General features: G+C 45.6%; 3 protein-coding genes and 2 long non-coding RNA genes across 11 annotated transcripts; 2 read left to right on the forward strand and 3 right to left on the reverse strand.

Annotated features, from left to right (window-relative positions):
- Positions 1-11,797: 11,797 nt before the first annotated feature.
- LOC141518944 (pepsin A-like) lies at positions 11,798-21,862 on the reverse strand. Its single transcript, XM_074231364.1, has 9 exons — positions 21,810-21,862; positions 21,120-21,279; positions 19,707-19,824; positions 19,123-19,241; positions 17,815-18,014; positions 15,837-15,953; positions 14,941-15,085; positions 14,737-14,832; positions 11,798-12,054 (listed from the first exon to the last, which is right to left on the reverse strand). Exons 1-9 carry the CDS (start codon positions 21,860-21,862, stop codon positions 11,902-11,904), a joined length of 1,161 nt encoding a protein of 386 aa, XP_074087465.1. The 3' UTR covers positions 11,798-11,901.
- Positions 17,671-44,847, forward strand: LOC141518947 (uncharacterized). The gene is made up of 3 exons (XR_012477321.1): positions 17,671-17,909; positions 23,365-23,506; positions 44,621-44,847. It is a non-coding gene; the product is annotated as an uncharacterized LOC141518947 (long non-coding RNA).
- Positions 44,848-46,629: 1,782 nt separating this feature from the next.
- Positions 46,630-58,477, reverse strand: LOC141518946 (uncharacterized). 5 transcript variants are annotated; one of them, XR_012477320.1, is made up of 4 exons: positions 56,941-58,474; positions 56,761-56,842; positions 55,734-55,850; positions 46,630-54,169 (listed from the first exon to the last, which is right to left on the reverse strand). It is a non-coding gene; the product is annotated as an uncharacterized LOC141518946 (long non-coding RNA). The 5 variants fall into 5 exon arrangements; XR_012477319.1 differs by lacking the exon at positions 46,630-54,169 and having other exon boundaries at positions 54,374-55,850; positions 56,941-57,065; positions 57,148-58,475; XR_012477317.1 differs by lacking the exon at positions 46,630-54,169 and adding an exon at positions 54,374-55,251 and having other exon boundaries at positions 56,941-58,473.
- VPS37C (VPS37C subunit of ESCRT-I) lies at positions 58,463-80,211 on the forward strand. 3 transcript variants are annotated; one of them, XM_074231361.1, is made up of 5 exons: positions 58,463-58,693; positions 73,130-73,238; positions 75,959-76,130; positions 78,002-78,084; positions 78,277-80,211. In XM_074231361.1, the coding sequence occupies exons 2-5, from the start codon at positions 73,146-73,148 to the stop codon at positions 79,012-79,014; spliced, it is 1,086 nt and encodes a 361-aa protein (XP_074087462.1). In that variant the 5' UTR covers positions 58,463-58,693; positions 73,130-73,145; the 3' UTR covers positions 79,015-80,211. The 3 variants fall into 3 exon arrangements, with proteins under 3 accessions (XP_074087462.1, XP_074087464.1, XP_074087463.1); XM_074231363.1 differs by lacking the exon at positions 58,463-58,693 and adding an exon at positions 59,269-60,119; XM_074231362.1 differs by lacking the exon at positions 58,463-58,693 and adding an exon at positions 64,551-65,789.
- On the reverse strand, positions 80,090-117,108 carry CD5 (CD5 molecule). The gene is made up of 11 exons (XM_074231360.1): positions 116,984-117,108; positions 102,667-102,705; positions 101,607-101,858; positions 99,622-99,684; positions 97,865-98,203; positions 94,619-94,903; positions 92,536-92,661; positions 91,452-91,505; positions 90,706-90,825; positions 86,416-86,507; positions 80,090-83,455 (listed from the first exon to the last, which is right to left on the reverse strand). The coding sequence occupies exons 1-10, from the start codon at positions 117,033-117,035 to the stop codon at positions 86,419-86,421; spliced, it is 1,419 nt and encodes a 472-aa protein (XP_074087461.1). The 5' UTR covers positions 117,036-117,108; the 3' UTR covers positions 80,090-83,455; positions 86,416-86,418.
- Between the last annotated feature and the right edge of the window lie 25,110 nt (positions 117,109-142,218).

The raw sequence follows: 142,218 nt of genomic DNA on the forward strand, positions 1-142,218 counted from the left end.
CTAGGAAGGAGAATCCAAGGATCTATAGCTTTCCTTATCTTTTTTATTAGCTCTGAGCCCCCAGCCAGAGATAAGATGGATCACCACACCCTTCAGCATGCCGTCTAGCTCTGTTACCTTTTGGGGGGGGGGGGTTTCTCCTCATTTGCTTTCTCTCACTCTAGTTTCAATCACTACTCTTAAACTAGCTCATGTTGGTGTTTTACACTGTTTATGAAGACAAAGTAAACATTTACAGCAAAGAAAAGTCAACAGATTTTTTCCCATGCTCAGAGAAAAAGCTTGAGGTTCCCATGAAGGAGATCAAGGGGAAAAGGAAGAATAGGATTGCTGCTTGGGGGTCCCTTATCTGGAGGAGGGGGAGAAGTTTCAGCAGTAGAGCTTCTGTCCTAACACACCTTGTGCTTGACCAGCCTAAGGAGCCTTGGTCTCAGAGCCCTGTCTGCCTGGATTTTCTCTTTGTCAGCCCTTATGTATCTTCTTCTCAGGAAGCTGTGTTTCTTTTCCAAGAGGCTTCTTGGACTCCTTGGACTGACTTTTAAAGGTCGCCCAGCACTGTGGTCCTATCATTCCCTAAAAGCATCTCATAAAACACCCCATAAATAGACCAGGCAGCTAGGTAGTGCAAACGCTGGAAGAGGATGTGAGTTCAAATTTGACCTCCGACACTAGCTAAATGAACCCGAGCAAGTCCCCTAACCCTGTTCACCCTCAGTTTCCTTGTCTGTCAAATGAGATGGAAAAGGAAATGACAAACCATGTCAGCATCTCTGCCACGGAAACCCCAAATGGGGTCATGAAGAATCAGACACGGTTGCAATGACTCAACAACAAAAAGAGATCATCTGGCATGGCTTCATTTTTACAATTAGTTTAATACCCGATTATCTGCTTCTTTTTTTTCTGTGATTAGACCTGGTAAAGAGCGACTACCTTCACACACTTATATTACAAACCACACAAAATTCCTTTAATGATGTGTAAGCCTATGAAAGTCCAGGATCTAATGACAAAAAGGAAGGGGCAGCTATTTCACTAACTATAAAAATGTAGCCATGCCTCATCTCTTTATTATGTGCCAACAAGTCCTGTGATTGAATTAGGAAAGGAGTCAGGATTGTTTAAGCCCTTAGGGGGCCCTAAAAAGAGCTGATGGAGTTTGAGAGAATCCAGACCATGCAAGGGGAGGGGAAAAGGAATAAGCCTTTATTGAGGACCTACTAAGTATGAGACACTATGTTAAGTACCTTAAAAATATCTCCTTTGATCCTCATGATAGCCCTGTGAGTTAGGTGCTATTAAGATCCTCATTTCATAGTTGAGGAAACTGAGGCAGAAAGAGGTGAAGGGACTTGTGCAGGGGTACACCTTTAGAAAGTGTCTCAGGCCAGATCTGAACTGGGTCTCTCTGGCTCCAGATCAGGCTATCCACTGAGCCCTTTAGCTACCTCCACTAACTTTGTGGAGTGTGACCACTATACCTATCCCAGAGGATGGGGGGGGGGGAAGGAGAGGAGATTTTCTCTCCTCTTCACTCTCACTGTCCATGGTATCTGGCATTGGCTCTTCTTGCTCAGCAAAAGACACTACAGTTGTCAGTTCATCCACCTGGGAGAGTTTAAGGCTGAGTTGAGAAGGAGGAAATACACACACACACACACAGACACAAATACACATTTTTTTTACTCAGAAATGAATATAACCAGGCAAACATTCAATGAGAGGATGGCCTAAAGTGGGGACAGATGGAGGTAGGGACAATTGGGAAGGCACTGGATTAAGCCAGGTAAGAGGGGATGAGAACCTTAGCTAGGGTGCTTTTGTATGAGAGGGGAGAAGGGAAAAATAACTGTAAGTATGTATAGGAGAGAAAGACATGAATCCAATTTGTCAGTGCAAGGAAGAAGAGAAGGTAAGAATGACACTGAGATGATGAACCGGAGGGTTGTGGTGCCCTTCACAACAAGATGGAAGAGCAGAGAAGGGAAAGAATTGGGTGGAAAGATAATGATTCTGCCTTGGATGTGATTATAAGCAAAGATGCTTATGGGACATCTGGTTTGCAACGTCCAACGGGCAGTTAGTGATGTGGGATTGGCAAGAGAGAGACTCCAGTTGGATAAATAGATCTGGGATTCATCTGCAGAGAGATGCTAATTGAACCCATGGGAGCTGATGAGATCACTGAGTGAGAGAAGAGAAGAGAAGGGGTTTCAGGACGAAGCCTTGGGGCACACCACCAGTTAGTGGGAGGGACTTGGGTGAAGATCCAGGAAACAGGAAAAAAAGATGACCATCAGCTAGGAGAGAGCTTAGAGAATGGGGTTCCAAAAGACTCCAGGGGGAGAGAGTATCCAGGAGGAGGGGGCAGAGATGTCAAGGAGGTCATTAGATTTAACACTGAGGAGGCCATCTGTAACTGTGGAGGGAGCAACTTTGGTTGGCTTCAATTAGAGTCCTGGCCATAGAGTTTAGAGAACAGAATGAAAGAAGAGAAAGTAGGGAGCACACCATTGTAGGTGGCTTTCTCCCTTGTTTAAGTCATTTGGGGAGGTAATTGCAGCTGGGAGTGGAATGGGGAGAAAGAAAAGTTTCATGTAGAACATGGTTTCTGAAAGAAACTAAGGCAGAGTTGAGGAGGAAGGATATTCTTGACGTGGTGGCTATGGCATCCCCCATCCCTGTCAGAGAGAGCCTGGATTTTTGAAGAAATAAGGAGAAAGAGTGCTACACTCTGGGGAGAAGGGCAGCAGACATTTATTCAGGACCTAAAGGCCAACCATTGTGCTAGGTTTTAAGCATACAAAGAAAGGCAAAAACCTCCCTGCCCTCAAGGAGCTGCCAGTCTAATGGAAGAGAAGCGGTATATGCCATGTACATGCAAGATCCATACGCAGAGAGTAGATGGAAGGAAAAGAGGAAAATATTAGCTACTGAAGAGACCAAGAAAAACCTTCTGAAGAAGGTGAGAGGCGCTTCAAAAGGACCCTGGACATTGAGGAGAACACTCTCGACCACTCACTAGCTGTTTAACTGGAGGCAAACCTCTTCCTCTCTCAGGGCCTCAGTTTCTTCATTTGGAAAATGAGATGATTAGACTGGAAGATCTGTTCACATCCTCCCAGCTCCAACAGTTCATGTTTATCTTCCCAGGTTCCCCCCTTTTTTTTTGCCAAAGCAATGGGGTTAAAGTGACTTGCCCAAGGTCACACAGCTAGGTAATTATTAAGTGTCTGAGGTCACATTTGAACTCAGGCCCTTTTGACTCCAGGGCTGGTGCTACCTAGCCGCCCCACCCTCATCCCTTTCTTAGTCTGATGGTTTACAAATCAATAATTCAACATTGTATTAAAAATGGGCATGCCCAACCAAGACAGCTTAATTCTGGGCAGGGGAAAGAAAGAATGGAAAGAGGTTGAACTTTGCTTTCACTGGGGCAAAAAGGCTTCCTGGACTTTGTCCCTGACACTTCTAGTCTTTTGGGGGAGACATCTTCCCTGGATGGGGTCCTCTACTTTCATCTTGAGTATCTGGAGGCTCTCGATCAGCCACTATCTCTAAGAATCAGTGACTCATCTCTCAGAAAAGTAACTTCTCCTAAAGTTTACATTTTATAAGAATATAGACGTTCAAGGAACAGTTCAGACATCATGGGGGAAGTGGGGGAAGATGAAGGGTTTTCCAGACTGAAAACAATCTGTATGCACTTTGAATTCTTAAATGAAAGCATCTGTCCAGTTTTATATCTTTAGATACTGGTATGTACCCAAGCCAGCTTGAACTCCCTAATGAAAGCCAATTGTTAAATTGTCAGGGGGAAGCTATGATATCTCACCAATCAGTAAATGCTGCAAATTAGGCTGTAATTTACTGTTTTGTAGAGTGACTGGATCTAAGAAACTGATGGGAAACGTGTTAATAATACGGAGCCCAGCTAGGTAGTGCAGTGGAGACAGTTCCAGACCTGAGTTCGAATCTGCTCTCAGATACTTACTAACTCAGTGCACCTGGGCAAGTCACTTAGCTTTGTTGGCCTCAGTTTCCTCATTTGTAAAATGAGCTGGAGAAGGACACGGCAAACCTCTCTAGTGTCTTTGCCAAGAATACCTTAGAGTTGTGAAGAGTTGGTTACAACTGAACAACAAATGTTAATAATGCAGCTCCAAATGTAAGTGTGCTGTGTGCATTTTCTACAAGAGAGCCGGTTGTTAAATATTTGCCAGCATCCCCTTGCTTCTACATATTAACATCTTCTCAGATGCCTCTCCATATTAGTCTTACTCTGTTAGACTGCAAGCTCCTTATGGGCAGGGACCATCTTTTTTTTGTTTGTATTTGGGTTCTCAATACTTAGTACGGTAGTTTGTGGCAGATAGTAAAGGTTTGATAAATGTTTATTGCTTGCCTGTCTGTTAGCCACTGTAAGCTCCCAGAAAGCAGTGCTCTTTCCTACCAGAGGGCTTCAAGCAGGGATTATTCACAAGGGATGTCAAGGAGGAGATTGCCAGGAGCTCTGGGGTAGGCGGGGGACCTCAGAGGTCCCTTTCATTTCTGATTTTCTAGGATTTATAATGCAGGGACCAGGGCTGCGTTTATCTTGTGCAGACCTTCTTATACTTCCTGGCTCAGAAGAGAATATTATTGAGCACACTCCCTTACAGGGACTTCAGAAGGCTCCTAGTCTGTCCTGGTGAGCTATGGTTATCCCCTCTCTATAATTCCATGAAAAGTGGCATTGTCATAGATTTCAAAACTCTTTATGTAAATTATTTAATTTGATGCTCACAGCAACACTTGAAGGTACCTTGTTTCTTGTTATTCCCATTTTGTAGATGAAGAAAATGAGACTGAGTGATGAGTCCCTTGGCCAAGGTCACACACAGTGAAGTCTTCCTGACTCCAAGTCTAAATTCAATTCCCCACATAAGATGTTTAGTGAAATTTGGAAGCTTCTCAAGAAGCTGAGCCTGAGGAGCCCCCAAAAGGGTCTGGTTTTGTCTCATCTCAGCCTGAATTTGCTAAGACAAAACTGAAGCAACAGGACGGGGCTGGAGAGAAGGCAGAATTGAGAAAAATGGGTGTTAGCTGAGGTCAGGTAAGAAAATATTTGGAAAATGTGAACACCTGTGGGTCTGGGTGAAAGGAAATAAATGACTGGCGGAATGACTGACTCATTTCTGGGTGATTTTGAAAACTTCCAGAAGCCTGGAGAGGGGCCAAGAAATTAACCCAGACTCTCAGAGAAGGGGAAAAGATGGATCCTGGATTTCCTAATGCCTTAGTTTTGTTCCCCAGGGGCAGGGGATGTTTGGCCTTCTTCTTAGCTTGCTTCCTGCCCCTGATCTGGATAGACTGGTACCTCAAGAACTAGGTGGAGTGACCATCTAAATCAATCAGGGGAAAGGGTGAGGGTACAAAGCTCCAGATCTGGGTAAATGTCTAGGCTCTGATTCTTCCTAGTATAGGAGGAAAGAGTGAGTGAGAGGACCTAGGTTCAAGGTCTCTCTCTAACACTAGCCATGTGACTATGGACAATTCAAGTTACTTCTTTGACCTTTCCCTTCATTTGTTTTTGTTTCTGTTTTTTGGGGTTTTTTTTTACTAGGCAATAGGGTTAAGTGACTTGCCTAAGGTCACACAGCTAGGCAATTATTAAGTGTCTGAGGCCAGATTTGATCTCAGGTTTTTCTGACTCCAGGGCTGGTGCTCTATCCACTGTGCCACCTAGCTGTCCCCTTTCCCTTCATTTGTAAAATTTTACAATTATATGATCCTGGGCAAGTCACTTACCCTGTTGGTCTCAGTTTCCTCATCTGTAAAATGAGTTGGAGAAGGAAATGGCAAACCACTCTAATGTCTTTACCAAGAAAACCCAAAAGATCCTAAAGGACACAGCTAATCCACACCACAAAGCACTTACAAGGAGTCCCACACACTGCTCTGGAGCTACAAAAGAAAAGAAAAGAGGCAAGAAGCTGGTATTAATGGTTCTGTGCCCCTCCACATCATCTGCTCCCCTTCCTGCTATGAGAAGATTAGCTCTTTGGACTAGAGGGGCACTTAGAGGACACACAAGGTCTCCAAGTTCCAGAGAAGAGAGAGATGCCAGGTTAGACTGGCATCAGTGTCTAAACATTGAGAAGCCTAGCATAAGGTAGAATTGGGGAACCAAAGTCCCAATCCTACCATTTAGGTAGCCCTGGGAAAATCCCTTCTCCCCTCAGACTTCAGTTTCTTTATCTGTAAAATGAGGAGATTGGACTAGATGATCTCTAAGACCCCTTCCCATTTTGAATCTGTGATCCTCTGGGATCTCCTTGCTGAGGTCACTCTTTGAATCTGTGACTTAGAGACGGACATGAAGTGAATACCAGTGCCAGACTCCTTGGCTGAGTGACCTTGAAGGCCAAGCAACCTAATCTGCGTGTTTCCTGGAACTTCTGGGCTTGGAATGGCCTCTGTACCATCTGGGGGCTGCCTGGGTTGGGAGACGCTACAGTTATGAGGTCATGGTGGATGATTTATTGTGTTTTCTTTTATTGCCTTTATTGATTCCTCGCCCAGATGAGAATGTGGTATCCAATATCTAAACATGTTTGGTCTGTTCCTGTGGGGAATTGAATTCATTGGGTCAGGGGCCAGGGAAATACAGCAAATTTACAGAAGAAACTGGGTTACTTCTAGGCCTGGGGCCGGAAGCTGATTCTGATCCATTAAGTCACATCACTTTGATTCAGTAAATGGGTAGGGACTCCATTCAAAACCTCTTTCATTTGGTGGGACCAGCTGGCCTAGGTGCTCTGCAGACAGAGCCCATATCCAAGGAGGATGTCCATGAAATAATAGATAAAATCCCTTAGATTTTAGATGGCCATTTAGGGCCTTGTAAAGTGTGTTCCCATCTGGTGTCTCATTGAATCCCATCCGAGATAGTTGTGAATGCATTGTTGACTGCATTTACTGAGGAGAGAATGAATGAATGACTGGAGAGAAGAATTTGTTCAAGGCCAATAGGGTTTGAAATGTAAGGGGGGAGGTTCTTTTAGCTTTATCTAAACCATTACATTCTGTACAAAGAATCTGAGACTTAAAAAGGTCTGCAAAGACAATGGACTCTCTTGGCAGGCATAACTTACATTCATTCTTGGTCTCTGCTCTGCCCTATTTGCAGAGAAGGGGTCCAGGCTCTGAGGGAGTCAAAGAGAAGGGGCTTCTGTCTTTCTTAAACTAAAGGTCTTGGTCCTTCCTAAAAAAAAAAAAAAAACCAAACAACCTATTGTTTTGTCCTTTATTTTTGAAGAAGACCTGGACACCAGGAGGGTGATGCCATGACGAGCACATGAATTGGATTTGAGTGGGGGGAGGGGGGAGGTGTGCTAAGTCAACAGTCACACTTTCTCCTCCAGAGTCATCTGGGTCCAGTGGTCAGATATGAATCAGGACTACCAGAGATGGTCCTGAATGCGAGGCAGTCAGGATGAAGTGATTTGTCCAAGGTCACACAGCTAGTAAGTGGCAAGTGTCTGAGGCTGGATTCGAACTCCAGTCCTCCTGAATCCAAGGCCAGTGCTCCATCCGCTGTGCCAACGTAGTGACTTTGTAGCTGATGAGAATGCAGCATTACTCCAAGGATGCCCAGTGAAGACTGAGCCTGGGGAGTCCAGTGGACCAACCTCTACATTTGGGGACTTTGTGATATTCCTAGCTCAGTGAGGGAGCAGCAGTCTAGTGGCCAATGGATCTACTCATCCCAGTGTGGCTAAGGTCCAGTAGATATGCCTCTTGCTTCCCAGTTTTCCTTCAAGACTCAGTTGCCTTGGGGTGGCTAGGTGGTGCAGTGGATACAGCACCAGCCCTGGAGTCAGGAGTACCTGGGCTCAAATCTGGTCTCAGACACTTAATAATTACCTGTGTGGCCTTGGGCAAGCCACTTAACCCCATTTGCCTTGCAAAAACCTAAAAAAAAAAGACTCAGTTGCCTTCCTGTGAGACACTTAATAATTACCTAGCTGTGTGTCCTTGGGCAAGCTGCTTAACCCCATTTGCCTTGCAAAAACCTTAAAAAAAAAAAAAAGACTCAGTTGCCTTCAGGTGAGAAAACCTTCTAGTTATGTAGGTATTTAGACTAGATGTTCCTTTAGGGTAAGGACTGTTTTTCACTTTGTATTCCCAGCCCTTGGCACAGTTTGTGATACAGAGTAAGCACTTAATAAATACTTGAGGACTAATTGCCAGGTTTGGACACCTGCTGGACCAAGCCCAGCCAAAAAGCCTTTGGTCGGGGGCTCTGTGGGAATCTAGCTGTTGATTAAAAGGATGACTCATCCATTCCTTCTCCCCTACAGCAAACTCCCACAAATACCCTTCAGAGAAGAAATAACATTAAGGACCTGCAATTCTAGAGTCGGGAGCTGCCTTGGCCACATGAGCCCCTTATACGTATGACTCATTGCCCCTGACCTGTAAGCTTGGGTTGCCTTGTGAACTCTGTATATAGGTGGGGGAGTATGCCTGGTATGAAGCATGATAACATTGTTTTTGCTCTGTTATTTGGGTAGAATACCTTTCTTAAAGAATTGTGTCTACTGGCTGATTGTTGCTCACTAGTAGGGGCTTGTAAGCTACCACTCACAAGGCTCCCCCAGAATTCTCAGAATAGGAGCATGGCCCCCTTTGAGGACTTTACTGCCAGTTCCAGGTCAGGGTAAGGGATGGAACTAGGGTTTGGAATGTAAGGGGGAGCTAGAGATACTGGAAAGAAGGTTGGAACTGGCAACAGAAAACCTTGGTATGAAGCCTAGCTCTGCTCCCTAGTCCTAGACAACTGTGGTCAAATCAGTTCCCTGTTGCGACCCTATTATTTCTTCCTTTATAAAAATAATTGCGTAGGATCCACTGACTCCTCAGTTCAGTTAAATAAGCATTTATTAAGCACAGACTATGTCTTTTGTTCTTGTAACTCCACAACTGGGCAAAATATCTGGAAGGCAGTAGGCCCTAATAAATGGTTGGTGACTGAGTGATGGGTTGATCTGCATTGGTAGAGGGAGTTTGCTCACTGGGAATTCCTTTGGTTTGATCCAAATGGTCATCCTCAAAGAGCAGCTCCCATTTACACAACATTGTAAGACATTGTAAGGTTTGTAAAATACTTTATCGATTTATCTAGCACCTGAGCTAGGGATGGGAAGATAAGATAAAATCATTCTTGCCCTGAAGGAGCCTCTATTCTCCTGGGGGTTGGGGGGGGGGGAGGAGATATGAATACAGATAAACTTAATCGAGAGAAACCTGGAATGTTTATGGAGGAAACAAGTGGAGGATGCTCTGACATTACAGAGCTGATGCCACATCAAGCTCACAAATTGGATTTAAGTGGGGCCATCTGGATCCAGTGACCAGATATGGATCCTAAACTGGAGATGGCCCCAGATGCGAGGCAGTCAGGGTTAAGTGACTTGACGAAGGTCACACAATTAGCCAGCATCTGAGGCAGGATTTCCAAAGCCGAAGCTCTAGCCGTTGCACCACCTAGTTGCACCTTAGTAGAATGGGTCAGAAGAAATTTGAAGGAAGACACAAATCCTGAGAGATAGAGATGAAGTGGGGAAGGCATTCCAGGCAGGCGACACAGCTTCTGCAAAGTCGTGGAGGTAAAAGAGGGAATGTGCAGTTCAGAAAGCAGCTAGGAGTCCAGGAAAGCCATGCAGAATAAGGATGGAAAGGCAGAGAAGGGAGTCGGATTCTGGAGAACCTTGGAGGCCAGGCTGAATCATCCATATTTCCTCCTCCAGGTTATAGGGAGCCATTGAAGATTCTGGAGGCAGGGAGGCTACAGCAAGTGCTTTGGAAGATTGTCTGGGCTATTGAGAGCAAACCCTTCTTCCAACCTCCATTTCCCCAGGAGGTGTGCTTTCAGTTTTTACCACAAGAGGTCAACCACTGAGAGTTTTCTTACAGGGGCCCTTCTCCCAGAATCAATGCCTTTCAGCAAAGCAGTCCTTACCCAGAAAGGGTATGGGCCCACAAACCCCGCAAAGGCAATGGTGAAAGAACCCAGTGTTTTGATTTCCAGTCACCTCTAAATGAAATGGAGCATTCTTTGTAGATATAGGTAAAAATCTTGTTTGTGAGCCAAGGCTCAGGCAGCTTTGCCAGACTGTCCAAGGGGCCCATGACTAAAGGAAAGCGAGGAACTCCTCCCTGAGCCTCTTTCTGTTGGAGATCTTTTCATTTTGAAAGGTATGGACTCTCATTACCCTCATTTAGGGGTATTTAGATGAGGAAATTGAGGCAAGCAAAGTGACTTGCCCAAGCTCACATGCTAGTAAGTGTCAAGTGTTGAGACTGGATTTGAATTCAGGTCCTCCTGGCTTCAGGGCCAGTCTCTAATCAATATTCCATTAGCTGTCCTTCACTCTGTTTTTCTTGACTATAGGTCAGAACTGTAACCACTGAGTCACCTGGGTGCCTAGGTATCATCACTGGCAATATAGCTAGTGATTAAGAGGAGTTGGGAATGTGTGGGGAGGGGACTTTGTGAAGGCCTTTGGAAGTTGACTTTAGGAGATAAGGGATGTTAAATATTTTGCAAACCTTACTGAGCCATAAAAATGGGAGCTGCTCTAATGATAATGATTATCTTGGACCAGACTTGTGATAAAGAAAATTCCCAGTGAGAAAACTCTCTCATCAGTGCAGATCAATCTGTCCCTTAATCAATCACTAATATTTATTTATTTATCTAGTTATTTTATTTTTTGCAAAGTAATAGGTCAAGTGACTTGTCTAAGGTCATATAGCTAGGTAATTATTAAGTGTCTGAGGCTGAATTTGAATTTGGGTCTTCCTGACTCCAGGGCCTATGTTCTATTCACTACACCACCTAGCTGCCCCAGTCACTAATATTTATTCAGTATGTTCTAGCCACTGTTCTCTGTAGTCACAAAGACAAAGAGAACGGAACCTGCCTTCAAGGAGCTTCCAATGAAATCCGAACTTTTTGCTGGAAGCCTCCCCTACCTCCTCTTTGAGTTCTCCAGTCTTGCCTCTGTTGTCTCCTGGATCTCTAGATTTGTATAGATTTGGTCTTAAATGATCTGTCTCACTAGACTGTAATCTCCTTGAGGGCAGGGGTTTTCTTGGCCTCTTTTTGTAACTTCAGAGCTTTGCACATAGTAAGAGCTTAATGAATGCTGATTGATGGACCAATTGATTCACAATTCTCCTGAGGAGACAGGGGTGCTGGGGGGTCTGAATGGGTCTCTTGGGGTCATTCCATAGGGCCTGCTCAGCATCGTCCTTACTGGTTCCAGTCACCACGCAGGAGCTTTGGAACAAGGATCAGGGTGCTTCTAGGAGGGGCGGCTCCCTGGAGGCTCTTCCAGCTGCAAGTCTCCAGGATGAGTCTCCAAGGAGACAGGGACAAGGCTGGATCCTCTCCATCTGGGAGAAGGTTCTCTTGTGTATGTGGGAGCTAAAGCTATGGACTGCAATCAAGGGAGCTCTGGGTGTCTGCTGGTTGAGGGGCTTGAAATCAGAGGGGGCTAGAGCTAGAGGAGATTTAGGAACCATGTCATCCTGTCCTTTTGGTGGATGTTCACAAAGGTTCAATGACTCAGTCCAGGTCCCCCAGCTAGTCTGCATCAATAGCAGGCATCAAAACCCTTTTCTTTCTGACTCCCAGCCCAACATTGAAACCTGATATATGGAAAGTGCTCTAGAAATGTTAATTTCTCCATTTAAATAATGACTCAAAAACACCATTAAAAATCTCTTTTTTTTTATTCATGCATCTATCTAAGCCCCTGAGTGAGTTGATTCATCTGTACCTTCTGAGGAGGGGTGAACCAGTTCTAGAATCATCTCTGCACAGAGGACCTGGAAGTTCCCAGGGGAGCTTCACTTCACAGGTGCCAGACCAACCTGGTTGTTGGCTCGATCAAAAACAATAAAGTAGAGGTGCAGGAAGATATCTCCCAGGATCCAGATTTCATCTTTGTTCCAGTGGAAGTCCATGGAGTCAAAACCACTCAAGCATGTCTCTTTGGTAGACTGAAGGAGGTTTCAACTGTTCATAGGCAGTTTGCTTCCTAGGGTCCCTTCCCCATCACCCCCAGGAATTCTCCTCCTTTCTCCTCTCTCCCCAAGAGCTCTCTCTGAAGCCCAACACATAGAACTCAGAAGCCAGAGCACCTAAGGATTAGGGTTGACAAGACCCAGAATTCAAACCCTTCATCAGACAGAAGAAGAAACAGCCCAGGAGAGACTTTCCAAGATCACATAGGGAGTTAGTCTAACTGGCTTATTTTTCAGAGAGGAAATGAAAGCCCAGAGTTGTGGAATGCTTTGACTGAACTCACTCAAGGCAGAATTAGAACCCAGGCCTCTGGGGTAACTAAGTGGCCCAGTGGATAAAGCACTGACCCTGGAGTCAGGAGGACCCAAGTTCAAATCCAGTCTCAGACACTCAATAATTACTTAGCTGTGTGAGCTTGGGTGAATCACTTAATCCCATTGCCTTGCCAAAAGAGAGAGAGAGAGAGAGAGAGAGAGAGAGAGAGAGAGAGAGAGAGAGAGAACCCAGGCCTCTGACTTCCAATACACGCTACATGCTGCAGACAGTTGATACAAAAGAAATTTGATTTGAGTCCTGGCTTTGGTGCTTATTGCCTAGAGAACTTTTGGTAGTCACTTTTCTGTCCTCAGTTTCTTGGTCTTTAAAATAGGAGGTCATATCAAGTTCTTTTCTACCATCATCATTATCACCTTCACCATCATCACCACCACCATCATCACCATCATCATGAAAACATAGGGACTAGAGGTGGACAGAACCATAGAAATTATTCCATCCAACTCCTTCACTTAAAGGTAAGGAAACTGAGACCCAGAGTAGGGAAGGGACTTGCCCAAAGTTCCATGGGTCAGAATTAGTCCACAATTTGAAACCAGGTCCCCTGACCTTCAATCCAAGGGTTTTTTGGTATCCCATACTGCCCCTGTAAAGACTGCTTCAGACCTAGGATGGCCTAATGAATAGGAGATAACCCCTTTGTTTTTCCCTTATTCATCTCTGAACCTGTACTCTCATGCATTAGTTATTGGTTCTTGTATGTAAGTCTTATTTCTCTAATTAGAATGGAAGATCCTCGAGGAGAGATTATTGTTTCTCAGCCTAGGGTTGAAGTCTTTCTGCCATCTGGCTCTCATCTACCTTTCTAGGTTAAACTGTACTGTTAGCGGTAGCCTATCTATTATCTTCCATCTCCCACCTCTTTGTCTTTGGACACATGGTCCCCTACGTCTGGAATGTTCTCCATTCTTTTCTTTTTTTTTTTTAGGTTTTTGCAAGGCAAATGGGGTTAAGTGGCTTGCCCAAGGCCACATGGCTAGGTAATTATTAAGTGTCTGAGAAAGGATTTGAACCCAGGTACTCCTGACTCCAAGGCCTGTGCTTTATCCACTATGCCACCTAGCCACCCCTGTTCTCCATTCTTTAGAGAATTTTGAACAAGTCACTCTTTTGGCTAGAAACACAATAAAATGCTGAATCAGTGTTCACTGATTAACTGATTTCCTAAGTAGCCCCACATGCTGCCCAATCCTTGTCCTGACTGTTCATCTTTCCCACCCCTGAGCAGCACTCTCTCTCTCTCGCAATGAATTTTGTATGGATTTGTAGGTGCAGATGCATGGAATCCTTTATTAGGAGTTGGCTGGTACTGGGGGGAGATATGGAAGCCAGAGGATCTGGGTGCCTTCTGCTTATTCTCTGCGGCTGTATGTGTGGGTGGGTGGATGTGTGTGTATATATGTGTTTGAGTGATTTGGGTATGTCATTCAACCTTCATGGACCCCAGGTAGCCACTGAGGTCCCTTCCAGCTCCCGAGCAGCCAAGGTAAGCTCCTTGAGGGCAGACACATTCATTTTTGTCTTTGTTGTCCTAGTCCTTGGCAAGGTGTCCCACAGGAAATAATAAATGTTTGTAGACTTGATGTGTTGCACTGAACTGGGCTGTTCCTTTTTGAATCCCCTCATAGTGTCTGTACAGAGTGGCATCTGTTTCCTGATGTTTTTCCTTGGATTTACCCATGTATAAACAGAATTGTTACTCTAGGCAGGGATTGCGTGGGTAAGTCCCAGCATCTAAATGTGGCCGCTCTTCAGCCCCTTTGACCCGAGTTATCTCTACAGTTCTGACTGTGACGGTCCTGGATGGAATTGTCCACTCGGCTCTCCCTTGCTCATTCAATAAGCAAATCTCTGGCACTGGAAAGCAGGTAGAGCCTTTGCAAGATGCAAAGTACCAACCCCTGAGTGGAGTTCTCAATTTTGGGACCTTGATTAGATCTCTTTAAATTGCCTGGAGCTTCCTTAAAAGATGCTGGAAGGGGCATCCTACCTTCTCGAACTAGTCAGTGAGGCAAGTTGACAAGCATGTATTGAACACAATCCTGTGGTGGGCTCTGGACTAAACAGCTCCTCTAACCCCCTCCCCCTAGCCTTCCAATTGTGAAGCCTTCCATCCCAAGTTCTTTTTTGGGGTTTTTTTTTTTTTGCAAGGCAATGGGGTTAAGTGACTCGCCCAAGGCCACACAGCTAGGTAATTATTAAGTGTCTGAGGTTGGATTTGAACTCAGGTACTCCTGACTCCAGGGCCAGTGCTCTATCCACTATACTACCTAGCTGCTCCCATCCCAAGTTCTAAGGAAAATCCCAGGTTGCTCTCTTACCTGGATGTAGGCACTGGCTGGTATAGGGTAGTTAATCCCATTGATGGTGTAGATGATGTCAGGCAAGATGTGGATGGCATCACAACTGATAGTGACCTACATGTGGAGTGGGGAGAGAGGATGAAGGGGGTGATGCTTTGAAAAGGGCTTCCTTTCCCATTCAAGGAGAGTCATGAAGTGAACTCCACTAATCAGTAGGCTTACCTCTCCATGAAACTCCCTTCTGGCCCCAACGAAGTCATGGATATTGTGGATGCTTTTAGTTGGGCCAAGCAGCAGAGATGTCCCTGTGTCGATGATGCCTTGGCAGCCTCCTTCACAGCCAATCATCTGGCCATCCATTGTGATGCTAAGAAATGAGATGTTGGACCCTGTCCAAGCCGCAATACCCTCACTCCTAACCTGCTCCTCAAATCATCAGAGGAAGATACAATTAGAGGATCAGCACCAAGTTGGCCTTGGGGAAACCAATTTCCCACCTCTGACTCCACTCTCCAGCCCTTTCCTTCACTCGTGGGTTTCTAGGTGGTGAGCATTCACCAACATTAGCCCAACCTGGCCCTCTTTGCCACTACTTCCTGGCCATGTACTGCTCTGTAGGCAGTCCCCCACCTGGATCCATAACCCTCTTGCTCTGGGAACAGTAATCAACACCACCCTTTTTGGAAAAGGGCTTATTAATGGATTGGCTTGATATGAAACTCTAGAGCTTGGTCCATTTCCCCCACTTTTTAGGTTATTCCTCTATCAGAGTCTAAAGTTTCCCTTTCCATCAACCTCCATCTTCCTAACTTCAGGAATCCTCCATCCCCTCAAGCAGGATTCCCATTCTGCAACTTTGTCCTGAGCTGGACAGAGTCTTCTCACTAGTTTCTATTTTAGCTTCTGCATCTCCATTATCTAATGACTCTCTGATCTGTTTTTCTGTCCTTGGGATGTTGGTGTTTCGATGTTAATGCAATACCCTCCACCACTCTCTTCCCTAAAATGGTCATTGCCTCTCCCATACTCAGTCATTCCTATTCTCCTGCTCAGTATATTCCTGGCCCCCCAATTTCTTTCATGAACATCCAGCTTGGATGAAGAGCAGATCGTATTACCTGTCTATAGTGATTTGCCAGAATTTGGGCTTAGAGACAGGTACCCAATTGAGGTTTCCTTGGTAGTAAGAAGGGTCCACATCCCCAAACATCACAATACTGCCATTCTGCTCATTCCTGAGGCAAGAAAAGGTGGGAAAGGAGGGAGTCATTGGGAAACCAGGGAATGCTCAGTAAAGAGATTGCCGTTTTGTCATAGAATTTTAGAACCAGAGCCCAGTTTGGGACACAGAACTTAGGACATCAAAGCTGAAAGGGCCCTTAAAACAAAGAACTTAAAAGCTCAGGGGGACTTTGGAATAGAAAATATAAGAACTTGGAAAGACCCTTAGAATACAGAGCACCAGATGTTAGGGCTAAGGCTTTAGAGATTATCCACCCTAAGCCTCTCTTGTCACAGTTAGATACTTTTGGGAAGATGGGTTACGGGCTGATTAGAAAGTCCTAGGTCAGCTAAAAGGGTGCAATGTCTCTTAGAAACCTAGGCTCAGCTGATATGGTACTGGAGGTCAGAACAGGGAAGGGTGTTCCCACCCAGATGTGAGAAGTAGAACTGCAATTTCCAGCCAAATTCTCTGTTGCCCACTCTTTATCTGTACTATACCAGACTTTTTTGCCATCCAGTCTAGCTCCCCCATTTCCTATAATGAACTTTATAAATATGAGTTCTTATTATTTTCACATGATAATCCCAATGAAGAAACTGAGGCAAATAGAGGTTAAGTGAGCTTTGTATAGAATGATGACTCTTTACCTTTATTACCTTACTTGATCCTCCTGTAATAATCTCCATTTGACAAATGAGGAAATTGAGGTTGAAAGAAGTTAGAACTTTCCTAGACTACCCAGCTGGCAAGCAGTCAAGGCATGAACTGACCCCATTTCCTTGCACTCTGCATGATCTGCCAGTCAACTGTTCCAGACTTTGGGAAAGCAGATGATGATGATGATGATTATTATTATTATTTGCAAAGCAATGGTGTTAAGTGACTTGCCCAAGGTCACACAGCTAGGTAATTATTAAGTGTCTGAGGATGAATTTAAACTCAGGTCCTCATGGTTCCTGGGTCAGTGCTCTATCCACTAAGCCACCTAGCTGCCCCCAAAGGCAGATTAATTTCAATGGGCAAAAATGCCCTATATCTCTCCAGCCCTCAAGGCCATTATTTCAGTCTGGAATTAACTTTTTCCTAAGACATTCTCATCCTGGAGTCAGAAGTTTTGGCCCTTTCAGTCAAAGGGCGGCTGAACTTCCTTGGATCTGGATTGCAGCTGTAAAAGGTCAGGGCCAGCTAGACCAGATGATCTACAAGGTCTTTTCCAACTTGAAAGGCATAATCTGAGATTTAGAGCCACAGAACTTGGATGTGAATCTGCCTTTGGGTGGCCCTTTGTGCTATTTCCTTCCTCAACGATAATTCCCTATGAAAGGGAGGTGGGACAGATGAAATAATCTCTAAGAGATCCTCTTGGTCTGACATTCAGAAGGGTGGAGAATTATAAATTCTGACTTGTAAGGAATCTTAGGGGTCATTTAGTCAAATCCCCTTCTTATACAAATGCGAAAACTGAAGTTAAGACTCCTCACTGTTGGGAATCTCTTAAAGATTCTCTCATGTGGCTTCCAAGCTTTGGCTTGGAAGGGTCAAGGATCTTGATGCTCCCTAGTGGGGAGGCCACTAGTTGTGGATAACATCAGGTATCTACGATTTTGTGGATAGAGGACTTGCCTTATCCAATATAATCCAGGTCATGAATCTGTTCTGAGCTTAGCAGGGAAGTCTTAGAGAGGTCCCCGAGTCTCAGAGAAGTTAAGTGACTTGTGACACGGTCGCTTAGAAAAGTGTCAGAGCTAGGTTTGGAAGCCAGTTCTTAAATGCGAGGCCAACAGCCAACAATAACCACAGACTCCATTCCGTTCATAATGGTGGACCGTCCGGCGATCTGCCGGTGGAGGGCGTTTCCTGCCCTTACTCACCTGGTCAAGTAGAAAGCAAAGACTTGTTGGGAAAGCAGACCTTGGTCCCACATGTTGTCGAAGACTGGAGTAGCTTCAGAGACGGCAGCAGATGGGTAAGCCAAACCCAGGATCCCATCGAAGTGGCTATGGTACAGTGTAATCCCAGGCTCAAAGAGGCTGAGCCCAAAGGTTTGGTTAGCAACCAGAATGTCTCCAATCTCAGTACAAGAGAGAATGAAAAATGTTTATGGAATAGAAGTTTGCAGAAATAATAGGCAAGCAGCTTTACTGCATGGAGCAAACGTGGAAAATGGTTTGCCATGGGAACAATAGCTGATATCTCTGGGTTAAATTTTTTTTTGTAAGGCAGTGACTTGCCCAAGGCCACACAGCTAGGTAATTATTAAGTGTCTGAAGTCAAATTTGAACTCAGATCCTCCTGGCTGGTATTCTATCCACTGTGCCACCTAGCTGCCCCTTAATTTATTTTTAAATTTTAGTCCAAAGGGATGAATTTTTAAAGGCAGAATTTCAAAGCAAAGGGGTCTGAGAGAACAAGGAGCAGAACCATAACTAGGGTAGGGCAAACTGGGCTTTTCCCAGAATACCAAAATTCAGAGGCACAAAAATTTAACAAGAACATTTATAAAGATACTTTAAAGATTGAAAACTTCAATATGTAAGTTATCTCATTTGCTCCTCACGATAATTGCATGAGATAGATGCTATTATTATCCTCATTTCACAGAGTTCAAGCAACTTAGCCAGCGCCTAGTAAATGTTTGAGGCACGATTTGAACCTGAAGTTCAGTACTTTACCTACTATATGTGCTAGTTATCTCAAAACGTGTGCTGCAGCAGGTCTCTTTCTCATTCTGTTTTTTCTAGAACAACCCACCCAGAAGTCGCCTTCAGTGTCCCAGGGCCTCAGTCTCTTCACCCTTAAATGGCTAGTACAAGGGCATATTTATTGGGGTCTGCTCTAAGATACTAATTTGGAATTCCTGTTCTAAGTGAAATTAGTTGTGCCTTGAGTATTCCTTGAGGCAACTATGTTATTGAGAGGATAGAACGCTGGGTCTTCAAGTCAGGAAGACCTGAGTTCAAATTACAGCTCATGAACTTACCAGCTTTGTGGCCCTAGGCAAGGCAATTCATGTCTATCTGCCTCATATTTCTGAACTGTAAAATAGCTTCATAGTAGCATCTACCTCCCAGGGGTATTAATATTTGTAATAATAATATTTGTAAAGTCCCTTTTTCCCTCCTTCCTACTCATAAGGCCTGCCCTGCCTTTTAGCTGTGACTTGTTTGGATTCTAGTCACCTGGACAGTGTCATAGGCGAGAACCCCCAACATGCTGCCAGTGCCGTAGAAGATGATCATGGTCTTGTCAGTGGGCTGGAAACTGAGGGACTTATGAGGGTCAAACAGCTTATGGTTGGCTGCAAACACCAAAAGACTGATGGTCAATCCCTTAGTCTCCAGGATCTATGGAGTATCTACTCATATCTGTAAAGCAGGAGGGAAATGCAAAGGAAAAAAAAAATGATATGGTTCTTGAGGAGAGTGGCAAAAAGGACCAGGGGAGAAGGAAGAATATATATACTCAGTGTTGAAATGAATATCTGCTCTAAGGTTGGAATTCTGGAGAAGCAGAGGTCCTCAGGGACCTCATTCTGTGGATTTGTCTTCTCTGAAAAAATGATGGAGTTGGACCTGATGTCCTCTTAGATACTTTCCAGTTTTGAAACTATGATCTTATAAACCATCTATAGTGTCTGGATTTCCTTTTCATGGACCAATGTTCCCCTCTCCTGTCTTCAAACATATGGGAATGGCCTGCCACCCAAGGGATGACAGTCATGACAAAAGCTGGTAGAAGGTCTTGGTAGAAATAGGTGACTTACAGCAGGGGAGGCTGGAGCAGTAGATTGATGGGACCCAGAGGTTAGAAGATCCTGTATCAAAGTGGACAGAGAACTCTTGTTGGGGGTTCCCAATACCAATGGTTCCAAAATATGACACCTACCAGGCCAGGAAAAATGGCCAATTAGAGTGGATGCTCACCAATTCTTTCTTCTTTGTGGTTTCAGGCAAACCTCATTGTCCTCATTCAAATATATCTTTTCCTATCTCACTGCCATCCTAACCACCTTTACTTATCCCTTTCCATCCTCCCAAATGCCCTCCTAATTTCTCTCTCTGTCCAAATTCTACCCCCTTTTCAAAGGCTAGGTCAGGTTTCTCCACCTCCATGAGTCTCCCTTGTCCACTCTGACCCACAGAGAGCTCTCTCTCCTGTGAACTCATAGCAATCACACTGTCACTTATGTCCCAATTAACCATTTACTGCCTCCCAGTGTCTCCCACGATTATAAGCTTTTTATATTTATACTCTGTCTTCCCAATGGGCCTGCCTTCAAGGAGCTCACATTCTACTTGGGTAGCTCAGTTACTCATTTGGATAAGACAGAGTAAGCTGAGTATTTTGTTCACTTGCGTAAAATCCTCTTTTGGGTTTTTATCTCCCTCCACAACCTGACCCTCTCCTCCCTTTCCAGTCTTTACGGTTTCTTAGCAGCCAGTTGTTCCAGCCTCCTTGTTTTTTACATGAAAAGTTCATCTCCAGCAACATTCAATGACTCCCCCAGGCCTGGAATTCTCTCCCTTCCCATCTCTGCCTCCTGACTTCCTTGGTTTCCTTCAAGTCTCAACTTCTCTAAAAAGCCTTTCTTGGTATTCCTTGATGCCTTTGCCTTCTCTCAGTCTTCAGTTGATCCTCTATAGAGCTTGGTCTGGGGGGTCTCTCCCATTACATTGGGAGCTTCTCTTTTTTTTTTAGGTTTTTGCAAGGCAAATGGGGTTAAGTGGCTTGCCCAAGGCCACGCAGCTAGGTAATTATTAAGTGTCTGAGACCAGATTTGAACCTAGGTACTCCTGACTCCAAGGCCGGTGTTTATCCACTGCGCCACCTAGCCGCCCCTATTGGGAGCTTCTCGAGGACAGGAATTGTCTTTTGCTAAACTTTTTTTCATTTCCATTGCTTAGCACAATGCCACATATTCAGTCACTCTGTAAACATTTATTAAATGCTTAGTGACTTGAATAATCTGATTCTATTTTAACTATTCCTTGAAAAAAGAAAACAATCATTAGTGCAAACATGAGGCTCAGGCCCTCATACACTGGTGGGGAGTTCAGGATGCCACACATTTTCTGATCACTACCATCCTGCTGCCAAGCCTTGGGCGCCCATTCCACTCAACACCCAATGCCACAGCTGGGGTGAGGCTCACACTTGACGCTGACAACAAACTCACGTCCATGTAGTTGGTCAGCGGTTCGATGGTTTCTCTGGTCATCATAAAGCTGGAAGAATACTTGTCTGTCAGCTTCTGTGGATATTTCTTCAGGAAATCCTTCAGTAGACCCTGTTCTTGGAGGTTCTGCCTTAATGATTTTCCTTTCTTCAAGGGGATCCTTTAGGGTTGGAAAAGGCGACAGTCAAGAATTAGTGAGAAATAGGTGGGGGGCTGCTCAGATCATCCAATAACAGGATTACTCACAGCCCTGAAATGTCTATTCTACTCTGAGCTCTCCAAAGTCCTATCCTATCCCATAATCTCCCCATGTCTTCTCAACAACAGTTTAGCAAGGCAAAAATTAACATAGGAAGCACCTTTCAGACCTTATCTTATGTGAAACTTAGAAGCCCCATCTGAGATTGATCCTATGGGTGATTTTATACCCACTTTATAGATGAGGAAACAAAGGTCCTGGGTGATCATTGAGGAATACCACAGACTTTCTAAAGAACCCAGGATTTTAAGATGATGAAAGCAGCTTCTAATTTTAGCTAATTCTCTTTGCTCACTATTTATCAAGCCTATGGAAGAAAAGTGAATACTATCTATCATCACCTTCTCAATTCTGGCACCTTAAGGCAAAGGGCCAGCTGTCCCAGCCTAGTTACAGCTCTGGTTAGGAGAGTTCATAGGGACAGAACTCACTTGATGAGGCATTCAGAGATGACCACCAGTCCCAGAAAGAAGAACCACCTCATGTTGCTTGCCTGATCCCCAACCCCTCAGGAAAAGAAATATGAAGTAAGGATTCCTGCAGCTGACTTGGAGCTGCCTCCTTTATATACCTCCCACCAATGCACACGGGCTCCTTGGACTCTCTTAGGGAACCTCGATAAGAAACGCAAACAACAGGGGACACTCCTTCCTCTCCCCGTTATCCTTAACAAGATCATTTGGAGATTTCTCCAAATACAGAGTTGTTTGGGCTGTTTTTTAAACTGCTTCTCCCCCCCTCCCCTTGGGTTCTTCCTAGAAAAATCCATGACTTATCCAGGGCATGGGAAAGTTTTACTACCTGGTATGTAATCAGAGCTAGGACTGGTTGTGGAGTTGGGGAACCAAAAGCCTATGTTGAGTAAGAAGAAATGTGGTGGGACATCCTCTTGTCATGGAGGGAGACAGTTCTCTAGTATAAGGGGAAAGGGGGTTTCATGGGATGCTAGTTCCTGGTGGGGCCTTGGAACTAAGTATTATTTATGATTCTTCCCATTTCCCTTTCCTTACCTGTTTCATCCAAGGGGCTTGAGGTGTCCAATCTCAGGAGACTCTCAGAGGAGACTCAGTTTCCAAACTTAGAGCCTGGGACTCATTTTTCAAAGGAAAAGGTTTAGGAAAGAATATCTTTGAGTAGGACACACCCTTTCCTAACCATCTTTCTTTGAAGTTCCTCTTTGAGTTCTGAAGAAAGAAAGAATTTAATTTAATTTCAGCAGCATAAATGGGCCTACTCTGTACTTGGTGTTGGGAGGTCGGGAGTTTGGGGAAAGAAGAAAAAATTTCAGGAGAAAATGGAGACTAATCACTACCCCAGAGATAAAAGAGTAATATGGGGGAAAGAGTAAATCAAAAAACACTAGGCCTACTAAGAATGCCATTGGACTGAGAAGCTGGATGAATGAGAACATGAAGAGGAATAACCAGTGCACTCTCAGAACTTGTCCGTGCTTTGTCTTACTGTCAGAAACAGGTGTGGTCAGGAAGTTAGGGAACAAGGTCAGATGGGGGTTTTGGAAGGGAAGACGAGAATGTGGATAAGCCAATTATTTGTAGTGGCAAAATATAATCCCATGTATCTGTGGGCTCATTAATGTGGAAACTCCAGGAATACACATGACAGCCTGTGGGACTCTCATTAGTCCACCCAATTAAACAGAGAACCAGACAAAACATTTATTAAATACCTATTATATATTTAGGTGTTGAGCTAGGGGATATAACTTGAGAATGCAAAAATAATAATCTAAGAGAGTATAAATAAAAGCAAAAAAGAGAATTCCTATGCTTGGGAAGACTAGATATAAAGGGGGGGCTGGAAATTGGGGGTGGTGATAGGTAGGGAGCAAGATTTAGGGAAAAGATGGAAAAATCCAGAGAGTCAAGGGTGGAACTGTGAGAACAATGTGAACAAGTCTGTAAGATTATAGATTTTAAAAAGGAAAGGGCCTTAAAGCTTACCTTGTCCAACCTTGTTATTTTACAGATGGGAAAACTGAGGCCCAGGGTCATGCCAAAGGTCATTCCAGTCCTGAATATCAGAACTCATACCTGAACTGAAATCTTCTCACTCCAAATCTGGCATTTTTTTCTGCTTTCACATGATGTACTCTCCCTTGAAGACCCTGGTAAGGGAGTTCCCATCTTCTCCTGGGCTTACTCATTCGTTCCGTCATTGCTAGCTTCTCTTATAGAGAGCAGACATCTGCCTCCTTCCATCTTTCCCTCATCATTCTTGGGTCAATCCTTGATAGTCAAGCAGACCTAAGTCTTACCCCTCTCCTATTGGTCAGCCCCTTAAGAAAATCCCCATGTCCTGCCTCAGTTTTCTCTTGTCCAATTAAATATCCCCAATACCTTCAACTGATCCTTTGCCACATAGTGTTTGGTATCCCCAATATGCTCCAATTTTTCAATGTTCTTCTAAGATGTTCTCTCAAGTACCAAACCCATAAATGCAGGATTGATTATTTGGTACTGCAGCAGTAACAGCTCTCATTGGGTCTCACTCCTCTAAATGCAACTCAATCATCTTATGGGAGGCAGCAGAACATTGGTGGGCAGCTCTGTGTCCTTTTCTTGAACACTTAATCATGACCCTTGTCACCTTGGTCATTCTTGTAGGTGTAACAGTGGCAGGCATGTGAGAAGGACCTTTATGAAATGGGAGTAGTGGTTGATAACTATGACTCAGGTGGTGCCCAACCATCAAGATGGAGTGGAGACCAGCTGGCAGCATGATAATCTCTCTCTTTGGGCATCATTCTATTGATCTATAAAAATAAATGGGTTGGATTCAGTGATCTCTAAGCTACTGCTCAGCTCTAATAATTTCTTGAATCTGTTCAGTAGCCAATGAGAGTTGAAATAGGTGTTGTCCTATGGAACACACTCAGAGTTTCCATCATGATGGCTGGATGCACATGGCAGCTGGTTGCTGGGGAATTGTCCCCTGCCTCTGGTGGAACCCAGAACTTTAGGATTTCTTGAATTTACAAGGTCCCCTCCAAGTCTGGATATATCCATCTCAGGATACTTGTTCAATCAACTAAGATTGGGAAAGGGTCCAGATGGCAGCTTGCCTACCTGATTTGCCCCTGCATTAATTACCTTTTAGGCAGTCACCATGGTGCTGGGGTAGAGAAAGAGAAGCCCTTCCCCAGTCCCCCAGAAAGTCTTACAGTTAAATGATGCCCCTGGGAGATGGAAATGAAGGAAGCACTAGTCAGAAGTTCACACTTCTGTTAACTAAGAATCCTACACTCCAGGCCCTATCCCAGGGTAGGAGAAGGCCAAGGACACTGAGAGTTTGCATATCATACTAAAACACCAAGTTCTTTTATCACTGGGTCACCAAATGGCCAAAATCAGATACCAGACTTACCATTTAGTCCAACCAGAACCAGAAAGGGCAACTCTGGGGTGGCCATTGTTACATGAACAGTGGTAGAAGTCGCCAAGCCTCAGGTCTCATTCACCAGAATTCATGGTTTAACCCTATTTAAATCTATTTAATGATCATGATTATCAGTCTAACTGATGAAGGAGTTGGCACAGACTATGACAAATATTTGAATTTGTAAATCTGTGGAGAATGAACTTTCTGTCCTTTCCATGGTTGTTTAAACCCTTGTCCTCTAGCTTGGCTCTGATCATGCTCCAGTTTATCATCTAGCCCAATCTCTGTGCAACCCTGAAATCATAAGGTCAAGAAAGAATTAGATAAAAAATTGGAATTTCCTGATGTCTATGAGCAAGCTGGGCAGGAACATTCATAATGCAAGTTTCTCCCTTCTAAAGTTCTAAAATTATTTACAAAGTGCTTTCTTTCCAGTAACACTGGAATACAGCCAGTGTAGCTATAAGCCCATTTTGCAGACGAAGCCCAAAGGTGAAGTCACTGGTCATTTGGTCTCACAACCCTTTGGTTGGGGATGCCTACCACAACCCCAATAGAATGACCCAGGAAGACAAATGGAGTCCTGGGCAGAGAAAATGAGGACCTGGAAGACATACTGTGTAAAAGGTTGTCTGGGGCTTAGCAGGTTGTGGGTTCAAACCCTATTGTTAGATCCTTACTGCTTGACTGGCATCCTTCTGCTACTCAGGGGAGTAGGGACTGCCTAGGAAGCAGCCCAAAATTTGAAAAAAAATATTACATAAAGTTATCAGGGCCTTGCAGGCAGTAGGTACTCAAAGATTCAGAGCTGGCAAGATTCTGAGAGTCATCTACTTCCATTTTACAAAGGCAGTAACTGAGGCCTGAAGAGCTAGATGGGATCATAGTTTATGCACAATGTTTAGAAAGAGATAGTCTGGCTATATTCTGCCCTGGCTAGGCCACCTCTGGTTTCTGGCTTCAGTCAATTCTCAGTGCCGCAGTTGGAGAAGAAATCTGGTAAGCTTGAGTGACTTCAGAGGAGAATGACTTGTTGCTGAAGGACCTGGAAACCATGACCCAAGAGGAACGGATGAAGGAACTGGGATATTTTAGCTTGGGGAAGAGAAGACTAAGGAGGACATGATAGCAGCCAAATGGAGGATAGAAAATTGAAATAAGTGCTGTCCTCTGGAGCACACTCAGAGTTTTCATCATAGTGACTGGATGCACATGGCAGGTAGTGGCTGGGGACTTGTCCCTTGCCTCCATTCAGTTCTGATCCTATGAAACCCAGGATTTTGGGACTTCTTGAACTGTGTTCTGCTCAACCCCAGAAGGCAAAAGTAAGGGTTGTAGGTAGGAGAAAGGATAATTTCTCTTTCCATTCAATGGAAAGATGAACCTTCTTCAAATGGGGTGTCCTCGGTGGGTTCTCTGATTGGAGGTCTTGATGAAGTGGGCTTGATGGAAGAACACTTCCTGCAGAAGAAGGAACTCTTGTTTGGACACAGATTGGATTTAAAAGTCCTTTCTGTGATTCAGAAGAGATTAAGTAAGGTGAATGCTAACTTCAAACCACAGTATATGAAAACTTGCAATAAGTGTAATAAGCCCATTGGTATTAGAACTCTCTCCTCATTGATAAAGATCAATGCCCTGTGCCTGTGTAGGGGCAGAGGTTGACAAGGGTTTTGCTCTCTTCAAATTTTGGGGTCTTTTGAGACTTCAGATTTGCTTTCAATTCCTTTCAAGTCTTTTCTGGTTCTTCTGTCACTTTGGAAGTTTCTGACTTCCAGCTTTGAGGGAGAAGATAGATGTCAATCCTGTTTCAAGTCTCTGAAGGGAGAATGAGACTCTGGGAAGAAGCTGGCATGAGAAAAGTGGGCAGTCTACATCATGCCCCATCCTCATCCTGCTATACTAAAGACTGGTGAAATTTTCTCTTAGGTGAGATCTGTGATTTTCTTTCTTGGTTGAGTTACCTCAATACCAGTGAGAGAGCTCCTTCAACCTGTAAAGTCCCTTATATACTGTATTTCTCCATGTATAAGATGCACTTTAATTTGGGGGTCCGAAATTTGAAAAAATGTATTACATGAAGTTATTGAACTCACGTTTTATTCATCATGAAATTCAAGGACTTTCTACTCAGCTTTCAGGCATCTTTTGGGCAAGTCTGGTATGTGGACGCATGCTTAGTCCAGTCCGTCTCATAAACCTGAAGCATCGGTTGTGTCCTCCTTTGAAATCAGTCCTTCTTTTTCATCAGCGTCTCTTCTGGCCTCCAGTTGAACCATCTTTGTGGACACAGGAATTCCAATTGTTCCAATTGCCCTTTGTTCTTCCACCTCTTCAATTCCCTTTCAAACTCAGGCCATTTGGCTGACTTGCCTTTCATGGCTTTCTGCTGGGTTGCTTTCAGTCAGGTTTCTTCTTCCTGGAGCTAGTCTTGGATTGTTTTCTCAGTTGGAGGAGGACCAAACTGACATTCAGAAGCACGATTTCCATTCACCTTTGCAAACTGGATCACTTTTAACTTGAATTCAGCCTGGACAAAAATCTTAGTCTAATATACCAGTAACTTATAACCGATGTAACCAGTAAGTCTAATAAACCAGTAACAAAGGTGAAACAATGAGCACAAAGACAAGTGTAGAAAAAGTGGGAAATGCAAGTTAAAAAAAATTTACAATTACTGGCTCCCGAATACATCTTATACATGGGGAAATATGGTGGTTTCCTGTGTGTACTTTCTCTGATTTCTGCTAGATAACTTTGTCAAAATATGACAGTATAACATTATCTGTGTTACATTGTATTTTTATTTATGTTGTTAAACATTTCCACCCTGCTCCCCGCCCCCCAACCCTTCACAACACTTTATTTGGTTGATGGCACTGCCCTGGAGTTTGAAATCTCTGAAATCTAATTTTCTCATTTACAGAGGAGGAAAGTGTGGTCCAGAGAGATACAGGGTCATACAATTTCAGTAAAGGGTAGAAGTGGGATTTGACTCCCTGAACTTTGACTGGAAATTCAATACTTTTTCAGAATGAAAGTTGATTTTTTTCCCCCTTAATCTTTTTTTAAAATTTATTTAAGGCAATGGGGTTAAGTGACTTGCCCAAGGCCATACAGCTAGGCAATTATTAAGTATCTGAGGCCACATTTGAACTCCTGACTATAGGGCTGGTGCTCTATCCACTGTGCCACCTAACTGCCCCTAATCTTTTAATATGATTATTATATTAACTGCTTTCCTAATGTTGAACCACCCTTTTCTCTCTGGTATAAATTCAACTTTCTCATAGTGAATAATTTTTTTAATATATTACTATAGCGTTTGGTTTCTATTTGCTATAATTTCATTTCAACATTCATTGGTGATAGTAATCTGCAGCTTTCTTTACTTGATTTATCCTTACCTAGTTTGATTATTAGATCTAATATATCAGATAAAGAAGTTTATTTAGTGATCTTACTTCTAGAAGTTTATGACCTGCTAGTTCAGTGTATGCACAGGTATTCTTGGCCTGCTTTCTGTTTGCTTTTTTCTGTTTGCTTACTGTGTGATAAAGAAAACTACTGTTTGGCTGCTGAGCAGGAGTTTTCTTACAAAAGGAACTACCCAGTTGAATCGATCTCTTTCCTTGTTGTCATCTGAATGAGGAATACAAATAATCCTCTGGATATGAAGATAAAGAGGCCTTAGGAAGATAAAGGGACTAAGGGAAGATCCAAGGTGATTTAGCATCTGAGGCCCAGTGCTCCTGAGGGGAGTGAAGAAGAGGTCATTTAGTCATTTAGTTCCTTTTATGGTTGAGGATGTTGGGACCTAGGAAGTAAGGTGATTTGCCCTGGATCACAGTGGTTATAAGAAGAAGAGCTGGGATTTGAACTCAGGGTCTTTGGGCGTGCATTTGACTTGAACTCCTCCCTTTCCCTTCTCCACAGCCTATGGTACATAGTAGGTGCTTAAGTAATATTTGTTGAGTGATCGACTTGTAGTCTAGGACACTTTCTTCCTAAGAATCCTAGGAAGTGAGTACTGTAGGATTAAGGTTGGGATTAGGTAAGCCAAAATAGCAAGTATTTATATGACCCACTAAGATTTTCAAGCATTTTATGGATATTATCTTATTTGGTCCTAACAATAAATTTTTGAGGTAGGCGCTATTTTCATTTTCATCTGACAGATGAGGAGACTGAGGTCAAGAGAAATGAGGTGACTTGACCAGGGCCACACAAGTGAGTAAGGCAGGATTTGAGTCCAGGTCTTCCTGTCTCAAATGTAAGGATCAGGTGACTGATTTAGTCATCCTCCACCCTATTTAAAGTAACTAATAAGATGCACAAATTGATACCAAACTGATTTCATTGGTTTCAGATTTAGTGTGATAAAGTCCTTTGAATGTAGGGACATTATACAAGATTCCTATTTGAATGGGTTGAGGACACCATGTTAGAGAATACCGGGGTCCTAAGAGAGCATGGCTCTACAGTAAACACTTCAGAAGAAGGATAATTTCCAGGGAGCAGAGCAGGGCCAGGTCTTCTTCCTCCCTCATGCCTTTCTGCTGGAGGACTTTTGAAGCTCTGCAAGGACTGGAGGGTGAGAGTCTTGTCTTCTTCCCAGAGTCCTGCCATCATCCTCCAGGATCCAGGTAGACATCAGAAGCCAAGGACAGCCTGTAAATATGGAGTCCAGTGAGGAAAAGACCCTGTGCTCAAGGGAATGGGAAGTTTTCCTTCCTTCCTTCCTTCCTTCCTTCCTTCCTTCCTTCCTTCCTTCCTTCCTTCCTTCCTTCCTTCCTTCCTTCCTTCCTTTTTTTCCTTCCTTCTTTTATTTCCCAGGCCCCAGCCCATAACCCGATATAACAGAGGCTTAATAAATGCTCATTGACCCACCAGCCAACCCTGGTTGGGACAGTATGAGTCCATTAACCTTCTGGAGTTCCCAGATAAGCTTCCTTTACTTAATCATTATTTGAGTGCTTGCAACATGAGACCTGTGATGTCTTGTGCCTGGTATATCAGAGGTGTTCTAGACTCTGGGGTAGGGCCAAGACTTCAGGTCCCACTGGGGAGGGAGCTGGTGGATGTTTGTACTCCTGGGTGTCCATCAAGTCCTTGTGCATTGGCAGCTGTCTGCTTCTAAGGTGTGTGTGTGTGTGTGTGTCTGGGTAAAAGTGTGTGTCTATATGTGTGCATGAAAATGTGTATATGTGTGTGTAAGTGTGGGTGTGAGTGTATATATTTGTGTATAACTGTGAGCAAAAGTGGGAAAGGCTTGAGGAAGGGGGCTCCCCCTATTCTGCCCTTCCTCTCCCCACCTGCCTTCCTCATAATCTCCTCGTCATTTCTGTCTTGCTCTGTTTTTCTGATTCCTTTTGCTTGATGTCATCAGTCCCTCCACTGCTCTCTTGGCCATGCAGGCTGCCTTCCTCTGTAATAATTGTGATGGTCACTTACTTATGTATCAGAGCCTGTGGTAGGCTCTTACTGTGTTAACTCTAAAATAAGACCTAATTGGAAAATAAGCCCCAGCATGACTTTTTGAGGATGCTCATAATAAGGCCCCCGAATTAGACCCACTTAAGATCATCATGTTTAGTGCAACTGTTGCAACACACAATGGAGTTTTTGAATTATAAAATAATAACAATATATAATTAAATACAAATGAATTGACATTTATAATTTATAATTGACATTAATACTTAAAATAAATGATACTAGAAATTATAATAAGCAATTGGAAATACTCAAGTGGGAGCCTTTGGATGAGAACTATATGCCATATAAATGGATGAACTCAAAACTTAATGCTGAATGACCAATTCAAGTATAGACACAAAGCATGAATAAAGTGTACATTTGATAATGTCTGGATGGAAAGAAAATCACACCTCTAATCGTTGCCAAAGGCAAGAAAGATAAGATTTAATGTGGTTCAGGCCTTTATGTTCTTGACATGGAAAAAGTCTGGTATATAAAAGCAGTTATGAGGAAGAAGTCCATGTAATACTGCCACTTGTATTTTTTTTTAGGTTTTTGCAAGGCAAACGGGGTTAAGTGACTTGCCCAAGGCCACACAGCTAGGTCATTATTAAGTGTCTGAGGCTGTATTTGAACTCAGATCCTCCTGACTCCAGGGCTGGTGCTTATGCTACCTAGCCACCCCTGCCACTTGTATTTCGAGGTGGTCAGAGGGCTGCTCCTGTGGGGTTCAGCCTGTACTCGCTGAGCTAAAGATATGAAGAGCTTCCTGACAGAGAGAACAAATAATGATTCCCGCAGCAATGATTCAGACTCTTTGATATTGCCATAAACAAGTCATTCGAGGACTATTTGTGCATGGAAACCAATGACTAAACTGATAATGGAATGGAGAGGAATAAGCTGGAAACATTGTGAAGCTGGGCCTGCAAGAGGTGGTGACTTGGATGAAGAATTCATAGGATAAAATCACTACTGTATTAACAATGTACTGGCAGCAGGCTACACAGACAAAAAGTTCTCAATTAAGGAGAGCTCTGTTGCTGGACGTGAGAGAGTGGGCCAATGGTTCTAAAGAAAATGGAGTCATAACAAACTCAGGCCAGAATTTGGGGTTCAGAGAGCTATGACTGTTTGGACAGATGCTGTATTTGAATAAATGTACATTTTTGTACAATTAAAAAAAAAGACATCCCCTAAAAATAAGCCCTAATGTGTCTTTTGAAGCAAAAATTGACATAAGACCCAGTGTTATTTTGGGAGAAATATGGTGTTTCCAAGACCTTCTCTATCAGTGTAGATCAATCTGTCCCTTAATCAATCACTAATATATATTTATTTTATTTTTTGCAAAGTAATAGGGTCAAGTGACTTGTCCAAGGTCCTACAGCTAGGTCGTTATTAAGTGTCTGAGGTTGAATTTGAATTCAGTTCTTCCTGACTCCCAGGCCTAGGCTCTATCCACTGCACCACTTAGCTGCCCCAGTCACTAATATTTATTAAGTATGTTCTAGGGGTGGCTAGGTGGCACAGTGGATAGAGCACTGGCCTGGAGTCAGGAGTACCTGAGTTCAAATATGGACTCAGACACTTAATAATTATCTAGCTGTGTGACCTTGGGCAAGTCACTTCACCCCACTGCCTTGCAAAAACTAAATAAAAAAGTATGTTCTAGCCACTGTTCTCTGTAGTCACAAAGACAAAGAGAATGGGACCTGCCTTCAAGGAGCTTACAATGAAATCAGAACTTTTTACTGGAAGCCTCCCCTACCTCTTCTTTGAATTCTCCAGTCCTGCCTCGGTTGTCTCCTATATCTCTAGATTTGTATAGATTTGTTCTTAAGTTTCTTTTGATCCTGGGAGGGAGGGTCTTACCCCCACTTTACAGATAAGAAAACTGAAGCTGATTGAGGTAAAGTGACTTGCCCAGTGACACACAGCTAGCAAGCATCTGAGGTAGGATTTGAACTCTGGTCCTCCTGACTCCAAGACCAAAACTCTATCCATGGCACAACCTAGTTGCACCTTAGCAGAATGGGTCAGAGGAGCCTTGAAGGAAGACACAAATCCTGAGACATGGCAGGCATTCCAGGCAGGAGGCACAGTTTTTGCAAAATCATGGAGGTGAAAGAGGGAATGTGCAGTTCAGGAATCAGCTAGGAGTCCAGTAGAACCATGTGCAATAAGGGTGGAAAGGCAAAAGAAAACCAGAATCTGAAGAGCCTTGGATGCCAGTGTGAATCGTTCATATTTCCTCCTCCAGGTTATAGGGAGCCACTGAAGATTCTAGAGGTAGGGAGGCTACAGTAAGTGCTTTGGGATATTGGGTTGTTGAGAGCAAACCCTTCTTCCAACCTCCATTTCCCCAGGAGGTGTGCTTTCAGTTTTTGCCACAAGAGGTCAACCACTGAGAGTTTTCTTACAGGGGCCCTTCTCCCAGAATCAATGCCTTTCAGCAAAGCAGTCCTTACCCAGAAAGGGTATGGGCCCACAAATCCCCCAAAGGCAATGGTGAAAGAACCCAGTGTCTTGATTTCCAGTCACCTCTAAATGAAATGGAGCATTCTTTGTAGATATAGGTAAAAATCTTGTTTGTGAGCCAAGGCTCAGGCAGCGGGCCCATGACTGAAGGAGAGTGGGGAATTGCTTCCTGAGCTTCTTCCTGTGGGAGATTTTTCAATTTGAAAGGTATGAACTCTCCTCATTTTAGGGGTATTTAGATGAGGAAACTGAGGCAGGCAAAGTGACTTGCCCAGGGTCACACAGCTAGTAAGTATCAAGTGTTGAGACTGGATTTGAACTCAGGTCCTCCTGGCTTCAGGGCCAGTGCTCTAATCAGTATTCCATTAGCTGTCCTTCACTCCATTTTTCTGGACTGTAAGTCCAGCACTCTAACCTTTGAACCACCTGGCTGCCTAGGCCATGTGGCAACAAGGCCAATGCCTCCCTGCCTGCCATTAAGAGGAGTTGGGAATGTGTGGGTAGAGGATATGCTTGGCCTTTGGAAGTTGACTTTAGGAGATAAGGGATGTTAAATATTTTGCAAACCGTACTGAGCCATAAAAATGGGAGCTGCTCTAATGATAATGATTATCTTGGACCAGACTTGTGATAAAGAAAATTCCCAGTGAGAAAACTCTCTCATCAGTGCAGATCAATCTGTCCCTTAATCAATCACTAATATTTATTTATCTAGTTATTTTATTTTTTGCAAAGTAATAGGTCAAGTGACTTGTCTAAGGTCATATAGCTAGGTAATTATTAAGTGTCTGAGGCTGAATTGAATTCGCGATCTTCCTGACTCCAGGGCCTATGTTCTATTCACTACACCACCTAGCTGCCCCAGTCACTAATATTTATTCAGTATGTTCTAGCCACTGTTCTCTGTAGTCACAAAGACAAAGAGAATGGGACCTGCCTTCAAGGAACTTACAATGAAATCCGAACTTTTTACTGGAAGCCTCCCCTACCTCCTCTTTGAGTTCTCCAGTCTTGCCTCTGTTGTCTCCTGGATCTCTAGATTTGTATAGATTTGGTCTTAAATGATCTGTCTCACTAGACTGTAATCTCCTTGAGGGCAGGGGTTTTCTTGGCCTCTTTTTGTAACCTCAGAGCTTTGCACATAGTAAGAGCTTAATGAATGTTGATTGATGGATCAATTGATTCACAATTCTCCTGAGGAGACAGGGGTGCTGGGGGGTCTGAATGGGTCTCTTGGGGTCATTCCATAGGGCCTGCTCAGCATCATCCTTACTGGTTCCAGTCACCACGCAGGAGCTTTGGAACAAGGAGCAGGGTGCTTCTAGGAGGGGTAGCTCCCTGGGGGCTCTTCCAGCTGCAAGTCTCCAGGTGACAGGATGAGTCTCCAAGGAGACAGGGACAAGGCTGGATCCTCTCCATCTGGGAGAAGGTTCTCTTGTATATGTGGGAGCTAAAGCTATGGACTGCAATCAGGGGAGCTCTGGGTGTCTGCTGGTTGGGGGGCTTGAAATCAGAGGGGGCTAGAGCTAGAGGAGATTTAGGAACCATGTCATCCTGTCCTTTTGGTGGATGTTCACAAAGGTTCAATGACTCAGTTCAGGTCCCCCAGCCAGTCTGCATCAATAGCAGGCATCAAAACCCTTTTCTTTCTGACTCCCAGCCCAACATTGAAACCTGATATATGGAAAGTGCTCTAGAAATGTTAATTTCTCCATTTAAATAATGACTCAAAACATCATTAAATATCTTTTTTTTATTCATGCATCTATCTAAGCCCCTGAGTGAGTTGATTCATCTATACCTTCTGAGGAGGGGTGAACCAGTTCTAGAATCATCTCTGCGCAGAGGACCTGGAAGTTCCCAGGGGAGCCTCACTTCACAGGTGCCAGACCAACCTGGTTGTTGGCTCGATCAAAAACAATAAAGTAGAGGTGCAGGAAGATATCTCCCAGGATCCAAATTTCATCTTTGTTCCAGTGGAAGTCCATGGAGTCAAAACCACTCAAGCATGTCTCTGGTAGACTGAAGGAGGTTTCAACTGTTCATAGGCAGTTTCCTTCCTGGGGTTCCTTCCCCAACACCCCCAGGAATTCTCCTCCCTTCTCTTCTGTCCCCAAGAACTCTTTGAAGCCCAACACATAGAAATCAGAAGTCAGAGCACCTAAGGATCAGCGTTGACAGGACCCAGAATTCAAACCTTTCATTAGACAGAAGAAGAAACTAAGTCTAGGGGAGAGTGAGTGACTTTCCAAGATCATATAGGGAATTAGTTACCCAGTCCAAATGGCTTATTTTTCAGAAAAAGAAATGAAAGCCCAGAGATGTTGAATGATTTGATTGAACTCACCCAACTGAGGATTAGCACTCAGGCCTCTGACTTCTAATACAATATTCTTTCCATTACACAGTGCATGTTGCAGAGAGTTAATACAAAAAAAATTTGATTTGAGTCCTGGTCTTTATTGCCTAGAGGACTTTGGGCCAGTCACTTTTCTGGCCTCAGTTTCTTGATATTTAAAATGGAGGTCATACCAAGTTCTCTTCTACCATTATCATCATCACCATCACCACCACCTTCATTATCATCACTCCCATCGGCAGCATCATCATCATGGCCATCAGCATCATCATCATGAAATCATAGGAGCTAGAGGACCTTAGTGCAGAGGACCTTAGAAATCATTCCATCTACTCTTCACTCTAGAGAAAAGAGAACTGAGGCCCAGAGCAGGGAAGGGACTTGCTCAAAGATACATAGGTAGGAATTAGTAAGGCTACAATTTGAAACCAAGTCCCGTGACCTTCAATCCAGGGTTGTGTTAACACCCCATACTGCCCCTTTAAAGAGCCTGCTTCAGATCTAGGATGGCCTAATGAATGGGAGATGATTCCTTCTTTTTCCCTTTTCATCTGTGGTCCTATACTCTCATGCATTAGTTACTGTTTCTTACATCTAAGTCTTATCTCTCCAATTGGAAGTAAGGTCCTTGAGGAGGGATTGTTATTCCTCAATCAGACATTGAAGACTTTCCACCATCTGGCTCTTACCCACCATTCCAAGTTAATTTCATATTCTTTACACATTTTCTATTCCCTTTAAATGTCTTCCTATTATCTTCCATCTCCCACATTTTTATCTTTGGACACAGGGTCCCCTATGTCTGGAGTGGTCTCTGTTCTCTAGAACTTGGGTATGTCCCTTTTCTGGCTAGAATCCCATAAACAGTGTTCATTGACTGACTTCCTTAATAATTCCGTATGAACCTCAATCCTTGTCCTCACTGTCCATCTCCTCCACCCCTGAGTAGCACTCTTTTCTCTCTTGAAATGACTTTGTATAGACTTGTACTTAAATATGCAAGTGCAGGTATATGGAAATTTTGTATTAGGTGCTGAGTAGTGCTGGAGAAAGATCTGGAAGCCAAAAGATCTGGATCCTCTGCTTACTCTCTCTCTCTCTCTCTCTCTCTCTCTCTCTCTCTCTCTCTCTCTCTCTCTCTGGACCCTCTGAGATCCCCTTCAGCTCTGGATCAGAGAAGGTGAGCTCTTTCAATTTTGACTTGGTTGTCCTAGTCCTTGGCATGTGCCCAATAGGAAACAATAAATATTTATAGATGTAACTTGTACTTAAACCCATTGATGGTGTAGATGATTTCAGGCAAAGTATGGATGGCATTACAGATGATGGTGACTTGCATGGTGAGAGGGTAGAAGGAAGAAAGGGGCAAAGCATTCAGATGGGGTTTCCCTGCCCTTTCAAGGAGAGTCAAGAAGTGAACTCCACTAACAGCAGTCATACCTCTCCATTGGACTCCTGTCTGGCTGCTATGCAACCACGTATGTTATTGATACTATTAGTTGGGCCAAACAGAACAGAGACATCTCTGTGTCTATCATGCCTTGGCACCCTCCTTTACAACCAATCATCTTGCCATTCATTGTGACGCTAAGAAATGGGGAGATGTCAGACCTTGCCCAAGCTGCATTACCCTCACTCCTAACCTGCTCCTCAAATCATCAGAGGAAGATAGAATTAGAGGATCAGCACCAAGCTGGCCTTGGGGAAACCAATTTCCCACCTCTGACTCCACTCTCCAGCCTTTCCCTTCACTCCCGGGTTTCTAGATGGTGAGTATTCACCATAATTAACCCAATCTGGCCTTCTCTGCCACTACTTCCTGGCCATGTACATGCTCTGTAGGCAGTCCCCCATCTGGGTCCATAACCTTCTTGCTCTGGGCACAGTAATCAACACCACCCTTCTTGGAAAAGAGCTTATTAATGGATTGGCTTGATATGAAATTCTAGAGCTTGGTCCATTCCCCCCACTTTCCAGATTATCCCTCTACCAGAGTTTAGAAGGTTCCCTTTCCATCAACCTCAGTCTTCCTAATTTGGGAATCCACCATCCCCTCAAGCAGGACTCCTCTTCTGTGATTTTGTCCTGAGCTGGACAGAGTCTTCTCTATGTCTCCTCACTTGTTTATGTTTTAGCTTCTGCCTTTCCATTCTCTAATGACTCTCTGATCTGCTTTTCTATCCTTCTCAGGATGTGGCATTTTAATATGGTGTTTTACTCTCTTCCCTAAATGATCATTGCCTCTCCCATACTCAGTCATTCCTATTCTCCTGCTCAGTATATTCCTGCCCCCCCCCATTCCTTCCATCAAGATACAGCCTTGGGGTTGAGAGGGGAGATTGGAATATCAGGAGGCAAGTTGGATTAGGAGTAGATGTGTTCCCTGTCCACAGTGATTTGCCTGTATTTGGGATTAGAGACAGGTATCCAACAGGTTTCCTAGGTTGTAAGAAGGGTCCCCCCACCCCGAACATCACCCTGCTGCCATTATGCTCCTTCTTGAAGTGGCAAAAGGTGAGAATGGAGGGAGTCATTGGGAGTTCAGGGGATACTCAGTAAAGACTCTGCTGTTTTGTCATAGAACTGCATGGTGAGAGGGTAGAACTGTCATAGAACTGTCATTTAGAACTGCAGCCCAGTTTGGGACACAAAACTTAGAATATCAAAGTTGGAAGGATCCTTAGAACAAAGGATTTAAGAGCTCAGTGGGACTACGGAATAAAAAAATATCAGAACATATTGGGGCTCTTAGAATACAGAACATCAGATGTTAGGGCTAAGGCTTTAGCGATTATCCACCCTAACCCTCTCCTGTCACAGTTACATAGCTTTCAGGGAGATGGATTACCTGCTAATTAGAGAGTCCTAGATCAGTCAAGGCAGCCCAATGGGTCTTGGGAAGCCTGGGCTCAGCTTATATGGTAGAAGAGGCCAGGAAGGGGAAGGGTGTTCCCACACAGATGGGGAAAAGTAGAGCAAGAATTCAGTCAAATTCTCTGATGCCCGCTCTCTAATTACAGCATGCCAGGCTCTTCTTGCCTTGCAGTCTGATCCCTTCACTTCCTTTAAATAACTTTATCAACATGAGTCATTGATTATTATTATTATCACATTATAATACCAATGAAGAACTGAAGCAAAATAGAGGTCAAGTGAGCTTTCTGTAGAAATGATAGCACTCTACCAACATTACGTTATTTGATCCTCCTATAATAATCCCCATTTGACAAATGAGGAAACTGAGGTTGAGAGAAGTTTGGGATTTGCCCAGGACCACCCATTTGGCAAGCAGTCGAGGCAAGAACTGACCCCACTTTCTTGCACTTTGTACAATCCGCTACTCAGTTACTTCAGAAATTGGGGAGGCAGATTCATTTCAATGACAAAAATGACCTATCTCTTTCCATTCCTCATGCCATTATTTCAATCTGGAATTAACCTTTTCCTAAGAAATTCTAACCTTGGGATAAGATTTGGAAAGAAAAATAGAACGCTTTTAAACCAATGTCTCTCCTGAGTCTTTAGAACTTTTGGCCCCTTCAGTCATAGGGCAGCTGGACGTCTTTGGATCTGGATCTCAGCTGTAAAATGCCAGGGCTAGCTAGACCAGATGATCTACAAGGTCTTTCCTAACTTGAAAGCTATGACCTGATCCAGGTGAAAAACGTGAGATTTAGGGTCACACAACTTGGATTTGGATACCCAACTCTGCCCTTGGGTGGCCTTTTACTCCATTTCCCTTCTAATGACAAAACTCCCTATAAAATGGGGGTAGGGTAGATGAAATAACCTCTAGGGGATTCTCTTGACTTTGACATTCATAAGGTCAGAGGATTATAAATTCTGACCTGTAGGAGTCTTGGGGTCATTCAGTCCAATTTTCTTAAACAAACGAGAAAACTCCTCACAGCTAGGAAGTGGGTTGCTGTTCTTTCATGAGGCTTCCACACTTCGGCTAGTGTCAAGAATTTTGATGCTCACCAGTGGGTTGGCCACTAGTTGTGGATAACATCAGATATCTATGATTTTGTGGATATGGAAGTAATACAGTCCAGGTCATAAAACTGTTTTGAACTTAACAGGGAAGTCCTAGAAAGGTCACTGAGTCACAAACTAGTTAAATGACTTGTGGCACAGTCAGTTAGTAAAATGTCAGAGTTAGGATTAGAAGCTAGTTTTCCCTGAATGCAAGCCCAGCCACTTCTCCAGCCATAGATGCTCCATTCCATTTATAATGGTGGACAGTTTGGCGATCTGCCAGTGGAGGGCATTTCTAGCCCTTACTTACTTGAGCAGGTAGAAAGCAAAGACTTTTTTGGGAAAACAGACCTAGGTCTCACATGTTGTCGAAGACTGGAGAAGCTTCAGAGACAGCAGCAGTTGGGTAAGCCAGGCCCAGGAACCCATCAAAATGGTTAGGGTACAATGTATTCCTAGGCTCAAAGAGACCAAGTCAAAGATTTGATTAGCAATCAGAATGTCTCCAATCTCAGTACAAGAGAATGAATAGTATTTATGGAATGGATGTTTGCAGTAATAGTAGGCAAGCAGCTTTACTGCAGGGAGGAAATGTGGAAAGTGGTTTGCCATGGGAACAATAACTATTACCTCCATGTTCACGTTTAATTTTTTTTTCTTAGCTCAAAGGAATGAATTGTTAATAGCAGAATTTCAAAAACCAAGAATTTCAAAAACAAAGGACTTGGAGAACAGTGAGCAGAACCATAACTAGGGTAGCGTAACCTGGGTTTTTTCCCAGATATCAAAATTCACAGGCACAAAAATTTAGACCAGAAGACCCTAGTTCAAATTCCAACTTGTGTGCTTAGTAGTTTTGTGGCCTTAGGCAAGGCAATTAACCTCTATCTGCCTCATATTTATCAACTGTAAAATGAGCATCACAATAGCATCTACCTCCCAGGGTTGTTAATATTATCTCATCTCTTGTCTTGCCTTTTAGCTATGGCTTGTTTGAATTCTATGGTCACCTGGACAGTGTCATATTTGGGGAGAGCCCTAAACATGTTGCCACAACCAGAGAAAATGATCATGATATTGTTGGTGGGCTGGAAGCTGAGAACCTTCGGAGGTTCAAAACACATGTAATTAGTTGCAAACACCCAAAGACTGATGCTCAGTTCCTTAGTCTCCAGGATCTATGGAGTTTCTACTCATTTCTGTGAAACAGGAGGGAAGAACAAAGGAAAGAAATGACATGATTCCCTGCAGGTGAGGATAGTGGCATAAAGGACCATGGGAGAAGGAAGAATATCTCCTCAATGATGAAATGTACATCTGCTCTAAGGTTGATATTCTGTAAGTAGGAGTCCTCAGGAACCTTATTCTGCGGATTTATCTTCTCTGTAAAAATGATGGAGTTGGACTAGATGGTCTCTTCTGTCTTTTCCAATTTTAAATCTATGAACTTATAAACTATCTATAGGGTCTGGGATTTCATTTGCATGGACCATTGTTCCTCTCTCCTGTCCTCAAGCAGATGGAATGCCAGGCCACCTAAGGGATGATGATCATGACAAAAGATGACAGAAAGTCCTGGTAGAAGTAGGTGACTTATAGTAGGTGAGGCTGGGAACCCAGAGATTAGAGGATTTGATATCAGAGTGTACAGAGAACTCTTATTGGGGATTCCTGATATCAGTGGTTCTAAAATATGTAATCTACCAAATCATGAAAAATGGTCATTTATAGTGGATTCTCACCATCCCCTTTCTTCTTTATGGTTTCAGGCAAATGTCATTTTCCTCATTCAAATATATCTTTTCCTATCTCATTGTCTTCCCTTTTCTTATTCCTTTCCATCCTCCCAAATGCCCTCCTAATTTCTCTCTGTCCAAATTCTACCCACTCTTCAAAGGCCAGGTCAGGTTTGTCCACCTCCATGAGTCTCCCTTGTCCACTCTGACCCACAGAGAGCTCTCTCTCCTGTGAACTCATAGCAATCACACTGTCACTTACGTGCCAATTAACCATTTACTGCCTCCCAGTGTCTCCCATGATTATAAACTTTTTATATTTATACTCTGTCTTCCCAATGGGCCTGCCTTCAAGGAGCTCACATTCTACTTGGGTAGCTCAGTTACTCATTTGGGTAAGACTGAGTAAGCTGAGTATTTTGTTCAATTGTGTAGAATTCTCTTGGGTTTTTATCTCCCTCCACAACCTGACCCTCTCCTCCTTTTCCAGTCTTTACAGTTTCTTAGCAGCCAGTTGTTCCAGCCTCCTTGTTGCTTTTTACATGAAAACTTCATTTCCAGCAACATTCAATGAATTCCAGGCCTGGGCTTCCTATTCCTTGATGCCTTTTCCTTCTCTCAGTCTTCAGCTGATCCTCTGTAGAGCTTGGTCTGTGGGGTCTCTCCCATTACATTGGAAGCTTCTCATGGACAGGAATTGTCTTTTGCTAAATCTGCCAAGCCTTGGGCGCTCATTCCACTCAAACCCAATGCCACAGCTGGGGTGAGGCTCACACTTGACTTTTCCAACAAACTCACATCCATGTAGTTGGTCAGCGGTTCTCTAGTTTCTTTAGTGACCAAAAAACTGGAAAAGTACTTGTCTGTCAGTTTCTGTGGATATTTCTTCAGGAATTCCTTCAGTAGACCCTATTCTGCCTTAATGATTTTCCTTTCTTCAAGGGAATCCTTTAGAGTTGGAAAAGACAACAGGAAATAATGGATAAGAAATAGGTGGGGGGCTGCTCAGGTCATCTGATGTAGGAATTTATATCCTCTCAACTATTGTTCAGTAAGGCAAGAATAATAATTAGTGAGTAACACAAAAAGCACTTTCTAGACCATATCTTATGTGAAACTCAGAAGCCTCACCTGAGATTGGTCCTGTGATTGTTTTTATACCCACTTTTAAAGATGGGGAAACTAAGGTCCTGGATGGTCATTGAGGGATCTCAAGAGACTATCTAGAGAGCTCATGATTTTACAGATGAGGAAAGCAGCTTCCAATTTTAGGGCAAAGCGCCAGCTATTGCAGCCGAGTCACACCTCTGGATGGGAGAGTTCAGAAAGCTAGAGCTCATCGGAGATGACCATCAGTCCCAGGAAGAACCACCTCATGTTGCTTACCTGGACCCCTACCCCTTGGGAAAAGAAAGATGAAGTAAGGAGCTCCTGTAGTTGGCTCAAAGTTGCCTCCACCATTGTACATGGTCCCCTTGGAAGTTTCCTATGGAACCTCAATAAGAAATGCAAACAAGGAGGACACTTCTCTCCCTATTATTTTCAACAAGATCAATTGGAGAATTCTTTAAATACAGAGTTGTTTGGTTTTCTTTTAACTGCATTCCCCCCCCCCCCTTTGGTTCTTCCTGGAAAACCCTATGACTTACCCAGAGTATGGGAAAGTTTTACTAACTGGGACTGGACACAGAATTGGGGGAATCAAAAGCAAGTGTTGAATTTAAATAAGGAGAAAAGTGGTGGATGTCCTCCTCTGGCCATAGAGGAGGTTAGCTCTCCAAGGTAAGGTGTAGGGTTATTTCATGGGATGTGAGCTCCAGGTGGGGGCTTGGAGCTAAGTATTACCTATGATTCTTCCACTTTCCTTACTTCACCTTTTTCTTCCAAGGGGATTCGGTATCCAGTCTCAGAAGACTGCCAGAGAAGACTCAATTTCCAAACTTAGAAACTTATTTTTCTTTTTTTTAGATTTTATTTATTTTGAGTTTTATAATTTTGCCCCCCTTCTTGCTTCCCTCCCCCCACCCCCATAGAAGGCAGTTTGTTAGTCTTTACATTGTTTCCATGGTATACATTGATCTCAGTTGAAGGTGATGAGAGAGAAATCATGTCCTTAAAGAAGAAAAACAGTATAAGAAATAGCAAAATGACATAAGATAATGGGTATTTTCTAAATTGAAGGTAATAGTCTTTGGTCTTTGTTCAAACTCCACGGTTCTTTCTCTGGATACAGATGGGATTGTCCATCGCAGACAGCCCCAAATTGTCCCTGATTGTTGCACTGATGGAATGAGCGAGTCCATCAAGGTTGATCATCACCCCCACGATGCTGTTAGGGTGTACAATGTTTCTCTGGTTCTGCTCACCTTACTCAGCATCAGTTCATGCAAATTATTCCAGGCTTCCCTGAATTCCCATCCCTCCTGGTTAGAAACTCATTTTTTAAGGGAAAAGATTTATGGGGAAAAGAATATCTCCAAGTTGACATAATTCAAAGACAAGTCCTGAAGTTGCTTTAGATCTTCTGGCTTTGACTAGGACTCAGCCTTTCCCAACCAGCTTCCTTTGTGGTCCTCTTTGAGTTCTGAGAAATGAAAAAATTCAGTTCAATTTAATTCAACAGCATTGCTGGGCTTATTCTGTACTTGGTGTTGGTAGATCCAGGGAAAAGAAGAAAAAATTCAGGGGGAAATGGGGCTGATCATTACCCAATAACTGAAAGAACAGGATGGGGAAAGAACAAATCAGGCCTGCTTACTAAGAAGACTGTTTGGTCTACAGACTGAGAAGTTGGAAGAATGAGAGTATGTAGGATGATCTCCAGTGTACACCCAGAATTTTTCCACACTTTGTCCTACTGCCAGAGGAGGGAGTCACCAAGAAGTTAAGGAACAAAGTCAGATGGGGATTTCAGAAGGGAAGAAAAGAATGTGAATATACCTGTGGAGCTCTCATCTATGGCTTCCAAATAGTTCACCCAATAGGCAGAGAACCAGAAAAAATATTTATTAAACCACCTACTATATACTTAGGTGTTGGGCTAAGAGATATAATTTGAGAATTCAAATATAAATAAGTAAATATAAATAAAAGCAAAAGAGATAATTTCTTGGGAAGATAATATATATAAACAGGAACTGTAAATTGAGGGTTAGTATAGGTGGGGAGCAAGACTGTTGGATAAAAGATGGAAGTGTCCAGAGTCAGGAGTGGAACTGTGAAAGAAATGAATTTGGAATCTGAACAGGTCTGCAGAATAATAGATTTTTAAAAAGAAAGGGTCTTAAAGTTCATCTAGTCTAACGCCTTCATTTTAGAGAAGGGAAAACTGAGGCCCAGGATCATGCCACATCAGAATTCAGATCTGAACTGAGATCTCTCTCCAAATATGACATCATTTCTGCTCTCACACAATGCAGTCTCCCTTAAAGACCTCTGGGGGGGTCCCACCTTCTCCTGGGCATACCCATTCATTCTATCATTGCTAGGTTTAATGATTGTGACATTTTTCCTTCCTTTCCATTGAGCAGACATTTCCCTCCTATAACCTTCACTTCATTGATCTTGGTCAGTTCTTGGAAGCTGAGCAGACCCAATTCTTATCCTTCTTCTAAAGGTCAGGCCCTGCAGAAAACTCCCACGTCCTTCCTCAGTTTTCTCTTTTCCAGGCTAAATATCCCCTGTGACTTTGACTGATCCTCATACCACACAGTGTTTTATATTCTAACTACCCTGATGGGTTCCACTTCCAGATCCAAGATGTACTCTCTGATACTGAAATTGCAGTTTTGTTTGCTTGGTATTTCAGCAGTAGTAGCTCTCATTGGATCTCACTCCTCTGACTGGAACTAAAACATCTAATGGGAGGCAGCAGAACATTGATGATGGCAGCTCTGTGTCCTTTTCTTGAAGACTTAATCATAGCCCCCAGCACCTTAGTCATTCTTGTGGGTGCAACAGTGGCAGGTAAGTGAGAAGGACCTTTGTGCAATGGGAATAGTTGTTGAATAGCCATCACTCAGGTGGTGCCCAACCATCAAGATGGAGTGTAGACCAGTTGACAGTGTGATAATTTCTCTCTCTGGGCATCATTCTATTGATCTACAAAATGAGAGAGTTGGATTCAGTGATCTCTAAGTTACTGCTCAGCTCTAATAATTTTTTTTTAGGTTTTTGCAAGGCAATGGGGTTAAGTGGCTTGCCAAATGCCACACAGCTAGGTAATTATTAAGTGTCTGAGGCCAGATTTGAACTCAGGTACTTCTGAGTCCAGGGCCAGTGCTCTATCCACTGTGGCACCTAGCCACCTAGCTCTAATAATTTCTTGAATCTGTTCAGTAGCCAATGAGAGTTGAAACAAGTGCCATCCTATGGAACATACTCAAGAGTTTCCATCATGGTGGCTAGATGTACATGGCAGTTGGTTGCCAGGGAATTGTCATTTGCCTCCATTCACCTCTGACCCAGTGAAACTCAGGATTTGGGGATTTCTTGAATTTATGAGATCCCCTCCAAGCCTGGACATATTCATCTCAGGATATATGCTCAATCACCTAAGACTGGAAAAGAACAAACATACAAAAAACAAAAATAGCAGAAAAGGGTCCAGATGCCAGTTTGCCTAGCTGAGTTGTCCCTGTACTAGTTCCCTTTCAGGCAGTCATCATAGTGCTGGGATGGGGGAAAGGCAAGTCTTTCAGTTACATGATGCCCCTGGAAGATTGAAAGGAAGAGAGCACTAATAAGTTTACACTTCTTTTAACTAAGACAGCACCCTACAACCCAGACCCTGTCACTGGGCAGGAGAGTTTGCATGTCATACTAAAACACCAAATCTTTTTAGCACTGAGTCACCAAATGTCTAGAATCGGGTACCAGATATTCCATCTGGTATAGTCAGAACCAGAAAGGGCAACTCTGGGGTGGCCATTGTTATGTGTTGAATAATAGTAAAAGTCTCCCAGCCATGGGGTCTCATTCATTAGAATTTATAGTTTAATCCTATATAAACCTATTCACTGATTATGATTAGACTGACTGATGAAGACATTGGCCAAATTTTGACAAATATTTGAAATTGGAAATCTGTGGAGAATGAACTTTCTGTCCTTTCCATTGCTGTTTAAACCCCCTGTCCTCTAGCTTGGTCCTAGTTATTCTCCAGCCTATCATCTGGCCCTGTCTTTGTGGGACCCTGAAACAAGGTCAAGAAAGAATTAGATAAAAAAATTCCCTGATGTTTATGGGCAAGTTGGGCAGTGATAATCATGATGCAAGTTTCCCCCTTCTAAAGTTTAAAAAATATTTAGAAGCACTTTCTTTCCAGTAACACTGGAACACAGTCAGTGTAACTATAGGTCCATTTTGCAGATGAGGCTCAGAGGTGAAGTTGCTAGGCATTTGGTCTCAAAATCCTTTCGCTGGGTATGCCTACCACAACCCCAGGAGAATGCCTCAGGAAGAGTAAATGGAGCCCTGGGCAGAGAAAATGAGGACCTGGAAGACATACTGTGTAAAAGGTTGTAGATTACACAAGAGTATTTACATGTTACCTGATTACTGGGTTCTAGGCCAGGGGGTCTTTACCCCAAAGAGAACAAGGATACAGATGGGACCACAGTTAATTGGTCAGGGATGGACTTTTTCTTTTCCTTTCCTTTCTTTCTTTCTTTCTTTCTTTCTTTCTTTCTTTCTTTCTTTCTTTCTTTCTTTCTTTCTTTCTTTCTCTCTTTCTCTTTCTTTTTTCTCTTTCTTTCTTTCTTTCTTTCTCTCTTTCTCTTTCTTTTTTTTTTCTTTCTTTCTTTCTCTCTCTCTCTCTTTCTTTCTTCCTCTCTCTTTCCTCTTTTTTTGTCTTTTTGTTTTTGTGAGGCATTGGGGTTAAGTGACATGTCTGAGGTCATATAGCTAGTAAATTTGAACTCAGATCCTCCTGACTTTAGGGCCTGTGCTCTACCCACTGCACCACCTAGCTGTTCCCAATTCAGGAAATTTTCAGTGATAACTGACTTAGTCAAATGGAATTAGTCACACAATGCATATCCATCTATGAGTTCCCTGATCTCAGGTCCTTAATCTGCATATAATCCATGTCTTGGGGTCAAGGAAGAATGGACAGTATCTTTTTCCTGGGGACCATTCTAATCATTTAGGGTTAGGGTTAGGTAAACCCTAACCTTAAATGTGCACCAAAACAGAAGGCCCCTTGGAGGTCTTGACTGAGTGTCCCTTCAAGGGGATGCAAGGTCCCAGAAGGCCCAAATCATTTTTCTTTATTCTTGCTAAATCACAAATGCCTTGGGAATGCTTGCTGGGTGTATGGATGAGTGGTTGATGGTCAATGTTGTACAAGGTCGGTGGGAGCTGATAGTCTCTGAGAACCACCATTTCAGGGCCTCACACAAAATAGCTACTTAAAGATTCAGAGCTGGCAGGATTCTGAGAGCTCATCTACTTCCATTTTACAAAGGCAGTAATTGAGGCCTGAAGAGCTAAATGGGATCATAGTTTATGCACAATGTTTAGAAAGAGATAGTCTGGCTATATTTTACCCTGGCTAGGCCACCTCTGGTTTCTGGCTTCAGTCAATTCTCAATGCCTCGGTCGAATAAGGATCCTGAAAAGCTTGGGTGTCTTCAGAGGATAATGACTTGTTTCTGAAGGACCTGGAACCCAAGTCCCAAGAGGAACTGATAAATGAACTGGGATGTTTTAACTTAGGGAAGCAAAGAGCCAGGGAGGACATGACAACAGTCAAATGGAGGAAGGAGAGTTGAAACAAGTGCCATCTTCTGGAGCACACTCAGGGTTTTCATCATGGTGACTGGAGGCATATGATTTGTTTCCTGCCTCCATTCAGTTCTGACACAGTGAAATCCAAGATGTTGAGGCTTCTTGAACTATAGTCTACTCAATCCTAGAAGGCAAAAGTAAGGGTAGTAGGTAGGAGAAAGGACAAGTTCTTTTTCCATTGAACCTTCTTCAAATGGGGTGTCCTCAATGGACTCTCTGACTGGAGGTCTTGCTGAAGATGGCTCCCTAAATGGAGGTCTTGATGGATGAGCACTTACTGGGGAAAAAGGACCTCTTGTTTGGACACAGATGGGATTTGAAGGTCCTTTCTGTGATTCAGAAGAGATCCAGCAAGGTGGATGCTTGGAACTTGAAATGCTGTGAAATGCTAACACACACACACACACAATAGGAGTAATGTGACCCTCGTATCCAAGTCCACTGGTATAGGACACTCTCCTAAATGACAGAGATCAATGTCCTGTGCCTGTATGGGGGTGGGGATTGGCAAAGGTTTCACTCTCTTCAAGACTTTGGGGTTTTTTTTTGCAAGGCAATGGGGTTAAGTGGCTTGCCCAAGGCTACACAGCTAGGTAATTATTAAGTGTCTGAGACCGGATTTGAACCCAGGCACTCCTGACTCCAGGGCCGGTGCTTTATCCACTACGCCACCTAGCCGCCCTGTTGTTTTGTTTTAGGTTTTTTTTTTTCTTCAAGACTTTGGATTTGCTTTTGGTTTCTTTCAAGTCTTTTCAGGCTCTTTCGTCACTTTGGGAGCTTCTGGCTTCCAGTTTGGAGAGGGAAGATGGAAGATGCTAATCTTGCTTTATGTCCCTGATGGGGAAAAAATTGGCATGAGAGAAGTGGGCAGCCTACATCATTTCTCTATACTCATCATGCTACACTAGAGACTTTTGGGGGGATTTCCCCTTGAGTGAGATCTGGGGTTCTTGTCTTTGTTAAGTTACTTAAATGCCAGAGAGAACTCTTTCATTCTGTAATATCTCTTATTTATTCTCCTATGTATACTTTCTCTGATCTGTTTTGCTATTGGCAAATAGGTTTCTTCGATAATGTCTTTTTGTGTTTCTTGTGGAACTAATTATTTGGTAGAAAGGGAGTCAAGCCTTGGATATAAAGCCTGAATCTTCCCTTTCCTTAATTAATGAACAATGATTAGATACTTAGCTTGTACCAGAAAATCACACCCCTATGACTAGAAATATTTAGGGGAGCAGATAGACATAATTCTAGCCTGGTACACTCTAAGGACAGCAGAGGAGTCATAACATCCCTGATTCATGATCACTATAGATAATAAGTATTAATATGGCAAAAGTTTACAAACTATTTCAAATAGGTTATCTCATTTGACTTTACAACAAATATAGGAGTTAGATGCTGTTATTATCATCCCCATTTTAAAGATGAGGTAACTGAGATAAAGCTAAAATGACTTGCCCAAAATTACATGGCAAGTATCTTGGGCATGATTTGAACATAGATCTTTCAAACTTGGCTCTATCCCTCTAGCTACCACACTATCTAGTTGTTGAAATGATCAAAGGAACTACAGTTTTAACCTGTAGAAAAAAGAAGACTTAAGTCTGAAGACATCAGCCCCCTTAAAAGTTTATCACCTGGATGAGGGACTAGTCATTCTTGTCTTCAAACGCTACCCCTGCTGGCTAAGCCATAGAGAGAATTCTTGTCCAGGTAGGGGTTGAATGGTGGTTAATGTGCTCTAGAGGGATATGGTTCCTCATTGCGGGGGGGGGGTAGATGTTCTTCTGCCCTCTCAGCCTTGTATCCCTGATGCTTGTTAACCTGCTGGCATGGGTCCATGTCTCATCTATTTGGCCACCCTCAATCTTATCATAGCCTATCCTGGTATTCTTCAAATGCTATGAGAATAGATTCCAAGAGGCATCCAAGAATATTCCTGTTGAATTCAAAGCTTTCCCCCATCCAGCATAGACTGACTTTTAGGTGAACTGCTTGGATGTCACCAGATTAAGTAAACATGGGTCATTATTGTCTAAGTCCATCTTGGCTGAGACTCAAGAATCTACAAGGGATCAAATAACTCCCTTAATCACAGATCTGTGGACTGGGAACTCTTCCGTGGAGGGAAGTTCTTGATCACTTTTATTAGCAAGGCTGTGCTTATCAGGTGTTCAGTAGCAGCTCCTGTGACTCTCATGACTCCAGAAAAGGATTTAGTGAAGAACAGTTGATCCTAGAGTCAAGAATCAAGAGATTACCTCCCACTACTGATAATAGGAACTTCTGACTTTGGGCACAGCTGTAAAATAAGGGGCTTAGATCAGAAAACCACTAGTGTCCCTTCTAGGATCCTCTGATCTCCCTGTCTCTGGGAATTTCCTTTCTCTCTTTGACGTTTTAAGTAAAAGGATTCACTTGACAAATCACTGGCAGGAACTTATATTTCGTAAGTCTGTTGATTTTCTCCTCTGATTTTACTCATCTGGCTTCCAGCAAACTCTGGTGTGAACTCCAGTTCCTAGGTCTCTTCTGGCTTGCTATCCCTCAAATATCCTCCATAGGGTCATTGGATGTGGAGACAGAAAGGACCTTAGAAATCAGGTCACATTTTTCGGATGAAAAAACTGAGAAGGAAATAACTTGGCAGAGTCAACCCAGGTCCTATGTATACTCTATTAACTTGTTTTCTCCCCTATCTCCTGATGGCATCCAAGCCAGTAGTTCAGTTTAGAGATTTTACTGACAATCCACTATTGGGTGTGTAAACAGGTTTTCTCAGAGTGGTGCAGGTGTACTGGGCTTGTGCATAAAACTCAAGGATTGCAAAATTCTCATAATTCACTATTCTATGGAATGGAAGTAGGACCTTGAATACTATGCCATTGGAGTGCAATGTCTAGTGCTTTTCTCAAGTATTATTTCAGCAATGAAATGATTAAATCACTCTTGTCTGAGGTTCCTCTTCAGGTTAGCTGCAGGAAAATGAGTTTTGGAGATACAGGAAATCTGGGGGATCATCTATCAAAAATCAGAGGGAATGTCTATATGAGTATACACATTAGATAAATCCAGTGATTCCTTAAAAATATTGAAATATGAGGTCTCCAATAAGCCTAGGGTATGTGAACAGGATACAGATCTTACAAGTCAATGAATTCAAAATATGGCAGTATAGCATTATCTGTGTTGCACTGTATTTTTATTTATTTTGTTAAACATCTCCATAAACACCCCCCCCCAATAACATTTTCATCTGGTTTAGGGCACTGTCCTGGAGTTTGAGATCTCTGAAATCTAATCTCAGGTTGCAGAGAAGGAAAGTGAGGTCTAGAGTGATAAAAAGTCATACAATTAAACAAAAGAACTGGGATTTGATCCCTGTACATTGACTGGAAATTCAGCACTTTTTTTGAATGAAAGTTGAATCTAGATTTTTTCCCCCATAATTCTTTTTAATATTATTATTATTACATTAACTGTGCTCTTAACACTGAACCATCCGTTTATCTCTGGTATAAATTCAATTTGGTCATTTTTAAATACATTATTTAAAGTTTGGTTTCTACTTGCCATAATTTCATTTCAAAGATCTGTATCAATATTCATTAGTGATATTAATCTATAGTTCTCTTTACTTATTTTATCCTTCCCTACGTTTGGGTATTAGACATTTATTTTGTTATCTTACTTCTGGAAGCTTATGACTTCTTCCTTCAGGGTATGCATAGGTATTCTGTTTTCTGTTTGTCTATCTCTGTTGGCTTACTGTGTGGTAAAGAAAAATATTTGGAGTTTTCTTACAAAAGGAACTAACCAGTTGATTTGATCTCTTTCCTTGGCGTCAACTGAATGAGGAATACAAATAACCCTCTGGATGTGGAGATAAAGAGGCCTTGGTTTCTCATCTCCCGACTCCATCTGTCACCCGGCTTCTCTGTACACTGACACTGCTACTGCTGCTTCTGTCTCAGCTGTGGGATGACTTTTTTTGTTCTGGCTCCAGGTGTACTACAATCAGAACAGGCTTCGACTATGACCTTGTGAGCTTGGAGAGATCATCGGAACAAGGCAGAAGACACTCAGGAATTGGAATTAATGCCACAGTTTGCTGGAAGTGAAGCCCAGTACACCTGTGCCACTCTGAGCAAACCTGTTTACCCAGCTCAGCAGTGGATTGCCAGCAAAATCTCTATGTCCTAGAACGAGGGAGTAATTTGTTCTGTGATGAAGACACATTCAGAAGTGAAACTGATTGGTAAACTGTTTGGAGCACCTGCTTTGAATTAAGGGAGTGCCAGAGTCAGCTTGAACTAGCTCATGACTGATTATTAAATTTTATGGTGGCCCATTTGCCATTCTAAAATTGGTAGGGGCTGCAATTTTCTTCAGTTTGCCTTCTAAACCCAATTGAACTGAAGCCGTCTCTACAGTCCAAATCCTCTCTTGTCGAATCTGAATACTCATCTTTCTTGACTTCTTTGAAGCCTTTATCACTGTCCTTCCTCAATACTCTCTTCTCTCTAGATTTTTGTGACACTCTTCTCTGGCCATTCCATCTCAGCCTTCTTTGCTTGATCCTCCTCCAGTCATTCCTGCCGTGGGTGTCCAATCAGGGTTCTGTCCTGGGTCTTTTTCCTTTCCTTTATATTATTTCACTGGGTGAATTATGGATTCTGTTGCTTCGAGAATCATTTCTATGATAGATTCTCAGTTCTGCTTATCCAGCCCTGGCTGCTCACCTCCATCTCCAACTGCCTATTGAACATCTTTTACCAGATAGCCCGTAGAATTTTAAATGTAACACATCCCCAACAAAGTTCATAACTTCATTCCGCCCTCACTCTCCCATCCTCCAAACTTCTCCAGTATTTTTTTTTAGTTTTTTTAGTTTTTGCAAGGCAATGGGGTTAAGTGGCTTTCCCAAGGCCACACAGCTAGGTAATTGTTGAATGTATGAGGTCAGATTTGAACTCAGGTACTCCTGACTCCAGGACCGTTGCTCTATCCATTGTGCCACCTAGCTGCCCCTTCTCCAGTATTGTTGAGGCTACCACCATCCTCCATTTTCTCAGACCCACAGCCTAGTGTCATCTTGGATTCCTCACTCTTTCTTATCTGCTTTTTCTCATTTCTAATCTGTTGCCAAAGCTCAGCAATCTCACCAATCTGACATCTCTTTGAATGTGCCCCCTTCTCTCCCCTGATGATAGCACCATTCTGGAACAAAGTTCTTCATACTTAGACGATGCTTGGACTGATCCACAAGCCTCTTGCCATTCAGTTGTCAGTGATCTCCTAAAGTACAGGTCTACCCATGTCACTCCCCTCCTCAATAAATATGAATAATTTCCTATCACTTATAAGAGCAAACATAGTCAAATAGTTAGGCATCCAAAGTCCTTTACAAGCTGTCACCCTCTGCTTTGGCCCCCTCACCCTGACCATCCTTCTTACACTGCCCTCCTGATCCAGGCACTCTGGTCTTCTTGTTAATGGTTGAGTGAGCCTCTACAAGGCTGGCATACAAGTATTCTCCGTGGGCATCCTTGCTACCCATTTGTCTCTTCCTCTTCAATTCACCCCTAACTTCCTCGGCCTCTTTCAAGTCTCAGCATAGATTTTGCCATCAACAAGAGCTGTTGAAAACATCAACTGTTTTCTGACAGTTTTTCTAGTGTATCTTATATATAACTTGTTTGGACATAGCTGTCTGTATGTTAGACTATGAGGTTCCTGAGGGCACAGCCTGTCTTTGGCCTTTATTCGTGACCAGAGTATTTAGCACATAGTAGAAATCTAATATTTAATGACTGGCTAATGACTCCAGTTCATGGAACATGTTTTTGTCCTTTGGTTCTCACAATAGCCTCTAAGCAAAATCCATTCATGCAACCCACTTGAAGTGAACTGGCTAAATGTGGAATAGACACTAACATTGGTGACTGATATTGGGAATAACATACAGTAATAAGTGTGAGGTGCCAGCATTAGGAAAACCCCCCACCTTTCCACAGAGGGGCTTGTGGACCCTTAAGGGGGTGATGAAATCCACTTCTGAGAATCCTATTTGCCTGAATGAGTGTGAATTTATATAAGGATTCTGAAAATTTATATAGGTCACAACTGATTGTTCCTTAAAAAGTTGTTAAAATTCATCTGTGGGGGCAGCTAGATGGTGCAGTGAATAGAGCACTGGCCCTAGTATCAGGGGGACCTGAGTTCAAATTTGACCTCAGACATTTAATAATTACCCAGCTGTGTGACCTTGGGTGAGTCACTTAATCCCATACTGCCTTGCAAAAACCTCAAAAAAATTCATCTGTGACTGCTTTTCTCTTCTCTTCTATTCCTTTCTTCTTTCCTTTTGCTCTTTATTCTTTTTTTCTCCTCTTTCTTTTCTTCTTTTTCTCCTTTCTTTCCTTTTCCCTCTTCTTTCCTCTTGAGGCACGAGAGGTCAAACAGTTGTCCAGGGTCATGCAGCCAGCATGTGGCAGTGTTGAGTCTTGAACCCAAGTCTTTCTGATTCTGAGGTCTCCAACTGCTGGTACTATTCACTTTGATGCTAAAAGATAAAATACTTCATCACTGTGGGCAGAAAGTATGTGCACTGTAACTTCTTGGTGTTTCTTGTTTGAGATATTTTATTTTGTATACTTCCTATAAAATTGGGGTAGAGGGAATTTCCTTACTGGAAGTTACCCAACCAATGAAATAATATGTCTAGAATCATAGTATGGGGCAGAGAAGAACCTTAAGCATCATATGATATTGCTAATTCTTTTTTTTTTTAATGGGAATAAGTGTCTTGCCCAAGGTCATACAGCTAGGCAATTATTAAGTGTCTGGGGCTAGATTTGAACTCAGGTTCTCCTGACTTGAGGACCAGTGTGCCACCTAGCTGCCCCAGCATCAGGTGATCTTGATCCCTCATTGGCTCTATGCTTCCTGTCCTGGTAGAAACTGGGAATGAGTTGATGTGAACTGTCCTGGTCTAAGTCTCCAGAGGAAGCAACTGGGTGGCTCAATGGATAGAGCTATCTAGGCTTTCAGTCAGGAAGGCCTGAGGTCAAATTTTGTTTCAGACACTTACTAGCTGTGAGACCCCAGGCAAGTTACTGGAGAAGGAAATAACAAGTCAATCCAGGATCTCTGCCAAGAAAACAAGAATGGTCCATGGGGACATGAAGAGTCAGACATAATTGAACAACTGAACAATAGGGCGCCAGAAGCAAAAGCTGGCAGTGGCTACATGAGTGATGATGGAAATGTTGATGTTGATTTTAGCTGGGAACACCACGACCCTCAATGTGGCCAAACATTGGCAAAGTTCCTTGTTTCCTGCTTGTATCTGCAAGTGAAAAACCAAAACCCAGGACATCATTGGATCCACTGCTGGTCCATGCTATGGGGATAGGGAAGAACCACTACTCTTCCTGCTATATTAGAGAAGGAAGAAAGAACAGCAGATTCCCAGAGGACATGGGTTCAAATCCCTGATTCTGTTATCGATGATGGGCATGAATCAGCCAAGTCCCTTGGAGAGGCGGCCTGGCTTGATGGTAAGTGAAGGGCACTTGAAATCAGGAGAGAAGTGGACCCTTCTCAGCTCTGACCCTTCACCTTTCTGGTCCTTGGTGTTCTCATCTGTAATGAAAAGACTGTCTAAGTTGTAGAACAGGGGAGAAATCAGTGTTCTGGACTCCAATCAATAATGCCTGCAATTCCTTGTGATTGTCCAATGGGTGTCAAATGCTTTGAGTCTTAACGACTGACTTTGAGGAATGTTTGGGATTTTGAAAAGCACTTCCCATGTCATCATGTAATCAAACCCTTCTAGTTAGAAAGGACCTGATCAGCAAGACAAGAAGCATTTATTAAGAATTTACTACTAAGCACTGGGAATCCAATTACAAGCAAAAGAATGGCAGTTCCTGACTTGAGAAGCTTACATTCATTGTGGCCAAATAAGAACCACAATAACAATCATAACAATTACTGATTTTGATATATCACTGCTGGGGTTGGGGGAATTGTTCAAGTTAAAAAAGTCAGAAGCAGAGCCAGGGGAGGAATAAAAACTGGCAGGCCTGGACCCTTCCAAAATGGTGGCTGCTGGAGGAACTCACCAATGGGAAAAGGGGAGAGGCCTAGCAGAGGGATGTTCCGGGGAGAGGGGGCTTCAGAGGCAGCTTCAGAGGCTAGGTGAAGATCCAGGGTGCTTCAACATCTGAGGCCCAATGCTCCTGAAGGGAATGAAGAGGTCATCTAGTCTGACTTCCTTCCTTTTACTGATGAGGAAATTGGGACTTAGGTTAGGTGACTTGCCCTAGGTCAGAGTGGTCAAAAGAAGAGCTGGGATTGGAACTCTGGGCCTCTGGAAGGCCATTTGACATGAATTCCTCCTTTTCCCTTCTCCACAGCATCTGGTACCTCGTAGGTGCTCAAGTAATATTTGTTGATTGACTGACTCCCTGTCCAGGGAACTTTCCATTGTACCATGTCTCGTTTGTTCTCAAGAACCTTAGGAAGGGGGCGGCTAGGTGGTGCAGTGGATAAAAGCACCGGCCCTGGAGTCAGGAGTACCTTAGTTCAAATCCGGCCTCAGACACTTAATAATGACCTAGCTGTGTGGCCTTGGGCAAGCCACTTAACCCCATTGCCTTGCAAAAACTAAAAAGAACCCTAGGAGGCAAGTGCTGCCAGTAAGCCAAAATAGCAAGAGTTTATATGGCTCACTAAAGTTTTCAAATGGTTGGGAGATATTATCCTACCTCATCCTCACAACAAATTTTTCAGGTTGGTGCTATTATCATTTCCTTTTGATAGATGAAGAGACTGAAAACCAACAGAAATAATCTTCCTGCTTCAAAATGTAAAGATCGGGTGACTGATTTAGTCATCCTCCACTCCATTTAAAGTAACTAGTAAGGGGTGGCTAGGTGGCACAGTGGATAGAGCACTGGCCCCCGTAGTCAGGAGGACCTGAGTTCAAATCTGGATTCAGGCACTCAATAATGAACTAGCCGTGTGACCTTGGGCAAGCCACTTAACCCCATTGCCTTACAAAAACCGAAAAAAAAAAAGGATCAATAAATAAAGTAACTAGTAAGATGCACAAATTGATGCCAAACTGATCTCATAGGCTTCACTTACTGTGGAGGAGTCCTTTGAATGTAGTGACATTGTACAAGAATCCTATCTGGAAGGGTTTTAGACTCTTGGTCTAAAAATGATCCTGTAAGAGAATATGGGGCCATTAGAGAGCTCAGCCCTGCAGCACACCTCAGAGGGGCCATTTCCAGGGAGTGGAACAGGACCAGGTCTCTTTCCCACCTCAGGATCTTTCGGCTGAAGGACCTTCAGAGCTCTGCAGGGAATGGACATTGAGGGTCTTGTCTTTTCTTCAGTCCTCCCATCGTTCTCCAGGATCCAGTTAGACATCAGGAGTCAAGGACAGCCTGGAAGTACGGAGTCTATTGAGGAAAGGACCCTATACCTAAGGGAATGGGATGCTCTATCTGCCCACCGGCTTACCCATACATTTATATTTGTTCTGCTCATGTTAGTGCCATAGATACAGCAAGGTGTCCCTATTAGATCCCTGATAGAATGAAGCTCTGGAACACCAGGCAGGGTTGCTTTCTTTCTCTTCCTTCCATCCTTCCTTCCTCTTTCTCCTTTATTTCCCAGGGCCCAGCCCCAAAAGTGACATAACAGAGGCTTAATAAATGCTCATTGACCCACCAACCAACCCTGGTGAAGATAATGTGAGTCCATTAACCTTCTGGAGTCCCCAGATAAGCTTCCTTTACTTAATAATCATCTGAGTGCTTGCAACATGAGACCCATGATGTCTTGTGCCTGGTATATCAGAGGTGTTCTAGACTCTGGGGTGGGGCCAAGACTTCAGGACTCCCTGAAGGAGCTGGCCGATCTCCTGGCAGTCCATCAAGTCCCTGTGCATTGGCAGCTGCCTGCTTCTAAGGTGTGTGTGCGTGTGTGTGCGCGCGTGTGCTCTGTAATGATTGTGATGGGCACTTACCCATGTATCAGGCATGTGCTAAGCTTGTATTTCACAATTACGATCTCATTTGACCTTGGGAGGGAGGAGGGCTGGTCTCCCGCCACTGTTACGGATTAGAAAACTGAGGCCGGCTGAGGTGAGGTGACTCGGCCAGGGCCACACAGGGAGCTGGATCTGGGCCTGGGCCTGCTCTCGCTCTGGGCCGACAGTCTTGCCGCATGGCTCTCACACTGGGAGCTGCTTTGGGGGCCCCTCCAGGGACCGGCCAGTCCAGCTCTTTTTAGCCGGAGCTTTATTTTCATGTTGATTGAGCCGAAAGTTCCCTCGGCGCCCCCGGAGAGGCGGGATCCCCTTCGGCCCGCCCACCCGGCCAGGGCCAGGCCGGCTTCCAGTCCAGTGGGGGGCAGGGGGTCCCCGCGAGTGCTGTCCCCGCCGCCTCCGTCCCACCGGGCGCCGTCTGGCTGGGGTCTGCCAGCCGCAGCCCCCGCGGGGGGCGGGGTGCCGGGCATCGCCCCCGTCCCGGGCAGCGCCCGGGGAGCCTCGGCCGGCCGCGGCCCACGATGACTCGGTGCCGGCGGCGGGTGGGGCTCGGGCGGGCTCGCGCCCCCTGGAGGCCTGGGCAGCCCTCAGGGGCCTTCCGGGTGAGGCGACCGCGGGCGCGGCGGGGGCACGGGGGCGGGCACGCACGCACGCACGCCCTGCGGGGGCGGGTCACCTGACTTGGCCCGGCCCGAGGCCGCGCAGCCTGGGTCCCGCTCGCGCAGGCGCACTCCTCGGGCCTCGCCGGTCTCGGGGGCGGGGCCGGCGATACCACCTCGGGAGTGAGGAGGGGTCGGTTTGGGGCGCTTGGACCCTACCAATACCTGTGGGGGGGGAGAGGCCGCGGCTCCTCGGCCGAGGAGAATGAAGACCAGAAAGCGGAGCCGGCGGGAAGAGCGGGAGCCTCCGGGGCCCGGCGGCGTCACGTCCGGTGGGCGGGGCCAGGCGCTCCCCCTCCCGCCCCGGCCCGGAAGCGTGCGGCTTAAGGCGAGAGGCGGCGGCGGCGGCGGCGGGAGCCGGCCGGTGAGTGGCCCGGGGCGCCCGGCCCGGGGCTGCGCGGGGGTGGGGCCAGGAAGGGGGCTTCGCGGGGCGCGGCAGCCTCGTCCTGGCGGAGCGCCGTGATTGGGCCGAGGGGGCGCGTGACTCACGCCGTTGCCTGGAGCCCGGGTGGGTGGGGGGAAAGGGAGGCGAGGGCCGCACGTGACCTCCAGCCGCCTCCCCCTCCCCCCGGCTCTAGCACCGGGTCCCGAGCCCCGGGGGGAGGGGCGGGGCGGGGCGGGGCGGCCCCCTCACACCCCCCACCCGGGGGGCAAGGGAAGGGGCTCGGGAGGACTCGGAGCAGGGGGAGTCAGGGCCTGGGGGCCCCGGGATGGGGGGTCCCGGGATGGGGGGTCCCGGGATGGGGGCGCCGGGGGGCCCCGGGATGGGGGGCGCCGGGGGGCCCCGGGACGGGGGGCATCACAGACCCCGGGACCTAGCAGCCACGGGCGAGGTGCTCACTGGTTTCCCGGCTCCCCCGACGCTGCTGGGCAGCCTGGCCCCAGGGGGGAGCTGACTTGGGGTCCTCCGCGAGCATCCCAGCCGCAGCCTTGGGGGGACGGTGGGCCAGCAAGATTTAGCAGGGCCTGGAGAGCGCTGGGGGCTCCCCGAAGCCTTCGCTGGTCCCTCAGGTCCGCCACCCCCCTCCCCAGCTGTCTCCCAGTTGCTGGCGGGGTCTCTTCCATTCCATACTCAGGGCAGGCAGTGCCTGAACCCCAAGACCAGCGTGACCCCTACTTGGTGGCTGCCCCGATGGCTGGGGGGGCCTTGGTCCCTGGCACAGCGGCTCTGAGGCAGCCTGGTGCTGTAGCCACCTGCCCTGGGGGGGTGGCAGAGCTGAGACCCCTGAGGCCGGGGCCTCCCTCCCTGCAGCCAGCACCCCCCGGCTGACCCCTTCTCCCCAGCTTCAGATCCCCCATCTGCAAAGTGGGGGGATTGAGTTTTCCTTCCCAGGCGCGCTGCTTTGCCAGCCTGGAGCTCTTGACCCGTGCATCACAGGGCTTGTCCATCTTTGCCCTGTTGCTTCTGCTCTCTTGGGCCACAGATGATCCTGAGGTGGAGGATGGGTGTCACCCGGCTGCTCCCTTGGTCTGCCAGCTCGCTGAGGCTTCTGGCATCGATCCCGGACTCCCCCTGTCCTGTCACTGGCATCACCCAGGGGACAAAAGCTTCTTAAGCTGCAGAGCCCGGGCACAGACACCAGCCTCTCTGCCTCTGCTTGTGCTCTTCTCCCTCCCTGCCGCTCCCATCTCCTCATCCCTTTGTGCCGCCGTTCCCCCCGGCTTTCAATCTGAGACCTGGCCACCTCTCCTTGGCCCGATGGAACCCAGGGCTGGGCATGGGGAGAAAGGGACTTTGCCGGGGACTGCCTTTTCCTGGGCTGCTGTCCAAAGCTGCGGTCTCTGGACAGGTACGGAGCTGGGGGCATGGGGGGGTGGCTGTCCAAGGGGCCATCGCCATCATGGCCAGCATTTCTGTGGTGTCTCGTGGTCTGGAAAGTTCTTTATGGGATCATCTCAGGCACCCTGACTGTACAGAGGAGAAAATGGAGCCTGGAAGTTGTTGGTGACTTATTCAGGGTCACTCAGCTAGGGAATGAGAAGCGGTCTTCTGGGCTGGGGCCCAGGCTGCTCTTCTCTCTTGACCAGAGCCCCCAAGTGATCTCGTCTGTGGCCTTTGCAGTGTCTACTGTCACATGGTTCCAAGCCACCATGGTCCTATTCCCTCCTCTGCTCCTTGTCTATTCTCTTTTACCTTTGTCTGCTCAGGGTGGGCTTTTTTTTTAAGGGTTTTTTTTTTTGCAAGGCAATGGGGTTAAGTGGCTTGCCCAAGGCCACACAGCTAGGTCATTATTAAGTGTCTGAGACCGGATTTGAACCCAGGTACTCCTGACTCCAAGGCCAGTGCTTTATCCACTATGCCACCTAGCCACCCCAGAGGGTGGGCTTTTCTGGGGAGATGCCCCCTTTCTGCCTGTCTGCCATTCTGAGTGCCAGCTGTGGGCTCTGTCCCAGGGGCTCATCCCATCGGGATGCTGGCAGTGCCTCTGTCCTTACAATGCTGACCACTGTTCGGAGGGCGGTTGTGGACTGGGTGAACCAGGACATGGAGAAAACAACTCTTGTCTTGTCAGATTTTAGTTCCTAGAAACCCTATAGGAAAGCTTAAAGCTTTGCAAGAAAACCCTGCCAGGCAACCATGATGGATCCGCTCTGGTCAGGCGAACCAGAAACGTATTTTAGCTCTAGTGCTGCCTGCCCTTTCCCCAGCCACAGAACAGGGGGCCAAGTCTCAGGCTCATTCCTCTTCAGCCAGGGCCCTGGGGAGGGGTCCTGGGCTGGGGGGGGGGGGTTATGTAGGAGAGACAGGTACAGAGGGGCAGGACAAGGAGTGGGCAGGGCTGAGTCCCAGGAAGGCCTCTTGTGCCCCCCAGGGCAATCTTAGCTCATCCCCAGGTATCTGGATCAGATATCTGCACAGACAGTTTACAAGGGGTCTTCCTCACCCCTTACCCAGTGAGGTAGGCAAGTACAGACAGTGAATCATCCCATTTCACAGGTGGAGAAACTGAGGCCCAGGGCTCCCTCAGAAAGTGCTGATTTGCCAGGTCCAAAGGTGACTGGAGGGATTGGAGCCAGTGGGGGTGCTCTCCCTGCTCCGCCCTGACCCTCCCTCATGCTTTGCCACACCCTTTGTCAACTTGTAATACCAACTGAACCAGAATGGACCAGGTGGATCCTGGCCTTGGCATCTGGTGGCCTTGGTGTCCAGGGCAGCTGTTCAGCCTCTGGTCCTTCAAAGGCCACCTTGTATTGGTCACCTTGCATTGGTGTGCATGGGCCACAAAACCCTGGGCGAGAAGCTGCCCCTGCCATGTTGGACCCTGAAAGAACCTTTGTGGGGAGCACCCAGCCCCTGGGTTTCTGTCTGGTTCTGCATGCTTGGATCCTGTCCCTAGGGGGTGCTCAGTCAGAGATGGGGTGAGCCTGGCTCTGCAGAGGGAGGTAGATGAGGGATAGTGGGCTACCTAGCCTGGAATCGGAGGATCCACCACCAGAGTTCTCTTGTGATGCTCCTCCCCATGGGGGTGTTGCTGAGTGGGGGCTTATGTCCACAGTGGCAGAGTCAGACTAGGCTCATGGTCCCGGTGATGCCCACCCGCCTTTGGGGTTTAGAGGAACCGCCCCCAGGGCAGTGTAAGGGGCAGCCCAGGAAAGTCATAAAGGAGCTAGGGTGGCCTTGGTTGGAGCAGGCACCACATTCAGGAAATTACAGGTGCTGGAAATGTGATTCTGAAAGATAAAACTCTGGGGAAAACCTATGGAGCAGATTTAAGTCAGAAGCATTTATTAAGCACTTACTGTATTCCAAAGAATGGCAGAGAGCCAAGGACAGAACCTCTACATTGTCCCTGTCCCAAAGATGCCAACATAGAAATAATTGAATATGACCAGATTAGATCCAGAGTCAATGGAAGAGAGGCCCAGGAGCAGAGGCCTGGGAGATGGGGAGTGGGAGGAATTGGGGTGCGGGACCAACTTCATCTGGCTCTTGAAGCTGAGAGGGGAGGGGGCTGACCATTTCAGGCAGGGGCCACAGCCAGGGCGAAGGTGTACAGATGAGAGATGGAGAGTTGGGTTGTGCTCATGGAGCCGCAACAGGTCAGGGAGGTTGTGTCCTGGAGTTTGTGGAGGGGAGAAAGGTATGAGAAGAGCAGGAAGGAAGCCGTGGCCAGCTTTAAGTGCCATGCGGATCTGGAGGTCCATTGGGCAGGGGGGTGTGATCACCTCGGTAGAAGAGTGTCAGGTTGGGATGATAACTGCCCTTGTATAGAACTCAAAGGTTTGCAAAGTTCTTTCTCCTGCAAAAACCTGGAAGGTAGGTGTTATCCCTGTTTTTCAGATGAGGAAACCAAGGCACAGAAAGCATAAGTGCCTCACTTCAGGGTCACACAGATATAAATGTTGGTGGCCAAACTGGAATTGACCCTTAGGCCAGTGCTGTATCCACTGTCCCACTGAGGATCCTCAAGGCAGAGAGACCAGTAGCAAAGCTGCTGACATAGTCCAAATGGGAGGTGCTGAGGGTCTCAACAGGGCTAGGGGCTGTGCGACTGGAGAGCAGGGCATGTGTTTGAGAGATGACTTGAAGGCTGGATTTGGTGATGGATTGGGTCTGTGAGAGAGGAAGGAACAAGAGGATGCCAAGGTGGTGAACCCAGTGAGGCCTAGTCAGCAACAGGGAAGAGTAGAGTGTTGGGAATATGAAGAAGGAACTCTGTTGACTTGGGGATGACCATCGGACACCCAGCTGTGGAGGCAGGAGAGGGGCTGGGAAATCATCTGCAGTTACGGAGAGGACCCAGGCCAGACCCTTGAGGACCTGTCCTTAGTGGATGGGACATGAGACCCAGCAGAGGATCCTGAGGACAAAGAACAATCAGAAGAGTAGAGAACCAGGAGAGACCCCTGAGGACTTGGAAAATGCTGAATCCTAAAAATAACCCTAGAGAAAATATGCCACGGCCTAAAGGGGGGAAATTGTTGGTCTCTAGAAATCATTGAGATGATGCAAGTGGAGGAGTCAAAGACATTTCTGGTTTGAATTGGACCAAACTCACTTTTCTTTCTTGACTCACTGTTAATTAGAAAGCTGATTGGGATGGCCTCTAAGGGCCAGAATTTATATTCTGTGAGTGACAGTCAGGAGAGGTGTTTTAACACCTCAGAACATGGAAAGAGAGTGGTTGAGCTGAGAACCTGAGACCCCTGAGAGGAGTGCTGGGGGGCGGGGCGAGTGCAAGGATGGTGGCCCAGGGGCTTCAGGGAGAGCTCAGAACTCTGGCCAGGGCCATAAGAGAGCAGGCAGCTCTCTAAGGAGAGGGGAGCTATGAAGATGGACAGGGGCATCACACACCTTATAGCAAGGATCGAGGGCCCACCATATCCACAACTCTGGGAGCCACTGAGGGAGACCCAGGACAAACAAAACCCACTCTTACCTTCAGAAGTGGCAGGGGTGGGGAGGTCTTGACTGGACCAACCCAGTGAAGAGGGGAGAGCATCCTAAGCATGGGGACTGAGGTGAGCAAAGGATAGAAACAGAGAGGTGAACCTGCCTGTGGGACAGAGTAGACAGAACTTGGGGGGGGGGATGGTGGAATTGAGGAGTAGAATGAGGGGGCTACTGTAGAGATGCTCTAGAAAGTAGTCCTTGTAGATTTGAAAGTTTGTGGAGTCTTCTCTAGAGATTCCTCCGAACTATCCTTTCAATAAGGATAATCAAGTGTTATTCCCAGGTTAAATATGAAGAGCATGATCTCTCCTCATCCCAAGGCCCAAATCCAGACTCATGCCATTATTTGTGGCTCTTGCATTGTTTCTCTCATGTACAATCTTTGTCGTCCCATTTGAGGTTTTCCTGGCAAAGATACTGGAGGGGTTGCCCCTTCCTTCTCTAGCTCATTTTACAGATGAGGAAACTGAGGCAGACAGGGTGCCATAACCTGCACAGGGTTACACAGTTGACAATACTGGAGGCTTCATTTGAACTCTGGTCTTCCTGTCCCTAGGACCAGCGCTGTATTGACTTCTGTCATCCCATATTATCTCTGTTCTGCATGATGGGAAGGGGAGAGGCCAGAGACCCTGAGACCCCTTTGGAGCTGCTACAGTTGTCAGTGTGCATGGATGAGGGCCAGGACCATTAGTGTTTAGTGCCTGGTTGTTGTGGTTGTAGCTCATGAGGCTGGTTCTGAGCTGGGGAAGTGACAGGACCCCAAGGGGCTTGGGAGGTGAGCTGCCTGGGGGGGGGGGTCACACATGGAGAGTTTGCAGCTGGAGCGTGGGCCTGGAGCCTGTTTCAGAGTCAGGGATCCAGTTGTCTGCATTTCTAGTAATGATTATCAGTCAGGAATGACTCTGTTACTTCACTTCCCGGCATGGGGGATGGATAAATAGATTGCCCAAGGTCTTCTGGCTCTTACACTTTCTTCTAGGCTAAGAGACTGGGCCTTGCTGAGGGGATGTCTCGGGCTTCTACAGAGAGGCTTCTTCCCCCCCTCTTCCTTCCTGCTGTTCTGATAAGCTCCTTACTCCTTCGGGGGGGGCGGGCAGAGTTTTCCCAAGGTGAAGGCCAGAAGGGGAGGAAGTAACCTAGGTGGCTCTGGTGGGTTTGTGAAGCTGTCTGAAAGATTGGGCAGAGAGGTTGCTAACTTGGAGGGGGGTGGCTCCTCCCCACAGGTAGCTGAAGATCCTTTGGGTGAATCTGGAACGCCTGTGTCTGGAAGCCACCCCACTCCCCTTCAGGTAGAGACTGGGTTTTGTGGGTCAGTGCCAGCATGGCTGTGAATGAACCATCTCTGAGAGCCTGGCTGTCCTCATCTACACACAGTATTTATGCCCATCCTGCCTGGCAGGGAGGTGGGCAGGCGAGGACTTTGTACATCAACGAATACTCTCCAAAGAGGATTGGGATTGGCCACTGGTGTTTTTACTGAAAGCCACGGAAATCCTAGGGCTCTAAGGCACCCTGCCCCCACTCCAAAGAGTCCATTCGCATCAAACATGTAGGTAAAGCCCCCAAAGTTTCCCAAAACAAGAGTCTACTGGTTTGCAGACCATCTCTGTAATGGGTAATGAATGCTGAGGAAGAAATGCTGATTTTATTGGTTTTATGAAAATGGCTGGGTAAGGCCTTGTAGATGAAAGCATTATTAAAGGGAGCAAGATCCTCAGGCTCTGCTCTGAATGAGGAAATGCCACCTAAAGGGGAACTGGAGGAGAGGGCGGAGCCCAGGGAGAAGAGGAAGGGACTCAGGACTGGTGTCCAGCGCCCTGGGGGAGGCCATGGCCTGGAGGTTGACCCAGCCTGTGTAGGGTTGGGTCCCTTTAATCCACTTAGAGTTGAACCTGCCTAGAAATGAGGCCTTGGCATAGAACAAGCCCCCCCCCCCCATAGAGGGTTTCCAAGGCAACCCCAGCTTTCTGTGACATCACCATGGGCCGGACAAGGGCTAGGTCAGGGCCGCAGCTCAGCCGGACGCCTGACTAGGGCAGCTGAGGCTTTTATGAAATCACAGGTCAGAGACAGGGATTTTACAATTCTGCCTCTAGTGGCTGTTGGAAGATGAAGGTGCAGGAGCGCCTTCAAATGGGTGGCTGGGGTGGACAGGCTGCGGCCAGATCCTGCACTGCCCCTAACAACAGCTGACATTGGACAAGCGCTGGGTGGTTGTTCAGTCATTTTCCAGGCATGCCCCCCTCTTTGTGACCCCATTGGGGTTTTCTTGGCCATTTCCTCCTCCAATTCATTTTGACAGAGGAGGAAACTGAGGCAGATGGAGTGAAGTGTTGCCCAGTGACACCTTGCTAGGAGATGTCTGAGGTTGGATCTGAATTCAGAAAGCTGAGTCTCCCTAATTCCAGGCCTGGTGCCCTGTCCATCATCCACCTAGCTGACCAGAGACTTGACATGGGTGTAGCATCTCATTCGAGTCCGAAAGCAGTGTTGGGATGTGAGCATTATTTACTCCCACTTTGTGGGTCAGAGTGAGGTCTGGGAAGGTTCAATGACTTATTTGTGCAGACTCATGGCCCTGGTCTGGGTCCATCTTTCTATTTGCTGCAGCTGTTTCTCAAATCCTCTCATAAAGCAGGCAGATCTCAGCAGTGTTTGGTGCTGATGCCAACCCTCCCAGGTTGCTCTTCTTCCCTTCCAGGGCCCCTGGGCTCCAGGCCCTCCTGTCAGTGCCCACTGGGCCATCTATTCCATTAACCTTGGCTGTGTGATTGACTCCCCTCTTTTTCACCGTGTCTTTCACCCCTATTAGTTCACTCATGCATGACAGTGGGAGGCCTGCACCTTCCAGGGGGCTTCCCTCTGAAGCTCGAGCCTCAGGCTCTTCCTGGGAAATGGGACGAGCCTAGACCCCCCCCCCCTTCAGTTTGCAGATATATCTCTGTCTCATCTGTGACCAGGCCACATCACTGAGAGGGGGATCCTGGGTTGGTGTGTCATCGGTCAGAAAACCAAGACTTTTATTTTGTTCTTGCTTGATGGGACTTTATCCTTGACCTTGGAGAAGTCCCGAAAGTCTTCAGTTCCACAAGGCCCCTTAGTGGCCTGTGGGGGAGGAGCTGGGAATGAGGAGAAGCTGCCATGGGGGTTGACCTGGCAGAGTTCCTCTGTGACTATTCTCAGCTTCAGGTTCTCCTTGCCTGGCTGGCTCTGGAAGCAGAGATGGCATCCTCATCTCCCAAGTGGCCTGGCCCTGGGACTGTCCACTAGCCTTTGGGCCCCTCTATCTGCAAGATTTCAGACTGAGTGGTGCATTTCAGCTGAGGTAGGAAGCAGGAGTCTGTTCTAGGAAAGCCAGAGTTCCTGAGGAGCCAGGCTCTTGCTCTTTCCACCCCATAAAGAGAATGCTGAGGACCCCAAAGAAGACACCTGCATACTATCCCCTTTGGCATTGCGGGAGGGCTTTGTCCACCCTTTGGTCTTCTGAGAGCACCTCCAGTCCTTGTGCTGTGGCTCATCTGTCCATCAGCCCTCCCCACCCCCTTCAGAGCACTCCCCTCTACATCTCATCACCCCACTTTGACTTGTCTGAGAAAGAAGAGGCTGAGCCCCCATCTGTAAAATGTCAGACCACAACTGAAACCCTTCACCTCCTTGGACAGCTGCCTATGGCCTGTCTGCGGCTCCTGGGAATAAGAGGACAAGGTGACCGTTTTCCGTGACCCCTCATCCACGGGGTGACGTCCTCGGAGGTCGTGGCTCACATTGAGGTGTGACCAAGCAAGCCATCAGCACGGGGCCGGGATCCTAGTGGCCCTCGTGGGCTGTTAGGATAGTATAATGATAAGGAGCTTGTCCTAATGGGTGGCTGCTCTAAGATGAGCTGACTGAGCACCCCAAGGTTCCATCTTCCAAACAATGATTTCTTAAGCCATGCGTGGCAAGGACCTAACAAGCCGGGACAAGCTCCTCAGCTTAGGCCTGGACCCCAAATGCAGAGGGGGAGGGCATTAAAAACAATTAAGGCCAGTTAATTAAAAGTAAACAATACATCCTTAGGCAATCTAATTTCTAATTGGAAGAATGATCAGGCATTCCAAGTTCAGAGCAGGAGAGTGAATCTGCGCAGTTCTCTGGATTCAGAAATAGGTGTCCCTACCCCCCCCATTGGGAATGCGAGGAACGTGGCAAAAGTAAGCGATGACCAGTATGGATCCAGCATCCGTCTTTGGACCTTACTGGTTTCTGGCCAACATAACCTAGGTCCTTAGTTAAGGGTCTCTAAGCATGCAGGGCCAGGTTCAAATGATGCAATAAGGGTTCTTCCCACATTTGAATCAAGTCTTCTCACCAGATGGAAATGGGGCACGACCCACAATTTAACAGAAAGGGAACTGAGCTAGCTCAGAATTGAGTCATGAGATGGAGACACTATGGTCCACTCACTTCCCATAATTAACCACTTGTTGTCCTAACCCTCTCAGTTTTCCTCTTGGTCATGGGGTAGTCAACGGCCTCCTTCCCACCAAGACGCTCTTATCTGTAAGCCAGATCTACAAGGATTTTTTCAAATTTTCATCATCAGAATTACCTAAATCAGGTTTCAGATCAAACTCTTGAGAGGGCTCCCCATGGACTGATTTTGAGAAGGGAGATTTCCATGTCACCATGGAAACCAAGACAACATAAATAAAAACACCAGGAAACTACTGGAGAATGTGGATGTCAGATGTACTTTTCAGATGACTATTCCCCTGATCCCCATTGGCCTGGTTGTGAAATGGAAAAAAAACAAAAACAAAGCCCCAACTCAAACTCCATCCTCAGGGTCCAGCCCTGCGATGTTGGTGTGGAGGAGGGAGCTCTAGGGAGCGCACAACTTGGGGAATGAGGATTGTAGGTGGACTGAGCCAAATGGTGCCTGATGGTCCTGGTGGCATGCACCACAGGGAGGCAGAATTAACCCCAGGAAGAGCCCGTTGTGGAGGGCTGGGGTTTGCCATTGGAGAATCTCAACATGCTTTGGAAATGTGGGCTCCACCACGCCCTGTAAAGATGGTAGCACCTCTTGGTGCCTATTGGTTGGATGCATTCTCCTCCCTCCTCCTCCTCCTCCTCTTCTTCCCCCTCCCCTCCCCCTCCTCTCTTCCCTCTTTTTCTCCTCTCCCCACTCTAGGTCTGTCTGTCTCCCTTTTCTTTCCTTTCTTCCCCCTTCTTCCCTCTCTTCACCACTTTCTCTCCTCATTTTCTCCCAGTCTGTCTCCTCTCTTCCCTCCTCTGTCTCCTTTCATCCTGTCTGTCTGTCTGTCTGTCTGTCTGTCTGTCTGTCTGTCTGTCTCTCTCTCTCTCTCTCTCTCTCTCTCTCTCTCTCTCCCCAAAGGAAACGCCTGTCAGAACATCTCAGAGCTGGCTGTCCGCTGCCTCAATTCATCATACAGTGCATCCAGATTTTTGGGCAGGCTTTAAAGCTTGCAAAGCATTTTTACATATTACAAACTTGATGCCCACAGCCATCTTAGACGGCATCCGTACTCTACAGATGAGGAAATGGGAGGCTAGAGTGGTTCAGTGACTCGTCCTGCACCTAATCAAGGCCTTGTGTTTGAAGGCCACTCTACGGAGACTTGACGGAGAGAAGACGAAGCTCTTATCTTGGATCCCCAACATCCTTGGAATGTTTCAAACTCAGAAGGGTCAATTTGGGAGCCTTTCATGTCACAGGTTTCAGACAAGGAGCAAAGGAGCCTTGTTTTGGCAGATTAAGGGGTAAAAAGCATTTCATTATGTTAATGAAAATATTTTCTTTCTGGATTTGCTGCCACTGCCAATTTTCTTTCCCAGCTGAGAAACAGAAAAGAGGACTATGAAAATAAGAACCAATCAGTGGTGAAGAAAGGCTTAGCAGGTTACTGCCAGGACATGACTCTGGACCGGGAAAGGATCCCAAGACCATCTAATGGGACCCACAACAGTCCTCTCTGGAGTTTCCCTGGCAAGAGGCCATCTGGCCCGACTTGTCACTCTCAAATGGTTCATTGTGAGGGAGATGTCAGGTATCCTAGAGCATGGAAGACTGGACCCTGCATTTGGGGCTTGACCGTGTGACCAGAGGCAGGTTACCTCCCTGCTGGGAGCCCCAATTATTAGCCCCTCTAAAAATAGGAGCCCATGATCAAACTGGGAATTAGAAGCTCTGAAAATCTCAACATGCTGTAAACTGTCAGTCTCCCCCCCCCCCCCAGATTTGAATAATCGAGCTGGGAGCCTTCAAAGTGTCGATGCCAGAGTTGGGTCAGGATTCCCCCTTCTCTTGTGCCAGATGAGTTGTCTTCAAGCTCCACTAGAAAGCCACTGTCATTGCCCCCTCCCCACCTCCCCCCATCACTACCACCATCCCCGTCCTGCGAATTCTTACACATGACTTCCTGCCATCCGCTACCTGTTCTGGCTTCCTCTCTTAAGTGACTGACCTCACATAGTCTATCAGAACCGGAGGGGACTAGGCTCACCCCTGCCTGCCTTGCTGCCCGTCACATTCACTCCTTCTGACCCGCTGACCTTCAAGCCATGACAGTTGCAGGAGAGTGAGCCAAATGATGGTTCTTTTTTTTTCCTTTTAAGATTTTATTTTGAGTTTTACAATTTTTCCTCCTAATCTTGCTTCCCCCCCCCACCCCCACAGAAGGCAGTCTGTTGGTCTTTACATTGTTTCCATCTAAGTTGAATGTGATGAGAGAGAAATCATACTCTTAAGAAAAATAAAGTATGAGAGATAGCAGAATTACATAATAAGATAATGGGTTTTTTTTTTCTAAATTAAAGGGAATAGTCCTTGGTCTTTGTTCATACTCCACAGGTCTTTCTCTGGATACAGATGACATTCTCCATCGCAGACAGCCCCAAATTGTCCTTGATTGTTGCACTGATAAAATGAGCTTGTCCATCAAGGTTGATCATCACCCCCATGTTGCTGTTAGGGTGTACAATGTTTTTCTGGTTCTGCTCATCTCACTCAGCATCAGTTCATCTAAATCCCTCCAGGCTTTCCTGAGTTTCCATCCCTCCTGGTTTCTAATGGAACAATAGTGTTCCATGACATACACATACCACAGTTTGTTAAGCCATTCCCCAACTGAAGGACATTTACTTAATTTACAATTCTTTGCCACCACAAACAGGGCTGCTATAAATATTTTTGTACAAGTGATGTTTCTACCCTTTTTAAAATGATGGTTTTTTTAAAAAAGTATTTTTAATCTCTTTTTTGCATTACCTTTCCCTTTTGGCCCTCCACCAGCTATCTCATGTAACTCTGCAGCAAAGATTAAACTTAAAGGAGCTTCCATTCTATTAGAGACAGGAATGGTGTCATTCTATACTTGTGAACATCAACAGAATCGACTAATCTATGCCAAGTGCTAAGTACTAGCTAGCTTGGGGGAAGGAGGGGGCTCTAGCCATAGGGAAGATAAGGACAAGAGAGGAAGGGAGCATCTATCAGGCATGAGGAATTGTCAGACCAAATGGTCAGGAAATGGGTGAGTGAGGTACAGAGACAAGGTCAGCTTGGCTTCATTGTGAGGCTGCTAAGGTCAGTGAAAGCCCAACAACAGAAGAGCATTGGTGAAGAGGTTTCAGATCCTCCTGATAGATCTGAAGTACGATGGCATCAGAAGTGCAGTTTCCTTCATGAGCTCCATTTGTGCCAAGAAGAGTGGCCTTCTTCTAAGTTAAGCTGTGAGGGAACGTGCCAGTCCAGCCTGAGCCCCCACCTGAGGAAGCCTTTCCTTCAGCACAGACATTTGGGGGAAGCAGCAGCGAAGAAACCAAGGGCTGAGGACCAGGGTTCCAGAAGCCAGGCTTTTCTTCCTAGTTCTCCCACAGCCCACTCTCTGACCTCCCTCTGTCCATTCCAGCCTCTCCCAGGATGGCCGCTCTAAATGTGTCACTCACTGCCCAGATGGCAGAGTGACCCAGCTTCCTGTTGAACCCTGTCCCTACCTGGTCTCAAGCTCCCTTTCCTTTGCAGCCCCATGACCCCCTGCTCCTCTGAACAGGCTTTGGGTGGCTTTGTGCAGCCCTCCTTCCTTCCTTCCACCCCTTAGCACCCGCACCCCTAGTTTGCTTCCTTATCTTTGGAACCCAATAATGGTGGTTTCTTTTCTAATTTCCTGCACATCGTGATGCTTCCTGGTAGATTTGTGAAGCTTCACCAGTATCAGCCCATTCTTGGTGGTGCCTGGGGTCTTAGAGGCAGGTCATAGTGGGCAACTGGGTGCCAGTCCCTCCAGAATGGGGATGTTGCCCCTTCAGCTCCTAAGGCACCAGCTACTGACAGATGGTTTGAAGAAGGCCTATTATTTTCCCAGGCTTGAGTTTCCTGGGATATCTGCTGGGTCCCAAGACCAAGGGCTATGTTCTTCTGCCTTGGAGATTACCACATTTCCTGGGGAGGTGGTTTCGGTCGTATTCATCTTCTCTTCCCTAGCCTTCTCTCCACTTCTGATCCTGCTAGCTACTACTGCTAAGACCAGGGGACTTGGTCCCTTCCTTCTTTCTTGTTGTCCCTGGCCAGCATTTGTGGATTTGGACAGGCCGCCTCACACAGCGATCAGATGTTCAAGGCAAGGTGACTGTAGAGTGTGTCCAGTTCAGATGTGGTTGGCCATCATGCTACACCCCACCATACCATATGCTGGCCATCAGGACCTTTTTTCCACTATCCCAGGGTTGTATCTGGGCCCTATAGAACTCAGACTTGCTGAGGCTGCCAGTGAAACCCACACCTGGGAAGAATACCTAGGGGAAACCTGAATTGTCTGTGGCTAAATGTACCAGGGCAGCTTACCCGAGGCTCCAGGACTGAGGCCAGAGAATGCCTCTGGGTGGGAAGTTCAAAGTATTTGTGGCAGGGACAGAAATAGAATCTGCCTGGGCAAGGGTCCGGGGTGGGAGGGCATTGTGGGAAGCATTCTCCTGCAGCTGTTTTGTCCCCCCCTCAACCTCCACCTACTGCCTCTTCCCAATCACCTGTGTATTCAGGAGGTGGGAGACTGTTGGCTGATTGAGGTGCACTGGGTTTGGATGGCGGCTCTGCTCTGGGTTACTAATGTGATCCCAGGCAACGTTACCCCCCCCCAACACCTCAGTTTCCTTCTCTGTAAAATTTGCCACCTGGGTACATGGCAGAGCCTTACAGCTTAAAATGAGAAGGTTGGACTAGAGGGTCTTCAAGGTTCCTCTCCATAGACCTTTTCCTTCTTACCTTTGTCTTTTCATGTGAGGCTCCTGGTAGAACCAGCCTGGCCAGAGTCATGAGAAGTGGTTGACTGACAGGACTAAGGGGGCTCGTTATCATGGAGATGCTCATGCTGATCCTTAGCCCTTTTTCTTCTTCTGTAGTCATTCCCCGAGGAAGATGGAAACCCTGAGGGATCGGACAGTGGAGGAGCTGGAGAAGTTGCAGGATGACCCTGAGGAGATTGATCGTCTGGCCATGGAGTCCCCGGAGGTAAGACTTTCACCATGCTGTGATGGAGGGGATTGGCATGTTCCCTCCACACCAGGTGGAGTGTCCGACAATCTGGGAGGGAGCTGCTCTGATTATCTCTACTTGCCCAGGGTCACACAGCTGTCTGAAGCAGAATTTGAACTCAGAGCTCAGGTAACTCACAGCAGCAGCAGCAATAGTAACAATAGCTGGCATTTCTGTAGTCTTTGAAGGTTCAAAGAGTGAAGAGAGCCAGCAGAGCAGGAGGAGAGGGGCCAAAAAAAGGCCACGAGGTTATTGGGAGACTTCGGTGTTCACCGTCGCCTTTCCCCCATCACTGGGATATGGGGGGGGTGGATTTAGATGGGGAGCTTCTGTTCAGTCTGTATCTAGTCTTGCCCCAGGAGTGGTTCTGTGAGCTCCTGGGGGATTCTGAGCGCTAGGCTGGAAACCTGACATCCCTGGCAGGAAAATGGCTGGAATTAGTCAGGGAAGAAAGACTGAGGCTGGGGAGGGGCTGGGATTGTGGTCTTCTGCTATTTGAAAGCTTGTCCTCAGAGGAGGGGCTGGCCTATTCTTCTTGGCCTCAGGGGTAGCACCAGGAGCCCAAGGAAGGCCCAGAAAGGCCAGTTGAGGCTTGATGTCTGAAGGCCTTGTCATCTTGTGGATGGGACCCCTAGCTGCCAGGCTCCTTCCTCATCTGCAGTCTTGTGAGTGGGGCAGACAAGAAAGGCTAATGTCACCATCCATGGGAAGAACTATACATCCAGGTACATGCCTTCTTCAGAGTCCTTTACAGACAGGACTCCATTTGAGCCTCTCAGCAATGCCGTGGGAAGGTTTTCCAAGAGTTATGGTCTCTAAATGACAGATGAGGAAACTGAATCTTAGAGGGGCTATGTGGTAGGGGGTCTGCCCATAGGACCAAAGGAAGGATGTGTCTGAGGTGGGATTTAAACCTGTGAGCAGGCACAGACTGCACTCTCCTCAGGTTGATGGCAGCTGAGGCCCTGAGCTCTTGATCCAGAGAGAGAGACTTGGAGCCATTGTTGGTGCCCAGGTGTCCTAGGTTCCATTCAAAGGGATGTTTAGAAAGGGAGCAGGCAGTGTGCCCTCCCCTACGAGACCCTTCCACAGCTGGAATTTGGCCAAAGTCCTGGCCATAGTGTCCCCAGAAGATTCCAAGAATAAGAAACAACAGGAGAAAGAAGAGGAGGGCTGGGGTGTTGCTCTCCAGGTCTGTGGGAAGCCCCAGAGAGGACTGGGGAGCCAGGACCTGGGGTTTTCAGGCTTGCACCATTCTCAGGGATGTAATCCGGGAAAGGAAGTAAGCCTTCCAGGAAGCCCAGGTGGGGAGGGGTGCTGCATTCTGTGAGTGGGAAGTCAGTCTGGAAAGGCTTCCTGCTAAGCCAGAGGGGAGCCCTTGGCCTTTCTTGGGTGGGAGAGGAACCTGCCTGTGGAAAGGCCTGACTTGATTGTTGCCCTACGGGGAGGGTGGTTTGGAAAGAGGAGAATAGAGGGGACCAGGGGAGGAAAGGAGGAGTGTGGTGGCCTCGAGGCTGACCTGAGGTGAGCAGGGGACAGAGGATCCTGTCAGCCACAGGAATCTTAACCGGAGACCCTGGCCTCCTGCAGGGTGGACACTGGCCCTGTGTGGGCCCTTAGATGGGCATGGATGCAGTTCCAGCTCTTAATGATGATCTTGGGTGGAAAAGCCCTTAGCAGGCCTAAGTTGGCTATAACTAAGTCAGCAGCGTGATGTGACCACCAGAAAACTAATGAGCTCATTGATGGGGAGGGGCCTCTTCAAGCAGGAGCCCAGGAGCACAAGCTGATGGTGGCAGGGCGGATGGGGGATGGGCAGACACCAGGTCAGAGAGGATCAAGGAACTGGCGGGGTCTGGTCTGGGGCTGGGCCGGGTCTATCCCACTGGTGACCCTGTTGTCCACTTGAATCCCAGAGGTTGCTGGGTTCTTGAGAAGTCAGAGCAGGGAGGCTCTTCCAGGCTGGAAGGACTTCAGAGGGTCTTGTCACTGGCATGACCATGAGGTCAGGACAGCTTTGGCCCCAGAGGCTTTGAAGACCCCAAAATACCTGCCTCCCCCTTGGGCCAGTGGACCCTCAGGCCTTCTGTCTGCCTGGCAATGAAGGGCTTGAGGCTCACGTGGAATCATGGGACAATGCCCAGGTTACAGGGCTGGTGGGCAGCAGACTCATGTCCCTGTGCATTTTACCCAAGGACTGCTTGGACATTGGTCCTGAGCCCTTAGCAGACCTGGACCCACAGATGTGATTAAACAGAATGGGGCAATAGGGTATCTGGGGGGGCGGTCCAGGGCTGCCAGGGTGAAAAGAGAAGTAGCTTCTCTCAAGGACCAGTTCAAGTCATTACTGAGAGGTCTAGAACAGAGTCCTAAGGGTCCCAGGAGACTTGGGGCAGAGGCAGAAGGCTGCCTGGGAGGGGTCCCTGCTGGTCTGATCCCCTGGGAGCAATGCTTGGCTTCTTTCCTTTCTAATGGGAGGCAGCAAAGCCAGGAGGACAGTCCAGCAGGGTCTGAGGCCAGGAGAACTGGGTTCAAATTCCTCCTCTGAAACTTAGGAGCTCAGTGCTATCAGAACCCCCACCACCTTGGTCTCCTCATCTGTCCCAATGCTGGGTGTCTTCTCCCCCCCTCAGCTTCTGTCCTTGTCGGGGGAGCCTTGCACAGACCCCTTCTCACTTGGGTTCCTCTCTTCCTAGGTCCAGGACCTGCAGCTGGAGCGGGAGATGGCGCTGGCCACCAACCGGAGTTTGGCCGAGCAGAACCTCAAGTTCCAGGCGCCCCTGGAGATCAGCCGCTCAAACCTCCTGGACAAGTACCAGGAACTGCAGAAGCTGGTGGACAAGTGCCAGGAGCAGAAGGCCAAGCTGGGTGAGCAGGCAGGGTGGCCCAGGATGGCTCTCGGCCAGCTCACCTGCTGACCGTTTGTTCAGGGCCCTTTGTACGGCTTGGGGTTGGAGGTGTGTGGAAAAGGTGCAGCCCCCATGTGTCACATCGGCCAGGGCCTGCCTTCAGGAAGCCCCCACTCCCCAGGTGGGGAAGGTTTTGGCTGCAGGTCAGGCAGATAGATAGGTCCCAGGGTCACTTGGGGTGACGGGCAGGCCTCTTTAGGATCTCTGCCACTGACACAACCCTGCCTGCTTCTGAGGTTGGGATAAGCGTCTCCCCAGGGGCCGTTTCCTGGGATGGTGCCTCAGACAGACCCTGGACTGGAAGCCTCACCTTCCTAAAGCCTCCCAGGCTCAGGGTCCCGGGCTGTCCACCAGGCTGAGAGGAGGCCTTACCTTCCCAGAATGCTCCGCCTGGGGCTCTCACCATCTGGGTTCAGCAAATGACTGGCGGTTGGTGGTTGGCGGGGTGGTCAGCGAGAACCCCCTCCCCCATGACGGGTGGTGATTGCTGGCTGGACGGCTGGACTGGAAGAAGCCTGGGGGTGGGGTGGACGTGGGGGTGGGGCTGCCGCTACTCCCTCATGCTTGACTGACAGTTGGTGGCAGTTGGTCCACAGTTCTGGTGGGGATGAGGAGGGTGGGACAGCCCTGCCCTCAGTGATGGCTGCAGGCTGGGCCCGATGAAGGTCTGGGGCTCAGGATCCAAGGTCGTCTCCATCTGGGAGGGTCTGAGGGGGCAGACGGGCCAGGGGCTGGCGCTGGGAGAGCTCTTCATCAAGGTGGCCAGCCTGAGCAGCTCAGGACTTTAGAGACGAGGTGTCCTCCTTACCACTGGGTTCGGGTGAGAAATTCGAGTGAGGGGGACAAGCTTTTACTTTGTACAAAGGCCTGGGGAGCACAAGAGAGAAGCTCATATCCTAATGGTAGTCTCAGACACCAGGCAGAAGAAGGAAAATTTTTTTGCTGTCTGTCTTGGGCCTGGGCTGGAAGCAGGACTGGGGGCCTGAGGGTCTTGGTCTTCAGAAATAGTGGAATCTGGGTCCCATGGTCTGAGGGAAGGTAGAAGGCCTGGGTTCAGATCTGACCTCAGACATTTTACTAGATGGGACCTTAGGCGAACATTCTGCCTCAGCTTCCGCCCTCCCAGGGTTGCTGTGAGGATAAGAGATGACCTTTGTAATGTCTGTAGCCTAGAGTTTGCTTTTGTTAGGAGGAGGGTCTCTAGCTCTCCTGTAGAGCCTGTCTCTTGGTGGCAGTTGGTCAGCATATGGGGATGGCTGGCAGTGGGGGGCTGGGGGCCCCTTGTCCATAGGATTTGTTTGATTGGGATGATGGTTGGTGGGACCAGCTTGGCATAGGACTGGTAGTCGGGGGGATGCTGCTGTTGGCAGGTGGTTGGGGATGTGATATTTGGCTTTATGATGGAAACAGGACAGGTAGCCTGGGTTCACCCTGTCCCTGGATGCTTAGGACCCCACAGTTGACAGGAAGATGGCAGCCTTAGTTGGTGCTTTCTGGAAGCCCAATTGTAGGCCTTTCTCGGTGAAAAAATAAGCCGTAAGCCTCAGTTTTCCACCTATATAAGAAGGGGAATGAATGGTGGGTGTGGAGGCTCAGTTATTAATTGCCTGCTATGTCTGGGGCAGGACTCCCAGGTGGAGCCAAGAGTTAAGAAAGGAAAAGAGTCCCTGCCTGGTGCTGAGGCGAGCACCCCATGGAGCGCGTCTCTGTGAGCTCCCTAGAGCAGGCCTCCTCTGCTTGTGTGCCTGCACAGGAGACATGCTTTATTCATTCGTTCAGCCAAGTAAATAGAAGGAATCAATAGGAGGGTTGTTTCTCCTTTGTTTCCAGAGAAATTCTCGGCAGGGTTGCAGCCAGGAGCCTTATTGGACCTTCTGCAGGTTGAAGGCATGAAAATTGAAGAGGAGTCAGAGGTAAGGGAGGAAGGCGTTGACCCCCCCCCCCGCCTCTGCTGCCCCAGGACTGGACCCTAGGACAGCCTTGAACCCCCAGTCACTTCCCTCCCCCTTTGACATCCTTATTGTTCCACCCGGGGAGGCAAATTACCCCACTCCGGCCTGGCGATGCTGAGGCGACTGTCCCGACCTTGCCTGCTTGCCTTCCAGGCCATGGCTGAGAAGTTCCTGGAGGGGGAGGTGCCCTTGGATACGTTTCTTGAGAGCTTTGCTTCCATGAGGATGTTGTCCCATCTGCGCCGAGTTCGAGTTGAGAAGCTCCAAGAGTTGGTGCGGAAGCCCAAGGCCCCCAAAGCACCAGCCAGGCCCGTACTCCCGCCTCGGCCTGTTATCGAGACAACAACCGCAGTGGCAGATGCCCCACCTGCCACCCCTGCTCCACCCGCCCCACCCTCAGCAGGGCCCCCCTATCCACTTCCCTACAGTCCCTCTCCTAATCTACCTGTTGGCCCCACAGCCCAAGGAGCTTTACAGCCGTCCCCTTTCCCAGTCACCTCCCAACCCTCATTCCCTTACCAGATGCCTTCTGGCCCTGGCTATCCATCAGCCCAACCTGGAGGGGCTGCTGCAGGGCGCCCCTGGTCTCCACACTCATCTCCTGGACCAGGCTATCCTCCACCTCAAACAGGGAGCTCATCTTCTGGACCAGCATACCCCCTGGCCCGAAGTCCAGCTCCTAATCCAGGCTACCCTCGGCAGTCTTATTTCCCAGCAGGAGGAAGACCACCCTACCCAACTCAGGCTCCTCCCTATCCCACCCAGCCCCAGATGCCTAATTTTCCAAGGCAACCCAGACCCTCGGGTCCTCATCAACCCCCATACCCAACAGGCCCCACTCTTCCCTATGGGTTTTCCACACCCCAGGGACCTGTCTGGCCAGGATATTAGACAAATCCTCACACGTTGCCTCCTCTCACTCCCACCTATGCCACGGATGTTGGTCCGACCATTGCTGCCGCTTAAGATTTGGGTTAAAGAGCTGTTGACCCTGCCTGCAGACTTTGGGGGGAGGCTTGACCCATGCAGACACCTGATAAACCAGGGGTGGTGTGGCTAAGATCCAGGCCAGGCTTACACAGCAAGGGAGAAGGAAGGCCCACTGGTCTAGCAGCCAATCGAGGGCTAGCCAAACAAGGGAGCAGATGTGGAAGCTGTGTACATACAGACATGCCCCCCCCCGCCATGGTTCTCTCTGAAACTCTTCTGGGGGGCTTGGCTGCTGCAGACACGTTATACTGGCCACAAGTTGGGAGGTAGCAGTGGCAGATGGGGAATCCCTCTGAGCCTCCCTACAGGCTTAGATAATCTTTGAGGCAGGGCACTTCATATTTCCTCAAATGTTATATTTCTCTGACTTGTGTTAAAACACTAATGAGCAAAAGTGGGCTGAGCTTGGACCTTTTGCTGGTTCCGGAAGCAAAGACCTAGAACCAGAGGTTCTGAGAAGATGGGCAGGCACTGGGTCTTCTGACAGAGGCTGGGTGGGGGAGCAAGTAGCTGCAGCTGAGGTTAGGGGGATGTCCCAGGCACAGAGGCACTCCCAGAGTGCCTTCTGAACCCCTTCTTTGCCCTTTAGTGCCTTTGTTCTTGGCTGCCTCTTTCCCCCTTCTTGCTCTTTCCTTCCGGTTAATGTAGGAAAGCTTTTCTCATGGAGAGAAGTTCTGCAAGTCACCTTGAATGGTGCTTTCCAAACACTAATATGTCCTCTTATTCTCCCTGCATCTTCCATTTGTCCTTAGGATGTAAGTTCAAGGACAGGCCCCTCTTGTTTGGTTTTGGTGGCAGCATCCACTAGATTATGGGTTTATGTTTAGTGATAAGGGTGTTAAGAACAGGACCCCCCCCCCCGGGGTTTGAGTCATCTGGTTCTTTCTGAAATCAGTGTAGTCAACCAGTCAGATCTCGGAGGAGTGATTGTTCTGAAAGTTGAATGTAACTTGGACTGTCCAAGACTGAATTGTTAACCATTTGGCAGAACTTGAATGATGAGGGAGTTTGGAAGGGTTGGTAATGCCAGATTACATTTTCTCAATATATTGCCAAATTCTGCTTGCTTTCCCATAAATTATTTACAAAGAGAATTTACTAATGGGCTCTATTGGTTTGAATGCTTCGGAATTAGATGGATGATGTCCCTCATCAATGATTAATCATTACAATAAACCAGATGTGCACTCTGCGGTGTCCTGGCTATGGTGGGTTTGCAGAGTGCGGACACATCAACCTGGAAGACGCAATCGATCTTGGGTAGCCTTGCTCAATGGAAACATTTCCTTTCATCTCAGTAAAGCCCTGTCCGTGGCCATTCGTCTCCTGCCCTCGGATCTTTGGCCAGGTCTCTGGGGCCTCGTTGGGGCAGCACTCAACTTTAATCACCCAGACTTTGATTTCCTTGCTCTGCCATTAGCATCTCTTCCAGCTTCTGCTGAGCTAACTTTTCTGCTGTATGAGCCCTCCCCACCCTGCCTGGATTGTTTGCCATTTTGTATGAATTGAACCCACAAGCAACTCTTCTGGGGGTACTATCCATACCAACCTGCCACTAGCTGGGGGGATTCAGGAATGACTTGCCTGTGCAACCCCCACACCTGTGAAATGCCCATTGACATTCAAACCTGGGAATCTGTGTTAGATGGGAATATGTGTGGAGGGGGTCGAGTATGAGAGATCTTGACCAACGGGACTGTTAAGTCGAAGAATGGAGCTATTCTAGTTGAATTCCACACCTTTTGCCATTGTGCTAGAGCCCCTGCCCCTGTGGAATGAGCACAAAATGGGAGTTGGGAGAAAGCCAGCTTGGGTAGAAGTTGAGAAGAGGCGCAGGTTTGAATTCCACCCCTTATACTAACAAGCTGTTGGCAAAGACCGAATCTCGCTCATCTGTAAATGCCACCTTACCTCCCCTGAGAATGAAATGAAGCTTGAAAGAGTTTGAGGCCAAAGGATGCAGAATTGAAAGGACCCCGATGTCATATCACTTCCCCCCCCGCCCCCGTTTTGTAAAGGAAATAGAACTTCCAAAGGGTGAGCCTTGGCAGGCAGAAAATGAGAAGCTGGGTTGGAATTTTTCCTTCACTGGCCCGTTGACAAGTGGCCAGTTGGTGCTAACTCTGAGATGTTTCTCAGGGCTGTCTAGATCCAGGGAGCATTTGAGAACCCTGAGCCAGTTGTACCTGGGAAGGACATTGAATTCTTGACTGAGACCAGAAGAAAACTGGAGAGGCTAAGCCCGGGTCCAAATGTGATGAGAAAGCAGATTTGGCTACATTTCTCGTAATGGGCTTCTAGGGTATGTTTGTCGGGCACTTGGGGTGGGCAGACAAAAAACTGGCTAGACAGCAGGGACATTGAACAAATATGATTTTGGAGGAAGTAAGTCCTAGCATCCCCCTTGGGTAGCAGAATTAGGTGGTCCTTTGTACTGGTGTCAAAGTGGTCCATTTTTAAACAGTTGCATATAACTTCTAGGATTTTATTTAGAAACTTGTAAGAGCATCTCACTTTCCCTTTTCCCCTCAGCTCACCCCAACAAAGTCACATTCACAGTCTCTGCCCCATCAATGACATATGCCTCGTAGATGCCCACTGGACACGCTGGGGCACACGTCCCTTTATGTAAGAATTCTTACTACAGAGCTAAGTAAGTCATAGCACAGTCGGCCAACCCTGGAACATCAAAGAGATTTACAATCTATCGAGAAATTTGCTGCCTGGGATTTGGGATTCCAGCCAGTAGAGAAGCCATCTCTGTTTTCAGCTGCGTATCAATCGCTGTGCCTCGAGAAATGGGATTTACCGTATCCTTCCAGAAGGGGCAAACGAGGACCCACTAAGAACTATCCTAAGAAACTCGGACTGAGTCAATGTTTCAGAGCCTCATTTTTGCCACCTGTAGGATCAGGAGTCTGGGAAAAGGACGACTAAAGTAGTTTGAGCATCCCATTCTTCTCGAGATCATAAATGTTATTGATTCCCTCTGTGTGTGAGTGGCATCTTCCTGCGCATCTCCTTCATGGAGTTCTTTCTGTGGCTCACTTTTACTGTGAGTTATCTTAATGAGCTGCTGCAACTTCCTAAGAGCTATGTCCCTTTCATTGTTCTTGAGGCTGGAAAAATTATACAGTGGTGGGAGAGGGCATTGATTGCCTAAGGCTCTACTTTTCTGATAAGTTAGACAAGGTTTGGTTAACTTTTTTAAAATTTTTTTGGTTAACTCTTTACTGAGAATGTGAGGACTAGAGATGTCAGCAAATGGACTGGATGAGTCTTTGCATGGGAAAGATTCAAGAATGTCCATATGCTCTTGGGCACCTGAAAGGGCTTGAGGAGGCCAACCTTCTGCCAACCAAACACCCTCTAGAATTGAGCATTCAGATATGAAGAAGAGCTTCCCAAAGGAATTTGAGGGACAGAATCACAGCCTAAAGAACAGACCAATCCGGCCAGAAGAGGCATTTCAACTGTAGGTGGCTGACCTTCACTCTAGTGACCTATGAGCAAGGCCCACAAATTTGTGTTCAGTCAGTATTTGATCAAGATCAAAGTAAATGTTGACTGAGCATCTGTCCCATGGCTGGCCCTTATGAACTCATCTTGTGTGGGCTCTCTTTGGGCCGACAGCTGTCCCCCGCTGCCCCAAGTTCTCACAAGAGGAAGGAACACTTTGCTTATGGGCCAGAGGGGTGGACTAAATGACTTCAGGGCCAGATGTCCTGGGGCTAGTTTCTGGCTCTGTCTGCCTCGGTCTCTGTCCCAGTCTTTTTCTTTCAGATACAGACACACACACACACACACGGGGTGAACATACCCAATTTTTTCTGTGCACGTTTTTGTCCATGTCTCAGGATCTCTGAAATGAAATCTCAGGGAATGTTCAGACCTCAGGTTGTATAGAAAGCATTATTTACACAAAACATTAAAAACATTCTCATCCAATGAAACCAGTGTGAATTCTTCCCTGTTGCTCATCAGAGGAGGGGTCTGGAGTTGGCAGTGGTGAGCAAGGACCCTGGCCTTGGGGCACAGGTGGGTTAGGAGGGGGGCAGAGGTCTTTCCCAGTGTTCTCCAGACAGAGTCCTGCATTTCACCCAAATGAAAAGGATGGGAAGGGAAGAGTGCCAGAGCTATGTGTGGGGGGAGGTTTCCCTGAGTGGGAAAGAGGAAGGGCCAGAGCTATTCCTGTGGGTGGATGTGGGCGATGAGACAGTAGTGGCAATCTTGCTTCTGCCCCTTCACAGTTGAAAGTAAAATCAGGAAATCATGTCAAGGTGATGAGTGCAGAAGATTCTCAGGAAGAAGGCACCTTGTGCCAGGCAACTCTTGGCTCAGCCTGGGCAAGAAGAAAGAAAATAAGGCATGAAATGGAAATACAATATATCCAGGCATAATCTGGAAGCATGCTTTATCCAAAGGAAACCAAAGGAGCCTCCAGTTGGAGGGAATCCCTTGACATTTTGTTTTTAGGTTTTTTTTGCAAGGCAATGGGGTTCAGTGGCTTGTCCAAGGCCACACAACTAGGTAATTATGTGTCTGAGGCTGGATTTGAACTCAGGTACTCCTGACTCCAGGGCCAGTGCTCTATCCACTGTGCCACCTAGCTGCCTCCCCTTGACATTTCTTTTTTTTTTATTTAAGATTTTTTTTTTTTGCAAGGCAATGGGGTTAAGTGGCTTGCCCAAGGCCACACAGCTAGGTGATTATTAAGTGTTTGAGACTGGATTTGAACCCAGGTACTCCTGACTCCAGGCCTGGTGCTCTATCCATTGTGCCACCTAGCTGCCCCCCTGACATTTCTGAGGGACCTTGAGGGCCCCCATAGGACCCCACCACCTCAGGGCTGGAAGAGACCTCTGGGGGCATCTAGACCAAGCCTTATTTGAAGCACAGATTCCCTCTCTCTTTATCTATAGTCTCTGCTTGAAAGTCACTTGGGGGGGGGGGGGGCTCCCCACCTCCTGAGGTAGCCCATTGAGTCTTAGGGAGATTTCCTCATGCCCTAGATTTGTCCTGTCTGGCTCCAGATGACCAGATGAGCAGCAGTGAGTAGTCTGGTGGACGGAGAGCTTGAAGACCTAAGTTCAAATTTGGTCTCAGACCTGACTAGGGCACTGCCCTCTCTGAGTCTCTCAGGTCCCTTTCAGTTCTGAATCTGTCATCCTGAGTGGCAAAGAGGCAAGATGGCCTTCTTAATGAGAGCTGCCCGACTGGGAAGTGGGTTGGTGGGCAGCCACCAAGCCTGACTGGCTTCTGGATAGGGGGTTGAGGGGATCCTTTCCTGAATCCAGGCCAGACTAGGAAGACCCTGAGATCCCCCTCTTCTCTTGGACCCTATGAGCCTGAAGTTTTCCGACTTCCACCTGGAGGAAAGTTTCGAGGCCAGAGGTTGCCATCCTTTCATTTGACAGAGGAGGAAACAGAAGCCAGAGAGACTGGGAGAGGCTCAGGACCGCACAGGGAGTTCGTGAGAGAGCTGAGATTCGAACTGAGAGCCCCGCACTCCCAACCCACCACACACTACACCACCTCCCTCCCTCTAATGGACTTGCATCTCCTAGTAAACCAGTCTCAGGGCGGGGGTTTACCCTGGGTTACTCTGCTATGATTGATTAGCGGTCCTCGGGGTCTAGTTACTTAATCTAGAACAAACTCTGTATCTGGAACCAAATCTGCAGCCTGCCGCCTGACTGTAGCCAAGGTAGCCGTCCTCCTGAGCCTCTGCTTCCTCCTGTAAAATGGGCGAGCCAGTGCTCCAGTGTGTGCTCCTGTAATCTGGTCTGCATGTCTCTGCCCCTGCTTCGGAGCTGAGGGGAGATCACGGGCAGAGGATGTTACAAGAGAGTCGAGAAGCAAGTTCCAGACATGGAGTCATGGGAAACAAAAGCAGACTTCCCAAATAATTGAGCAGAAATTGGAACTGCTCAGATGGGGAAGCTGAGGCCAGGAGGAGGGAAGGCTGAGTGCAGTGCTCCTACCTCACCATGAATGCCTGGGCCCAATGAATGCATCCTAGGAGCCTCATCTTGGGGTCTTGGGCAGTCACTGCCCATTCGCATCCCTGCTGCATTGGCCTTCAGAAGCAGGAGCAGTTCACAATGGAAAGAACCTACCTTGAAGCACTTTGGGGGGCATTCACATCTGGGGGGTCTCTGGGCCTCTAGGGCTTCTGGTATAGTGGCAGTTTACAAAAGATGGGACTAACGGTAATAGATTCTCTCCTATGACTTAATTGTTTCACTTCTTTCTTAGAATTTCTTCCTTTATAGCGACCTGAGTTAAAATACCAACTCTGGAACTGGTTATCTGTGACAAATAGATCACTTCCCCTTTGAGATGGAGCAGAAAAAGTTTTGCCTTGGAGAAAGGAGTCTTGTGTTCAAGTCTCAGATCTGTGTAACTGGGCAGGTCACAGGGGATGACAATGCACCTTCTCCCATAGGAGTAGCTCCCGTAAGGAGCTTTGAAAGCCTTGGAAACTTACTAGAGAACCCCCCCACCCCCACCCCAGGTAGCTGACCATCTGGTGCCCAGACCGGCTGGTCTGAGACAGGTGTCCGCACCTTGGGTCTCTCCAGCCATCACCCGGCCTCTCACACAGCCACTGGGCCAGCCACATCACTGCGACCCTAGCAGCGGCAGTTTCCCCATCCGTAAAGTCAGGATAACAACACCCGGGGGATGACCACTCCAGTGAGGATCAAATGAGAGCATGAACATCAAGTGCTTTGCAAGCCTAAAGTGGGATAGACTCATCAGTCATTGCCATCTCCAACGTCTGCCCCCTCTGCCACGTGAGCCAGAGGGTACAGACCAAGGAGAGTGAGCAGGAACCTCGGCAGATGTCCAATTCAGCCCTGCCATTTTACAGAAGAGGAAACTGAGGCTCAGGGAGGTGAAGTGACTTGCCTGAGGTCTCCCAGGTGCTGAGGACCAGAAGCAGGATTGAAATCCAGGCCCTGTGAGTCCCTGGCCAGTTCTTTCCCACATGTGCAGGATTCATCATCAGTGAGAAAGCCTCGACTCCTTAGACCTCGGTCTCAGTTAAACCCCAGGCCCCCTTCCTGTGGCCCTCTGAGATCATCCCAGCTTATCCTGGGTGGTCTGGGTCTGTCCACAGCTGGTGCTGAGTTGTCTCATTAGACGGGAGCTCCTTGGGAGCAGGGCCTCCTCCCTAGTGGGCAGCCTGGTTTCTGGCCTCCATTAATAAATTCACATGGACTCCTTGGCCGGTCGCCCCTGGGCCAGCCGGACAAAGAGCAGGGGTCCTCAAGCCTCCAGGAAACTCGGACTCACCTGTCACAGCCTCTGGGCCCCATGCAGATCGTAGTCGCTGTCAGAGGAATTATCTGGCGGGTTGGAAGCGCGGTCCAGAGCCCCTTCCAGAGCTGGAGAGGAACAGAGATGATCTTGGTTAGTCCCAGAGCTCAGGGTCAGCCCCACCCTGGCCGGTTCCTGACCACTGCATTTCACCCGACTTTGGGGGCCCTTTGGGGTTTTCTTGGTAGAGATCCTGGAGTGCTTTGCCATCTCCTTCTGCAGCTCATTTTGTAGAGGAGGAAACTGAGGCAAGCAGGGGAAAGTGACCGGCCCAGGGTCATGCAACTGGTGAGTGGCCTGAAGCCCAGTTTGCCGTGGAGAAACTGGACCTGACTGCAGGCCAGCCGTCAGTGCACTAGGGCGCCATCTAGCGGCTCAACTTGAGTTGGATAAAAATCCTTTAAGGCAAAAGGTTTTAGTCAAAGGGAGCTTGGATTCAGGAGAGCTGCATTCGAGTCCTGACTTGGCCACTTATGACTATGGGCATTTCCTGTCTTGGGGTCTCAGGTCCTCAACTCTAAAATGGGGAGAATAATTTGCACACTGCTCACTTCATAGGATGAGAAACACTGCTCATTTTATTTTTTAGGTTTTTGCAAGGCAAATGGGGTTAAATGGCTTGCCCAAGGCCACACAGCTAGTTAATTATAGTGTCTGAGGCCAGATTTGAACTCAGGTACTCCTGACTCCAGGGCCGGTGCAACACTGCTCATTTTAAAGGATCTTTTCTTAGAGGAGCCATTTGTCTTCTTCAGTGAGAACAGGTCAAGTGTTGGACAGCTTTGCCTTATTATGTGACTTACCACACAATTTTTATTCCCAAATTGCCTCCCAAACCCATCATCATTTTGGGAGAGAGAGACCAAGAGAGAAAGAGGGAGATGCCCAAATATCCAAAAATGGGCAGTGGTTGGATAGAGGATCTGAGGAGGAGGAGAAAAGGTCTGAGAATCAGGTCTCAGGAGAAGATGAGGACTGGAAGGGGGAAGCAAATAGTGTAGTGGGTGCCCATTGAGTTCCCATTGTCCACTCTTGGTCCAGATGCACACCCTTCCTGGTCTCCCAACTATCTGCCAGGATTTTCTTGAACATTTTTGTGGATGATCTTGCTCTAGTTTTCCTTCTCTGCTTTATCCTTCCCAGGTTTAGTGATTGATCTATATTCCTTCATTAAAGCAGTTTGGTAGAGAACTTTCTTTATTTCTTGAGAATAATGTGCATCTTCACCTAATTATATTCAGTGTAGACTCCAATTGATTTAACATGCACACTCATGAATAGAGGCAAAACATTATTTTAGGAGTTGGGGGTGAAAAGACAAAATTAAAAAACTCAGTCCTTCCTCCCTAAGATTAGATTCTAGGAGAGAAGGGGGCGGCTAAATATCCCCATGCTCATTTGAGGAGGAAGGAGAGAACACTGATGACCAAGGAGTTCAGGGGATGCATTGGAACTGAGTGTGAAGGGAGTTCCAAGAAGTGCAGGTGTGGAGTCCCTCACCTGATGGCACAGGTCGAAGAAGAAGCCCCAGCAGAACAGTAGAAGAATTTTCCGCAGCACCATTAAGAGCTAGAAGTCTTGGTACAGTGGAAAGAGAGTTGGGCTTGGAGTCCAGTGATCTGAGATCAACTCTGCCGCTTCCTGCCCGAGTCACGTAACCCATCCCTTTCTGATCTCAGTTTCCTTCTCTGGGCTTGCACTAGACAGCCTCTAACATCTCTTCCAGCTCCAAATCCAGGGTCTGGCCTGTGGGCCTGGGATGGCCATATATCCTCAGGATGTCCATTTCCCAACAGAGGCAAGTCACTTGTTCTAAAGGGGTCTCAGCCACACTCCTGTACCCCACCCCCAATGTGGCTGTGTAAGAGGACCAGTCTGTCCCTCAGGGCTGCAGCCACTAAATGAGCCCCTCCTGGTCTAGGAGACTCTGGGCACCTTCCTAAGTATCTAGAATGGGCCGCAGGGGATGGAGGCCAAAGCACCACAGGGCCAGCCTGAGGTCACACGAGCAGCTGAGCCCTGATGTCCTACTAATGGGAATGCTTGTATTAATGGTCTCTAGTTGTACTTCTGCGGCTGCTCAAGCCCCTGGCTCCCTGGGGCCTCCTAAAAGTGGTGGTTGTGCCTACTTCCAAGCCCCACCTCCAACAGATGTTCTCCTTTGTCCTGGAAGAGGACAGAGATGACATCAGCATGCTGGAGTCAGGGTCCAGTGTGTCCAGCTGTGGCTGACCAGACTCATTCGAGCTTGGAAGGTTTTACCACAGGTTGGTCACAAACAGTGCCCCAGAGGTTCTCCTGAACTGCACCCATGTCTGTGTGGTGGTAGTGGGAGGGGTGATATATGGATTTCCCTCCTCCCAGGGTCTTCTTTCTCTGAAGGAGTCAGGGTACCGGGTAGAGTACATATTGGGATCAGGAGGAGCTGAGTTCCAATTCTGACCCTAAAACTGACTAGTTCTATGCCCCTGGGCAAACCTTTTTCCATTTTCCTTTCCTTATCTGTAAAATGAGAGGCTGAAGCTAGATAGATACTGTCTAAAGGTCTGGCCTGTTCTAGATCTGGAATCCCAGGAGATCAGGTTTGAGTCATTTAAAAATATTTTTAATAATAAATAAATGAGCATTTCCATAAAGTTCAAGAGAAAAAGAATTATACATGAATTTTGACTCTCTTTTAGACAACTTATTTTTTCTTTTGGGATGACATTCTTCATTTTTTTTTGGTAAGGAGGAATCAATTAGAATTCCCTTGCTCTGAGATGAGCAGAACAAGAAAAACACTGTTCATCCTAATAGCAACATGGGGTGATGATCAACCTTGATGGACTTGCTCATTCCATCAGTGCAACAGTCAGGGACAATTTGGGGCTGTCTGCAATGGAAAATGCCATCTGTATCCAGAGAAAGAACCGTGGAGTTTGAACAAAGACTAAAGACTATTCCCTTTAATTTTTTTTATTTTTTTTTAATTTTAGGTAATGGGGTGAAGTGACTTGCCCAAGGCCACACAGCTAGGTAATTATGAAGTGTTTGAGGCCGGATTTGAACTCAGGTACTCCTGACTCCAGGGCCAGTGTTCTATCCACTATGCCACTTAGCCACCCCCTATTACCTTTAATTTAGGGAAAAAAACCTGACATCTCATTGTCTGATCTTGGTCTCTCTTATACTTTTTGTTTCCTCCTTAAGGATATGATTTCTCTCTCATCACATTCAATTTGGATCAATGTACAACATGGAAACAATGTAAAGACTGGCAAATTGCCTTCTGTGGGGGATGGGGAGAGGGAAGTGAGATTAGGGGGAAAATTGTAAAATTCAAAATAAATAAATTTTAAAAAAAGAATTTCATTGCTCTTCTTTTTCAAATACATAATAAATTCAACAGGTAATTTTCAAAACTGTCCTGCTTATCTGATTCCTATTCACTTTTCTTAAAAAAAAATTCTTGAGGTGCGGCTAGGTGGTACAGTGGATAAAGCACTGGCCCTGGAGTCAGGAGTCCCTGAATTCAAATTTGACCTCAGATACTTAATAATGACCTAGCTCTGTGGCCTTGGGCAAGTCACTTAACCCCATTGCCTTGCAAAAACCTAAAAAAAAGAAAAGAAAAGAAATTCTTCAGTCTTTTTTTTTTAAATATAAATATTTGATTTGTTTTCAATTTGTTTGCAATTGTCGTTTTTACCTATCTTTTTTGTATAGTTTTGAATTTTACACAATGTCTCTTTTTTTTAAAAAACTCCTTTTTAAAAACCTGTTGGAGGGGAAGTTAGGTGGTGAAGTGGATAGAGCACCAACCTTGGAGTCAGGAGGACCTGAATTCAAATTTGACCTCAGACACTTAATAACTGCCTAGCTGTGTGATCTCGGGCAAGTCACTTAATCCCATTGCCTCAAATAACATTTTTAAAAAAGCTGTTGGCTTTCCCCTTACTTTTCCCCTTCCTGCCCTCTGTCCCTAAGACTGGAAAAAAAAATAAGACCCTTCTATCAGTTACAGACATAAAACCAATCCCTCTATTAGAGGTTATAAATCCCAAGTCTGTGCCTGGACAGGCTGCTTCCCCTCACTCTCTGAGCCTCAGTTTCCTCGGGGCATCCACTAATCTCACCTGGGTTGTTTAGACCTAAAGTAACCAGTTACCTCTGAGGTTTCCAGCCTCTTAATTAAGACAATCTGGGATGAAGGTCCACCTGGGGATTTCTCAGGGTGATGATTCCAACCCTTGTTCCCAAGAAAAGGAAGCTTCTCTCCCTTACCTGGATAAGCTGAGAGGCGGGAATGCCTGGGAGGTTGGCTATATTCATTCTCCACACTTGAGGCTCCAGGGTTCTCTGCCTGGGACCGGATGGTCACGGTGTGGTTTCGATGGAAAGACACTGGATGGGCACAGAAAGGAAAAGTGGAAACCTCGACTTACTTCCCTCATTTTGTCACCTTTAAGGAGCCCTCATCCCCTTTCCCTTCCTGTGTTACATTGGGATTTAGGGATACCCTAATTCCTCCATTGGCTTGGGATGGACAGTCTCTCTGCTGAGGGGAGTGAAGCCAGTTGGGAAGGTGAGGACCCTGGGTCAGGAGGAGGTGTGTACGAAGCACTTACTAGGTCCTCACAGCCTACACAAATGGAACCTCAACCTCGACAGTCTGATGTTGTGGTGGGTTGGTGGTCTGGCGCCACTGCCACAGCAGAGAAGAGATAAAGGGCACTGGTAACTCCCCCGGTCTCTGAGGCCTTCCAGACTATGGGTCACTTAACCACTTGTCTAGCCAGAATGTCTTTGAGGCCCTTTGCAGAAAACCTCTGCAGACCATGGTGGCGGCGGCTACCAAAGGGATGGGGGGTTGCTGCTGGGAGCTGCCAGCCGCCTCCTCCTCCTCCTCCTCCTCCTCCTCCTCCTCCTCCTCCTCCTCCTCCTCCTCCTCTAGGGGAAGCCCAGACCAGGCTGCTGGGTCCTATCTTTGGAAGCCAAACAGGAGGAGCTGGCCCCAGAGGATCTCTCACCATTCTGGTTCACTCCCGTTGGACCGATCCATTGGCGCTGCTTCTTTTGACGGACTGAACAACAGAGAGAAAAAGAGGGGTTAGGGACTGGGAGCTGAGGACCACCGGGGCCAGGTTGGGCCCAGGAGGCCCAACTGCTGCTTCTGGTCTTGCTATGGGATTCTTCTTGCACCTGTCTGTTACACAGAAGAGGGGGATCATTGTGATCATGTCTTGTTCTCTGGTTGGATTTGGAGTCAGAGGGCCTGGGTTCAAATGTTGCCCCTGACTTGGGCAAGTCAGTTCCCTGGCTTCATGTGAAAAATGAGGTCTCCTCCCCTCTGACTTAGATCCTAGGCTCCCACTGCTCAGCAGCATCTCTGGGGTCATCAGTGGGGGGACCCCTCCCTGTATCCTAGGAATCTCCTGGTATGTGCTAGTTCCTCTTCAGCAGGCGATGCCAGATCCACACATGGGCCCACCAATTGTGGTGTCCTGGGTGACTGGCAGGAGGCATCGTGCTGGGAGCCCCTAAAGGGGCAGCCCAGTGCTGAAGCTAAAGAAATACTGATCAGCTAACTGACCCCCCCCCCCCAGGCCAGTTCTACTAAGTTCTGGAAGCTGAACCTACAGCAGAGGAGGCTTTCACAGACTATCCGCACTGCCCAGGGATGCAGGAAGCTATCCCATCATCTAATCCAGAAGGGACCTGCTGGGAGGCACCTTAGGGACCCTTTAGTCCCATCCATTCCAGACAGATGAGAAAAGGGAAAGCCTTACCCAAGATCTCTGTCTCTGTCCCACTATCTCTGTCTTGTTTCTCTGTCTCTCTCCCTGTTTCCAACTCAGTCTCCATCTCTCTGTCTGAGCTTCAATCTGTCTCTCGTCTCCCCACCCATCCCTTTCTCTCTCTGTCTCTGTATGTCTCTGTCTCTCTGTCACACACACACACACACACACACACACACACACACAAAACTTGTTAGCAACTGGAGCCCTGAACAAAGAGGGAAAGAAAAACAGATGGAGAAGAAGCAATAAAAGGGCCATTGTTGGCGATGGGCAGCAGAAGGAAGCTGTGTGGGATTGGAAATCCACTCCTTACATTTCTTCTCGAGTTTTTTGTATGCCACAGGCCCACAAGTCACCAGGAGGAGCGCCACGAGGATGAGGGTCAGGATGATGCTCATCACTGTCCCTGCCCCAGGTCCGGCTGCATTTAGGTCTTGGCCTGAGAAAAGATAATGCTGTTAGAGTTGAATCTTGATCTTCTCCCAATGAGGGCAGGACAAATGGGTCTTTGGCCCAGGGAATGGAAATTAGAAGACATCCCGCATTTGAACTCCTTCAGTAGACAACCACAACTGAGTTTAGGACTCGTCATGAGTAATTTGTTCAAACAGGAAGCTACCAGATCAAGATGTTTCCTCTTCTTTGAAAGTGGAGCCTCATGTCTCCGTGCAGCTCCCTCTTCTAGGGGAGCTGTCTTAGCAGTAGTCCCTGTCCATATGGGCTGGCATCTGGGGGAGAGTGGGGGATGTCTCTCCCACTATGGAATGGTGTCCTGGGATCTCCTCATCTTTCACCCCTACTATTTGTCCCAGGAGAAATTTATCCCATTTAGCTTGGGTGCCAGCTTATAAGTCTCTCTGCTCCTGAGACATTAAGACCACATGTCCTCAAATCCAGTGACTTCTCATTCCCTCTGGTTGGGGGGGGGGCGCTCCTGGGGTTTCTGACACCTATAATTCACACATGTAAAGAAAAGAGTATCTTGTGTCTACCAACTCAATACAAATGAGCAATTTTTTATTATGCTCGAGGTGAACATTTGTCATCTGTTGCTTGTTTGATTTTCCATATATCTGTTCCCCATTTTATGATGTAGGTTTGAGCTCTTTGCCTATCAGTTATCTCCATGATTAAAGAGTGATTGCTGTGGTTGTGTTTATGTAACCCCTGAGTAAGTCTCAGCTGGTTAATAGCAAAATAGTTTCCTGCATTTTGTAGTGATGCTGAATGGAATTTCCCCTCCTACATTCATCCTAGTTTTGCTTTTTTATTAAAATAAAGCCAAGTTCGTGACTTCAGTAGATTTATCATTTCCTTTTACCACTTTACTCAAGGCATCCTTTCAATTGGTTGGCTCTCCATTAGTGAAGAGAGTAAAATGACATCACTATCATTTCAGTTAATTTTTTATTGCATCTCTGGGGTTCTCAAGCATTGTCACATCTGCAAATAGAAACTTCATTCTCTTCTTTGCCTAGAGTTGTTCCCCGAATTCTTTTTTGTTTTATTGATGCAGGGTTTTTTAGGTTTTTGCAAGGCAAATGGGGTTAAGTGGCTTTCCCAAGACCACACAGCTAGGTCATTATTAAGTGTCTGAGATCAGATTTGAACTCAGGTCCTCCTGACTCCAGGGCTGGTGCCCTATCCACAGCACTACCTAGCCGCCCCAGCAAACATTTCTAATTCCATATCAAATAATAGTGTAGACCACTTGGTTTACCCCTGATTTTATTGGAAAAGCTTCTAATGTTTGCTCATTACAAAAAATACTGCCTCTCATTTTTAAGTATTTTTGATACCAATAAGGAAAGATTCTTTTATTCTTGTCCTTTTCGTATTGTTGATAGTGGGGTTTTTTTGGGGGGGAGGGTTGAAGTATAAATGGCTACTGTATTTTGTTGAAAGCTTTTCCTGGTTCTTTTTTTTTTAATTTTTATTTAACACAATAGGGTTAAGTGATTTGCCCAAGGTCACACAGCTAGGTAATTATTAAGTTTCTGAGGTCGAATTTGAACTCAGGTCCTCCTGTCTCTGGGCCCACTGCAGCACCTAGCTGCCCTGATTCTTTTGATATAATCATGTAATTTTTTTTTCATTTTTGAGATTTATCTTCCTATCTATCAAATTCTTATCTATTATGTCTTCATGGATTCTCACTGCTTTGAGCTTCTATACCATCTGCCCTTAAGATACCAATCCGTATGCCTTTGAGAACGATTGTTTATTTATTTTTTGTCTATGTCCCCAGAGCCTCACACATAGGAGTCACTTAATCCATGTTGACTTCCTTGTTGGCCACTCAGTTCCCCTCTCTAGAAAAGCTCCCCCCTCCCCTTTCCCCAAGAGAAAAACCAGAGAGGTTCAACCAGAGGGGAATACTTGGTTTCCCAACTTACACTCAATCATTATGCCATTGCAGAGAGGGTCTCCGGGAGTGAATGTGTAGCAATGGGAAAGGTTTACTTGATTACAGTGGAGCATGCTGGATCTGCCAGAGGTTGCTTTTTGAGACACCTCCTCCTTGGAGATCAGGTTCCCACAATGCTGCTCATAGCACACCTGTTCCCAGTTCTTCTTTGTTCCACACAAGCCTTTCCACTGGTTCTCAAAGTAAACCTCCACGATACCCCTGCAGGGACTGTTTCCATCCTTCAGTCTGCTTTTCACCTTTGGCTGGAAATCTGAAATGAGGAGGGTGGGAGAGGAGAGAAAGTGAAGGAAGAATCTTGACCAGGAGGAGTCTGGAGCCCCAGTCCTGGGTCATCCAGGCCTCCCCCCACCCTGCCCTCTCCCAATGGTGGGGTCTAGCTGTCTGCTTGGCTTCCTTGCAGGTCTACAGCCTTCTACCTCAAGATCCAGTATCCCAGGATTTCTTCTCTCTCTCTCTCTCCCTCTCTCCCTCCTTCTCCCCCCAATATCTCTCCCCCCCTCTCTATATCTCCCCCTCCCTTTTTCTCTGTCTCTATGGTAGAGGTAATCAGGGTCAAGTGACTTGCTCAGGGTCACATAGCTAGTCAGTGTCTGAGACTGGATTTGAACTCAGATGTTCCTGACTCCAGGTGCCTCAGGGCTCCTTTTCAAATAGCACATCCACTTGTCAATCCTTCTCCATACTAGTAGCTTTTCTAGGCTATCTTCCACTCCTGCATCTCCACCAATAGGGCCAATGCAGTATGTGGGACTGAGGACATCCATTTACTACCTCTTTACTATCACCATCTTTCCTGACCTCAGTTTCCTTTCCTGCATCCATAGTCTACTTGTAATTCTGGTATATACTGTTATACAAACAGCTCATGCCTTATCTACCAAGATAAACTCTAGGGTTTTTTTTTGCAAGGCAAACAGGGTTAAGTGGCTTGCCCAAGGCCACACAGCTAGGTAATTATGAAGTGTCTGAGGTCGGATTTGAACTCAGGTATTCCTGACTCCAGAGCCGGTGCTCTATCCACTGCACCACCCCACTGCCCCCAAGATAAACTCTAAAGGGAACCTGATCTAGATATAAAGTCATGAAAACAAATTAGAGAAACATGGAAAAACTACCTCTCTGATCTATGGGGAAAAGAAAAGTTTAGGACCAAATAAGGATTAGAAGGGCATAGAAGATAAAATGGACGTCTGATTCCATAAAATTAAAAAGGTTTTGCATGAATAAATCTAATAGTAAAAGGGAAAACAATTAATTGGGGGGGAGATTTGAAGCAAATTTTTGTGATAATGGTATAATTTTCAAAATATTAAGGAACTGATATGAATTTATAAGAGAAACAGCTGTTTTCCAATTAATAAATGGATATGAACAGGCAATTCATATGAACAAAGAAGAAACCCAAGTTATTATAATTTTTTTGCAAGGCAATGGGGTTAAGTGACTTGCCCAAGGTCACACAGCTGGGTAATTATTAAGTGTCTGAGGTCGAATTTGAACTCAGGTCCTTCTGACTCCAGGGCAGATGTTCCATCCACTGTGCCACCTAGCTGCCCCATACCCAATTTATTCTATAGTCATATGAAAAAATTCTCCACTGCTAATTAGAGAAATACGAATTAAAGCAATTCTGTGATTCCAAATCATTTCCCTTTGAGGGATAAATATGACAAAAAATTGGATAATAAAAAATGATAGACTGTGGCAAAACAGACAGATTGATACATTATTGGTGGATCTATGAGTAGGTAAAACCATTATGGAAAACAATGTGAAATTGTATACAAAAAGTTAGTAAATAGTACAACCCTTTGATCCAGCTATACCTAAGAGATCAAAGAAAGAGAAAAAAGTCCTTTATGTGTGTATGGATTTATGTATGTAATGTATGGATTTGTGTGAGGGGGCTGTGCTAAGTCACTAGCCTCACTTAAATTCTGTCAGCTACTTAAATTGTAGTTGGTAAGGAAGCGCTATTGTTCTATAAGAAAAGAGAAAAATAGATGAGTTCAAAGAGACATGAAAAGACTTCTATGAACTGATACAGTCAAGTAAAGAGAACAGAAGAATAACTTATAACATCAATATCATAAAAATGATTTGGAGAACTTTTATAAATTTATGAATACTGAAATAGGCAGAGCCAGGAGAGAAAGCCTATATAATGACATTAACATTGTAAAGGCAAACAGCTTTGAAAACTGTGAGAATCCTGAACAATACATCCTAATTCCAGAGGAACAGTGGTAGAACATGCTACCATTACAGAGGTGAGGGATCTAGGGTAAGTGTGTATGTGTTGTATAGACATTTGTTTTTCTTGTCTATTTTTATGTTTAAAATTTGAATTCTTATTTTCAATTCTCTCTGTCCCCTCTATCTGTATCTTTATACCTCTATTCCTTCCCCTTACCTATGCCGAAGGCAAGAAATATGATATCATTAGATTATATGAATTGACTCTGCATATTTATTATCAGAAATTTACTTTTGTTCTTTTTTTTGGAGGGGAAATGGAGGATAGGAAAGAAAATGGATAAGTTCATTAAAAACAGCAAAATAGAAACAGGGTTCACTTTCAGCTCTCATATTAGTTTAACTTTGATATAAGAAACCTCTCAGGGAACGAGAAGAATCTATAAATGTTTATAATGTAAAAATAGAATACATCAATAAAGCGGAAAGTAGAAAACCAGAAGATGAGGGAACTGGATTCAATGACTTCTAAGGTTCCTGTGAGCTTAAGCATCAGATTCAAGTCTTGTCCCTGGACCTTCAGGGGCCTGATTGCCTGTCCTTCCTCATGCCCTTCCTCATGCCCATATAGTTGGGACTCAAGAAAGAGACCTTGATAACCCTGGGGGGTGTTCTCCCCAATCCCACATGGGCTCTGGCCAAACTTTCCTCCCTCCCACTCTTTACTGGCTGCCTGTTTAGCTTTTAACCCAATTCAGTCATTCCCCCACCTCGGAGTCTTTCCTGATCTTGAAGGATAGCATTGCACAATACCCTAATAATTCTCTATTTTGGTTTCTTAGTTCCTGCCTAGGCTATGAGCTCCTAGACTTCGTTTTGGACTGAGCTCTGCATACAGTAGATGCTTAATAATGATTGAATAAATGAAAGAACTGTAGAGTTGGAGGTCCTGGGAGACCATCCAAGACCATTCTTTTCATTGAAAAAGAAACCAACCTGGGGAAGACCCACTCACCTGAACAGACAATAGAAAGGGTTTGGTTTTGTCTACAGCTCTTCATTCTTGCAAAGTCTGAGCCATCCAAGGTCTTTTTGCTAGAATGCCGGACCTCCCAGAGGATGGGCAAGGGTTTGGGCCCCTGGGGACTTGTGGGATCTGTCTTCTCTTCTGGTGGCTGCAGAAGCTCAAGGAAGGAGCCACAGTTCAGCTTCTGGCAGATATGATTCCCTAGGTCTGTGGTCCAGGTGTTTTCATCATAACAGATGCTCCCCCCCAAACTTCCCTTGTAGAGCTCTACTACTCCTGCGCATCGAAGTCTCTCCTTCCCCTCCACCAACAGGAACCTCTCAGGGCCTGGGAAGAAACCAAAAATGGGGAAGGGGAAAGATGAAGAACCAGGGGAAGGGCAGGAATGACTTTTCTTAGGTTGAACTAGGATAGGGAGAATGCAGAGTCCATCTCCCAGATGGGGCCATCAAGTCTGGAAGAAGAAATTGAGTGTCAGGGTCCAGATTTGAATTCTTAAACATTGAAGAGAGACTTGAGCTATAGAACCTAATGATGAACTCTTGGACCCTCTGATCCCATTCTTCATGGATGACAAGCATTCTGTGTTGCCTGTTTATCTGTTCTTCCTCCCTCTCCCTCTGATGTCTGCTCTTGTCTGTCCCTCCCATTATTCTAAGGCACTTTATAACTGCCCCTAAAGGGGGGTCCCTAAAGGGAGATGTCCACTTTCTGAATGTCAGTGTGGAGCAAAGTAGCATTGGGAGAGGAAAGGGGGCCCATCCAGGTCAATGATCCTGGGAGCTGAAGTCACAGTGGGTGGAGCAACACTGACAATCTTTCAGTAGGCTAGAGCAACATAGCTTCTATTTGGCCAGAGGAAGCTACCAGATGGGAAACTGAGGTGAGATGACCACCCTCCTTCCCCCATAACACACTTTAGGCAGCATCCAGGGGCCTTTTCTTCCTTTTCCTTTTCCTTGGTAAGTGAATACAACTCTTCATTCTTGCCCCAGGCTGACAAATTCCCACTTATGGTTCTGTTGGGGTCTCATGTTGGGTCTCTAAAAAAGCAGAAGTTCAAAGGTCCCCAGAACTTGGCCCCTTTCTAGTAGTACCTCTATCAATCTCGAAGGATGACCAAAATAGGCCTCTCCCCCTTCTTGCTCACAACAAGAAAGGTGGAAGTGGGTGGTACCCAGGGTGGGTGGTACCCAGGATGGGTGAGTCATGGAACCTTAAGGGGAGAGACTTTAGTTGTTGTCTAGCCCGAGTTGCTCAGAACCTGAGGCTCAGAGAGGGTAAGGGATTTGTTAAAGGTTACAACCATCCGGTGGCAGAGATGGGACCCCTGCCTCATTCTGCCTGCCCTCCTAGCTGTCCATCAAAGGATACAAGCTCCCTCCTCCCCAGCCATTACAGAAGACCCCACCCCCCGCCACTTTCCAGTCAAAGGAGCTGTACATCCGTCCCCCACTGGACCTTGACAAGAGCTCTCTAATGATCCAGTTTTATGTATTCTATGAACATCCGAGGGTCTGAATCATCAGCTGAATTTAGAATTCCACCCCAGCCCTGCTGCCTCTCAAATTCAAGGCCCATGCTTTGAATGAGATACCAGTAAAGTCTCCTGGTATAGAAGAAGAGACGTTGCTGCCCCACACTGGGCCCTGAGCATCCTAGGAGAGGGCTACCCACTAGGGGTTCCTGGGTTGGGATTCTCAGCCTGCCCTGAGGACCTGGCTGAGACCTGAAGGGGATCTTACCTGTGAGCTCAGGGGTGGTCACGGTGGTCCTCTGGGTGGGCACAGGTGCTTTGGTAGTTGCTTCTGAAAAGAGAGGAAACCTCAGATGAGTAACCCGATGAAGTGAATCCTCAGCCCCTGGTTTGGTGGGAGACTCAGAGACAGCAGACAATGAGGGCCATGGAAACTGTCTGGGGACAAACAGGGCCAAGGAAGGACTGCCATACATGATTAGCTCACATGGACAGACCCCTGTAGATGCTCCTGGAAGGATGCTTCTCCCAGAGCCACTGGAACCAGATTTCAGCTGAGGAGGAGTGTAGCCAACCTCAAGAATCCTTCCCTGGCCCAAGCCCTGGAGGGCCGTAAGCAGGGAAGCAGAAGCTTCTGGCAGGTCCCTCTAGACTGGGATAACTTCTGGACAAACTCTGTAATTTTTTATATATTCCCCCTTTTCTTATACATCTCCCACCTCCAAGCCTTTGCACCCTTCCAAGTCTTAGAATCCCTCACAAGGGCCACATTCAACCTTCCGTGTTTCTTCCCCACCCCACCCTCCAAATGATCTTTATTGTTTTTATTCTGAATGTGCTTATGAATATGTGTAATCCTCACCCAAGAGAATACAAGCTCCATCGTGTCAAAGACGATTCAGTCTCTGTATCCCTAGTGCCTAGAAAAGTGTCTGCAAACAGTAGGCTCTTAATAAATGCTCCTTTGATTAGATAATTAATTAAATGTATCAATAATTTCAGAGGGAGATCCCTACAGAAAGAATTTAAGAAACTGGGTATGTTCAGGTGGAAGAAAAGAGATTTGGGGGTGGGTTGGAGTACCTTTCCAAGGATTGGACTAGCCAACTTAGGACAGGCTCGTTCCAGTGAGGAATATTTCAGGTTCCAAAAACTTAAGGCTTCCAGGGGTTGGGATCTAGGTTGCTGCCACTGCTAGCTTAAGTTCACACAATGTGTTAAGGTTATTATTTCATTTTATCTTAACAAAAACAATGGAAGTAGGCATGTGATTATTATCCCCATTTTATAGATGAGGAGAGTGAGACCAAACAGAGGTTGAGGGACTTGCCCAGGGTCAAGTGATTGAGGCAGGACTCAAACTCAGGTCTTTCTGACTATTAAGCCTGAAACTCTACTCACTGAGCTGCCTGTGGGTTGAAACAGGACTCCCAGAAATGACACGTGCATTTCTAACCTTCCCTCATGGCACCGCTAGGATGAGGGAGCGCTAGGATTCCTATCTACATTTTAAAGATGAGGAAACTGAAGTTCTGAGAGGTTGGTTGCCTTTCCCGAGGTCACTCGGTCAGCAAATGCCAGGAGTGGATAAGGGCTGAAAGAACTGGAGTTTGAAACCCATCTCGGACACTTATTAACTCTATGTTCTGTCACTTAATCCCTTTGAACCTTAGTCTCCTCATCTGTAAAATGGGGTTAACAAACTAACCCTCTCCCCTTGGATTGTTGCAAATGCCAACTGATGTACGTATATTTATATATTTATACTTTATAAATTGTGGCTCGTAGGTGCAGTGGATAGAACACTATGCCTGGAATTAAGAAGACTTGGATTCACATCTGAACTTAGATGCTTACTAGTTGTGTGACCCTGGTCAAGTCACTTCTTGCCTCAGTGTCCTGATGTGTAAAACGAGCTGGAGAAGGGAATGACAAAGCCCTCCAGTATCTCTGCCAAGAAAACCCCAAATGGGGTCATGAAGAGTCAAATATGACTGAAAATGACTGGACAAATTAGAAGGCAAAAATCAAGACTTGAGCCCAGGTCTTCCAAACTCACGCTGCTCCCTTGGATACAAACGTCCCAGGGTTCCTGTTGGAGGGCCAAGCAGAGGCTCAAGCTTGGGTTAGTTCTGGGGGGGATTCCTTTTGTCTCCCAGGTTAGATCAGGTGACTACTCCTCCATTTGGGAACGATGGTTCCCTTCCTAGGGGAAGGGCTTGGGAAACACAGGGCTGGTTCTCAGGGGCTCACCTTGGCAGACCACACGCAGCTCTACAGAGGAGACGTTTGTGTTCGTGTTGGAGATGAAAGAGCAGGACAACTCTTTGGCAGGTCCTGAGAGGTCAGAGCCAGGGCTGACCTTCTCAGACCTGAAGCCCAACTTGCTAGACAGCTCAATCAGAGACTGTCTATCTAGCTTCTCCAGGCAATAAGACTTCAAGGTATCGATCTCCAGATGTACCTGGCATGGGGCCTTGGAGCCAGTCATGTCCTTGGTAGTCCCTAGAGAGGTGCAGAAGAGGTTAGAAGGTCAGGTTGGAGAGTGGCTGGGCACTGTCCATCCCCATGTTGCTAGTTCTGACTCCTGAAGATGAGAGGGTTACCATCGAGGCCCTAAATGGTCCCTTCCTCCCCTAAATCTGTGCTTTATAGGGACTTGAACTGACTGCTTCCATTTTCTGGGCCTCAGGTCCCTTCTTAAGACATTTTAAGCAGACAAATATATCTTCTTAGAACAGGTGAAGAGCACCTTAAGGTGGGAAGGACAGATGCCCACCCTACCAATGAAGAAACCTGGGAGGTCCAATCTCACCCAGCTGGGAAATGCCAGAGCCGGGGCTTTCCACCAGGAAGGACCATCATGGGATTTTAGAGATGAAGATCTCATTTTACAGGTGGGAAAACTGAGGCCCAGAGAGGGGCAGACCTACCGTTAGAGGACCAGGGGGTTTCCAATGTTGAAAGAATTCCCCAGGTAGTGGGATCTTATTGGTGTAATTGTGAGACTTCTGTATCATAAATACTTAGGTCTTTGGGGCATGTATTTGTAGATAGTGTATATTGTGTCTGAACACATGTGCGTGTGTATGTGTATATGTATGGTGTGTGTTTGTGTGTGTGTGCGTGTGTGCGTGCGTGTGTGTGTGTGTGTGTGTGTGTGTGAGATCTGGATATCTCAGGGGTCTGGGTGTGGACGAGTGGGTGACAGCGTCCAGTTTCTAAATAGTGGGTGACTGGGTCTCTCTCAGACCACTTCCAACTTTCCATTTGAGTCTGTCATTTTCTAGGACACCAGCCCCCCACGACTTACCTGGGGTTTTCTGCAATGATCTTCCATGGCAAGGCGAGACTGCAGAGAAGAGACAGGAGTTGGGGAGAGTGAGGAAAGAGGCAGAAGCAGCTTAGTGAAATACCAGGCACCAAAAATCCAAGCCAACCACAGACCCTTCCCAAACATTTTCTGATACTCTGATACTAGGTTGCTTTAGGAAGGTGGCAGTTCCCTGTCATTGTGGGTAATATTGAGAGAGAATCATCCGATCCAGACTCCTCACTTTACAGAGGGAGAAACTGAGGTTCAGCGGGGGATGGACTTTTATAGTGCAAGAGAGTCTGGGATTCTGTGACAAGGACCCCAGGTGAGGCACTTATGGGTAGAAGGTTAGCCCCTCAAGGGTAGAGATGGCTCCATTTTTGTCTTTGTTCTTCTAGTACCTGGAATAGTAGCCCTTTATCTATGAGAGCCCAACTCTAGAGCTGAGAGAGACTCTAATGCCATTCCCTCATTTGACAGACAGGGGAAACTGAGGCCAAAGACTTGTCCAAAGTCATGGGCTAGTGAGCCTGGGCCACTCCCAGTGCCAGGCACCCTATACTCCTAGGGGCTTCTTCCTCTGAACATTCCCTTGAGGCAAATCCTGGGCATCTCTTGTCTTCCAATCTTGCTGTATTCCAGAACCTTCAAGGTGAGAGCAGTAACCTGGCCATAAGAGGTGGGGGATGCTCATTTTGATGACAGAGATTGAGAGAGAGAGAAGAGAGGAGAGCGGGGTGGGGGGGAGAGAAACAGAGACAGAAAATTTGGAGGCCCTGGCTTGCTGCCCTCAGACATTTGAAATTCTGCTGTTAGAGATTGATTTTGGGGGGAATTCATTTCTTTCTCCTTCTGGCAGCTGACCCCTTAGCGCTAGGGGTTAGTGGGCACACCAGATCGCTGTCTGGACTGAAAGCTACCACCCAGATGACCTCATGGTACAAGTGGACAGAGCATTGGCTCTTGAATCAGAGGACCTGGGTTTCAATGCCCTCCCCTGACAGGGCCTTCATGACCTTGAACAAGCCACTTGACTTCCCATTCTAGATTATTGCCTCCTGCCCCCCTCCACCCCTCTCACGCCCCATGCTCCCTTTCTCTCCTGACTCACCCCATCCATAATAACTTTGAAAACTCTGTGTTAGCTCAGCTCATAAAATCTTTTCTGATCTGTCCCCTCTCCCCTCAGGTACTCATGTTTTCTTCCCTCCCAATTACCTGTGGCCTCAGTTTCCTCATCTGTAAAATGAGGGTGCTGACCAGATGACTTCTGACATCTATTTTCCTTCTGGACCTCCACTACCTTTCCTCCTGCTTGGCTGGACCATAGAAACCTGGACTCCTGAACTGCCCACACTGGAAGCATCCTCTGGCCTTCTGGATCCCTCCTCCAATCGACTGGTTCCTACAGAACCTCCACTTTGAGAAGGATGCTGTGGCCAACCATATCTCCATTTCTCTCCAGGCTATACCCCTGACTCTCCCAGACTCTTTCTTCCATGCCCCAAGCCCCTCCCCCCTTGAAGGCTCCCTTCATCCCTTTAGTCCACCCACCCACTTTTCTGATGACTTTGCTGTGTCCTCCCTATTGGAACATAAGCCCCTTGAGGGCAGAGACAAGAAGAAAGTTCTTATACTTTTACTCCTAGTGTTTAATAGATGCTTTTTCATTTGATTTGACTTTTGACCTTGCTGGACCCACCCACCCAGGGGTGATCTCCCTCTACTTCTTATAATCTGTGTGACCTTGGAAAAGTCATTTCTTTGAGTTCCAGTATTCTCCTCTGTAGAATGGAGGTAACATGATTACAAGAGCCTCAGATATCTCCCATTCAAACTCTTCCTTTTCTTGTGAACTAACCAAAACCCAGAATCAGAAAGTGACTATGGGATTAATCCATCAACCAGCTAGTATTTATTGATTGCCTACTGTATGCTCAGTACAGATCTTTGTGTCCCTGAGAATACAAAGACAAATTGAAAGGGACTAGAGAGATCATTTCTTCTAATTTCCTCATTATGCTTATGGATAAACCAAGTCCAGAAAGGTTGACTTGCCCAAGGTCACACAGAGTCAGGAATTGAACCCACATCTTCTAGACTCAAATACAATACTCTCTCCCTCATAGTCTACTTTTTAGATTCTCAGAACTAGAAGGAATCTCAGCCTCCACAAGAACCAACGTGTCCCTTTGTTCTGATGACATCCCTGACCAGAGGCTATCTGGCTTCTGCTTGAAGACCTTTGATGATGGGAGCTCACTACCTCCCAAAGGAACAGGGGTTTACCTTCCAGGGATATTACCATAATGCCCCACCCAGAATAGACACTTGATCAATATTGTGAGAAAAGTTTTTGTAAAATTCAAAGTTGGAGAAATCAGAGCTAAACCTCCCCAACTGGATGGTCTCAGGTCGGTCATTTCTTCTATTCAGGACTCAGTTTCATCTATAAAATAATGGGGTGGGACTAGGTGAATTCTGACATCCTGACCATCTCAAAATCCAACGTAAATCCAATGTCCTGTGACCTGATAGGCAGCTCTGGGGGTGGCCTCTGCACAAAACTAGGGAGAAGAAGTTGTCTCGCCAAGTCAGGATAAACCTGACCAGACAATGAGAAGTCTAACCCTGTCCAACCCTGGCTCCTGACTGAGACTGGCGGTGACATCTAACCCCAGGTCCCCTTTAAAGAACTCTAGGCTGATCAGAAGGAAAGAAAATTGGGGCAGGGGGAATTATTTAGACATTTTGTTAAATTTATAAGAACATGAATCATTCTCCAATCAATAAATGGTCTCCGGATATGAATAGACAGTTTTTGGATGAAGAAATCAGTTATTTATAGTCATATGAAAAATGTTCCAAATCATTATTGATTAGAGAAATGCAAATTAACACAATCTTGAAGTATTATCTCACACCTATCAGATTGACTAATATGATAGAAGGGGGGAAATGACAAATGTTCGAGAGGATGTGGAAAAATTGAGACACTAAGATTCTGCTAGTGGAACTGTGAACTAATCCAATAATTTTGGAGAACAATCTGGAATTATGCTTAAAGACTTATTAAAAAACTCTTTGACCCAGAAATATCACCATTAGGTCTATTTCCCAAGGTGAGGAGGGAAAAAAATGGTTTAAAAAAACCCAATATAGTCTACACTATTTATAGCATCTTTCTTTGGAGTGGCAAAGAATTGGGGAAGGAGGGGTCCATCCATTGGGGAATGATTGGACAAGTGTGATTGTGAGGGGAATACTACTGTGTGTAAGAAAGGATGAGCTGGTTGGCTTCTGAAAAACATGAAAAGATTTGGATGAAACAATGAAAAGTGAAGTAAACGGATCTAAGAAAACATATACAGTAGCAACAATTGTTTGAAGAATAACTCTGAATGATCACGTTATTCTGAGTATTGTAAATATTCAAATCAAGTACAAAGAACCAATGAAGAGGGGCAGCTGGGTGGTGCAGTGGATAGAGTGGCCCTAGAGTCAGGAGTACCTGAGTTCAGATTTGACCTCAGACACTTAATTTCCTCGCTGTGTGGCCTTGGGCAAGCCACTTAACCCCATTGCTTTGCAACCTTCCCCCCAAAAAAAACCAATGAAGAGAAAGAACTGATTTTAAATACATAATAGATGATAGATAGATATACATTTGTGTGTACACACATATCTGTGTATGAAATGGTGGTATTCTCTAGTGTGGGGTAGGGAGGGATAGAGAGAGTTTGAAATAAAAAAAAATTAATTTAATTTAAAAATAAATCTCTGTGGTGGCAAAGAACTGGGGATGGAGGAGATGTCCATCCGTTAGAGAATGACTGAACAAGTGTGAGAGATGATTGTGAGGGTAATACTATTTTCAGGGCCCAAGAGGCAAGTCCCATCCTTCTCTAATTCTTAGGCAAAGGCTAAAGGATGAGCATCAAAGAGAAAGCTTGGGCTCCCTCCCAAGTCATTAGATTTAAAACTAGAAGCTCTTGAGAGTTGATTATTAAATTTTCAGTAACATTTATAAGAACTACAAATCAGGATTTTTTTTTAGGTTTTTGCTGGGCAAACAGGGTTAAGTGGCTTGCCCAAGGCCACATGGCTAGGTAATTATTAAGTGTCTGAGACCGGATTTGAACCCAGCTACTCCTGACTCCAAGGCCTGTGCTTTATCCACTACACCACCTAGCCGCCCCTACAAATTAGGATTTAATCTATTGTTTTATTCCTTATCTGGATTTAAGAAAATGCTGAAGAAAATTTTAATAATGCCCATTAAACTTGAGTATGTTATGGGAATATTTGGGGGGAGGGAGCCAGTTGTTAAACATTTCTCAGCACACCCCTGGCTGTAAAAGACATGAGAAGTCCTCATTTGCTAGTTGGAGAGTGAGTCTGAAGCCCAAAGATGGGAAGGACTTCGTCCAGGGTCACACCGCTTCTAAGGAGTGGAGGAGGTAGAATTCAAACCCAGGGTCTCTGGCTGAACTTCCAATACTCCAACAATACACCAGCCCTATCTTTCCAGCCTGCAGCCCACCCGCCTCTGCCAGGACCACTCTGTGCTGCTAACCTCTTGACATCTTAGATAGGGCCCCTCAGGGCCTCATAGCTCGGACCATCGGAACCTGGTGCTCTACGGCAAGAACAATCACACACAAGATAACCTGAAGGGCTCCCTGCACCCCAACTACTAGCTGTGTGACCTTGGATAAATCACTGCCCCATCTGGCCTACAGTTCATCAGAAATAAAAGGAGTGTAAGAGGAGGGGCTTGTCCTCCATTCTCTCCCCGCTGATCTACCATCCTTCTCCACTGCATGTAGCCCTCCCCCCGATAGACCCAGAGTCATAGGATATGAGACCTGACCCACAAGGATGCTAGCAACGAAGGACTAACAAGGAATGAGCTTTCATTAAGACAGCCCGTGCATAATCTTATAATCTCATTAAAGCCTTCTACAACCAGTGGCACCGTGAGTGGGTCACAGCGATGGACAGTCAGTAAGACCTGAGTTTATATTCAGCCTCAGATACCCATTAGCTACATGATCCTGGGCAAGTCACTCAGCCTCAGTTTCCTCATCTGTAAGATAATATATTCAAAGTGCCTCTCAGGGTTGTTGTGAGGATCCATGGAGACAATAATGATAAACGGACCATACCTGGTTCCTGGGAAGGGCTATGTTACAAATATTATCCAGCGTTAGCATCATTTTTGTTAATCTCTCCCCCTTCCCTCATTTCATGGTCCAAGCCAGTCTGGTCTTCCTGCTGCTCCTCACAAGCAGTAGTCTGCCTCTCTCTCTCTCTCTCTCTCTCTCTCTCTCTCTCTCTCTCTCTCTCTCTCTCTCTCTCTGATACAGTCCATCTCCCCTCCCTCCTCTGGGCCTCTGTCCAGGCTGCCCACCACAGCAGGGCAGGAATGGTCCCCCTCACCTCTGCTTCCTAATAAGCACAGACTCAACCCTTTAGGGAAGTGCACACATCATCATGTGTGCATGCGTTCACATGTATGTGTTCACATCTAGAAAGACTCAGACATATATAAAAATACATGCACATACATTCACCTACACACAATGTACATATTGCATGTATGTGTGTGTGCATATTACACATGCACACGTGTGTATGATGATGATGATGATGATGTTTGTCCTTTGTTTTCAAAGAAGACCACAATATCAGGAAGATGATGATGAGCATATGGATTGGATTGGAGTGAGAGGTTGCTGTGCTAAGTCCCCAGCCTCACTTTCTCCTCCAGAACCAGCTGGGTCTAGTGATCAGATATGAATCAAGATGACAGGAGACAGTCCTGGATACAAGGCAGTCAGGGTGAAGTGACTTGCCCAAGGTCACACAATTAGTGGCAAGCGTCTGAGGTAGGATTCGAACTCCTGAGCTCCTAACTCCAAGGTCGGTGCTCTATCCACTGCACCACCTTAGCTACCCTCTGTGTATATACACACACAAATATAAACACACATACATAAATATATGTACATTTATGTAGTATATTAATGTTTTATATAGACAAGTTTATATATAAATAAATGCTTCTAAGAAAAATTCATATATAAATCCAAATATTTCTCTACATAAATATATATATTTTTAAATGCACATCCAGGTTACTAGATAGAAATGCATATATTCCTATCTAAATGCATATATTCCATATCTAAATGCATATATATTCCTACCTATATTTCTCTATATAAATTCACATGTATGTTTCGATGCAAATACATAGATTTCAACATATATAAATATATAAAATATATAATATATAATAAAAATATAAAAATATATAAAATATATAAATATATAAAATTCACATGTGTGTGTTTATAAATACCCATGTTTCTCTCTACAAAGCCTGAATTCATGTGTTCCTATGTATAGGAATACATGTTTCTACATAAACACATTTCAATGTATAAGCATAAATGCATTTCTCTCTATAAACACATATATATGCATTCCTATAGAAATGCCAAGATGTTTCTGTATTAAAATATATGGATATTTCTCTCTATAAATTCACAGGAGCTCCTCTATAAGAATGTGCACACATACATAGACATCTACCTTCTTTAAATATGATCAGAGGGATGAGCAATTTATCTGTGATGATCCAGCTGGTAGTTATTGGAGGTCCAGATTCTCACCCAGACCTTAAGCTTTCCCATGCCACCAGGAACCCTTGAAAGCAGGGATTGACTGCCACCATGCCTGGCCCTTAATCAGTGTTTGCTGATGGACCGCCATCTCATTGGAGAGCTAACAGGAGCCGCTCCTCCGAGGCCGCATCGGGCCTTTGGGAGGTGATCTCTCAGCTTCTCAAAGGTTCTGTCAAAGGAGCACAAGAACCACCGAGTCCTCTTACACTGGAGAGACCCTGGTCAAGTCAACAAACATTGATTAAGCCCTGACTGGGTACCAAGCCCCAAGGAGACAAAGGAAGGCAAAAGTATTGGGTGTCCCTAGTCATTGGGTCATTGGATCCCCCTCTTCAACAGTGTTCTCTGCCTTCTCAACTTCTCATCAGTCTGTCAAGAGTGGGTTACTTGGATGGTCTAATCCAAATCAGTGAGTATTTATGAAGTGCTTACTACCTATTATACACTGGGGAGGCATAGGGAGAAGACAGATCTGGTCTCTGTCCTTCAGGGTTTCCCTGAAGGGGTTCTCAGCCTTTTCTGGGCCTAAAAAATGTTTGTTGACACATTCATAATGGAAGAGAATGCTAAATTTCATTTAGAGGTAGATGAAAATGGAATAAAGAAAATAAAGGATGTCATTTTCTTTCCACATGAATTCCCCCCAAATGTATCTATGGTCCCTTGGGAGTCTGGAGGCCTCCAGTGAAGAAGTCTCACCCTGGTGATGAGGCCCTTGAAGGCAGAGTCCTGTCTTTGTAGCCCCAGGCCTGGCTCTGAAATCATCTTAGGAGCTGGAGGGTCTGGAGTCAGGGAGATTTGAGTTCAAATCTCTACTCTGCAACCCTAGTCCCTTAGTGGATAGTAATCAGACCTACTTGCCAGTGTTGCTGTGAGGAAGATTTAGAAAGCCTCTTGCTAACTTTATGGACCATATAAACTCTCGTTGAAGACAGAAGAGCTAAGAGGAGAGAGGCCCAAACTCAAGAAGACCATCTGCGCAGCCCATCGCTCCCCTGCTCAAGAAGCCACCGTGGCTCACACTGACTCCCAGGCTCACACACAAAGTCCTGTCTTGGGGGTCTAAGCTCTCCTGGCTCCTTCCTCATGACCAGACTCTTTACATGTGCAGTCCAGCCAGACTGGCCTTCCTTCCATGTCCCATGCCTGCCGTCCCTCTCCTGTCTGTCTTCTCACCAGCTGCTCCACAGAAGAGGAGACTTGTCGGGGTCCTCGGCAGCCCTTTAATCCACACTTGGTCAGCCTCCCTACTCACCCGGCCTCAGGCGCTTCTCCAAGATTCAACTCCCTGCCACATTCTACATGAAGCCTTTTATGATTTCCTTAGGTGCTGGTGCCTCCTCCTCCTCACAAATTGCCTTTTCATCTACTTATATGGTAGGCAGCTTGGTGACAGAGTAAAGCTCTGGCCTTGGAATCAGGAGGACCTGAGTTCAAATCAGACACTTACTAGCTATGTGACCCTGGGCAAGTCACTTTGCCCTATTGGCCTCAGTTTCCTCATCAGTAAAATGAGTTGGAGAAGGAAACAGCAACCCTTTCCAGTAAAACACCACAGTGCCCTGGAAAGACTTCATCCCAAAGGCCATCTCCCATGGTATCCAAACCACCACTACCAAAAGTCCTGTTTCCTAGTAGTCCAGGCCATGGAGTGGAGAAGATTGTGGAAGAGGCAGGGCAGTGAGAAGGATGCTTGTGCCCAACATTCCCCTCACTATAATCAATATAATGTATATGTCATGCCAATATCATCTGATATCAGGTCTTCAAGGATTTCATAGAACAGCCATCGATCAATCTTTGACCAAAAAATTCCAAGCGGGGGTCACAAAGAATCAGACAAAACAACAACAAATCTTATGTGTCACTTATATGTTGTTTGCCCCAATGGAATGTAAACTCCTTGAGGGCAGGGCCTGTTTCATTTCTATCTTGGTATCAGTCACATAACTGGCAATTAACGCTTGTGAATTGAAGATCAATGGTTAGTAAAAGGATTGTAATCTGTATCAGTGAATGAACTCAAGCATCCTAGGAGATGGATTCCCACAGCCACACACACACTTCATGTCAAATTTATATAACCTCCTTACAACATCACAATATCTTCTTTTACAGAGATGGAGATTGGGATGATTCTCCCCATTTTCTAGGTACAAAAAGCAAGGCCCACTGAGGCCAAGTCAAGCGTCTACGGTCATGCTATAGGTCAGTGGTAGACCTGGGATGCTGAGCCAGGTCTTCTAACCTCGTCTCTGGGGCTCCCCTCTTTGCTCATGTCCCTCCCATAAATTGATCTTCAAAGGGCAGATTCTCTGGGCCCATAAATGAGTAAAGGCCGTGGCAACTTCCCATTGGTTCAATTGAGCATTCAAATAGTGTGTGTTCTGCAGCTGGGAACCCTCCCCTCCCCTGACCGTGGTTCCATCTCAAACACACGGCCACCGCCCTTTACCAGCTGGCAAGAGCGGTTTCATTCTCCCTGTCATTGCCAGATCAGAGTTCAAATCCTAGCAGAAACATATTGTTAACAATGATTTATGTACAAGAAATAATATATAAGATGTCATCCAAGACCTACTCCTTTCCCTCCACATCAGTTCATACAAGTCTTCCCAGACTTCTCTGAAACTTTCCTTTTCATCATCCCTTATATTAACATTCCATCACAACCAGGTACCATAATTTGTTCAGCCTTCTGGCTCGACTATGCATATTTGTTACAAGGGTTATACTTTCTTTTTTTCTTTCTCGAAGTCAGAAGAGGGGAAGTGGGATGATGAAGAAATAAACATTTGCTAATTGAAAAAATAATAATATTTAATTATTAAATTACCCAGAAAATGTGATCAGAAAATGTGTGGCAAGAGGGAAGAGTAATACTGATCCCAGCACTGGAAATACTGATCCCAGGTGAATCACCTTTCCCTCTCTCTAGGCCACATTTTCATCTGCAAAATGAAAGATTTAGATTGGATGACTTCCAAGGTTTCCTTCTGCCTCTAAATCGATGAATCCATGAACCAGACAAGTGGACAGGGAGATGTGGGGGGACTGAGGCAAAGCAGAATTTTTCATCTCATGGATCTCTTATTGAATAAGAGAGGCAGGTCTCTTAAGGTTTGGTAACATCAGACTGGGGAGGTAAGACTCCCTGCCAAGGGACACCCCTACCTCTTTACCTCGGGCACCTCATTCATAAAATGGAGAGAATAATTATGTCACAGAAACTCAACATAATTGGTAAAAATCTTTGAGACTACCTAAAAATGAAAAGATAACAGAACTCAAATGAATGTTGCCATACCCAATCTTGACTCTGAGGGACTGATGAAGCTGATGGAGGTGGTGGACTACAGGGGCTGAATGAGGCATATGCTACCACCATGATCAATGTTTGGTTTGCTTGTCCTCTTTTTGTTACAAAATGTGGATGATATGTAAGGACACTGACTTGGGAGGGTGTGCCTTGGTGGGGCGATGTGAGGGTAGAAGTCCATTTCTATTCCCAAACTCCCTCTTCATCCATGGGAGGGAGACAGGGTAGCTGGATGGTTGGAACAATTTAGAATTCTGACATCTCCTCAATTAGAGTCTCAAAAGACAACTTGGGCCACTGAGAGGGGGTCAATGACTTCTCTGGGGATACACAGCCAGCCCTTGAACCCAGGCCTTCCTAACTTTCACTGAGCCCCTCTGTAACCAGCTGCATGACCTTGGACAAGTCACAAGCCATCCATTCTCCAAGACTTTTACTGAATTACTAAGCAGGTATGTGTATGAAGAGGGTAAAAGTTTCCTATGCCTGTGAAATTGGGTGTCCCCCCCAATATTCTATTGTTTTTGGTTTGGCTGGCTCACTGCATCCTCAGATCCCAGGAGTCTGATTGATCCCCCCTCCCATTCTGGGTCCCTACTGGTTCTGCACATGGATGTCCATGATATGGGGTTACCAGGCAGAAGTTGAGGGGTTCAGGCTGCTGTTGACCCCTCTGGAAACTTCTCAGGTCCCTGGATTATCCCCTTAGTCCCAGGGCAGGAGACGGACTATGGGGCTCCTGCTCCCCCAGGAATAGGAGAGGACTTGGTGTCACAAGGAAATGACATGAGCCAGAGCAGACAGTGGTGACACGAGGGCCTCCCATTGTGCTTTTTGGAGAGCTGCTTCATTTCCTCCCAGACTCCTTTGTTCTAAACTAAGCAGATGCTTCGAGAATTCAAAGTATGATAGTGATAGCTAAACTTAGACTCATCAGGACTTGGATTCAAATTTCAGCTCCTTTGTTCCATATGGGTCCCATAGACAAACTACTTACCTCCCCCAAGCCTCAGTTTTCTCATCTGTTAAATCAGTACAAGACTCAGGAAAGTCCTCACCTTGGGAGGGAGCTGAGGCTCAAGAGAGATAACTAGATGTCACCTTGTAAACTTAAAGGGTTTGTTCCCTCAGCACCAGAGTTTAAGATCCTGATGTCAGGGGAGCCAATGTGACAGCCTGGCCCACCCATCAGACTTTAGGATCTGGTGTCGGGTGGGCTCTCAACCAATGGTCCCAAGCCGGGTTCTGGTTGGGAAAGTGTGATTTCAGCCATTCCCCCGGCCCATGTTCCTTCTCTTATACCTCTTGGGGAGCATCCAATTGGGCTGGGCCTGAACCAAATTAGGCTGCAAGGAGGATACAGGTTTGCAACTGTCTCCATCTCTCTGGTGTTGGCTTGGCCCAAGAAATAGATTTTGGAGCTGAAAGAGTCTTAGAGATCATCTTCCCCACCCTCTTGTTTGGCAGAGGTAGGATGGCCAAGTGGAGAGAGCACAGGACTTGGGAGCCAGAGGTTCTGGGGTTGGACAGGATCTTAGTGGACATCGAGTCCAATTCCTTTACTAGATTATTGTGGAAATAAGCAGTAAGGGATGAAAGAAAAATTTGAAAACAGGTCTCCTAACCCTTAAATCTGGCGCTCTTTGCATTCTATCACGTTTCTCTATAAACTGAGGTTATGGGTCTTCTAGCTCACAATTCTACTTCTGAACAAACCCAAAGCAAGGCGGGTCCTTCATTGAGTTTCAAACTCTATCTTCCTTCTACCAACTCTGAGGGCTCTAGGAGGGAAAACTTGGGCCAGAGGGATGGAGGAGGGCAAGACTGCTCTCCCCAGCCAGCCAGAGGCCCGGCCAGCTGCTTCCACCGTCTGCCCAGGTTGATCCCCAGGCCATGTTGCAGAGTTTCTTCTGTCCCCAGAAAAAAGCATCTGGGGCCAAGCTTAGACAATGGGTGTGTCTCAGAATAAAAGACTATTCTGACCTCATGTAGATATTTTGTCATCTGCAGCCAGTAGAACAAATTCCCATGAGGGCAGAGATGGTTTTTCATTTCTTTTTGTCTTGGATGATGCCTTGTACATGGTAACTGGGGAAGCCATTCTTACTAGATAAAAGAGAATGTCCCTTTCATTCAGTCATTCCCCCTATATGGCACAATCCCCTCTATGGCCTTGGCTGTTGGCCTGGCCTAAAGGTAGTAGGGCGTGCCAAGACCTGACACTGTTTGCTCTCATCTCATCGTCTTGACAAGCCCTGAGGGCAGAGCATGCTCTCTCCCTCTTGCTTGGTTACCCCTTCAGAACTTGCCCTAGTTGGCAGAAAACTTTTGTTCCATGACCTTGGTGGAGATTTTCCTATGAACCTGACTGACTAGCTTCCTGTCACTAGTCATGGTGTTACGGGGTCCTGCCAATGGTCCAAGCCATGTTCTGTTTCTTCCCCACCTTCACACCCTTTCTCCATCCACCAAAGGCATTCATGTTAGGGAGGAGGGGTGGCCACCCATCCAAAGTGATGTGGGTCATCATTCAGGGACCACCCTTGTCCCTTTTCTGAAGAGCAGGACTGGTTCAGGGTCACCTATCTGAATGAATCCAGGAAAGATGCCAGAGAGTCCCTGAGGCCTCAGGGGGTCGGCCTAATCATCAACCTTCAAGAACATCTAGCCCGTAACCACCTAATCTCTTCATTTTATAAATGCAAGAAACTGAGGCCCAGAGAGACAGTGATTAATACAAGGTCACAGAACTAATGGGACCAGCTCTTATTTCTCCTAGCCCATGCTGTGTCCTTGGATTAAGTAGACCTCCCTATGTATAGCTGCAGGAATTTTGTTAGAGATGGGAGGAGAGGGGTGTGTGTGTGTGTGTGTGTGTGTGTGTGTGTGTGTGTGTGTGTGTGTGTATGTACACGCATGTGTGAGACACCAGATCTCAATCCAATGGTCTTACACTTGGGGAGTGTGCTCGGTTTCATGGTCAGACACTTTTCCAACTTTCCTCATATAAAGTTAATTTCTGGGCATTTGGGGTCAGGGTGCTTTGAGCTCTACTGGACCCTTTGTCCTTTGGCTAACTCCCTGCACCAGCCTAGACCTGAACCACCTCCTCTTTCCCAGATCCAGGTGTGCCCTCCCCCTTGGGGATCATTGGGAGTTTGCCAGAGGAGCTGCAGTAGAATCATGGTGAATCCTAAAGCAGGAAGGGACCTTAGGAACCATCTGGCTGAGACCCCAAGGAGGAATTGTCCGCCCTAAGCCAAATAGGGAGGGACAGAGCTAGGATTTGAATTGTGGAGTCTTTTGCTTCAGTCTCATCACGGTTTCCTCGCTTTCCCCTCCTACCATGTGCTGGCTATCCTACTGCCTACTCTGCATTTTCCAAAATCCTGGGGAACTCTACTTGGGGATCTGCTTTACAATTCCAAGAAATGCCCCCCAGGCTCAGTCCAAGCTGGAGAGCTGCCTTCGAAGGACACTGAAGACCCTCTGAGGGGCACTGGTATCAGCAAGCCTGAGCATCCACCCTGTGGTACCCACCTCCCCAGACCCCCAAACATTTGCAATGGAGTTGGGCATCTCCAGTGCAGAAACAGGGATGACCCCGGTGTAACTGAAGGGACCTTCCTTCTCCCCATGAGGACAGACAGAAGCAAGGAAGATTGGGGGGAGGGCAGCCATTAGGGATGGGAAATGCTGATTTTAGGGTTGACATCGGGGGGGACAGAAAAGGAGGTGGGGAACACATGGAGCCCTTGGCTCCAAGTTGAATGATCAGATCAGAGGGAACCAGTGGGCCCAAACTCTTCATTTTATAGGTGAGGTGGGGAAACAGGCCTTGAGAAGTGAATGACTTGTCTAAATTATATATATAAATAATAAATAACAAAACTATGATCCAAACAGGCCTCTGATTCCAGTTCCCTGCTCTTTGATTGACCCCTTTACATAGGATTAAGAGCCGTGGGTGAGTTTAGAGGGTAGCCCCTTCATTTTACAGATTAGGAATCTGAGACCTCCTCAAAGGGGAAATGACTTGCCCTAGGTCACACAAATAAGAGAAGAAGGGACACAGCTGGGATTTGAACCCATTTTCACTGCCCCTACTCATTTGGACATACTTCCTCTGGACCCTCACATTCACCGACCCAAAGGATATGAACTGCACCAGAGGAGGGATGCCCTGTGAAGAGCCAGGCCAGGGGTCCAAAGCTCAGAAGCCAAGACTAAGCCATACCTATAGATCTGCCTCTTTCTAACCTTCTATGTCTCCCCAAAATAATCCCTCGAAGGAAAAACTCACCCAATATCTCCAACAGGCACAACAGAGTCAGCGGTGACCAACAGAGCCCCATGGGCAGGATGCTTCTCCCACCTGTTGGGAACCGGTGGGCAAGGTATCTGGTCCTTGTTGGTTCTGTTCCCCAGGGGAAGGAGGAGGGCGGGAGGGAGGGTGGCGTCGTGGGACTCTACGTCACTTGTATTTGAAGACTGAACTGCCAACTTCCTCCAAACAAAACCACTTTCCCCAGCTCTGAGTGATGGAGTAGACCAGCATGCTCTCTGTTGGCTTCCTTTCCTGAGGGCAGAGCCAGGGGGCTGCCTGCTCTCTGATCTTGCTCAGACCCCATCCTGGGATGGGAGCAGTGGAACAGGGGAACTGGGGAACCCCTGGATCAAGGTCAGCTCTGGAAGCCTTGGACCTGACTGGAATCCCTGTGTGGCCCTAGCACCCAAGGGAATAGGCATGTGTATGGGGGGACCATGGACATGGGACACTCTAGCCAAAGATCTGGAGCCCACCCCCCAAGGCCACCTTAGGAGCCTGTCCCTAGGAGGCTGCCCTAGTTTTTACAGCTCTGAGAAGGTAGCTTCATCTGCCTCTTCACCTTGGGGTGACTTTAGGGGATGGATGGGAGGACCAGACAGTCCCACTTTCTGCAGGTGGGCCACAGCCAATAATCAGAACCCTGAGGGAGGCTATGAGGGTCACCACATGGTGAAGAACCCATATTCATAATGTTTCCATCACATGGATAATGTGACATGATGTGTTTGTCGATGGGGGCCTGCTGGTATGTTCACACATGATTTCTCTGTCTATATTTATTTCCTATCTCCCCCCGTGTGGCTGGTGTTTGAGGCTTTTTACCCTTCAGGGGAAACAGGAAACAATCCCCTGGTTGTCGGTGCAGAATGGGCAGGGTCTCAAGTTTCTGGAGGGCTGGGGAAGGAGGAGGCCCAGCTGGTGGCTGAGACAGGAGCTGGGGCCCCCAGACTGGCAAAGGGAGACCTCAAGGGGGAAACAGGGAACCTGAGTTTGAATTCACACCCAGGGCTCTTGGGTTCTTGGGCAAGAAACAACATTTTTGGACTTTAATCTCCTTCTCTGTAAACTGAGATAGTTGTCAGTTAAACAATGTTCATTTATTAAGTACTAAGGAATCCTGATTCACTATGCTAAACCCAAAAAACTCCCCTGGACCTGCCCTCAGGGAGCTTACATTCTAAAAGGGAGAACAAGTCAACAATTATGTACATACAATATATAATATGGTATAAGGAAAAGTGGTCTCCAAGGAAAGGCACTAAGGGTGGGTGTAGGGTGAGGTGGGATAGGGGAATTGAGAAAGACTTGAAGGGAGCTGGGCACCCTAAGAGGCAGAAATGGGGAGGGAGGGCATTCCAGGGGCTAGAAGGGCATCTGTGTCTGAATATTGAAAAGGTAGGAAGGAGCCAGGAGATGAAAGAATTTAAATACCAAAGAGAGGCTTTTGTACTTGATCCTGGGAGAAGTAGGGAGCCACGTGTGGTTAGTGAGCAGGAAAGTGACCTGGTCAGACTCACACCTAATGCAACACGGCTAAGAAGTAATAGAGCCGGGGGGTGGCTAGGTGGTGCAGTGGATAGAGCACCGGCCCTGGAGTCAGGAGTACCTGGGTTCAAGTCTGGTCTCAGACACTTAATAATTGCTTAGCCATGTGGCCTTGGGCAAGCCACTTAACCCCATTTGCCTTGCAAAAAAAAAAAAAAAAAAACCTAGGAAAAAGAAGTAATAGAGCCGGGAATGACATTTAGATCCTGGCATCATAGAATCAGTGACTTAGGACCAGGAGGGATCTTGGAGCCAAATCCCCTCCTTTTATAAAAGAAGAAACTGAGGCCCAGAGAAAGTAGGGGATTGTTTGAGGTCAAAGGCAGCAAAACTAGAATTTGAACCCAGGTTCTTCCCTTGCTATGGATGATACCAGGCCATCTCCCAGATCTTGGACCAAAAGTGATGACAGGGTTGTTGAATGATCCCTGGGGTGGATGACCCACCTAAGTCACAGGTACATTTTTTTTAATCATGAGCAAAAATAATGGGTGGGGACAAGAGAGGTGATGGTGTTGGAGCAGAAGATAGTCTAAAGGGATGGTGGGCTGCCTATGGGCACAGTTCTGCAGGGATAGATACAAGTGGGAGGTATAGGGAAGCAGGACCCAAAGAGGGGCCCTGCAGGACCAGGACCTTGGGTTTAGCAGCAGGATCTCCTGGGAAGCCTCATTGGCTCAATGTGGATTAGAGAGCTGTTTCTGCCCTGAGCCCCAGCCAACAGACTTGTGGAGAAGACTCAGACCCAACCTTGAACTTCTTGGCGTAACTGCAGGACTGGGGAGAAGAGACATTTTCTGGGATTGGACTAATTTCTCTCTTTAAGAGGTTTGCTCACAATAGTTCCTTGGGGATGACCTCTCCCATTTTACAACTAAGTAAAATCAGGCTCAGAGGGGGGAAATTACAGATCACGCTGCTCAGAAATTCTATTACTAAGGTGTCCAGACTCAACAGTGCCCATCCTATGGCATCATGAAGCAAGCTCTGAAAGAAGGGGAGAACTGGGTTACAATGATTAAGGTGATTAGGTGCTACAGGGCATAGAGCTCCAAACTTGGAGTCAGGAATCATGCCTCAAATGCTCACAAGCTATGGAATCCCAGGCCAGGCACTTAACCTCTTTGTGCCTCAGTTTCCTCATCTGTAAAATGGGGGCAGTTTTAGCCCTTACTTCACAGGATTGTTGTGATCAAATGAATTAAAATCTATAAAATACCTCACAAATCTTGAAGGGTTGTGTAAATACTGGCTAACTATTGTCATCACCATCACCATTACCACCATCACCATCACCATCACCATCACCATCACCATCACCATCACCATCACCATCACCATCACCATCATTATTATTACCTCATTATCTGCCAACCACTTTGCCAATATAAAGATAATATAGAAATAAAAATTAAAGTGCCTGCCTTCCAGGAGCTTCTAACAGAAATCTCATTCCAGCATTCTACATTCTAGGTCCCTTCCAGCTCTGATATTCTCTGTTGTGTATTCAAAGTGACTCTAATAAAGCCAAAGGGGACTGACTCCTTCAGGCAAAAACTGAAGCTAAGGAGAGGTTGGATGACAGTTTTGAGAGACATGGTCCTCCACATCTCTGAAGGCCAGGAACAGTCTAGGGAATGATTGTGTCCTTGCTCATCTACTTGGTTGTCCCCCAGTCTGCCTCCTTTCCCAACTATTAATTGACATAGAGAGAGAGACTATGGCTTAGGGTGGTGGAGGATTTTTATTCATCTCTGTCTGTTTTTCTATTCATCTATCCATCCATCCATCCATCCATCCATCCATCCATCCATCTATACATCCATCCATCAGTCTATCCACCTTTCTGTTCACCTGTCTGTCTGTCTATCTATCCATCCGCCTGCCCGCTTGCCCGCCCATCCATCGTCCATCCATCTGTCGTCCGTCTGTCCGCCTGTCTGTTTCTATCCATCCTTTTGTTTGTTCATTTATTACTTTACCATGGAAATGACCTATAGCATAGCTGGAAATGACCTATAGCATAGTTGAAAATCTAGGCCTTCGTTTTATAGAAGACATCATTGAGACCAGAATGTGAAAAAGACTTGTCCAAGGACACACAACTGGTGTACCTTGACATTCCCCATTCCCAAAGTCTTCTCCTTTTGGATCTTTTTCCAGGTCTCTGTCTTCATCTTCACCTTCCACCCTTCTTCCTTTCCTCTCTTCCCTCCCTTTCTTTCTGAGCTCTCCTTTTCCCTCTATTTCACAGCATCAAGTGCATAGGATTTAGACTGAGGGAAATTTTGGATTCAGCTAGGGTAATCACTCATTTTACAGAGAAGGAAACTGAGACCCAGGAAAGGGAAGGGACCTGCCCTTGGTCAGATGATTAGTTAGCAGCAGAAACAAGAATGGGAAGGTGGGATGTCAGAGATCTCTACAACAGCAGACTTTCCACACATACATCATCCCTCCTCCCTCTCTGTCACCTCAGGCCTGGTTCCCTACCTCCCTCCCCAAATCAGCAACAGGGCCTCATCAGACCCCATGTCCCTCCTGGGCATTTCCTGTCCTTCGATCTCTGAGACTTTCCATGACACAAGAGGAAGTCAGATGGATTTTCCATGACCAATAGAGCCTTGAACCTCCTTAGCCCTGGGGTGGAGGCCTTTGGGGTGGGGTGAGGGGTGGGGAGTAAGGAACTCAGGGGGTTCATGTATCAGTGATCACCTCTGCTGCCTCTGGAGAGGTGCTGAATCTCACTTTGGCCTCTGCTGCCCTACCCCAGGTAACCAATACCTCTTAAGTCGCTTCATTTCTCTCCTTTTACTGTTTTTGGAAGGAGTGATCTGTGACAATTGGATTTAGTGGGGGTGGTTGGAGGGGTGGTGGAGGGAGGACCTTAGCTTGGGGGAGGAGCAGCTAAAACGAAGGGGAGGAGAGGAGAGGAATGACCCCCAGAGAAGAATGGGAGGACCTGGGGAGCTGTGTATCGATGCCTTATGGCAGTACCTGCCCTTTGTGGGTAAAAGTGAGCTGGAAAGAAGCCTGGCAGTCCACTGGTGCTCTCTCATGTTAAAGATGCCTTCATTCTAAGGCAGGAAATGGAGGCTGCCTGGCTATTAAGTGTTACAATCAGGGGGGTCTTTCCAACAATATCCCATGAAGGCTGGGTGGTTGACTGGCTGGATAGACAGATAGATGGAAGAACAGGAAGAGAGAGAGAGAGAGAGAGAGAGAAAGAGAGAGAGAGAGAGAGAGAGAGAGAGAGAGAGAGAGAGAGAGAGAGAGAGAGAGAGAAAGAATATTCCTCCTCCACCTTAGACTATAGACTCTCTCTCCTTGCCTCTCAGCAACCAACCTCTCAGATCTCTCTTCTGGACCTGGTTATACCACTGTGTCAATAGGTCTCTTCAAAATCACTTCATAGAGAGACTTAAAATTAACCCAAAGCTTGGTGTGGAAATTGTTTGGGGTAGGTGTGAGATTACAGTCAAATCAGAGCTAGGAGGAATCTTGGAGGTCATCTGTTCAGTTCAATTAAACCAGCAGTCTACCTCCACCAAACCTTCTGGAAGACCCTCTACTAGTCTGGCTCCTTCCTTTTGCACAGGGGGAAACTGAGTCTCAGAGAGTCTAGGAAGTTCCAGAGCCTTAAGTCCCTTGGTATGTAAAGAGGCACCTCAGTACCTACTGGAAAAGGGAAGAAGTATTTCTGGGAACTGAGTCTGAGACCAAGGATGAGATGAGAGGGAGGAAGATGGAGAGAATGGCTTTTCTTCCCTGCTCTGGTTTTAGAGGTGGAGGCGTCTCTCTTTTCCAGAATTGAATCTTTGATCTTTCACTTGCAGTGTGTGGAAAGTCTCATTCTTTGTTTTGGGGGCAGAGTAGAGGGGAGACAGCATTATCCAAAGGCCAGGACTTGTCCCCAATGGGAAGAGGTGTGTGTGTGTGTGTGTGTGTGTGACTCTAGGGGTGAGAGGACTGCCCAACTACAGGCCTATCTTGTGCACAGAGCACAGGATTACTGAATCCGGAAATATGAATTTGCTTTGAGATTAGTCATTAATCTCTTCTCTGGGCCTCAGTTTCCTCTTCTAGCTCCAACATGCTATACGTTCAGGTTTGTTTGCAAGTTTAGAAGAAGGTGTGGCTGGTATAAGTAAAGAAAGCTTGTGGATACTTCCCAGGTCCCAGGGGACATAAAATGCCCTTGCAATTCTGCCACCAATTCACTGGGAGCACTGATGTTGATCATATCCCTCTCTGGGCCTGTTTTCTCATTTATAAAAAGATGATGTTGGAGTATATGATTCTGAGTTCTAATCATTTCCCATTCCCCCTAACTCTAATGTTCTAAGCTTGAAAGGTCTTCTCAGTGCCAACAATCTGTTTTATATTCTAAGTTCCCTCTTTGCTCTGACATTCAGTTCTATGTTCTAGGCTCCCTTTCAATCCCTAGATTGAGTTTTATGTTCTAAGCTCTCACTTTGCTCTTGCATTCAGTTCTGTGTTCTAAGCTCTTCCTTAGCATCAGCATTGAGTTGTATGTTCTAAGCTCCTACTGTGCTCCAACATTCTGTTGTTCTCTGTTCTAAACTCCCTCTCAGTTCCAACAGTTTGTTCTATTGTCCTGAGCTCCCCTCAGGTCTTACATCCTATTTTGTGTTCTAAGACCTTCCTTAGCATCAACACTGAACTCTATATTCTAAGATTCCTCACATCTCCAACATTCAGTCTATATTCTAAACTCTCTCAACTCTGACAGCTTTTTCTATGTTGTAAGTTTCCTCTCTTCTCCATTGGGTTCTATGTTCTAAACTCCCACTTAGCCCTTACATTTTCTTCTCTGTTCTAAATTCCCTCTGAGGCTCAATTTTTAATTCTAGGTTCCATGTTCCCATTCAACTCTGCCATCCTATTGTCTAAGTTCCCTTGAACTTGTGACAGTCTCTGTTCTAAGCTTCCTTTTGTCATTCTAATGATGTGGTCCCTATTCTATGCTCCCATTTGCCCGGCATGTGTCCAGGGTGGAACACCTGTGCTACCCCACCTCCCTTCGTTTTTCCTTAGCTTCTCATTCCACCTCCCAGTTGGAGAGAATTACTCCAGTAAGATTGGCTAACTAACCCTGCGAGTGGGACCCTTCAGTCTCTGTCTGCAGACAAAGGCAGGAAGATAGTACCTAGAACCAGAGCTCAGGGAGCCTCAATGACATGCCTTGTGGCTGCAGCAGAGCCCGAGTCATCATAGCAATTCCAAATCTCCAGCATATTCTTGCTCTTTGATCAGCCAAGGCAGCATGGATGCTGTCAGAGTACTGGATCAGACATCTAAGAATCCTAGATTGTAGTCCTGGCTCTTCTGCTCACTAGCTACGAGACTGAGCTCATTATGAGTTTTTAGTCTGATGCAGTGACCAAAGTGACCTCGGACACATCAATGCCCAAGTATCATGGCTTCCAGCCTAAAGAATAAAAAAAAGAGACATTCTTGGGGTTCAGTGACTTGCTCAGGCCACACCCAGAGTATATTGTGGCCTGCTCTAGGCACTAGACTTTAGGAAAGGAAAGTGTGGAGAGCAGAATCTGGAGTCCATGTCATGGGGATCAACTGAAGGCACTGGGATGGTTCAGCTTGGAGAAGAGCAGACTCAGGGGGACATGGAAGCTGCCAGTACTTAGAAAGGCCCATCTATCACATGGAAGAGAATTTAGATTTGTTCTGTCTGGGCCCAAGGGAGGAACTCGGAACTAGAAAGGAAAGTCGGAAAGAGGCAGAGGAGATGGGATGAGCATCACCAAAAAATCTTCTAACGATTAGAGTAATAGAAGAGTGGAATAGTCTGCCTTAGGAGGGGAGTAGATTCCCCCATTGGACATCTTCAGTTATGAGACTGGATGACCACTCGTTGGGTATTTTGTAGTGAGGACTGGTTTCAGGCATGTCCCTTCCTACTCTTACTTTCTATGATTCTGTAATGCAGTGTGATCTTTTCCCCCTAATTGATATTTTATTTTTCCAATTACATATTATGAAAGTTTTTCAACATTCACCCACATGCATGTGCATATTTATAAGTTACATAATTTCCTTCCATCCTCCCTTCCCACTCCTCTCCCCTCAACAGCAGTCTATAAATTTGTGTTTAACATGTTTATAGAATAGTCATTTTCTCTATGAGAAATGAGGACTAAGGAAAAAGAGAAAACCATGAGATAGGAAAGACATGAGAAAAAAATTTAAAAAGTGAAAGTAGCATTCATTCAGGTTCTGTAGTTTTGTTTTGTTTTGTTTTGTTCTTCTTCCTCTGGATGTGGATATCATTGTCCAGTACAGGTCTCTCAGGGTTGTGCTAACTCTCTGAAGCACTAAGAGGAGCTGCATCCATCAAGGTTAATCCGTTATCTATGTGACGTTTGCCAAGTCATATCTTTCTGGGTCTTACTTTCCCCATCTTGAAAATTCTATTGTGAAGATAAGATATGGCAGTACTTTGCTAGATCCCTGATCTCAATGACTTCTTTTCATTCTGGGTGACTCTTGCCCATTATCTCCTCTTGTGGTTGTTTGGCCTTTGTTCTCGAAGAAGACCATGACATCAAGGAGGTTTTGCCTTGATTTGCAAGTGAATTAGATTTAAGTGAGGGAAACTGTCTACCTCACCAACTGGAGGCCTTTTTTTTGGTCTTTCAATATTCCATGGATACCATTGTAATGGCCCCTGAACTGCTCTTCTGATACTTGAAAAAATCATCTCCTTTTTTGAACCCACATTTTAAAAATTCTGTCTTTTACATGAAGTAACTTTGTAATCCTATAGGGCCATATAAATGTCAGCCATTGTTATTTTGGCGACTTATGGTTACTCACCAAAGGGAGAGCAGTGATCCAGATAACCCCAAACCCTACATAATTCAAAAGATTGTTGACATTTTCTAATGCATGATGGGAAGGTTTGATTTGTGTATTAGATATGTTTTTGAAAAATTGAATGTTAAGGGTTTGGTTAAGGTAGGGTCTATTTTAAAATGCACAAAGAGAAACAAAGACATCACTAAAAATAGTAATAAATGAATCAGTAAAAATGCATGAAGGTTTCCTGTGCTCTGGTAATTTGATAATGAATACTTTGGTAAAGGTGTCTTCACCTCCAGAACCAGGCAGGTGGTGGGTGGTCCCTGGTCAGACCACTTCTAGCACATTGGTTCTAGGGGCCACTATTAGACTGGGGAGTTTGGTAACCACAAAGATCATGCTACAAAAGCTTTGATGAAAAGTGAAGAAAAACAGTACAAGAAATGACCTGATTAATTGGAATGAATTTCAGAGAGGCAGCTAGATGGCATAGTAGATAGAGTACTGTGACTGAAGTCAGGAGCTCTCCAATTCAAATGTGGCCTCAGACATTGTGTGACCCTGGGCAAGTCACTTCACCCTGCTTACCTCAGTTTCCTCTTCTATAAAATAAGCTGAAAAAAGAAATGGTATGCTAATCTGGTATCTTTGCCAAGAAAACCCCCAAATGGAGTCATGGAGGGTCAGACACAACTAAAAACTGTGTGTCCCACTGGGAGACACAACTAAAAACTGGAAGCACAGGGAGGAAATCTACTCATTTTACAAGTGAAGAAATTGAGGTCCAGAGACTGGTAGGTTATGTAGATAGTAAATAGCAGGACTGAGATTTAAATCCATGGTCTCTGACTCTAAATGGAGGACACAAAATATTTAGTCTCAAGGGAAGACCTAAGGCTGGGAGTTGCAAGCTTGATGTCAGAGAATACCTTGATTCAGAGAGCTGTCCCAAAGTGGAATGGGCTGCTTTGTTGCCAGTGAATCCCCCATAACTAGGAGTCTAGGAACACAATGGGATGACCACTTGTTGGGAAGGTTATGGTTTTTGCAGCCCTGGGTTGGATTAAATTTCAACTTGGCCATTTTGTGATCATGTGAACAGTGTCCTTTCAAATTTAATAACTAGTCAATTAATTGGGAACTAGCAATATTGAGCCAGATTGGCCAAAGGCATATTTGTGTTGGATATGGGAGCCTATTTATTTTTTAAGGAACAGGCCTCCTTTTCTAAATGAATTTAATTTGTATTCCCAGATGGTCCCTAGATGGATAATGAAGGGAATGGTATATGGACACATTGGTGGTAAAAGTGAAATTTTAAAATATGCTACATAGGCCCAAAAAGAAGACATTGCTGGAGAGTTTATTCTTTAAATTTGTGATAATTGATAATACATCAATTACCCACAAGTGTCTTTTATATGCTGAACCCTCATTCTAGGCACTGGAAGTGCCTGCTAAAAATGAACTGATTTTAATGTAAAATAAAAACGACCAATAAAAATTACTTTGCAACTATGATATTAATTACCTACAATAAAATAAATTAATTTACATCCAAAAAATCGATCTTTCCATTAGTTTCCCTCTAAATATCCATTAAAAATTCTTTTTTTTTTAAATCTCTCTTTTCTCTCCCTTTTCCTGTGGGGTTTTGGTTTTTTGGGCTCTGTGTTTTCACTTTATATTATTTCACAATAATCTTTCTGATTTTTTGCTTTTTTCACCCTTGTTTGTCTTGTTTGTCTAATTTTATTTGATTAATATAATTTTAAAAAATTGCTGGTTTTGGTTTTTGTTTTCTTCACCCTTGTTTGTCTAATTTTATTTCATTATTAACTAAATTCATTTAATTAGTGTAATTTAAATGTAATTTTTAAAAAAATGACTCTCTTTTTGGTCATTTAGATTTCTTCCAGTTTGGGAATTTTAAAAAATTTTTAGCAAATATTCAGTCTTCGCCCTCCAGGAGCTCACAGTCTAATGGTTTATAAATCATGTTGAAAGAAAGACTTCTCTTTGATTATTAATAAGCATAGTTTTAAAAAATGATCTCATTCTCCTATTGGGAAATTAAAAAAAAAAAGAAAAAAGCCCTCAATACATAACTGCATAGTCCACAAAATAAATTCCCACATTAGCCGGTTTTGAAAGCTTGTGTCTCGCTCTGCACTTCGAGTTAACCATCTCTCTGTCAAGAACTGAGTGGTATGTTTCATCTTCATTCTTTTGGACTTGTGGTTTATTATTGTGATCAGATGAACAGATAACTTTTTTAAAAAAATGCTTCTTTCAAGTCATATTTTTAACTGTTATTTGGGGGGTAAAGAATAAGGTTTGGGTTTTTTTTTTTTTGCTAACTTTTACTATGAGCTGTTACATTGTTCTCCAAAAAAAAACATCTATTTGTTTGCAGTTTCACTAGCAATGAATGAGTGCATGGTTTCTTCCCTCTGCCCCCCGAGTTTTGTTGATTTTAATTAGATTTGTCCATTCATAATTATTTTAATATGTAATTTTTTGGATAATTAGTAGGGTTTTTCAACCATTTCTATTTCTTTTTCTTTGAAAACTTCACATTCATATTCTTTGACTACCTACTGGGAACCGAAAGTCATCTATTTTAACTGTTTTTTAAACCTCAAAATTGTAATTATAATTAATTATTATATGTGTCATAAATATGTTTCTAATCTGTTCTTTTTCTTTTGATTTTTTATTTTAGGGACGTTTAAAAAATGAAATCAAATATAACTCTTTTATCCCCTAATTGGATTTTAGTGTTAAGTTGTTTCAGTCATCTCCTACTCTTCATGGCCTCATTTAGGGTTTTCTTGGCAGAGATACTAGAGTGGTTGGCGATTTCCCTTTCTAGTTATTTTACAGATGAGGAAACTGAGGCAAATAGAGTGCAATGACTTGCCCAGGATCACAGCTAGAAAGTATCTAAGATTCGATGTAAACTCAGGTCTTCTTGACTCCAGGACAGCAAGGTGACTTTGTTCAGGTCTTGCCTCAGACACTTACTAGTTAGTGACCCTGGGCAATTAACTTAACCCGTTTGAGCTGGAGAAGAAAATAGCAAATCACTCCAGTGTCTCTGCTGAGAAAACTCCAAATGGGGTCCAGGAGAATTGGACATGACTGAAAATGACTCAGCAACAACAATTTCCTAATTCCAGACCCGGCAATTTATGCACTGTGCGACTTTTTTGTCCTCTTATCCCTAATAATAGCCACTAAAACATATAACCACCATCTTTTCATAATATTAGAAAATCTTATTGCAATACGACAAATATATTACCACAGGAACTTTTGTTTGTTTGTTTGCTTGTTGCAAGGCGATGGGGTTAAGTGCCTTGCCCAGGGTCACACAGCTAGGTCTGAGATCGGATTTGAACTCAGGTCGTCCCGACTCCGGTGCTCTATTCATTGCCCCCTCCTCCCCTCCCTGGATATTTTATCTCTTTTATCTTTTGATCCTTGGCAGGCAGATTGGTAAGGCCTTTGGACCCTCTCTCCAAATCATGCTTTTAAAAGTGATAAAATAAAGTATATAGGAATACACAGCAAACCAATTATGCTGAAATATTTATCAAAATATTTTTAAAATCAAGTTCATGGACACAGATTATGAACCATTTATTAGAGGGATTAGATAGAATACAATTATTTGTGGATGACGGGATAATGTATGTGAAAAATTCAAATATCTCCATCAAAAAAATTAATTAAAAATTTTAAAGCAACAAAATCCGCCAAATATTTGGGAATACTCAAAATTACTTAAGATTTGTATAGAGATAATTGATTAAACTTTAATGACTGGAATTAAGAAGTCAAATAATTACACATATATTCATTGTTCGTGGATAGGTTGGATCAAATATTCCCCAAGATAATTGTAATAGCGATCAAAATGTCAAAGGTTTCTTTATAGATCTGAATAAAATCATAATGAAATTTGGATGGGAAAAAATAAGCATGAATATCAAGAGTGACAATTAAAAAAATAAACTGACATTTCATTCAGACATCAAAATATATTGCAATGTACAAGATATTTCAGTACTACAATATTGAAATATATCGAGTTACAATATACTATAATGTATAAATAATATTACAAGATCCAAATGAATTACTGGAGGGAGGGGGAATCAATGGAATAGAATAGAGATACCAAACATATTCATCCAGTCAAATGTAAAGTTTAAGACCCTCTACTCCAGATTAAAAATACTGTGCTAAACGAGGAAGAACAGGGGTTATTTCTATCTGAAATGAGGAAACTGAGGTCCATAGAGAGAAAGTGAACCTTGTAGCAAGTTAGCAGAGCTGAGACTAGAACTCAGGTTTCTTAAACTTTCATCTATATCAAAGTTTTACCCATTTGAGGAATTTCAGGGTGAAAATGTAGGGAAAGTGAGATTAGATGAGGTAGGTTGAAAGCTCCTACGGTGACTCAGGTAGGATTCAAATCTAGACCCCAGAGTCTCCTATTCCAGGATTTTCCCACCACCCCTCGGAGCAGGGCTTTACTGAATGAAACATTTACTGAAAACTGAGAACTGAATATGCCTCTAGCTCCCCAGAGGAGAGATCTGAGTGATAGAAAGTGAGACTGTGCCTCAACTTTAATAATGCTTCAGAGTTAATTAGTTTGTGTTTACTTATTAAAGAGGTTGTTTTGCCAGATTGAAAGCAAAGCTCATTGAAGTCAAGAGCCTTGGTTGCTTTTGTCTTCCCATCTCAGACAGACCCTGGGATTGTGTATTGAGCACCTCCCTTAGAACCTGGAGATGTGGATTTCAGACTTCCATCTCTTAATAGCTGTGTGTGCATGGGCAAATCGCAGCCTCTCTGATCCGCAGCTTTGTCACTTGTGAAAATAAGAACTGAGCTAGATTACCTCCAAGGTCCTTTCTAAGGCGACATTTTTGATTCTGTGACTTTCTGATTTGAGAATTTAGGTTCCAACTTGAAATGGAGACCAAGCTGAGACCCATCAAGTGTCATCCGAGCAAGGATTCAGGGTGTGATAAGGCGCTGTCAAGCTGTGAGGTGCAGTGCCCCATGTCCCAAGCATGCAGCATGAACGCATGGACCTAAGGGATGCACACCCAGCTTGCAAGTGCTGCTGCAACACTCATGGTTTAATGGGCTCTCATGATGGATGCTTTGTGGGTGCATCACCTCCCAGCAAGCGGAACCTTCTCTTTGTGGGATAGAGAGTGGGGGAGGAGAAGGTGTCTGCATGAGAAGAGAGTCAGATGATGGCCTAGCTGCTTAGGAGATTGGTGGGACTAGGGCCTGTGGTGTCAGAGGAGGAAGGGTCTTTTTTTGTTTTTAGGTTTTTGCAAGGCAATGGGGTTAGGTGGCTTGCCCAAGGTCACACAGCTAGGTAATTATTAAGTGTCTGAGGCCAGATTTGAATGCAGGTACTCCTGACTCCAGGGCTGGTGCTCTATCCACTGGGCCACCTAGCCACCCAAGCAAGGGTCTTTCAAGAGGGCTAACCAAGCTTGAGATGAAAGTCACAGTGGGCCCGTGTGAACTGGATTGGTGCACATCTACAGCCCCAACCCCCACATTTTACATATGGGAAAACTGAGGTCCAGAAGGAAAGTGACCCAAAGTCACACAGCTAACAGTTGCTAGAGCCTTCCCCTCTATGATTACCTTCCTTAAGTTCATAAAAAAGATCAGGGTGCCTTATATATGGGGTGTATGAGGCGGGGCAGTCTCTCTCCATTCCAGTTTATTCTCCATTCAATTGCCTGAAGCCCAGATCTAGCAATTTCTACCCCACTCTCCTCTTTATTGAGTCATTTTCCAGTTATGTCTGACTCTGTGATCCCATAAGAAGTTCTTTTGGTAAAGATCCTAGAGTGGTTTGCGATTTCCACCTCCAACTCATTTTACAGATGAGGAAACTGAGGCAAGCAGGATGAAGTGATTTATCCTCGGTCTCATAATCAGTAAGTGTCTGAGGCCAGATTTAAACTCAGGAAAATGAGTCTCCCTGACTCCTCACCCAGAATTCTTAACCATTGAGATACCTAGCTGCCCCGGTCCCCAGGTCCCAACCCCTGACCCCAACCCTCCTTCATTCAGTAAAACTCTGGTGGCTCTCTGGAATCAAATATAAAATCATATGGCATTGAAAACAGTTCATTCTTGTGGCCCCCCTTCCCTGTCTCCTTTTCCTTTCGCTCCCCCTTGCCCACATTTTTTGTGTTCCAGTGATCCTGGCCCCTTTCTATTCCTTACACTAAACACTCCATCTCCAAACTTCCAAGTGCTTCCCCTCACAGTCCTCCATGCCTGGGTTACTCTCCCTGCTCAAAGCTCCCTCCCGTCTCGCATGATTTTCAGTCTCAGCCAAAGTCTCGCTTCTTTCAAGAGACCTTTCCAGATCCCCCTTCGTTCTAGTGCTTTCCCTCTGGTGACAGCAGTTCCATTTTCCACATCTAGACTTTGGGCATTCAGAGCTGTATGTTGCCTCCCCCACCCCCATCAGATGGGAACCTCTTTGGGGAGAGGTATTTTCAAATTTTGTCTTTCTTCATATCCCCATCACTCTATGTAGTATTCAGAAGGGGATTAATAAATGTCTAATGCATGACTGGTGGAGTGGTAGGAGCCTTGAACTTGAAATCAGAAGGGCTTCAACATTTACTACCGAATCCATTTACATTTTCTGAGTTTCACTCTTCCGGTCTGTAAAATGGGTGTCTCATTTTTTCAACTTTTCGCACAGGGCTTTAGTAAGGAAACCGCTTTGTAAATTGTACTCCATCGTATGGACTGGGAGTTTTCCAGAACCCGAGATAAGGGAGGGGTGGGGGTGAGTAGATCCTGGAGTTAGGGGATTCATGAGGGTGGGGATCAGGAACTGAGGGGCTACAGTTCAGGCAGGGGCATTAGCAAACCTGATGGCACCTGGTTGGTAGTGGTGGCATAGATGGATACTGAGACAGTCCAACCACTGCAACAGTTGTGTCTGGAGTGGGGGTGATGCCCCCCCCCCCAGCTGCAGTGACTTGATACCCTGCTGCCTCAGCTTCTCCTGGTGCTGCCTCCTCAACCCCTTTTGGGGTATGGAAGGCAGGGAACTGTGAAGCCTTTGCTTAGCAGTGTCCAGATCTTTGTGGAGAGAAAACATGTCCCTTAAAAACACACACACACACACACACACACACACACACACACACACACACACACACATATATATATATATATACTAAAATTTTCAATGCAACTTTATTTCCATAATCTGAAAATTCTGCAGAATGTAGTTATTAAGGGAAACCTAGCACAAAATCTTGCTTGCCAGAAATTTGGAAGTATCGATCTGCTTCCACATCACAATTTAAGATTTTTTTTTTCTTTAGAGAATGTGGGAAGGTATATTCAGAGGGAGGATGTAGTCCTACCAGGAATACTACTTTGTGAGAAACAAAATAATTTTTCTATACTTTTCTGGTCTTGGATCTGGATCAGATGATGCTTGCCTTGATCTCCACACTTATTTCTTAGGGAAAAGGTGGAATGAAGATCCTGCAAGGGAGTCTGGGGGGAAAAAACCTAACCATCCCTGTTCAACTTATGACTCATTTCAGGAAACTTAGGCAGGTAAACTCCCTGCCTTGTCTACTGTATTCTCTGGTGGCCTGATTTCTCCATTTGAGTTAGGTACTGGAGGCTCTGGGAACAGAGATGCAGGCCATAGAAAGCCTCTACTTTGCTCAAAGAGCTGACTGCCAAGCCCTAAATAAAACACCACAGACAGCCCTATTTTTAAAGGCAGTCCCCCCACCCCTGCCTTCCCAGGGGACTAATGTTCAGCAGGAAGCTCATGGACCCTGGGCCAGATGACCTATCATCCATAAGATGAATCAAAGGCTGCTCCTGAGCACAGAGAATCATGGGCGGTCAGTGTCTGACCTATAGGACAGAACCCAGGCAGCAGGTCCTAAGAGCTTGGCCTAAGGGCAAGTGTGAACTCAGAACTTGTCAATTCAGCTTGGTTGTTGCCTGGGTTATGGTCTTGAAGTTGGACTTCTCCAGCATTCTATCAGGATGACCTTGGGCCACTGGTCAGTGGTGATGTGGGTCCTTGGTGAGTGGAGGAAAACAACCCAGGAAAGGGAGCAGAAGGGTTAACAAGGAAATTAGAGCACCTTCTTCCTATTCCTAGGAACAATTAGTTTTTATGATTTTTTTGCATATACATACATCTATCTATCTATTCATTTAAAAATTTGCCTATGTGTCCACATGTAGGTTTTTGTGTCCATGTCTATATCTATGTCTATATCGGTCCATTAAACAAAAAAGCATTAAGTACTTTCATTGTGTCCAGGTAGTTTTATTTTTTCCTTTTCCTTTATTCCCCAATTGATATTTTATTTTATTTTTCCAATGACAAGTTATGAAAGGTTTTCCACATCCAGCCACATGCACATGCATATTTATAAGTTACATAATTTCCTTCTACCCTTCCTTCCCACTCCCTTCCCCTAAACAGCGAACAATCTGGGGACCATTGAACATATATATTTGTGTTCAACATGTTTACAGATGAATCATTTTCTGTATGAACAATTAAGACTAAGGGAAAAGAAGAATAGGAAAAAAATAAGAGAATTTTTTAAAAAGTGAATATAGTGTTCATTCAGATTCTGCTTTGTTTTGTTTTATGGCTGTGGATGGCATTGTCCATAAAGGGGCTCCCAGGGTTGTCCGAGCTCTCTGGGCTGCAGAGAGGAGCTCCATGTCCAGGCATTTTTCTAGGTGCTGGGGATTGAAAGATATAATAATATAATCTCTACCCTCTAGAACCTGTGGTCTACTAAAGAGAACGAACATATCTAGTTAAGTCAATAATCGCCAAGTAAATTCTATTCAGTACGGTAGGGAGGGGAGGTCTTCCTGACTCCAAACCCAGAACTCTTTCCACCCAGTCATTCAGCTTGTGGGATATGCAAAGGAATCGATTTAACAAAAGACATACATACCAACTGGGCTAATCAGGAAAGGCCTCCTGGAGGAGGGGATTCTTGAGCTGAGACTTGCAGGAAATTCTAAGGAGGGAGAAGAGGCCTAGGACAGAGTTTCTGCAAAGACATGGAGGTAGGAGATGAAATACTGTTTATGGAGAACAGCAAACTGGACTATTTGGTTGGAAGGTAGGACGCAAAGAGAAAAGAAAATTCCCCAGGAAATGCTATATCCAGACCCACACCTGAAATTTATGTGTATGTATTCAAGTCGCCTAATTTCCATTTGCCTCAGTTTCTTCATCTGTAATAGATAGTTCCAGAGAAACCTAAGCATTTTTATAAGTGTCTGTGTGTGTGTGAGTGGATGTAGAATGTAAATGTGCAACCTTTCCTAATTTCCCTCCTGCCTTCATGCCATGCCCTAAGCTCTGTATATATTTATTTTGTGTATCTCTTGTGTTTATTTATGTTTATATATCTTATCCACCCAGTAAAGCACAAGTGTGAGGTCTTGAGTGTGAGGGAATGGTTTTCATTTCTACCTTTGTTTCCCCAGTGTCTAGCCCAGTGCCTGGAATATGGCAGGTGCTTATGAAATGGTTGTGGATGGATAAAAGGATTGGATTGACTGCTTGAATGACCTATGCGTTTGGGGCAAGTGACTTGCCTAGAGTCACACTGCTAATATAAATCAGAGGAGAAATTTGAAGCCAAATTGTCCTGACTCCGAACCCAGAACTCTTTCCACCCAGTCATTCGACTTCTATGATCACATTAAGAAATCACAGTTCGATATGTCCTTTCTCTCCCCATGATGCGGAGCAAAGCCTTTGAGGGTTGTCTCTGAGCTTAGCCTGGCCAGTCCTCTGATGAGGGATATGAAGTCCAACCGGAGCCTGAAGGGGTAAAAACTTCCAGAAGTGAAGCTCCATTGGGATGGCCTTAAAGGCCTTTGTAGGGGCCACCCTCCAAGCAACTGAGGCCATAAATAGGCATGTTTATGAACTAGAGAGACATTTCTTTTATCATTGCATTTACGATGCCAGGAAATTGTTCTCTACACATCCATCCATCCATGCATATAATATACATAAATTAGCACAAATACATAATTAAATCAGGGATAAATCTTGAATACAAATCCTATACAACAAATACTCCCAGACTCCCAGAAAGTTATGACCCAGCGAGAACTGAACCATAATCCAGTGCAATCCTCTCATTTTATAAGACAAGAGACTGAAGCCTAGAAGGAGCTTTTTTCTTCCTTCTTTCTTCTTTCTTTTTCTTTCTTTGTTTCTTTCCTTCCTTCTTTCCTTCCTTTCTTCCTTCCTTCTTTCCTTCATTCCTTTATTTGCTTCTTTGTTTCATTCTTTCTTTGTTTTTTCTTTGTTTCTTTGTCTTCCTTCCTTGTTTGTTTCTTCTTTGTTTCTTCTTCTTCTTTCTTTTTATTCATCATTACAAGTAGAAAGAAAGAGAATCTCTGTCCTCAAGGAGTTCACATTCTAATTGGGGAAGAAAACATTAAAAAAAAGGCAGATGCAGAGAAAAGAGTGGAGGAAGACAAGACAGTAAACAAAGTTCAGTGAGTCAGAATTGTAGCCCAAAGCGGAGTGAAGATATTGTTGGCCTGAGAGCTTTCTTAAAATGGAAGTTCTGAAAGGAGTCTGTGGAAGAAGCCACAGGGATGAAATTGTACTTCCAGTGTGAGCAATCCAGGGTTAAAGGGAATGGGCAAGGTAGGGAGCCTTAGTATTCCTCATTCTCTTCTACATCAGCTTTTCCAAACACATTCAAAATCTGCTTCTCTCCTTCATTTCCCAGATAGATGCCCTTCCCCAAAAGCGTTTTCTCGTCATTCATACTTCTCATTTCTTCTTTCTCTGCTTTTTCTTCTTGGTGTCAGAACTAGTATGATAGGGGAAATCTCACCAGATTCCCTTATGAAGCCCATTTTTTTTTTTAAAAATACCTTTTAATTGATATCCTTTCTTCTTATATTACCTTCATTTTTGATTATATCTCTCCTGCCGCTGGCCCAAACTTTGTAAGGAAAAAGAAAAAAGAAAAGAAAGAAAAAAGGAAAATATTTCAGCAAAATTAGCCAATATATCAACTGACATTGACCACATCTACCATGTTCATTGAGCAGCTTTTTTTTTAATTAAAGATTTTATTTATTTTGAGTTTTACAATTTCCCATCTTACTTCCCTCCACCACCCCCACAGAAAGCAATTTGTCAGTCTTTACATTGTTTCATGTTGTACATTGATCCAAATTGAGTGTGATGAGAGAGAGATCGTATCCTTAAAGAAGAAATGGAAAGTATAAGAGATAACAAGATCAGACAATAAGATGTCGTTTTTTTTTCTAAATTAAAGGGAATAGTCCTTGAACTTTGTTCAAACTCCACAGTTCTTTCTCTGGATACAAATGGGATTCTCCATCGCAGACAGCCCCAAATTGTGCCTGATTGTTGTCCTGATGGAATGAGCAAGTCCATCAAGGTTGATCATCACCCCCATGTTGCTGATAGGGTGTACAGTGTTTTTCTGGTTCTGCTCATCTCACTCAGCATCAGTTCATGCAAATCCCTCCAGGCTTCCCTGAATTCCCGTCCCTCCTGATTTCTAAAAGAATAATAGTGTTCCATGACATACATAGACCACAGTGGAGCAGCATATTTTTTTTTAAAAAAAACCTTCTATTTATTTTCCTAGAAATATTAAGAAATACATTTCTTTGCTCTAAAAGCCCTTTCCAAGAACCTTGAAAAGGTGGGCATTAAGTGGAGGAGAAAAAAGCTTTTCATGAGAAAATGGATCTGGAAAGCTAACCAGATTTAATTCTGCTCATATTCTTTGCCTCCCTGCCAGAAACAGTTAGACCTCGGACGCACCCTCTTCCTAGAGAAGGGTCATATAGTCTATGAAAGGAAGGAGCTGCCTTTGTCTTGAGTAGCCCAGGCAATTTGGTTATCCAGATTTTCTTGAATTCCAATTCAGTCTACAGTTTAAGATATCTTTTTCTTTTTCAAACTCCTCTAACTGTTATTGGAAATCTTGGGGTAGAGAGCCATGGTAGAGAGCATGGGAGATTAATGTGTCTTTTGCTCTCTCTCTCTCTCTCTCTCTCTCTCTCTCTCTCTCTCTCTCTCTCTCAAAATGACTTGAACATAGTTAAATGTGAAATTAAATACAATTCAAAGTTTTAGTCTAGGTTGTTGTTCAGTCATTTTTCATTAGTGTCTGACTCTTCATGATCCTATTTGGGGTTTTCTTGGCAGAGAGACTACAGTGATTTTTGCCCTTTCCTTCTCCAAATAATTTTACTGGGACTGAGATAAATAGGGTTAAGAGACTTGTCCAGGGTCACACATCTAGTAAGTGTCTGAGGATGAATTTCAACTCATATCTTCCTTACTCAGGGCCAAGCACTCTAACCACCATGTCACTTCACTGTCCCCAAAATTACTGAGTACTTTCATAATATTACTATATTTTTCTCAGACCCTCACTCCTCTAGTGGATGGAAGGAGATACATTTCCACACCCCTTCTTTGAGACCTTAGCATCATCATTACAATAATGCAGTTATTCAGCTTCTTTTTCTTCCATTTACATTAATGTGCTCTTGATATAGGCTGTTTTCCTGGTTCTCTTTCCTTCACACTGCATCAAGTCATCCAAGTCTTTCCAGGTTTCTCTGAAATTGTTCCTTCTGACATGATGCACAGTGCATAATATTCCATTCTACCCAGAAACAGTAATGTCCACTTATTTCAAGCAATACCGACACAAGGAAATCCCCGATCAATGAACAAATCATAGATTCGACAATTGAGAAACCTTCGTTGTTTTCTTCATTTCCTACTTATTTCCTAATGTGATATTTCCTCAGAAATAAGCTCTCCTAAATTTTTACTGCAATCCAATGGATTAGGATTATAAATAATCAGAGGAAGCCCAGAGATGAAACAACAGAATGTAGTAGATTCTGGAAGTAGCACCGAAGCTGCTGAGTCATAGAATGTCCAAGCTTGGAGAGGCCTAAAAAACCATCTACTCCAATACTGCTATTTTACAGATGGGGAAAATGAGGCTGAGAAAGGAAAACCAACTTGCCCCGATTCTTTTAACAAATTAGTGGCAGGGACCAGGACCAGCTCTCTCCGCCCCCACCCCCCTCTCACATCTTCTGCATCTCATTCTGTCTCCCCACCCCACAAGGCTCCCTCTGACTCTCATTCTTCATTGTGGCACATGAGGTTTTTGTTTTTATATTAAACATTTCTCTTCCCCGAAAACCTGCTGCTTCTGAAGCCTTGGGGAGCATTAGTGAGTGTGGGTGGAGGTGGGGGAGGGGGAGTCTGCAGAGAAAGCGGGTGTCAAAGGGGGATAGGGTGGGAGCTAAAAAAAACAAACAAAGAGAGATCTGGACCAAGGTGGGATCTAGATGGGGATTGCCATTTTGAACCAACCTTACTCCCTATTTGCTGTGGGGGCAGGAAGGCATTAGGCAATGGCTACACTCTAAACATCAGTGACGAGGCTTGTAAACCGTCCCTTTGGTTCTGGATATGGGAATCAGACTCAGTGAAAAGAGGCAAGAGACTGGTGGGTTCTGAAAACCATGCTAGGAGGCATTGAAGGTTGCAAAGACTTGGAAGGCAGTGAAGTAGGCCCAGAGAGACACATTGGATTTAGAATTTGAATGAATGACTCTGTCTTTAAAGTCAGAAATTCTAGGTTTTCTGGGTCTCCCCCTCAGCCCCCATCTTCAGAGGCCAGGTCTTCTGGCTTCTTTAGGCTTTAGAGGATTCAGTGGTACAAAGAGAAGAACTAGACCTAATGAGCTCCAACAGCCCCTACACTTGTCGAGGTCTAAGGTCCTGAGATGCTGTCCTTACCCTTAAGGGGCTGACAGTCTAGTTGGAAAGATGAGACCCAAACACAAGTGGGTAGAACTGGGTGAGTGCTAGAGAGATGGGTTAGTTCAATCTATGGAATAGTCAGAGACTCTTCTGTTTGCTGTCTGTGTGACCTTGGGCAAATCGCAATGAAGAGACTGGTCTAAACTTGAGGTTTTCAGCCTGGGTTTGTGATCATGTTTGTTAAAAGCATTTAGATCACTGTATTTGACCATAACTGATCCCCTTTGTAATACTATATAATTTTATACATTTAAAAACAGGTTTCTGAGCAGAGGGTTCCTAGGTTTCATCAGGGTTCTGGACATAACCATTTTTGAGGATGCCCTAATACAGTCTGGGTAGGAACAGCAAGGTGATGTAATGGATAGAATGCTAAGAAGACTTCTCTTCTTGAGTTCAAATCTGGTCTGACACTAGCTGTATCACCTTGGTCAAGTCACTTCTCTCTGAGCTGGAGAAGGAAATGGGAAACCATTCCAGTATCTTTTCCAAGAAAATCCCAGATGGGATCTCAGTGAGTCAGACAAAACCAAACAACAAACAGTCTGACACCCCCTCTCCCCTATTTTACATGGAGTGAAACTGAGGCCTGAAAGGTAAAGTAAAAAAGAATGATGAATGTGATTCAGAATTCTTAAACTCAGAAAAGGTCTTTAACTTTGGACCAGATGGTTTCTGAGGTCCCTTCCTGCTGAAAATGCTGTGAACAGTTAGTAGGAAATGTTCACTCATTCAAAGAATGTTTATGAAGCAGATACTCCGTGTGCTGGGCCCTGGAAGAGATAGAAAGTTTAGATAAGACCTGTGGGACTTATAGGCTAGTGTGGAGATAAGACACAAACTCAGATAACACTATTACATAAGTAGGGCAGTAGAATAGAGCAAGGGGCCATGAGAACTAAAGGAAAAGAAAGGGAACACGCATTTATTATTAAGTCAAGCTAAATCTTTTAAAAAATGTTGTCTCCTTTCATCAATATTATTTATAAATATCATCTTTTTTTTCTAAAAATGGATTCCACAACCCTGAGAGATTGGTGCTGCTATGATACTCATTTTACAGTTAAGAAAACTAAGACAGATGGTAGTTAAGTGACTTACCCAGGGCTAGGAAGTATCTGAGCTGGTTTGTGGCTCAAGTCTTCCAGACACCAGGCCTAGTGCTCTGCCCACTAGGCTACCTATCTAGCCCTGTATTGTTTGTCCCTCATGCTCAAAGAAGACTATGACATCAGGGTAGGTGAGTCCATGACAAGCTTGGGAATTCGTTTTGAGTGGGGGTGAGGGTTATGCTAAATCATTAGCCTCACTCTCTCCTCCAGAGCCACCTGGGTCCAGTGGTCAGATGGGGATCAGGATAGAAGGGTCTGTACTCTGAAGGACAGCCCCATTCCTCCTCAGCCCCATTGGAGCAATTTTCCTGAAGTAGGAGAGATTTGAGTTGGGCTCTAAAGAGTGACCACTATAGCCTCAGACCCACCAGATTTTCCATCTGCATCTGCCCTATAGTCAAACTTTCCGATGTGGTTTGTCTCCCTGGTAGAATATGACATGACATCCTTTTTTTTTTTTTTTTTTTTTGCAAGGCATTGGGGTTAAGTGACTTGCCCAAGGTCACACAACTGGGCAATTATTAAATGTCTGGGGCCCTCTTGACTTCAGGGCTGGTGCTCTATCTAGCTGCTCCAGAATGTGACATCCTTGAGAACAGGGAGGGACTGTCTGGAGCAGTGACAGCCCCATCCCTCGCCTCACCCCAGCAGTAAACCCTATCCCTCTTCCGACCCCAGGAACCAATTCTTTCCTCATTCATCACCTAACCCAAATTTGAGTTTCCTATCTCAATTCTGCTAAGCCCAAGGCTACCTAACTCTTTTTTCTTCATGTAGGAGATAAAGTCATTCTGTAATTTACTTGATTTTCCAAAATCAATCCTTTCACTTTGGAAGGCCTTGGTAAAAGGAGCTGAGTTCAAGGCTCACCTCTGATCCTATCTGTGTGACCTTGGACAAGTCACATAGGGTCTCAGAGCTCTAGTTTCTCATCTGCAAAATAAGAGTTTGAATTAATTGACCTCAGAGAGGTCCCTTCCTATCTGGGTCTTTGATCACACCAATGCCCAATCAATTGATTACTGAGATACCTATTAGATATCTATTGTACTAAGGCTTTGGGGGGGGGGGGTTGTCACTATAGAAACAAACTCTTCAGGTCCTCCTGAGAGAAGGGGGCTGGAAATCCAGTTTGGTTACTGGGCCTCAAAAACTAAATATGAACCTGAAGCTTGTCATCCTGCCCACTGGAGCCACAGTCCAACCTGCCCACCACCTCCAGAGGCTAAATATGGCTTCTTCCAGAAGGGCAGTCTCTCTGCCCACAGGCTGGTGGGTCCCACCAGCTGCCAGCTCTCTGAAGGCCAGAAGGTGGCAAGAAGAAACAACTATGACTCATTTTTCTGTAGTGCTTAGCAAAATTGCTTCCCTTACAAAAATCCTGTGAAGTAAATGGGAGTGTATTAGTAGCCCCATTTTACAGGTGAGAAAACCGAGGTTCAGCAAGAAGAAGCCACTGGCTGCTCAAAGTCACCAGATCAGTAAGTGATGGATTTGAGCTGATGCTGGGGTGTATAAGGACAAAGTTCAGAGTTCTCCTTATTATGCTGAAGAGTGAATCAATCCATCAGCAACTATGCATTAATTACCTTCTATAATAACAGCCATCATTATATAGTGCCTTATATAAAGGCACCGCATTAAACATTCTACAGTTGGTATCTCTTTTGATCCTCACAACCACTTTGGGACCAAGGAACTTTGATTATTCTTATTTTGTTGATGAAGACATTTGGGTAAACAGAGGTTAAGTGACTTGTTCA

The sequence above is a fragment of the Macrotis lagotis genome, chromosome 3, assembly GCF_037893015.1.
Source record: "Macrotis lagotis isolate mMagLag1 chromosome 3, bilby.v1.9.chrom.fasta, whole genome shotgun sequence".
NCBI classification, from domain to species: domain Eukaryota; kingdom Metazoa; phylum Chordata; class Mammalia; order Peramelemorphia; family Peramelidae; genus Macrotis; species Macrotis lagotis.

What these genes read in the sequence shown, in the direction of transcription:
- LOC141518944 (XM_074231364.1), bottom strand. Translation starts at nt 21,862, where the DNA reads ATGAGGTGGTTCTTCTTTCTGGGACTGGTGGTCATCTCTGAATGCCTC. An exon ending in ATCTCTGAATGCCTCATCAA is followed by an intron (nt 21,280 to 21,809) that starts GTGAGTTCTGTC and finishes CCAACCCTAAAG; the next exon opens with GATCCCCTTGAAGAAAGGAA. An exon ending in TTTGCTTTCTACTTGACCAG is followed by an intron (nt 15,954 to 17,814) that starts GTGAGTAAGGGC and finishes TTCTTGCCTCAG; the next exon opens with GAATGAGCAGAATGGCAGTA.
- CD5 (XM_074231360.1), bottom strand. Translation starts at nt 117,035, where the DNA reads ATGGGGCTCTGTTGGTCACCGCTGACTCTGTTGTGCCTGTTGGAGATA. An exon ending in CAAAAAACTCGAGAAGAAAT is followed by an intron (nt 91,506 to 92,535) that starts GTAAGGAGTGGA and finishes TCTGTTGTTCAG; the next exon opens with TCCGTCAAAAGAAGCAGCGC. An exon ending in CCGCCTCTCAGCTTATCCAG is followed by an intron (nt 86,508 to 90,705) that starts GTAAGGGAGAGA and finishes GTTCCTCTCCAG; the next exon opens with CTCTGGAAGGGGCTCTGGAC.
- VPS37C (XM_074231361.1), top strand. Translation starts at nt 73,146, where the DNA reads ATGGAAACCCTGAGGGATCGGACAGTGGAGGAGCTGGAGAAGTTGCAG. An exon ending in TGGCCATGGAGTCCCCGGAG is followed by an intron (nt 73,239 to 75,958) that starts GTAAGACTTTCA and finishes CTCTCTTCCTAG; the next exon opens with GTCCAGGACCTGCAGCTGGA. An exon ending in AAATTGAAGAGGAGTCAGAG is followed by an intron (nt 78,085 to 78,276) that starts GTAAGGGAGGAA and finishes CTTGCCTTCCAG; the next exon opens with GCCATGGCTGAGAAGTTCCT.